Here is a 144,179-nt window from a genome sequence, read left to right as displayed (position 1 = left end):
AGAACACAAACAGAAGAATACAAGAAAATACAACACAAACACAGAGAATAGAATACAAACAAGGAAAGCATACATTTATGCCACAATCATAACAAAGGAAATGCGCTACCAGGTATGATGCATGTCTAGCCCTAGCGCAGGTAATGAGCTCATTTGTCGGTTACATACCCGCTCCCGACGTTACCCAGCAACCTCTGTCTGGATAAGGCTTTCCTGTTGGCAATATCCACTGCAAGCAACCTTTGTCTTGCAGGGTATCCACTGCAAGCAACCTTTGTCTTGCAGGGCGGCACTTATTATCCGATATATGCCCAACAGACTCACTGTAAGCAACCTCTGTCTTACAGGAGCAACATACTCACTGTAAGCAACCTTTGTCTTACAGGAGCAACAACATACTCACTGTAAGCAACCTCTGTCTTACAGGAGAACACTCATCTCGATACCTCTGTAAGCAACCTCTGTCTTACAGCAAAGCATTATAGCAAGGTATCCCAGGAAAGCGTTATCAGTGGTCGTACCACCATCTATCTGACTGCCTCTCTGCAGCAGATTCTTACATAATCATTCTCATTATCATCATCCATTAACATTCTCATTATTCATTATCACTTTCACATTCTTATGCAGTACCTCTTTCTTTCTCTGTTCAATCATGCTATACAAACTCTACATCTTTCACTTTTACAACATCTTAACTCAAACCATTTCTCTTTATCATATTACTCTTTTCTCTTTGTATCTCTTTACTCTGTTCTAGTTACTCTGTTCTCTGTATCTCTTTACTTTTCTCTGATTACTCTTTCTTCTGTATCCATATCACTCTTTTTCTCTTTATCTCTTTACTTTACTCTGATTTCTCTGCTTAACGTATGTATTTAAAGCTTATGTAAATTTTGGTATGAATAGTTATTCTGCCCCAAGTATAGGTGCATTAAGTCTATACTGAAACAGTTTAACTTTTCATATTATACCTAACCCTAGTCGCAACTCAAGGACTAAGTATGTTGTTCTAGTTCGTTCACTAATTCTATCTGTTTTTCTGTCATTAAAACTTTACAGACTTTTTCTTCGAGTCTTATCTTTTCTTCAATTTTTTATCTTTCTTTTATCTTTGCCTCACTAATATGTTCTTACCACTCCCTAAGTGTTTTATGAAGGTAATTATGAGATTCTGCTCTTAAAGTTGTCTTTCTAAAGCTTTTACAAAAAATTGCCTTTTTTGCATTATTTTATTATTTTTATTAAAATATTATTTTTAATTAAATATTATTATTTAATATTTTATTATTATTTATTATTTTATCATTAAATTTTCGAAATTTACCTTGCCTTTACCTATTCACTTTCAAAATTAACTTTTTACCCCGGTAACTTTTAATATTTCTACTTTTACCACCCTAACTTTCAGAAATTACCAAATAACCCCTCAAACACCAAAATATTTACTTCCTTGCCCTTTATAAGATCTAAAAGGTGTTCTTCAATGTTCTTCACCACACTCAAAGTGTTCTTCATGTTCTTCATATATTCTTCAAATTCTTTCTCTGTTTTTACCCGTTTTTCAGTCTTTTCAGCAACCGATTTTTACCAAAATTCATAATAAATTCCCAGCCACTAAAACCCCATCTTTTCTACATGATTTTAACACAAATTGAACCCCAATTTAGGGCCTAGGGTTTCGTTTTCTAGCAGCCCTCAAGAACAACATTCATAGCTTGAATATCACCAAATTTCATCAAAATTTTAACAAACTTTCACCAATAATAACTCATATAAGCAATCAATTTCAAGCATAACCAAACCATATCCTAATCACACAACTCAAACACAATCAATCAAGATTAAATTCGTCAAACCCTACCTGGTTTTGCTGCTCCTAATTCGGTTAAACTTTCAGGTGGTCCTTAAGCACTTTTTCCTCCTAAATCACATCAAGAACAACTTTAAATCCAAAAACTCTCAACTAACCAAATCTCACTCAGCATGTTAGGAAGTGATTTATAACCTTACACTTTCTGGAAAGTCACGTTTCTTGGCCCTCAAGTCAAGTTAAGCATGATTCCTAAGGAAAAACATCAAGAAAACACATGTTTTGCATGGTTTTCCTTGAAAACCGAATTGAAGAGGGAGGGAGACAGCCATCTCACCTTATTTCCAGCCTTGATAAGTCACATGGTTATGTAGAGGAAGAAGAGAGGATCATTTTGGTGAAATCGGAGTTTTGATTTGAGTTTTAGTTCAGAAGAAATCAAGCTTTGAAGATTAAGTGTTCATGAAAGTTTCTCTCTTTTCTCTCTTGTTATTTTCGGCCAAAATGATGAAATGAGACAGCCTTGGAGGTCTTGGGGGTGTAAGGTGAGTTATGATTGGTTGGCTTGGAGGTGGATTAAAATAATATTAAAATATCTCTGGTGTACAACTACTAAAACTAGGTGTATCAGAACACTCGTAAAAACATCTCTAAAAATTATTTTCTGAGCTACTAGCATAAATGATACTAGTAACATATTTATTATGAGAATATAACATGTATAATGAGGCCTTAGCATTGCTAAATTCATCAGAGAGTGCTAGTGCTAAGCTGCACCAGTAAACCGTAAACCCAGTTAAACCGATTTTATGTTTTTAACAAAAATAGACCAGGTAACCTTATAATATCATTCAAGCATTTTATAATACTAATATAATGATAATATTATACTATTATCTCTCTCCTCTCATGAATCGAGTCCGGTTCATCAAACAGAGACTATTTACGAAAATCAGAATCAAAACTGCCAATCGATACGATTCAAAAACGAGGTTCTTCGCGATCGAGCTTGCCTCAGAGGAGGTTCTAGCTTAAGGATGACATAATGACAACGAGGATTGAGATACTTGTTGATATAGAAGAGGTACTCCCTTCACTGATCTTCCGGAGAAATCCGTGCCTTTAGAAAATGTCTCGCGTACTCAAAAATCAGGGTTGTTACAGGGGGTACCTGCAAGGGACTCCGATGCTTAAGTTAGCAAGGGTATTAAGCAGGTATTGAGTAGAATCAGAGTCTGAGTTATACCTGGGTGCTCCAGTGTATTTATAATGGCGTAGAGTGACCTTCTTAGATAAGATAAGTTAGTTATCTTATCTTATCCTATCTTATCTTTGAGTCAGGTCTTCTTATCTTCAAGGGAACCTCCTTTATCTCTACGAGCTTGGGCTGCCCTTGGATTCGGGACGTGTTCCTCTGTTTGGGCCCTTTATTGGGCTTTCCTGAGACTTGGCTGAGCTCTTTAAGAAGAAGTCGGGTCATCCTGATCTGAAGAGGTCGGTTGCTTTGTCTGTAGAACATCCCGGGTCAGACAGTTTTGACCCAGGATATGAATAGTGCCCCTGCTCGAGCTTGGTCTTTATTCGGAGGTCGAGTCTTAGTTTTAGGACTTCGAACCTTCAGGTGAAGCCGAACTTGAGCATTTTGTCGATTTTATCCTTGTAGAGTTTTTTGAATGCAGAACGTTTCGTTTCCTCTGAGAGCGCGCGCTTTTAGCATCCTTGCCTCGGGAATGCACGAGGTTTTTAATACCTTCATTAATTGGTTTTCAATGCCCCGTTTCTTTTCTTTTATTTTGAACTTTCACACGCAGAAACTATTTTTCCTCTTCTCTGTAACTTCCCCTTTTCTTTCTCACTTTTCTGTTTTCGCTTGTGTTCTGCCCTTTCGCGTCTTCTCTTTGCGACGTTGCTTGGTGATTGTAGGTGCCCTCTTTATTTTCGACGACCGCTTTGTCTTCAATCTTTCCTCCATACGCTTCCCCTTTTCTCAGGTTGGTTCATCTTTTCTTTTGCTTGCATTTGTTTTGTTTTCCTAGAATAGTAGGGTTTTTACTTGAGTAATTTTTGGAAAGTTCGAACTTTTTTGCATTTCTATGCTTTTTGTCACTGTGATTTCTGGTTTCTTCTTTTCTTGGTGTTTCTTGAATGGTTGAAGCTTCTAGGGTTTTACATGTTGTTGCCTATTTCTGTATAAGTGGCTTGTTTGATTTTGAAGAAAAATTGTGCCTTTGATAGTTTTTTTGCTTGGCATGTTCTTGCTGTTGGGTAGACTGAAATCGTATTTTCGAGAGGCACCTGATTTTGATGACTTTATTTGGTTTGTGGCCTTTCCGAGTGTCATTCTTGTTGAAATAGAGACTTTATTTTCTTGTTGGGACGTGTAGATATGTAGGCTTGTAGGCTTCCTTGAGTCCTTATTCTGCCTCCAAAGGATGCCCCTGGAACTTTTTTGGACTGGGTCCTGGGGTTTTCTTTTGTTGCTTTGCCTAGTTTCTTGATACCTATACACTTTAGTTTTCGAGTTGTCTCCATTTATGCCCGAGTTGTTTGATTAGTGTTCCGGGATTTTTTGAGTAATCCAATCCTCTTTTCTTCTTGTAGGACTAGTTAACCATGTCTTCTCGCAAAAATATTGTCGAGGCGTCTTCTAAGGTTCCCGAGGGGATGTCCGACTTGTTGGACTCCCTTGTGTTGCTATGTGTGTCTCTAGCTAATTCAGAGTTCTGTGCGGAGCTTAGAAAACACCATCGGATATGTAGTAGTGAGAATCAAGAACACTACTATGAGTTGGTGGCACCCGATTCTGATGACAAGGTCTGCTTTCCTGTTCCGACCGAGCGGGAGCGTCCTTTCTTTTATGCATATGATTTCTTTTTTAGCCATATGGATATTACCCTTCCTTTTACTTCTTTTGAGACCGACCTGTTATGGCCTTGTAATGTAGCCCCATCTCAGCTTCATCCGAATTCTTGGAATTTTATTAAGATTTTTTAGCTGGTTTGTCATGAATTCGGTGTTAAGCCCTCTTTAACTCTTTTTCTGTATCTGTTTGTGTTGACCAAGCCCGGAACTACCAAAAAGAAAGCTTCTTGGATTTCTTTTAGGTCGGCCCAGGGACATAAGATTTATTCCATGTATGATGAGTCTTTCTGAGATTTTAAGAATTACTTTTTCAAGATCCGAGCTGTTGAAGGAGCTCGTCCTTTCTTTCTGGATGAGAATGGCGAGCCTCGTTTTCCTTTAGAATGGCAGAGGAATGTAGTTGTATCCAGGTATACCTGGGAGATGTTAGACGAGGTTGAGCAGGCTTTTGTTGCTGCTTTGGAGGATATTTAGGGGGAACCTCCCCATCTTGAGACTAAGAAATTTCTAGGGGATCCATCCTTGATCCGCACCGTGCTGGGTATTATAAACTGTGTCCCCATTTATTTTGTTTTCTGCTTTCTTTTCTGGCTTGTAAGTTGCTGTATTTTTTGAATTTTTCAGAGAATCCCGGCCAAGGTGGCCGGGGAAGGGTCCTCCTAGGTTTTGTCGAAGCCATATGTTTTGAGCTCTCCTGGGCCGAGGAGGATGATCCCTACTCCCCGGGTTCGTTTGGTTGATCCGTCACAAACTTCTGTTGGTACCTTATCTCCTTCTGCCGCTCCTCCTCCAAAAAGACCTCAGACTGTCGAGCCTTTTAATTTTGGTGCTTTCGACTTTGATGCTGTTGGGTTTGTAGATCAACGGATTGCTCCCTATGGTGTCATGCCTACTGACGATGTATCCATTCTTTGTCATTTAGACTTCATTACTCAGAGTGGTATTACACTGGCACACATGGGAGCGGCTTTATACCGGACTACTCAAGATCTTCCTATCCATGCTACCAAAGCTTTTATGGAGGAGGCAAAATCAGAGTTTGACCGAATTAGGGGTTTGAAGTAGGAGCTCGAGGTGAATGTGGCCGAGCTGGAAAAGGAGCTGAAGGGGGAAAAGGCTTGGGCTGTTGGTCTGGCGGCTGCTGTGCAACTGACTGAGGATACGGCGTTAAAACATAAGGATAGCTATGTTACTACTTATAGAGGTATGATGGAGCTCAGGGGTAGCTTGGAATCTGTCCGGGCCAATTATATCGAACTTCAGAGTCATCTTGTAGGCAGTATTACTGCTGCTTATGAGAATCTGAAGGAGGAATTTCGAGTTCTTGCGCCAGATCTCGACCTTTCCCTTATTATTCTGGACAACATTGTTAAGGATGGTAAGATTGTCCCTGATGATCCTGATGATGATGATGATGATCGTCCTTCACTACCCGCTACCAAGACTTCTATTGCGCCGACTTCTCTAACTTCCACTGCTGAGATCAATCACCCAGGGGAGGAACCGGATTGCCAAATCTTGAACCGGAATGATGGGACGGTGGATGCGGTGCCTCTTCAGACTCGTCCTCCTTCACCCCGAGTTGATGCTGCTGAGAAGCCTTCGGATGTTAACTGAATTTCCTTCTTGCTCATTGTAGATTGCCCGGCCTGTGGGCTTTATTTTTAAAACTCTTTATTTTGTGAATGATGTTTTGACGCTTTTCTAGTTGCTTGTTTAGCAATTTTATTTTGATAAACAAAGTAGTTTCCAGGCTTTGTGGGCTGAACCTGGTGGCCTCTGAAGCTGGCTATTATTATAACTTTTGTTTTCATATTATATTTGTCTGCGCTTATCTTGGTACCTTCGTAGTCTTTGAGAGTGTCGGGACTTTATCTGACATGATCGGCTTGATTCCTTTGCCTGACACTGCTTTCAACAATTTGAACTTTGCTCAGGTCTTCGTTAGGAATTATAATACTGAGATTGCTGATTTCTTCAACTCGGGTTGAGTTTGTTTGTTTGTAACCCTCTTTTTTGGACTTTTATTTAGGTCTCTTTCAGGGGTAGCTTTATCATGTCAGATCCTGTCGAGTTACTTGGTAATCCTCTTTTTTGGACCTTATTCAAGTCTCTTTCAGGGATTACATTTGTAACTTTATATTTTTGGGCCGACTTCACCATGTCGGGCCCTGTCGAGTTACTTAGTAATCCTCTTTCTTGGACTTTGTTCAGGTCTCTTTCAAGGATTACCTTTGTAACTTTATATTTTTGGGCTGACTTTGCCATGTCGGGCCCTGTCGAGTTACTTGGTGATCCTCTTTCTTGGACCTTGTTCAGGTCTCTTTCAGGGATTACCTTTGTAACTTTATATTTTTGGGCCGACTTCGCCATGTCGATCCCTGTTGAGTTACTTGGTGAATCTCTTTCTTGGACTTTGTTCAGGTTTCTTTCAGGGATTACCTTTGTAACTTTATATTTTTGGGCCGACTTCGCCATGTCGGGCCCTACCGAGTTACTTGGTAATCCTCTTTCTTCGACCTTGTTCAGGTCTTTTTTCTGGGATTACCTTTGTAAATTTTTCGTAGGAGTCCAACTTCATCATGTTGGGCTCTTCTAAGTTATAGTAATCCTCTTTTATAGGGTTGGCCAGACCTCTTTCCAGGGCTTTACTTATAACTTGGGTTGTTGTGGCTGGTCCGACTTCTTTGTGTCGGCCAGTCTTCAAGTTATTTTATAGCGATCTGTTTTATTAGGACCTCGTCAGGTCCTTTCTATGGATCACTTTCTATAGCTTCTTGCATTATTCTATTTTCATCTTTGCCGATTTTGTAGAATTTGGGTTTGAACCCTCGTTTGGCAGACCTTTTAATGAATTTGGTTTTCATCTTTGGTCTTTATCGTGATCACGCAGTGAATTTGATTTTCACGTTCTGTCAATCCGTAGCTTTATAATCGGGCGATGAATATTTTGGAATAATGCGGTTTGAGCGTTTGTAGAAAATATGAACAGATTTTATTAAAAGAAAATGCAAATATACATGTGGGGTTAATTTCCTAAGTCGGGTGATTTGTAGGTCTTGGCTTGGCACCTCGTTAAAAAACCTTTTCAGGAAAAAGAGTGCGCCTTGTCCAAGGTCCTTTATTATCCCTAGCTATAGTACCTTCTTAGGTTGCAAGCGTGCCATGACCTGGGAAGCTCTCGCCCGTCAAGTTCGGAAAGCCTGTAGTAGCCCTTTCCCAGCACTTCTATGACTCGGTAAGGTCCTTTCCAGTTCGCTGCCAGCTTTCCTTCTCCAGGTCCAGTTGTTCCAATGTCGTTTCGAATTAAGATGAGGTTGTCCTCAGCAAAAGCCCACTGTATTACCTTTTGGTTGTATCTGGAGGCCATCCGTCGTTTCTTCGCCTCTTCCTTTATCCAAGCTCTTTCTCGGATTTCCGGAAGTAGGTCGAGCTCTTCCCTTTGGAGTTGGGAGTTGACTTTTTTGCTATAGTGGATCACTCTGGGTGATCTTTCTTCGACCTCCACTAGGATCATTGCCTCTATTTCGTAAGCTAATCGGAAAGGTGACTCCTTTGTAGTGGAATGTGGAGTCGTCCGATACGCCCATAGGACTTGCGGGAGCTCTTCAGCCCAAGCTCCCTTTGCATCTTGTAATCTTCGTTTTAACCCGGCTAATATAACTTTGTTGGCAGCTTTGGCTTGCCCATTGGCCTGGGGGTGTTCGACAGAGGTGAATTATTGTTTTATATTCAAGTCGGCCGCTAGCTTTCTAAAGCCTGCATCTGTGAATTGGGTACCATTGTCTGTAGTGATGGAGTATAGAACTCCAAACATTGTGACGATGTTTCTATATAGAAATTTTTGACTTCTTTGAGCAGTGGCGTTAGCTAGGGGTTCTGCCTCAATCCATTTTGTGAAGTAGTCTATTCCTACTATGAGGAATTTGACTTGTCCCGATCCTTGAGGAAAGGGTCCGAAAAGATCGAGTCCCCATTTTGCAAATGGCCAAGGTGAGATCACGCTGATGAGCTCCTCTGGTGGGGCGATGTGAAAGTTGGCATGTTTCTAACATGATGGAAATGTCTTTACGAACTCTGTGGCTTCCTTTTGTAGAGTTGGCCAATAAAATCCTGCCCGGAGTACTTTCTTGGTAAGTGCTTGCGCTTCGAGATGATTGCCACAAATGCCACTGTGTATTTCTTCTAGAACTTCCTTTGTGTTGGAAGTCGGTACACATTTTAATAATGGTATCGAAATCCCTCTTTTATATAGAGTGTTGTTTATGATAGTGTAGTATTGTGCTTCCCGTTTTAATCTTTTCGCCTCTTTTTCCTCTGTGCGGAGTGCTTCTATTTTGAGGTAGTTAATTATGGGAGTCATCCACCCCTGATCACGACCTGTTATGGCTAGGACTTTTTCTTCTTCTGAGATTGATGGATTCTATAGAATTTCTTGGATGAGGCTTCTATTGTTGCCCCTGGTTTGGTGCTGGCTAGTTTTGAGAGTGCATCGGCTCGGGCATTCTGTTCTCGGGGTATGTGACGAATCTCATATTCTCCAAATTGTCCGAGTTGTTCTCTAGCTTTGTCCAAGTACTTTTTCATAATGGGGTCTTTGGCTTGGTAGCTTCCTCTTATTTGTGAAGTAACTACCTGCGAGTCGCTGAAGTTGATAAGCTTTTGAGCTCCAATCTCCCTGGCTAGTTTCAAACCAGCTAGTAGTGCTTCATATTCTGCTTGATTGTTTGAGGCGGGGAACCCAAATTTGAGGGAGAGTTCGATTTGGGTTCCCTGGTTGCTTTCAATTATCACGCTTGCGCCACTTCCAGTTTTATTTGAGGAACCGACCACAAAGATATTACATTCTGTGGGGATTTCCGGTGTGTCTGTAAATTCTGCAATGAAGTCGGCCAGGTGTTGTGACTTGATGACTGTCCGAGCTTCTTATTGAAGATCAAATTCGGACAACTCGACTGCCCATTGCAAGATTCTACCCGCCAGGTCTGTTTTCTATAAGATCCCTTTTATGGGCTGGTTGGTCCGAACTCTAATGGTGTGGGCCTGGAAGTATGGGCGAAGTTGTCGTGATGTTAGTATGAGAGCGTAAGCAAACTTTTCGATTTTCTGGTAGTTCAGCTCGGATCCTTGTAATGCTTTGCTGATAAAGTATATGGGCTGTTGCCCGCTGTCATCTTCTCGGACAAGTGCTGAGGCTACTGCCCGATTTCCTACCGCGAGGTACAATATGAGTGAGTCTCCTTCCCGTGGCCGAGTCAGTATAGGTGGCTGTCCCAGGAATCTTTTGAAGTCTTGAAAGGCTTGCTCGCATTCCGCTGTCCATTCAAACTCCTTTCCCTTCCTTATAGTGGCGTAGAAGGGGAGAGATCTTATTGCTGATCCGGCCAGGAATCTGGAAATGGCTGCCAACCTTCCATTGAGTTGTTGTACCTCTTTGACACAAGTCAGACTTTACATGTCGAGTATGGCGCGACATTTATACGGGTTTGCCTCGATTCCTCTCTGTGTGATCATAAAACCCAAGAATTTACCAGCTTCTACTGCGAAGGTGCATTTTGCGGGATTGAGTCGCATGCCGTGTCATCTTATAGTGTCGAATACTTGGGTTAGGTCAGATAATAACATCTCTTCGTTTTGTGTCTTTACTAGCATGTCGTCAACGTAGACTTCCATGATTTTTCCGATGTGATCCGAAAAGATGATAGCGCAAAATTGTGATTTACTCCTTTCATAACTTGAACAATTCTTAGCAATGGCTCCAGAAACTTGGTGCACACTACTATGGTTCACTCACATTCTTCACAACTTTGCACAACTAACCAGCAAGTGCACTGGGTCGTCCAAGTAATAAACCTTACGTGAGTAAGGGTCGATCCCACAGAGATTGTTGGTATGAAGCAAGCTATGGTCATCTTATAAATCTCAGTTAGGCAGATAATAAATGGTTATGGTTTTCGAAATTAATAATAAATAAAGCATAAAATAAAGATAGAGATACTTATGTAAATCATTGGTGAGAATTTCAGATAAGTGTATGGAGATGCTTTGTTCCTGTTGAATCTCTGCTTTCTTACTGCCTTCCTTCAATCCTTCATACTCCTTTCCATGGTAAGCTGTATGTAGGCCATCACCGTTGTCAATGGCTACTTTCGATCCTCTCAGTGAAAAAGGTCCAAATGCTCTTGTCACAGCACGGCTAATCATCTGTCGGTTCTCGATCATGTCGGAATAGAATCCATTGATTCTTTTGCATTTGTCATCACGCCCAACAATCACGAGTTTGAAGTTCATCACAGTCATTCAATCCCTGAATCCTACTCGAAATACCACAGACAAGGTTTAGACCTTCCAAATTCTCAGGAATGGCCGCCAATAATTCTAGCTTATACCACAAAGATTCTGATCAAGGAATCCAAGAGATATGCACTCGTTCTAAGGTAGAACGGAAGTGGTTGTCAATCACGCGTTCATAAGGATGGATGATGATGAGTGTCACGGATCATCACATCCATCAGGTTGAAGTGCAACGGATATCTTGGAACAAGAATAAGCTGAACTGAATAGAAAATAGTAGTAATTGCATTAAAACTCGAGGTACAGCAGAGCTCCACACCCTTAATCTATGGTGTGTAGAAACTCCACCGTTGAAAATACATAAGTGATGAAGAAAGTTATATTTATACTAAACTAGTTACTAGGGTTTACAGAAATAAGTAATTGATGCAGAAATCCACTTCCGGGGCCCACTTGGTGTGTGCTTAGGTTGAGCTTGAGCTTTACACGTGCAGAGGCTTCTCTTGGAGTTAAACGCCAAGTTGTAACGTGCTTTTGGCGTTTAACTCTGGTTTGTGATGTGTTTTTGGCGTTTTACTCCATAATGCAGCATGGAACTGGCGTTGAATGCCAGGTTACGTCGTCTAATCTCGAAAAAAAGTATAGACTATTATATATTGCTGGAAAGGTCTAGATGTCTACTTTCCAATGCCATTGAGAGCGCGCCATTTGATGTTCTATAGCTCCTAAAAATCCATCTCGAGTGCAGGGAGGTCAGAATCCAACACCATCAGCAGTCCTTTGTCAGCCTTTTATCAAAGTTTTGCTCAGGTCCCTCAATTTCAGCCAGAAAATACCTGAAATCACAGAAAAACACACAAACTCATAGTAAAGTCCAGAAATATGAATTTAGCATAAAAACTAATGAAAACATCCCTAAAAGTAGCTAGATCCTACTAAAAACTACCTAAAAACAATGCCAAAAAGCGTATAAATTATCCGCTCATCAAAATACCTTAGTGAATAAGGCAAGTTTTGGATGAAAATACACTTACACCTTGATTCAAGCAACTATTGTGAATTTTACATGATTTCATGACGATTTTGCAAGGATTGAATGACAAATTGATGATGCATAATCTCATGACTTTAGCTAGAGCTTTGATGCACTTTATTTGCTTGATTCCAGGACAAAGGAAGCAAGGAAGAACCATGTTAGTAGCTACGTTAATCTAGTTAACGTGACCACTAACGTGGAATGGAAATGAGCTTGCAACGTGTAACAACCCTGATTTTCGAGTACCTGAGATCTTTTCTGAAAGTACGAATTTCTCCGAAAGATCAGTAAAGGGAGCACCTCTGTTATATCATCAAGCATCTCAATCCTCCTTATCATTATGTCATCCTTAAGCTAGAACCTTCTCTGAGGCAAGCTCGATAATGCAATCGCGAAGAACCTAGTTTTTGAACCGTATCGGTTGGCAGTTTTGATTCTGATTTTCGTAAATAGTCTCTGTTTGACGAACAGGACTCGATTCATGAGAGGAGAGAGATAATAGTATAATATTATCATTATATTAGTATTAGAAAATGCTTGAATGATATTATAAGGTTACCTGGTCTATTTTTGTTAAAAACAGAAAATTGGTTTAACCGGGTTTACGGTTTACTGGTGCAACATAGCACCAGCACTCTCTGATGAATTTAGCAATGCTAAGGCCTCATTATACATGTTCTATTCTCATAATAAATATGTTACTAGTGTCATTTATGCTAGTAGCTCAGAAAATAATTTTTAGAGATGTTTTTACGAGTGTTCCGATACACCTAGTTTTAGTAGTTGTACACCAGAGATATTTTAATATTATTTTAATCCACCTTCAAGCCAACCAATCAAAACTCTCCTTACACCCCCAAGACACTCCAAGGCTGGTCATTTACTCCCTTTGGCCGAAAATGTGAAGAGAGAAAAGATAGAAACTTTCATGACCCTTTAATCTTCAAAGTTTGATTTCTGTTGAACTAAAACTCAAATCAAAACTCCGATTTCACCAAAATGATCCTCTCTTCTTCCTCTACATAACCATGTGACTTATCAAGGCTGGAAATAAGGTGAGATGGCTGTCTCCCTCCCTCTTCAATTCGGTTTTCAAGGAAAACCATGTAAACATGTGTTTTCTTGATGTTTTTTCCTTAGGAATCATGCTTAACTTGACTTGAGGGCCAAGAAACGTGAATTTCCAGCAAGTCTAAGGTGAGATATCTCTTCCTAACATACTGAGTGAGATTTGGTCAGTTAAGAGTTTTTGGATTTAAAGTTGTTCTTGATGTGATTTAGGAGGAAAAAGTGCTTAAGGACCACCTGAAAGTTTAACCAAATTAGGAACATCAAATCAAGGTAGGGATTGACGAATTTAATCTTGATTGATTGTGTTTGAGTTGTGTGATTATGATATGGTTTGTTTGTGCTTGAAATTGATTGTTTGTATGAGTAATTCTTGTTGAATTTTTGGTGAAAATTTGATGAAATTCGATGAAATTCAAGCTATGCAGGTGTGTTCTTGTGGCTGCTGGAAAATGAAACCCTAGAGCTTAAATTGAGGTTCAATTTGTGTTGAAATCATGTGGAAAATATGGGGTTTTAGTGGCTGGGAATTTATTATGAATTTCGGTAAAAATCGGTTGCTGAAAAGACTGAAAAACGGGTAAAAACAGAGAAAGAATCTGAAGAATTTATGAAGAACATGAAGAACACTTTGAGTGTGATGAAGAACAATGAAGAACAGGCCTTAGATCTTAAAAAGGGCAAGGAAGTAAAATTTTTGGTGTTTTAGGGGTTGTTTGGTAATTTCTGAAAGTTAGGGTGGTAAAAGTAGAAATATTAAAAGTTACGGGTGGTAAAAAGTGAATTTTAAAGGTTAAAGGTTAAAGTAAAGTTAATTTTCGAAAATATATTAATAAAATAATAAATAATAATAAAATATTAAATAATAATATTTAATTAAAAATAATATTTTAATAAAAATAATAAAATAATGCAGAAAAGGCAGTTTTCTGTAAAAGATTTAGAAAGACAACTTTAAGCACAGAATCTCATAATTACCATCATAAAACACTTAGGGAGTGGTAAAAACATATTAGTGAGGCAAGGATAAATAAAAGATAAAAAGTTGAAGAAAAGATAGAAATCGAAGAAAAAGTCTGTAAAGTTTTAATGACAGAAAAACAGACAGAGACTAGTGAACGAACTAGGGCAACACAGTTAGTCTTGGAATTGCGAATAGGGTTAGGTATTATATGAAAAGTTAAACTGTTTCAGTATAGACTTAATGAACCTATACTTGGGACAGACTAACTATTCATACTGAAATTTACATAAGCTTTAAATACATACGTTAAACAGAGAAATCAGAGCAGAGTAAAGAAACACAGAAAATAGAGTAATCAGAGCAGAATAAAGGGATACAGAGAAAAGAGTAATCAGAGCAAAGTAAAAAGACAAAGAGAAAAGAGTAAGGTGACAAAGAGAAATGGTTTGAATTAAGATGTTGTAAAAGTGAAAGATGTAAAGTTTGTACAGAATGATTCAACAGAGAAAGAAAGAGGTACTGCATAAGAATGTGAAAATGATGATGAATAGTGATAATGATGATGAATGATGATAATGAGAATGATTATGTGATGATTTGTTGCTTGAGGCAACCCAAGAGATATTTATTTGTTGCTTGAGGCAACCCAAGAGATGTGTTTATTCATTTGTTGCGTTAAGGCAACTCCAGATATACTTGTATGATCATCTGCTACAGTGAGGCAGTCAGATAGATAATGGTGTGATCACTAAGAACGCTTTCCTACGGTACAGATCCATATTTTATTTCTGTAAGGCAGAGGGGTTATTTCCTGCTACAGAAGTACCGTGACCACCTATTCCATTTCTGTAGTGGCAGAGGGGTTATTTCCTGTATACAGAAGGTGTGTTGGCGTACATCCCTGCAGTGGCAGATGTGTTATTTCCTGCGTGCAGTGGACCCTGTGGTGGCAGAGGGGTTATTTCCTGTACACAGGGGTATAGCCAATAGGAAAGCCTTATCCAGACAGAGGTTGCTGGATAACATCGGGAGCGGGTTAGTAACCGACAGATGAGCTCATTACCTGCACTAGGGCCAGACATGCATCATACTTGGTTGTGCATTTCCTTTGTTATGTTTGTGGTATGAATGTATGCTTTCCTTGTTTGTATTCTATTCTATGCGCTTGTGAAATTTTCTTGTATTCTTCTGTTTGTGTTCTGCTATCTGTTTTCTCTATCTTTTCTACTTATCTGTGTTTTCTAATTACTGCTTCCTTGTATTCTGCTAATAGTCTGCTAAACAACATAGAATTAATGAATGTAACTAATAACCCCAACCCTACTAAGAACTCCCCAGTTCTTACCCCTTCTCTTTCCCTTCCCCCTTCAGATGGAAGTAAGAGTACCTTACCGTAGTTCGTTGATGATGGTTCTGCAAAGAGGATTCTGCTCTAGATAGTCTTCTGAGTCTAGGGTGAATATCGTTCTCTGTTTATATGTATATACTGTGAAACCAGCCAACGTCTACACCCCATTCGTATGCGCACTTTAACATAAATCCTGTGTACGAGATTCCTATTGTGTGGCTACTTCATGAGGTACCAGAGAGACGTCCTGTGGAAAAGTCTGATCGTGCAGAGGAGTAGCAGATGATGTTCTATCTTTTGATGACATTCCACCTGACTTGAGTTGTGAAGACTTAGAACGTACTTTCCCTCGCTTTAGTAGTTTAGAGGGACTAGGTGAGTATAGAGTCTAGGCTAGCCTAGGTGCCAGCTTAGGGACCTCTTGAACAGGTCAGGACCTGGGATATTGTATGTATATATATGTATATAGTTATTATCTAGCTATATCTAGGGGTGTTCTAACTAAAAGTCTATACTTAAATAAAAGTTGGATCACTGAATGTTGTTGACTGCTTGTGATGTATTTATGTGTAGTTGTTTATAACCGTTTTATCTGTTATCAGTTGTGAATTGATTATGTATGATTCCGTCTATTAACCCAAATGTTTTCAAAAAAAAAAATACCTCGCAAATTAACCACGCTTTTAACAACGAATCAGGCTCATATGATAAATAATAGATAATAATTAGGAAGACAAATTGGTAGCGCTCAGTTTCTGGTATGATCTAGACATATTGAAAATTGGGTCGTTACAATTTGGTATCAGAGCAGTTCGTTCCCAGTAGAGCCTGGGGAGTGGACTGACTATGCTTCATTGCATACTCTGCTTGTGTGTCTCATGCTGTTAGGGTATCTTTAAGATACATTGGTCATGAATGTCTATGAGTGCTCATTTTGGGAATGTTCGTACCTAACTTGAGATATTAAGACTGATCACCTTAATATTGATTGTTTGGTACGGATAAGACCTCAATGACTGTGAATAGGCATGGTTTAATCGAGCTCCGAACGATGAATCGACGTAAGCCACAACTATCTTCATAGCTGTTATGATCTTCATGGCTATGGCTACGTGAGATTTGGATGCTGTAAGGAATGGACTGATCTCTTCGTCAGGATGGATCGAAGGAAATAGACCGCTTAAAGATGGATTTCTTGCACGCGGCTGAAATTTTGAGGGCAAAATTTTCTTTTAGGAGGGTAGAATGTAACAACCCTGATTTTCGAGTACCTGAGATCTTTTCTGAAAGTACGGATTTCTCCGGAAGATCAGTAAAGGGAACACCTCTGTTATATCATCAAGCATCTCAATCCTCATTATCATTATGTCATCCTTAAGCTAGAACCTTCTCTGAGGCAAGCTCGATAATGCAATCGCGAAGAACCTAGTTTTTGAACCGTATCGGTTGGCAGTTTTGATTCTGATTTTCGTAAATAGTCTCTGTTTGACGAACCGGACTCGATTCATGAGAGGAGAGAGATAATAGTATAATATTATCATTATATTAGTATTAGAAAATGCTTGAATGATATTATAAGGTTACCTGGTCTATTTTTGTTAAAAACAAAAAATTGGTTTAACCGGGTTTACGGTTTACTGGTGCAGCTTAGCACCAGCACTCTCTGATGAATTTAGCAATGCTAAGGCCTCAATATACATGTTCTATTCTCATAATAAATATGTTACTAGTGTCATTTATGCTAGTAGCTCAGAAAATAATTTTTAGAGATGTTTTTACGAGTGTTCCGATACACCTAGTTTTAGTAGTTGTACACCAGAGATATTTTAATATTATTTTAATCCACCTTCAAGCCAACCAATCACAACTCTCCTTACACCCCCAAGACACTCCAAGGCTGGTCATTTACTCCCTTTGGCCGAAAATGTGAAGAGAGAAAAGAGAGAAACTTTCATGACCCTTTAATCTTCAAAGTTTGATTTCTGCTGAACTAAAACTCAAATCAAAACTCCGATTAAACCAAAATGATCCTCTCTTCTTCCTCTACATAACCATGTGACTTATCAAGGCTGGAAATAAGGTGAGATGGCTGTCTCCCTCCCTCTTCAATTCGGTTTTCAAGGAAAACCATGTAAACATGTGTTTTCTTGATGTTTTTTCCTTAGGAATCATGCTTAACTTGACTTGAGGGCCAAGAAACGTGAATTTCCAGCAAGTCTAAGGTGATATATCTCTTCTTAACATACTGAGTGAGATTTGGTCAGTTGAGAGTTTTTGGATTTAAAGTTGTTCTTGATGTGATTTAGGAGGAAAAAGTGCTTAAGGATCACCTGAAATTTTAACCGAATTAGGAACAGCAAATCAAGGTAGGGATTGACGAATTTAATCTTGATTGATTGTGTTTGATTTGTGTGATTATGATATGGTTTGTCTGTGCTTTAAATTGATTGTTTGTATGAGTAATTCTTGTTGAAATTTTGGTGAAAATTTGATGAAATTTGATGAAATTCAAGCTATGAAGGTGTGTTCTTGTGGCTGCTGGAAAATGAAACCCTAGAGCTTAAATTGAGGTTCAATTTGTGTTGAAATCATGTGGAAAAGATGGGGATTTAGTGGCTGGGAATTTATTATGAATTTTGGTAAAAATCGGTTGCTGAAAAGACTGAAAAACGGGTAAAAACAGAGAAAGAATCTGAAGAATTTATGAAGAACATGAAGAACACTTTGAGTGTGATGAAGAACAATGAAGAACAGGCCTTAGATCTTAAAAAGGGCAAGGGAGTAAAATTTTTGGTGTTTTAGGGGTTGTCTGGTAATTTCTGAAAGTTAGGGTGGTAAAAGTAGAAATATTAAAAGTTACGGGTGGTAAAAAGTGAATTTTAAAGGTTAAAGGTTAAAGTAAAGTTAATTTTCGAAAATATATTAATAAAATAATAAATAATAATAAAATATTAAATAATAATATTTAATTAAAAATAATATTTTAATAAAAATAATAAAATAATGCAGAAAAGGCAGTTTTCTGTAAAAGCTTTAGAAAGACAACTTTAAGCACAGAATCTCATAATTACCATCATAAAACACTTAGGGAGTGGTAAAAACATATTAGTGAGGCAAGGATAAATAAAAGATAAAAAGTTGAAGAAAAGATAGAAATCGAAGAAAAAGTCTGTAAAGTTTTAATGACAGAAAAACAGACAGAGACTAGTGAACGAACTAGGGCAACATAGTTAGTCTTGGAATTGCGAATAGGGTTAGGTATTATATGAAAAGTTAAACTGTTTCAGTATAGACTTAATGAACCTATACTTGGGACAGACTAACTATTTATACCGAAATTTACATAAGCTTTAAATACATACGTTAAACAGAGAAATCAGAGCAGAGTAAAGAAACACAGAGAATAGAGTAACCAGAGCAGAATAAAGGGATACAGAGAAAAGAGTAATCAGAGCAAAGTAAAAAGACAAAGAGAAAAGAGTAAGGTGACAAAGAGAAATGGTTTGAATTAAGATGTTGTAAAAGTGAAAGATGTAAAGTTTGTACAGAATGATTCAACAGAGAAAGAAAGAGGTACTGCATAAGAATGTGAAAATGATGATGAATAGTGATAATGATGATGAATGATGATAATGAGAATGATTATGTGATGATTTGTTGCTTGAGGCAACCCAAGAGATATTTATTTGTTGCTTGAGGTAACCCAAGAGATGTGTTTATTCATTTGTTGCTTTAAGGCAACTCCATATATACTTGTATGATCATCTGCTGCAGTGAGGCAGTCAGATAGATAATGGTGTGATCACTGAGAACGCTTTCCTACGGTACAGATCCATATTTTATTTCTGTAAGGCAGAGGGGTTATTTCCTGCTACAGAAGTACCGTGACCACCTATTCCATTTTTGTAGTGGCAGAGGGGTTATTTCTTGTATACAGAAGGTGTGTCGGCGTACATCCCTGCAGTGGCAGATGTGTTATTTCCTGCGTGCAGTGGACCCTGTGGTGGCAGAGGGGTTATTTCCTGTACACAGGGGTATAGCCAATAGGAAAGCCTTATCCAGACAGAGGTTGCTGGATAACATCGGGAGCGGGTTAGTAACCGACAGATGAGCTCATTACCTGCACTAGGGCCAGACATGCATCATACTTGGTTGTGCATTTCCTTTGTTATGTTTGTGGTATGAATGTATGCTTTCCTTGTTTGTATTCCATTCTCTGCGCTTGTGAAATTTTCTTGTATTCTTCTGTTTGTGTTCTGCTATCTGTTTTCTCTATCTTTTCTACTTATCTGTGTTTTCTAATTACTGCTTCCTTGTATTCTGCTAATAGTCTGCTAAACAACATAGAATTAATGAATGTAACTAATAACCCCAACCCTACTAAGAACTCCCCAGTTCTTACCCCTTCTCTTTCCCTTCCCCCTTCAGATGGAAGTAAGAGTACCTTACCGTAGTTCGTTGATGATGGTTCTGCAAAGAGGATTCTGCTCTAGATAGTCTTCTGAGTCTAGGGTGAATATCGTTCTCTGTTTATATGTATATACTGTGAAACCAGCCAACGTCTACACCCCGTTCCTATGCGCACTTTAACCTAAATCCTGTGTACGAGATTCCTATTGTGTGGCTACTTCATGAGGTACCAGAGAGACGTCCTGTGGAAAAGTCTGATCGTGCAAAGGAGTAGCAGATGATGTTCTATCTTTTGATGACATTCCACCTGACTTGAGTTGTGAAGACTTAGAACGTACTTTCCCTCGCTTTAGTAGTTTAGAGGGACTAGGTGAGTATAGAGTCTAGGCTAGCCTAGGTGCCAGCTTAGGGACCTATTGAACAGGTCAGGACCTGGGATATTGTATGTATGTATATGTATATAGTTATTATCTAGCTATATCTAGGGGTGTTCTAACTAAAAGTCTATACTTAAATAAAAGTTGGATCACTGAATGTTGTTGACTGCTTGTGATGTATTTATGTGTAGTTGTTTATAACCGTTTTATCTGTTATCAGTTGTGAATTGATTATGTATGATTCTGTCTATTAACCCAAATGTTTTCAAAAAAAAAAATACCTCGCAAATTAACCACGCTTTTAACAACGAATCAGGCTCATATGATAAGTAATAGATAATAATTAGGAAGACAAATTGGTAGCGCTCAGTTTCTGGTATGATCTAGACATATTGAAAATTGGGTCGTTACAATTTGGTATCAGAGCAGTTCGTTCCCAGTAGAGCCTGGGGAGTGGACTGACTATGCTTCATTGCATACTCTGCTTGTGTGTCTTATGCTGTTAGGGTATCTTTAAGATACATTGGTCATGAATGTCTATGAGTGCTCATTTTGGGAATGTTCGTACCTAACTTGAGATATTAAGACTGATCACCTTAATATTGATTGTTTGGTATGGATAAGACCTCAATGACTGTGAATAGGCATGGTTTAATCGAGCTCTGAACGATGAATCGACGTAAGCCACAGCTATCTTCATAGCTGTTATGATCTTCATGGCTATGGCTACGTGAGATTTGGATGCTGTAAGGAATGGACTGATCTCTTCGTCAGGATGGATCGAAGGAAATAGACCGCTTAAAGATGGATTTCTTGCACGCGGCTGAAATTTTGAGGGCAAAATTTTCTTTTAGGAGGGTAGAATGTAACAACACTGATTTTCGAGTACCTGAGATCTTTTCTGAAGGTACGGATTTCTCCGGAAGATCAGTAAAGGGAACACCTCTGTTATATCATCAAGCATCTCAATCCTCATTATCATTATGTCATCCTTAAGCTAGAACCTTCTCTGAGGCAAGCTCGATAATGCAATCGCGAAGAACCTAGTTTTTGAACCGTATCGGTTGGCAGTTTTGATTCTGATTTTCGTAAATAGTCTCTGTTTGACGAACCGGACTCGATTCATGAGAGGAGAGAGATAATAGTATAATATTATCATTATATTAGTATTAGAAAATGCTTGAATGATATTATAAGGTTACCTGGTCTATTTTTGTTAAAAACAAAAAATTGGTTTAACCGGGTTTACGGTTTACTGGTGCAGCTTAGCACCAGCACTCTCTGATGAATTTAGCAATGCTAAGGCCTCAATATACATGTTCTATTCTCATAATAAATATGTTACTAGTGTCATTTATGCTAGTAGCTCAAAAAATAATTTTTAGAGATGTTTTTACGAGTGTTCCGATACACCTAGTTTTAGTAGTTGTACACCAGAGATATTTTAATATTATTTTAATCCACCTTCAAGCCAACCAATCACAACTCTCCTTACACCCCCAAGACACTCCAAGGCTGGTCATTTACTCCCTTTGGCCGAAAATGTGAAGAGAGAAAAGAGAGAAACTTTCATGACCCTTTAATCTTCAAAGTTTGATTTTTGCTGAACTAAAACTCAAATCAAAACTCCGATTTCACCAAAATGATCCTCTCTTCTTCCTCTACATAACCATGTGACTTATCAAGGCTGGAAATAAGGTGAGATGGCTGTCTCCCTCCCTCTTCAATTCGGTTTTCAAGTAAAACCATGTAAACATGTGTTTTCTTGATGTTTTTCCTTAGGAATCATGCTTAACTTGACTTGAGGGCCAAGAAACGTGAATTTCCAGCAAGTCTAAGGTGAGATATCTCTTCCTAACATACTGAGTGAGATTTGGTCAGTTGAGAGTTTTTGGATTTAAAGTTGTTCTTGATGTGATTTAGGAGGAAAAAGTGCTTAAGGATCACCTGAAATTTTAACCGAATTAGGAACAGCAAATCAAGGTAGGGATTGACGAATTTAATCTTGATTGATTGTGTTTGAGTTGTGTGATTATGATATGGTTTGTCTGTGCTTGAAATTGATTGTTTGTATGAGTAATTCTTGTTGAAATTTTGGTGAAAATTTGATGAAATTTGATGAAATTCAAGCTATGAAGGTGTGTTCTTGTGGCTGCTGGAAAATGAAACCCTAGAGCTTAAATTGAGGTTCAATTTGTGTTGAAATCATGTGGAAAAGATGGGGTTTTAGTGGCTGGGAATTTATTATGAATTTTGGTAAAAATCGGTTGCTGAAAAGACTGAAAAACGGGTAAAAACAGAGAAAGAATCTGAAGAATTTATGAAGAACATGAAGAACACTTTGAGTGTGATGAAGAACAATGAAGAACAGGCCTTAGATCTTAAAAAGGGCAAGGAAGTAAAATTTTTGGTGTTTTAGGGGTTGTCTGGTAATTTCTGAAAGTTAGTGTGGTAAAAGTAGAAATATTAAAAGTTACGGGTGGTAAAAAGTGAATTTTAAAGGTTAAAGGTTAAAGTAAAGTTAATTTTCGAAAATATATTAATAAAATAATAAATAATAATAAAATATTAAATAATAATATTTAATTAAAAATAATATTTTAATAAAAATAATAAAATAATGCAGAAAAGGCAGTTTTCTGTAAAAGCTTTAGAAAGACAACTTTAAGCACAGAATCTCATAATTACCATCATAAAATACTTAGGGAGTGGTAAAAACATATTAGTGAGGCAAGGATAAATAAAAGATAAAAAGTTGAAGAAAAGATAGAAATCGAAGAAAAAGTTTGTAAAGTTTTAATGACAGAAAAACAGACAGAGACTAGTGAACGAACTAGGGCAACATAGTTAGTCTTGGAATTGCGAATAGGGTTAGGTATTATATGAAAAGTTAAACTGTTTCAGTATAGACTTAATGAACCTATACTTGGGACAGACTAACTATTCATACCGAAATTTACATAAGCTTTAAATACATACGTTAAACAGAGAAATCAGAGCAGAGTAAAGAAACACAGAGAACAGAGTAACCAGAGCAGAATAAAGGGATACAGAGAAAAGAGTAATCAGAGCAAAGTAAAAAGACAAAGAGAAAAGAGTAAGGTGACAAAGAGAAATGGTTTGAATTAAGATGTTGTAAAAGTGAAAGATGTAAAGTTTGTACAGAATGATTGAATAGAGAAAGAAAGAGGTACTGCATAAGAATGTGAAAATGATGATGAATAGTGATAATGATGATGAATGATGATAATGAGAATGATTATGTGATGATTTGTTGCTTGAGGCAACCCAAGAGATATTTATTTGTTGCTTGAGGCAACCCAAGAGATGTGTTTATTCATTTGTTGCGTTAAGGCAACTCCATATGTACTTGTATGATCATCTGCTGCAGTGAGACAGTCAGATAGATAATGGTGTGATCACTGAGAACGCTTTCCTACGGTACAGATCCATATTTTATTTCTGTAAGGCAGAGGGGTTATTTCCTGCTACAGAAGTACCGTGACCACCTATTCCATTTCTGTAGTGGCAGAGGGGTTATTTCCTGTATACAGAAGGTGTGTCGGCGTACATCCCTGCAGTGGCAGATGTGTTATTTCCTGCATGCAGTGGACCCTGTGGTGGCAGAGGGGTTATTTCCTGTACACAGGGGTATAGCCAATAGGAAAGCCTTATCCAGACAGAGGTTGCTGGATAACATCGAGAGCGGGTTAGTAACCGACAGATGAGCTCATTACCTGCACTAGGGCCAGACATGCATCATACTTGGTTGCGCATTTCCTTTGTTATGTTTGTGGTATGAATGTATGCTTTCCTTGTTTGTATTCCATTCTCTGCGCTTGTGAAATTTTCTTGTATTCTTCTGTTTGTGTTCTGCTATCTGTTTTCTCTATCTTTTCTACTTATCTGTGTTTTCTAATTACTGCTTCCTTGTATTTTGCTAATAGTCTGCTAAACAACATAGAATTAATGAACGTCACTAATAACCCCGACCCTACTAAGAACTCCCCAGTTCTTACCCCTTCTCTTTCCCTTCCCCCTTCAGATGGAAGTAAGAGTACCTTACCGTAGTTCGTTGATGATGGTTCTGCAAAGAGGATTCTACTCTAGATAGTCTTCTGAGTCTAGGGTGAATATCGTTCTCTGTTTATATGTATATACTGTGAAACCAGCCAACGTCTACACCCCGTTCCTATGCGCACTTTAACCTAAATCCTGTGTACGAGATTCCTATTGTGTGGCTACTTCATGAGGTACCAGAGAGACGTCCTGTGGAAAAGTCTGATCGTGCAGAGGAATAGCAGATGATGTTCTATCTTTTGATGACATTCCACCTGACTTGAGTTGTGAAGACTTAGAACGTACTTTCCCTCGCTTTAGTAGTTTAGAGGGACTAGGTGAGTATAGAGTCTAGGCTAGCCTAGGTGCCAGCTTAGGGACCTCTTGAACAGGTCAGGACCTGGGATATTGTATGTATGTATATGTATATAGTTATTATCTAGCTATATCTAGGGGTGTTCTAACTAAAAGTCTATACTTAAATAAAAGTTGGATCACTGAATGTTGTTGACTGCTTGTGATGTATTTATGTGTAGTTGTTTATAACCGTTTTATCTGTTATCAGTTGTGAATTGATTATGTATGATTCCGTCTATTAACCCAAATATTTTCAAAAAAAAATACCTCGCAAATTAACCACGCTTTTAACAACGAATCAGGCTCATATGATAAATAATAGATAATAATTAGGAAGACAAATTGGTAGCGCTCAGTTTCTGGTATGATCTAGACATATTGAAAATTGGGTCGTTACAATTTGGTATCAGAGCAGTTCGTTCCCAGTAGAGCCTGGGGAGTGGACTGACTATGCTTCATTGCATACTCTGCTTGTGTGTCTCATGCTGTTAGGGTATCTTTAAGATACATTGGTCATGAATGTCTATGAGTGCTCATTTTGGGAATGTTCGTACCTAACTTGAGATATTAAGACTGATCACCTTAATATTGATTGTTTGGTATGGATAAGACCTCAATGACTGTGAATAGGCATGGTTTAATCGAGCTCCGAACGATGAATCGACGTAAGCCACAGCTATCTTCATAGCTGTTATGATCTTCATGGCTATGGCTATGTGAGATTTGGATGCTGTAAGGAATGGACTGATCTCTTCGTCAGGATGGATCGAAGGAAATATACCGCTTAAAGATGGATTTCTTGCACGCGGCTGAAATTTTGAGGGCAAAATTTTCTTTTAGGAGGCTAGAATGTAACAACCCTGATTTTCGAGTACCTGAGATCTTTTCTGAAAGTACGGATTTCTCCGGAAGATCAGTAAAGGGAACACCTCTGTTATATCATCAAGCATCTCAATCCTCATTATCATTATGTCATCCTTAAGCTAGAACCTTCTCTGAGGCAAGCTCGATAATGCAATCGCGAAGAACCTAGTTTTTGAACCGTATCGGTTGGCAGTTTTGATTCTGATTTTTGTAAATAGTCTCTGTTTGACGAACCGGACTCGATTCATGAGAGGAGAGAGATAATAGTATAATATTATCATTATATTAGTATTAGAAAATGCTTGAATGATATTATAAGGTTACGTGGTCTATTTTTGTTAAAAACAAAAAATCGGTTTAACCGGGTTTACGGTTTACTGGTGCAGCTTAGCACCAGCACTCTCTGATGAATTTAGAAATGCTAAGGCCTCATTATACATGTTCTATTCTCATAATAAATATGTTACTAGTGTCATTTATGCTAGTAGCTCAGAAAATAATTTTTAGAGATGTTTTACGAGTATTCCGATACACCTAGTTTTAGTAGTTGTACACCAGAGATATTTTAATATTATTTTAATCCACCTTCAAGCCAACCAATCACAACTCTCCTTACACCCCCAAGACACTCCAAGGCTGGTCATTTACTCCCTTTGGCCGAAAATGTGAAGAGAGAAAAGAGAGAAACTTTCATGACCCTTTAATCTTCAAAGTTTGATTTCTGCTGAACTAAAACTCAAATCAAAACTCCGATTTCACCAAAATGATCCTCTCTTCTTCCTCTACATAACCATGTGACTTATCAAGGCTGGAAATAAGGTGAGATGGCTGTCTCCCTCCCTCTTCAATTCGGTTTTCAAGGAAAACCATGTAAACATGTGTTTTCTTGATGTTTTTTCCTTAGGAATCATGCTTAACTTGACTTGAGGGCCAAGAAACGTGAATTTCCAGCAAGTCTAAGGTGAGATATCTCTTCCTAACATACTGAGTGAGATTTGGTCAGTTGAGAGTTTTTGGATTTAAAGTTGTTCTTGATGTGATTTAGGAGGAAAAAGTGCTTAAGGATCACCTGAAATTTTAACCGAATTAGGAACAGCAAATCAAGGTAGGGATTGACGAATTTAATCTTGATTGATTGTGTTTGAGTTGTGTGATTATGATATGGTTTGTCTGTGCTTGAAATTGATTGTTTGTATGAGTAATTCTTGTTGAAATTTTGGTGAAAATTTGATGAAATTTGATGAAATTCAAGCTATGAAGGTGTGTTCTTGTGGCTGCTGGAAAATGAAACCCTAGAGCTTAAATTGAGGTTCAATTTGTGTTGAAATCATGTGGAAAAGATGGGGTTTTAGTGGCTGGGAATTTATTATGAATTTTGGTAAAAATCGGTTGCTGAAAAGACTGAAAAACGGGTAAAAACAGAGAAAGAATCTGAAGAATTTATGAAGAACATGAAGAACACTTTGAGTGTGATGAAGAACAATGAAGAACAGGCCTTAGATCTTAAAAAGGGCAAGGAAGTAAAATTTTTGGTGTTTTAGGGGTTGTCTGGTAATTTCTGAAAGTTAGGGTGGTAAAAGTAGAAATATTAAAAGTTACGGGTGGTAAAAAGTGAATTTTAAAGGTTAAAGGTTAAAGTAAAGTTAATTTTCGAAAATATATTAATAAAATAATAAATAATAATAAAATATTAAATAATAATATTTAATTAAAAATAATATTTTAATAAAAATAATAAAATAATGCAGAAAAGGCAGTTTTCTGTAAAAGCTTTAGAAAGATAACTTTAAGCACAGAATCTCATAATTACCATCATAAAATACTTAGGGAGTGGTCAAAACATATTAGTGAGGCAAGGATAAATAAAAGATAAAAAGTTGAAGAAAAGATAGAAATCGAAGAAAAAGTTTGTAAAGTTTTAATGACAGAAAAACAGACAGAGACTAGTGAACGAACTAGGGCAACATAGTTAGTCTTGGAATTGCGAATAGGGTTAGGTATTATATGAAAAGTTAAATTGTTTCAGTATAGACTTAATGAACCTATACTTGGGACAGACTAACTATTCATACCGAAATTTACATAAGCTTTAAATACATACGTTAAACAGAGAAATCAGAGCAGAGTAAAGAAACACAGAGAACAGAGTAACCAGAGCAGAATAAAGGGATACAGAGAAAAGAGTAATCAGAGCAAAGTAAAAAGACAAAGAGAAAAGAGTAAGGTGACAAAGAGAAATGGTTTGAATTAAGATGTTGTAAAAGTGAAAGATGTAAAGTTTGTACAGAATGATTGAACAGAGAAAGAAAGAGGTACTGCATAAGAATGTGAAAATGATGATGAATAGTGATAATGATGATGAATGATGATAATGAGAATGATTATGTGATGATTTGTTGCTTGAGGCAACCCGAGAGATATTTATTTGTTGCTTGAGGCAACACAAGAGATGTGTTTATTCATTTGTTGCGTTAAGGCAACTCCATATGTACTTGTATGATCATCTGCTGCAGTGAGACAGTTAGATAGATAATGGTGTGATCACTGAGAACGCTTTCCTACGGTACAGATCCATATTTTATTTCTGTAACGCAGAGGGGTTATTTCCTGCTACAGAAGTACCGTAACCACCTATTCCATTTCTGTAGTGGCAGAGGGGTTATTTCCTGTATACAGAAGGTGTGTCGGCGTACATCCCTGCAGTGGCAGATGTGTTATTTCCTGCATGCAGTGGACCCTGTGGTGGCAGAGGGGTTATTTCCTGTACACAGGGGTATAGCCAATAGGAAAGCCTTATCCAGACAGAGGTTGCTGGATAACATCGAGAGCGGGTTAGTAACCGACAGATGAGCTCATTACCTGCACTAGGGCCAGACATGCATCATACTTGGTTGCGTATTTCCTTTGTTATGTTTGTGGTATGAATGCATGCTTTCCTTGTTTGTATTCCATTCTCTGCGCTTGTGAAATTTTCTTGTATTCTTCTGTTTGTGTTCTGCTATCTGTTTTCTCTATCTTTTCTACTTATCTGTGTTTTCTAATTACTGCTTCCTTGTATTCTGCTAATAGTCTGCTAAACAACATAGAATTAATGAACGTCACTAATAACCCCGACCCTACTAAGAACTCCCCAGTTCTTACCCCTTCTCTTTCCCTTCCCCCTTCAGATGGAAGTAAGAGTACCTTACCGTAGTTCGTTGATGATGGTTCTGCAAAGAGGATTATACTCTAGATAGTCTTCTGAGTCTAGGGTGAATATCGTTCTCTGTTTATATGTATATACTGTGAAACCAGCCAACGTCTACACCCCGTTCCTATGCGCACTTTAACCTAAATCCTGTGTACGAGATTCCTATTGTGTGGCTATTTCATGAGGTACCAGAGAGACGTCCTGTGGAAAAGTCTGATCGTGCAGAGGAGTAGCAGATGATGTTCTATCTTTTGATGACATTCCACCTGACTTGAGTTGTGAAGACTTAGAACGTACTTTCCCTCGCTTTAGTAGTTTAGAGGGACTAGGTGAGTATAGAGTCTAGGCTAGCCTAGGTGCCAGCTTAGGGACCTCTTGAACAGGTCAGGACCTGGGATATTGTATGTATGTATATGTATATAGTTATTATCTAGCTATATCTAGGGGTGTTCTAACTAAAAGTCTATACTTAAATAAAAGTTGGATCACTGAATGTTGTTGACTGCATGTGATGTATTTATGTGTAGTTGTTTATAACCGTTTTATCTGTTATCAGTTGTGAATTGATTATGTATGATTCCGTCTATTAACCCAAATGTTTTCAAAAAACAAAAAATACCTCGCAAATTAACCACGCTTTTAACAACGAATCAGGCTCATATGATAAATAATAGATAATAATTAGGAAGACAAATTGGTAGCGCTCAGTTTCTGGTATGATCTAGACATATTGAAAATTGGGTCGTTACAATTTGGTATCAGAGCAGTTTGTTCCCAGTAGAGCCTGGGGAGTGGACTGACTATGCTTCATTGCATACTCTGCTTGTGTGTCTCATGCTGTTAGGGTATCTTTAAGATACATTGGTCATGAATGTCTATGAGTGCTCATTTTGGGAATGTTCGTACCTAACTTGAGATATTAAGACTGATCACCTTAATATTGATTGTTTGGTATGGATAAGACCTCAATGACTGTGAATAGGCATGGTTTAATCGAGCTCCGAACGATGAATCGACGTAAGCCACAGCTATCTTCATAGCTGTTATGATCTTCATGGCTATGGCTACGTGAGATTTGGATGCTGTAAGGAATGGACTGATCTCTTCGTCAGGATGGATCGAAGGAAATATACCGCTTAAAGATGGATTTCTTGCACGCGGCTGAAATTTTGAGGGCAAAATTTTCTTTTAGGAGGCTAGAATGTAACAACCCTGATTTTCGAGTACCTGAGATCTTTTCTGAAAGTACGGATTTCTCCGGAAGATCAGTAAAGGGAACACCTCTGTTATATCATCAAGCATCTCAATCCTCATTATCATTATGTCATCCTTAAGCTAGAACCTTCTCCGAGGCAAGCTCGATAATGCAATCGCGAAGAACCTAGTTTTTGAACCGTATCGGTTGGCAGTTTTGATTCTGATTTTTGTAAATAGTCTCTGTTTGACGAACCGGACTCGATTCATGAGAGGAGAGAGATAATAGTATAATATTATCATTATATTAGTATTAGAAAATGCTTGAATGATATTATAAGGTTACGTGGTCTATTTTTGTTAAAAACAAAAAATCGGTTTAACCGGGTTTACGGTTTACTGGTGCAGCTTAGCACCAGCACTCTCTGATGGATTTAGAAATTCTAAGGCCTCATTATACATGTTCTATTCTCATAATAAATATGTTACTAGTGTCATTTATTCTAGTAGCTCAGAAAATAATTTTTAGAGATGTTTTTACGAGTATTCCGATACACCTAGTTTTAGTAGTTGTACACCAGAGATATTTTAATATTATTTTAATCCACCTTTAAGCCAACCAATCACAACTCTCCTTACACCCCCAAGACACTCCAAGGCTGGTCATTTACTCCCTTTGGCCGAAAATGTGAAGAGAGAAAAGAGAGAAACTTTCATGACCCTTTAATCTTCAAAGTTTGATTTCTGCTGAACTAAAACTCAAATCAAAACTCCGATTTCACCAAAATGATCCTCTCTTCTTCCTCTACATAACCATGTGACTTATCAAGGCTGGAAATAAGGTGAGATGGCTGTCTCCCTCCCTCTTCAATTCGGTTTTCAAGGAAAACCATGTAAACATGTGTTTTCTTGATGTTTTTTCCTTAGGAATCATGCTTAACTTGACTTGAGGGCCAAGAAACGTGAATTTCCAGCAAGTCTAAGGTGAGATATCTCTTCCTAACATACTGAGTGAGATTTGGTCAGTTGAGAGTTTTTGGATTTAAAGTTGTTCTTGATGTGATTTAGGAGGAAAAAGTGCTTAAGGATCACCTGAAATTTTAACCGAATTAGGAACAGCAAATCAAGGTAGGGATTGACGAATTTAATCTTGATTGATTGTGTTTGAGTTGTGTGATTATGATATGGTTTGTCTGTGCTTGAAATTGATTGTTTGTATGAGTAATTCTTGTTGAAATTTTGGTGAAAATTTGATGAAATTTGATGAAATTCAAGCTATGAAGGTGTGTTCTTGTGGCTGCTGGAAAATGAAACCCTAGAGCTTAAATTGAGGTTCAATTTGTGTTGAAATCATGTGGAAAAGATGGGGTTTTAGTGGCTGGGAATTTATTATGAATTTTGGTAAAAATCGGTTGCTGAAAAGACTGAAAAACGGGTAAAAACAGAGAAAGAATCTGAAGAATTTATGAAGAACATGAAGAACACTTTGAGTGTGATGAAGAACAATGAAGAACAGGCCTTAGATCTTAAAAAGGGCAAGGAAGTAAAATTTTTGGTGTTTTAGGGGTTGTCTGGTAATTTCTGAAAGTTAGGGTGGTAAAAGTAGAAATATTAAAAGTTACGGGTGGTAAAAAGTGAATTTTAAAGGTTAAAGGTTAAAGTAAAGTTAATTTTCGAAAATATATTAATAAAATAATAAATAATAATAAAATATTAAATAATAATATTTAATTAAAAATAATATTTTAATAAAAATAATAAAATAATGCAGAAAAGGCAGTTTTCTGTAAAAGCTTTAGAAAGACAACTTTAAGCACAGAATCTCATAATTACCATCATAAAATACTTAGGGAGTGGTAAAAACATATTAGTGAGGCAAGGATAAATAAAAGATAAAAAGTTGAAGAAAAGATAGAAATCGAAGAAAAAGTTTGTAAAGTTTTAATGACAGAAAAACAGACAGAGACTAGTGAACGAACTAGGGCAACATAGTTAGTCTTGGAATTGCGAATAGGGTTAGGTATTATATGAAAAGTTAAATTGTTTCAGTATAGACTTAATGAACCTATACTTGGGACAGACTAACTATTCATACCGAAATTTACATAAGCTTTAAATACATACGTTAAACAGAGAAATCAGAGCAGAGTAAAGAAACACAGAGAACAGAGTAACCAGAGCAGAATAAAGGGATACAGAGAAAAGAGTAATCAGAGCAAAGTAAAAAGACAAAGAGAAAAGAGTAAGGTGACAAAGAGAAATGGTTTGAATTAAGATGTTGTAAAAGTGAAAGATGTAAAGTTTGTACAGAATGATTGAACAGAGAAAGAAAGAGGTACTGCATAAGAATGTGAAAATGATGATGAATAGTGATAATGATGATGAATGATGATAATGAGAATGATTATGTGATGATTTGTTGCTTGAGGCAACCCAAGAGATATTTATTTGTTGCTTGAGGCAACCCAAGAGATGTGTTTATTCATTTGTTGCGTTAAGGCAACTCCATATGTACTTGTATGATCATCTGCTGCAGTGAGACAGTCAGATAGATAATGGTGTGATCACTGAGAACGCTTTCCTACGGTACAGATCCATATTTTATTTCTGTAACGCAGAGGGGTTATTTCCTGCTACAGAAGTACCGTAACAACCTATTCCATTTCTGTAGTGGCAGAGGGGTTATTTCCTGTATACAGAAGGTGTGTCGGCGTACATCCCTGCAGTGGCAGATGTGTTATTTCCTGCATGCAGTGGACCCTGTGGTGGCAGAGGGGTTATTTCCTGTACACAGGGGTATAGCCAATAGGAAAGCCTTATCCAGACAGAGGTTGCTGGATAACATCGAGAGCGGGTTAGTAACCGACAGATGAGCTCATTACCTGCACTAGGGCCAGACATGCATCATACTTGGTTGCGTATTTCCTTTGTTATGTTTGTGGTATGAATGCATGCTTTCCTTGTTTGTATTCCATTCTCTGCGCTTGTGAAATTTTCTTGTATTCTTCTGTTTGTGTTCTGCTATCTGTTTTCTCTATCTTTTCTACTTATCTGTGTTTTCTAATTACTGCTTCCTTGTATTCTGCTAATAGTCTGCTAAACAACATAGAATTAATGAACGTCACTAATAACCCCGACCCTACTAAGAACTCCCCAGTTCTTACCCCTTCTCTTTCCCTTCCCCCTTCAGATGGAAGTAAGAGTACCTTACCGTAGTTCGTTGATGATGGTTCTGCAAAGAGGATTATACTCTAGATAGTCTTCTGAGTCTAGGGTGAATATCGTTCTCTGTTTATATGTATATACTGTGAAACCAGCCAACGTCTACACCCCGTTCCTATGCGCACTTTAACCTAAATCCTGTGTACGAGATTCCTATTGTGTGGCTACTTCATGAGGTACCAGAGAGACGTCCTGTGGAAAAGTCTGATCGTGCAGAGGAGTAGCAGATGATGTTCTATCTTTTGATGACATTCCACCTGACTTGAGTTGTGAAGACTTAGAACGTACTTTCCCTCGCTTTAGTAGTTTAGAGGGACTAGGTGAGTATAGAGTCTAGGCTAGCCTAGGTGCCAGCTTAGGGACCTCTTGAACAGGTCAGGACCTGGGATATTATATGTATGTATATGTATATAGTTATTATCTAGCTATATCTAGGGGTGTTCTAACTAAAAGTCTATACTTAAATAAAAGTTGGATCACTGAATGTTGTTGACTGCTTGTGATGTATTTATGTGTAGTTGTTTATAACCGTTTTATCTGTTATCAGTTGTGAATTGATTATGTATGATTCCGTCTATTAACCCAAATGTTTTCAAAAAAAAAAAAATACCTCGCGAATTAACCACGCTTTTAACAACGAATCAGGCTCATATGATAAATAATAGATAATAATTAGGAAGACAAATTGGTAGCGCTCAGTTTCTGGTATGATCTAGACATATTGAAAATTGGGTCGTTACAATTTGGTATCAGAGCAGTTCGTTCCCAGTAGAGCCTGGGGAGTGGACTGACTATGCTTCATTGCATACTCTGCTTGTGTGTCTCATGCTGTTAGGGTATCTTTAAGATACATTGGTCATGAATGTCTATGAGTGCTCATTTTGGGAATGTTCGTACCTAACTTGAGATATTAAGACTGATCACCTTAATATTGATTGTTTGGTATGGATAAGACCTCAATGACTGTGAATAGGCATGGTTTAATCGAGCTCCGAACGATGAATCGACGTAAGCCACAGCTATCTTCATAGCTGTTATGATCTTCATGGCTATGGCTACGTGAGATTTGGATGCTGTAAGGAATGGACTGATCTCTTCGTCAGGATGGATCGAAGGAAATAGACCGCTTAAAGATGGATTTCTTGCACGCGGCTGAAATTTTGAGGGCAAAATTTTCTTTTAGGAGGCTAGAATGTAACAACCCTGATTTTCGAGTACCTGAGATCTTTTCTGAAAGTACGGATTTCTCCGGAAGATCAGTAAAGGGAACACCTCTGTTATATCATCAAGCATCTCAATCCTCATTATCATTATGTCATCCTTAAGCTAGAACCTTCTCTGAGGCAAGCTCGATAATGCAATCGCGAAGAACCTAGTTTTTGAACCGTATCGGTTGGCAGTTTTGATTCTGATTTTTGTAAATAGTCTCTGTTTGACGAACCGGACTCGATTCATGAGAGGAGAGAGATAATAGTATAATATTATCATTATATTAGTATTAGAAAATGCTTGAATGATATTATAAGGTTACCTGGTCTATTTTTGTTAAAAACAAAAAATCGGTTTAACCGGGTTTACGGTTTACTGGTGCAGCTTAGCACCAGCACTCTCTGATGAATTTAGAAATGCTAAGGCCTCATTATACATGTTCTATTCTCATAATAAATATGTTACTAGTGTCATTTATGCTAGTAGCTCAGAAAATAATTTTTAGAGATGTTTTTACGAGTATTCCGATACACCTAGTTTTAGTAGTTGTACACCAGAGATATTTTAATATTATTTTAATCCACCTTCAAGCCAACCAATCACAACTCTCCTTACACCCCCAAGACACTCCAAGGCTGGTCATTTACTCCCTTTGGCCGAAAATGTGAAGAGAGAAAAGAGAGAAACTTTCATGACCCTTTAATCTTCAAAGTTTGATTTCTGCTGAACTAAAACTCAAATCAAAACTCCGATTTCACCAAAATGATCCTCTCTTCTTCCTCTACATAACCATGTGACTTATCAAGGCTGGAAATAAGGTGAGATGGCTGTCTCCCTCCCTCTTCAATTCGGTTTTCAAGGAAAACCATGTAAACATGTGTTTTCTTGATGTTTTTTCCTTAGGTATCATGCTTAACTTGACTTGAGGGCCAAGAAACGTCAATTTCCAGCAAGTCTAAGGTGAGATATCTCTTCCTAACATACTGAGTGAGATTTGGTCAGTTGAGAGTTTTTGGATTTAAAGTTGTTCTTGATGTGATTTAAGAGGAAAAAATGCTTAAGGATCACCTGAAATTTTAACCGAATTAGGAACAGCAAATCAAGGTAGGGATTGACGAATTTAATCTTGATTGATTGTGTTTGAGTTGTGTGATTATGATATGGTTTGTCTGTGCTTGAAATTGATTGTTTGTATGAGTAATTCTTGTTGAAATTTTGGTGAAAATTTGATGAAATTTGATGAAATTCAAGCTATGAAGGTGTGTTCTTGTGGCTGCTGGAAAATGAAACCCTAGAGCTTAAATTGAGGTTCAATTTGTGTTGAAATCATGTGGAAAAGATGGGGTTTTAGTGGCTGGGAATTTATTATGAATTTTGGTAAAAATCGGTTGCTGAAAAGACTGAAAAACGGGTAAAAACAGAGAAAGAATCTGAAGAATTTATGAAGAACATGAAGAACACTTTGAGTGTGATGAAGAACAATGAAGAACAGGCCTTAGATCTTAAAAAGGGCAAGGAAGTAAAATTTTTGGTGTTTTAGGGGTTGTCTGGTAATTTCTGAAAGTTAGGGTGGTAAAAGTAGAAATATTAAAAGTTACGGGTGGTAAAAAGTGAATTTTAAAGGTTAAAGGTTAAAGTAAAGTTAATTTTCGAAAATATATTAATAAAATAATAAATAATAATAAAATATTAAATAATAATATTTAATTAAAAATAATATTTTAATAAAAATAATAAAATAATGCAGAAAAGGCAGTTTTCTGTAAAAGCTTTAAAAAGACAACTTTAAGCACAGAATCTCATAATTACCATCATAAAACACTTAGGGAGTGGTAAAAACATATTAGTGAGGCAAGAATAAATAAAAGATAAAAAGTTGAAGAAAAGATAGAAATCGAAGAAAAAGTCTGTAAAGTTTTAATGACAGAAAAACAGACAGAGACTAGTGAACGAACTAGGGCAACATAGTTAGTCTTGGAATTGCGAATAGGGTTAGGTATTATATGAAAAGTTAAACTGTTTCAGTATAGACTTAATGAACCTATACTTGGGACAGACTAACTATTCATACCGAAATTTACATAAGCTTTAAATACATACGTTAAACAGAGTAACCAGAGCAGAATAAAGGGATACAGAGAAAAGAGTAATCAGAGCAAAGTAAAAAGACAAAGAGAAAAGAGTAAGGTGACAAAGAGAAATGGTTTGAATTAAGATGTTGTAAAAGTGAAAGATGTAAAGTTTGTACAGAATGATTGAACAGAGAAAGAAAGAGGTACTGCATAAGAATGTGAAAATGATGATGAATAGTGATAATGATGATGAATGATGATAATGAGAATGATTATGTGATGATTTGTTGCTTGAGGCAACCCAAGAGATATTTATTTGTTGCTTGAGGCAACCCAAGAGATGTGTTTATTCATTTGTTGCGTTAAGGCAACTCCATATGTACTTGTATGATCATCTGCTGCAGTGAGGCAGTCAGATAGATAATGGTGTGATCACTGAGAACGCTTTCCTACGGTACAGATCCATATTTTATTTCTGTAAGGCAGAGGGGTTATTTCCTGCTACAGAAGTACCGTGACCACCTATTCCATTTCTGTAGTGGCAGAGGGGTTATTTCCTGTATACAGAAGGTGTGTCGGCGTACATCCCTGCAGTGGCAGATGTGTTATTTCCTGCGTGCAGTGGACCCTGTGGTGGTAGAGGGGTTATTTCCTGTAGACAGGGGTATAGCCAATAGGAAAGCCTTATCCAGACAGAGGTTGCTGGATAACATCGGGAGCGGGTTAGTAACCGACAGATGAGCTCATTACCTGCACTAGGGCCAGACATGCATCATACTTGGTTGCGCATTTCCTTTGTTATGTTTGTGGTATGAATGTATGCTTTCCTTGTTTGTATTCCATTCTCTGCGCTTGTGAAATTTTCTTGTATTCTTCTGTTTGTGTTCTGCTATCTGTTTTCTCTATCTTTTCTACTTATCTATGTTTTCTAATTACTGCTTCCTTGTATTCTGCTAATAGTCTGCTAAACAACATAGAATTAATGAACGTCACTAATAACCCCGACCCTACTAAGAACTCCCCAGTTCTTACCCCTTCTCTTTCCCTTCCCCCTTCAGATGGAAGTAAGAGTACCTTACCGTAGTTCGTTGATGATGGTTCTGCAAAGAGGATTCTACTCTAGATAGTCTTCTGAGTCTAGGGTGAATATCGTTCTCTGTTTATATGTATATACTGTGAAACCAGCCAACGTCTACACCCCGTTCCTATGCGCACTTTAACCTAAATCCTGTGTACGAGATTCCTATTGTGTGGCTACTTCATGAGGTACCAGAGAGACGTCCTGTGGAAAAGTCTGATCGTGCAGAAGAGTAGCAGATGATGTTCTATCTTTTGATGACATTCCACCTGACTTGAGTTGTGAAGACTTAGAACGTACTTTCCCTCGCTTTAGTAGTTTAGAGGGACTAGGTGAGTATAGAGTCTAGGCTAGCCTAGGTGCCAGCTTAGGGACCTCTTGAACAGGTCAGGACCTGGGATATTGTATGTATGTATATGTATATAGTTATTATCTAGCTATATCTAGGGGTGTTCTAACTAAAAGTCTATACTTAAATAAAAGTTGGATCACTGAATGTTGTTGACTGCTTGTGATGTATTTATGTGTAGTTGTTTATAACCGTTTTATCTGTTATCAGTTGTGAATTGATTATGTATGATTCCGTCTATTAACCCAAATGTTTTCAAAAAAAAAATACCTCGCAAATTAACCACGCTTTTAACAACGAATCAGGCTCATATGATAAATAATAGATAATAATTAGGAAGACAAATTGGTAGCGCTCAGTTTCTGGTATGATCTAGACATATTGAAAATTGGGTCGTTACAATTTGGTATCAGAGCAGTTCGTTCCCAGTAGAGCCTGGGGAGTGGACTGACTATGCTTCATTGCATACTCTGCTGTGTGTCTCATGCTGTTAGGGTATCTTTAAGATACATTGGTCATGAATGTCTATGAGTGCTCATTTTGGGAATGTTCGTACCTAACTTGAGATATTAAGACTGATCACCTTAATATTGATTGTTTGGTATGGATAAGACCTCAATGACTGTGAATAGGCATGGTTTAATCGAGCTCCGAACGATGAATCGACGTAAGCCACAGCTATCTTCATAGCTGTTATGATCTTCATGGCTATGGCTACGTGAGATTTGGATGCTGTAAGGAATGGACTGATCTCTTCGTCAGGATGGATCGAAGGAAATAGACCGCTTAAAGATGGATTTCTTGCACGCGGCTGAAATTTTGAGGGCAAAATTTTCTTTTAGGAGGCTAGAATGTAACAACCCTGATTTCGAGTACCTGAGATCTTTTCTAAAAGTACGGATTTCTCCGGAAGATCAGTAAAGGGAACACCTCTGTTATATCATCAAGCATCTCAATCCTCATTATCATTATGTCATCCTTAAGCTAGAACCTTCTCTGAGGCAAGCTCGATAATGCAATCGCGAAGAACCTAGTTTTTGAACCGTATCGGTTGGCAGTTTTGATTCTGATTTTTGTAAATAGTCTCTGTTTGACGAACCGGACTCGATTCATGAGAGGAGAGAGATAATAGTATAATATTATCATTATAGTATTAGAAAATGCTTGAATGATATTATAAGGTTACCTGGTCTATTTTTGTTAAAAACAAAAAATCGGTTTAACCGGGTTTACGGTTTACTGGTGCAGCTTAGCACCAGCACTCTGATGAATTTAGAAATGCTAAGGCCTCATTATACATGTTCTATTCTCATAATAAATATGTTACTAGTGTCATTTATGCTAGTAGCTCAGAAAATAATTTTTAGAGATGTTTTTACGAGTGTTCCGATACACCTAGTTTTAGTAGTTGTACACCAGAGACATTTTAATATTATTTTAATCCACCTTCAAGCCAACCAATCACAACTCTCCTTACACCCCCAAGACACTCCAAGGCTGGTCATTTACTCCCTTTGGCCGAAAATGTGAAGAGAGAAAAGAGAGAAACTTTCATGACCCTTTAATCTTCAAAGTTTGATTTCTGCTGAACTAAAACTCAAATCAAAACTCCGATTTCACCAAAATGATCCTCTCTTCTTCCTCTACATAACCATGTGACTTATCAAGGCTGGAAATAAGGTGAGATGGCTGTCTCCCTCCCTCTTCAATTCGGTTTTCAAGGAAAACCATGTAAACATGTGTTTTCTTGATGTTTTTTCCTTAGGAATCATGCTTAACTTGACTTGAGGGCCAAGAAACGTGAATTTCCAGCAAGTCTAAGGTGAGATATCTCTTCCTAACATACTGAGTGAGATTTGGTCAGTTGAGAGTTTTTGGATTTAAAGTTGTTCTTGATGTGATTTAGGAGGAAAAAGTGCTTAAGGATCACTTGAAATTTTAACCGAATTAGGAACAGCAAATCAAGGTAGGGATTGACAAATTTAATCTTGATTGATTGTGTTGAGTGTGATTATGATGGTTTGTCTGTGCTTGAAGTTGATTGTTTGTATGAGTAATTGTTGAAATTTTGGTGAAATTTGATGAAATTTGATGAAATTCAAGCTATGAAGGTGTGTTTTGGGCTGCTGGAAAATGAAACCCTAGAGCTTAAATTGAGGTTCAATTTGTGTTGAAATCATGTGGAAAAGATGGGGTTTTAGTGGCTGGGAATTTATTATGAATTTTGGTAAAAATCAGTTGCTGAAAAGACTGAAAAACGGGTAAAAACAGAGAAAGAATCTGAAGAATTTATGAAGAACATGAAGAACACTTTGAGTGTGATGAAGAACAATGAAGAACAGGCCTTAGATCTTAAAAAGGGCAAGGAATTAAAATTTTTGGTGTTTTAGGGGTTGTCTGGTAATTTCTGAAAGTTAGGGTGGTAAAAGTAGAAATATTAAAAGTTACGGGTGGTAAAAAGTGAATTTTAAAGGTTAAAGGTTAAAGTAAAATTAATTTTCGAAAATATATTAATAAAATAATAAATAATATAAAATATTAAATAATAATATTTAATTAAAAATAATATTTAATAAAAATAATAAAATAATGCAGAAAAGGCAGTTTCTGTAAAAGCTTTAGAAAGACAACTTTAAGCACAGAATCTCATAATTACCATCATAAAAACACTTAGGGAGTGGTAAAACATATTAGTGAGGCAAGGATAAATAAAAGATAAAAAGTTGAAGAAAAGATAGAAATCGAAAGAAAAAGTCTGTAAAGTTTTAATGACAAAAAACAGACAGAGACTAGTGAACGAACTAGGGCAACATAGTTAGTCTTGGAATTGCGAATAGGGTTAGGTATTATATGAAAAGTTAAACTGTTTCAGTATAGACTTAATGACCTATACTTGGGACAGACTAACTATTCATACCGAAATTTACATAAGCTTTAAATACATACGTTAAACAGAGAAATCAGAGCAGAGTAAAGAAACACAGAGAACAGAGTAACCAGAGCAGAATAAAGGGATACAGAGAAAAGAGTAATCAGAGCAAAGTAAAAAGACAAAGAGAAAAGAGTAAGGTGACAAAGAGAAATGGTTTGAATTAAGATGTTGTAAAAGTGAAAGATGTAAAGTTTGTACAGAATGATTGAACAGAGAAAGAAAGGCGTACTGCATAAGAATGTGAAAATGATGATGAATAGTGATAATGATGATGAATGATGATAATGAGAATGATTATGTGATGATTTGTTGCTTGAGGCAACCCAAGAGATATTTATTTGTTGCTTGAGGCAACCCAAGAGATGTGTTTATTCATTTGTTGCTTTAAGGCAACTCCATATATACTTGTATGATCATCTGCTGCAGTGAGGCAGTCAGATAGATAATGGTGTGATCACTGAGAACGCTTTCCTACGGTACAGATCCATATTTTATTTCTGTAAGGCAGAGGGGTTATTTCCTGCTACAGAAGTACCGTGACCACCTATTCCATTTCTGTAGTGGCAGAGGGGTTATTTCCTGTATACAGAAGGTGTCTCGGCGTACATCCCTGCAGTGGTAGATGTGTTATTTCCTGCGTGCAGTGGACCCTGTGGTGGCAGAGGGGTTATTCCTGTACACAGGGGTATAGCCAATAGGAAAGCCTTATCCGACAGAGGTTGCTGGATAACATCGAGAGCGGGTTAGTAACCGACAGATGCTCATTACCTGCACTAGGGCCAGACATGCATCATGATCTAGGTGAATATCGTTCTCTGTTTATATGTATATACTGTGAAACCAGCCAACGTCTACACCCCGTTCCTATGCGCACTTTAACCTAATCTGTGTACGAGATTCCTATTGTGTGGCTACTTCATGAGGTACCAGAGAGACGTCCTGTGGAAAAGTCTGATCGTACAGAGAGTAGCAGATGATGTTCTATCTTTGATGACATTCCACCTGACTTGAGTTGAAGACTTAGAACGTACTTTCCTCGCTTTAGTAGTTTAGAGGGACTAGGTGAGTATAGAGTCTAGGCTAGCCTAGGTGCCAGCTTAGGGACCTCTTGAACAGGTCAGGACCTGGGATGTCGTATGTATGTATATAGTTATTATCTAGCTATATCTAGGGTGTTCTAACTAAAAGTCTATACTTAAATAAAAGTTGGATCACTGAATGTTGTTGACTGCTTGTAGAGTCTAGGCTAGCCTAGGTGCCAGCTTAGGGACCTCTTGAACAGGTCAGGACCTGGGATGTCGTATGTATGTATATGTCTATAGTTATTATCTAGCTATATCTAGGGGTGTTCTAACTAAAAGTCTATACTTAAATAAAAGTTGGATCACTGAATGTTGTTGACTGCTTGTGATGTATTTATGTGTAGTTGTTTATAACCGTTTTATCTGTTATCAGTCGTGAATTGATTATGTATGATTCCGTCTATTAACCCAAATGTTTTCAAACAAAAAAAAGTATACCTCGCAAATTAACCACGCTTTTAACAACGAATCAGGCTCATATGATAAATAATAGATAATAATTAGGAAGACAAATTAGTAGCGCTCAGTTTCTGGTATGATCTAGACATATTGAAAATTGGGTCGTTATACAACGTTAATGAGAAAAGTGATCACCAATAATACCTGCGAAGCCATCATAAGCCCACGTTAATTGCCACGTTAACTAGGTTAACGTGGTAGTTAACGTGGATATAAAGAGAGCTCCAGCGTTAGTGGTAAACGTGAACACTACTAATGCTCCAAGAATTGGCAATGAGCCACATTAAGAGTCATGTTAACTTAGTTAACGTGAACTCCATTTATACGGGTTTGCCTTGATTCCTCTCTGTGTGATCATAAAACCCAAGAATTTACCAGCTTCTACTGCGAAGGTGCATTTTTCGGGATTGAGTCGCATGCCGTGTTATCTTATAGTGTCGAATACTTGGGTTAGGTCAGATAATAACATCTCTTCGTTTTGTGTCTTTACTAGCATGTCGTCAACGTAGACTTCCATGATTTTTCCGATGTGATCCGAAAAGATGATAGCGCAAAATTGTGATTTACTCCTTTCATAACTTGAACAATTCTTAGCAATGGCTCCAGAAACTTGGTGCACACTACTATGGTTCACTCATATTCTTCACAACTTCGCACAACTAACCAGCAAGTGCACTGGGTCGTCCAAGTAATAAACCTTACGTGAGTAAGGGTCGATCCCACGGAGATTGTTGGTATGAAGCAAGCTATGGTCATCTTGTAAATCTCAGTTAGGCGAATGATAAATGGTTATGGAGTTTTCGAAAAATAATAATAATTAAATAGAAAATAAAGATAGAAATACTTATGTAGATCATTGATGAGAATTTCAGATAGGCGTATGGAGGTGCTTTGTCCCTGTTGGATCTCTACTTTCCTACTGCTTTCATCCAATCCTTCTTACTCCTTTCCATGGCAAGCTGTATGTAGGGCATCACCGTTGTCAATGGCTACATCCCATCCTCTCAGTGAAAATGGTCCAAATGCTCTGTCACAACACGGCTAATCATCTGTCGGTCTCGATCATGGCGGAATAGAATCCATTGATTCTTTTGCGTTTGTCATCACGCCCAACAATCATGAGTTTGAAGCTCGTCACAGTCATTCAATCCCTAAATCCTATTCGAAATACCACAGACAAGGTTTAGACTTTCCAGATTCTCATGAATGCCATCATCAATTCTAGCTTATACCACGAAGATTCTGATTAAGGAATCTAAGAGATATGCGTTCGGTCTGAGGTAGAACAAAAGTGGTTATCAGTCATGCGTTCATAGGTGAGAATGATGATGAGTGTCACGGATCATCACATTCATCATGGTGAAGTGCAACAAATATCTTAGAACAGGAATAAACTAAATTGAATAGAAAATAGTAGTAATTGCATTAAAACTCGAGGTACAGCAGTGCTCCACACCCTTAATCTATGGTGTGTAGAAACTCCACCGTTGAAAATACATAAGTGATGGTCCAGGCATGACCAAATGGCCAGCCCCCAAAATGTGATATGAATTCGAAAATAGGGAGAAGGACCAAAGATGTGGTGAAAAACGAATGGTAAAGACCCCTAGTACAATAGTAAAATGTCCTATTTATACTAGACTAGCTACTAGAGTTTACAGAAGTAAGTAATTGATGTAGAAATCCACTTTCGGGGCCCACTTGGTGTGTGCTTGGGCTGAGCTTGAGCTTTACACGTGTAGAGGCTTCTTTTGGAGTTGAACGCCAAGTTATAACTTGTTTTTAGCGTTCAACTCTGGTTCGTGACGTGTTTCTGGCGTTTGACTCCAGAATGCAACATGAAACTCGCGTTGAGCGCCAGTGTACGTCATCTAATCTCGAATAAAGTATAGACTATTATATATTTCTGGAAAGCTCTGGATGTCTACTTTCCAACGCCATTGAGAGCGCGCCATTTGGTTTTCTGTAGCTCCAGAAAATCCATTTCGAGGGCAGAGAGGTCAGAATCCAACAGCATCAGCAGTCCTTTGTCAACCTTCTTATCAGAGTTTTGCTCAGGTCCCTCAATTTCAGCCAGAAAATACCTGAAATCATAGAAAAATACACAAAATCATAGTAAAGTCCAGAAATATGAATTTAGCATAAAAACTAGTTAAAACATCACTAAAAGTAGCTAGATCTTACTAAAAACTACATAAAAACAATGCCAAAAAGCGTATAAATTATCCGCTCATCACAACACCAAACTTAAATTGTTGCTTGTCCCCAAGCAACTGAAAATCAAATAGGATAAAAAAGAAGAGAATATACTCTAAATCCTAAAATATCAATGAATATTAGTTCTAATTAGATGAGTGGGACTTGTAGCTTTTTGCTTCTGAACAGTTTTGGCATCTCACTTTATCCTTTGAAGTTTAGAATGGTTGGCATCTCTAGGAACTTAGAATTTCAGATAGTGTTATTGATTCTCCTAGTTAGGTTTGTTGATTCTTGAACACAGCTACTTTTATGAGTCTTGGCCGTGGCCCTAAGCACTTTGTTTTCCAATATTACCACCAGATACATAAATGCCACAGACACATAACTGGGTGAACCTTTTCAGATTGTGACTCAGCTTTGCTAGAATCCCCAGTTAGAGGTGTCCAGAGTTCTTAAGCACACTCTTTTTGCTTTGGATCACGACTTTAATCACTCAGTCTCAAGCTTTTCACTTGGACCTGCATGCCACAAGCACACCGTTAGGGACAGCTTGATTTAGCCGCTTAGGCCTGGATTTTATTTCCTTGGGCCCTCCTATCCATTGATGCACAAAGCCTTGGATCCTTTTTACCGTTGCATTTTGGTTTTAAGGGCTATTGGCTTTTTCTGCTTGCTTTTTCTTTTTCTTTCTATTTTTTTTGCCAAAATATTTGTTTTCGCAAGCTTTTGCTATTCACTGCTTTTTCTTGCTTCAAGAATCAATTTCAGGATTTTTCAGATTATCAATAGCATTTCTCTTTGTTCATCATTCTTTCAAGAGCCAACAATTTTAACATTCATAAACAACAAGATAAAAAATATGCACTGTTCAAGCATTCATTCAGAAAACAAAAAGTATTGTCACCATATCAATATAATTAATACTAAATTCAAGGATAAATTCGAAACTCATGTACTTCTTGTTCTTTTTGTATTAAAAACATGTTTCATTTAAGAAAGGTGAAGGATTCATGGAATTATTCATAGCTTTAGGACATAGTTACTACATACTAATGATCATGTAGGAAAGACACACACATAAATAAACATTAAGCATAAAAACCGAAAAACAGAGAAATAAGAACAAGGAATGAATCCACTGAACTGAGTGATGGTGGCGCTTTCTTCTTGAAGAACCAATGATGTCTTTGAGCTCTTTTATGTCTCTTCCTTGCCTTTGTTGCTCCTCCCTCATTGCTCTTTGATCTTCTCTAATTTCATGGAGAATGATGGAGTATTCTTGATGTTCCACCCTTAATTGATCCATATTGTAACTCAAGTCTTCTAGAGAAGTGTTGAGTTGTTCCCAATAGTTATTGGGAGGAAAGTGCATCCCTTGAGGCATCTCTGGGATTTCTTGGTGATGAGCTTCCGCATGCGTCTCTTGGGATTCATCCTCTTCTTAGGAAAGTGGGCTCTCTTATTTGCTCCATCTTCTTCTTAGTGATGGACTTATCCTCCTCAATGGGAATGTCTCCTTCTATGATAACTCCAGCTGTGTAACATAGATGGCAAATAAGATTAGGAAAAGCTAGCCTTGCCATGGTGGAGGACTTCTCGGCTATTTTGTAGAATTCAACGGAGATGACTTCATGAACTTCTACTTCCTCTCCATTCATGATGCTATGGATCATGATGGCCCAATCCACAGTAACTTCGGATCGGTTGCTAGTGGGGATGATGGAACGTTGGATGAACTCCAACCATCCTCTAGCCACACGCTTGAGGTTCAGTCTTCTTAATTCAACCGACTTGCCTTTGGAGTCTCTTTTCCATTGAGCTCCTTCCACACATATGTCCATAAGGACTTGGTCCAACCTTTGATTAAAATTGACCCTTCCAGTGTAGGGGTGTGCATCTCCTTGCATCATGGGTAAGTTGAATGCCAACCTCACATTTTTCGGAGTAAAATCTAAGTATTTACCCCGAACCATTGTAAGATAGTTCTTTGGGTTCAGGTTCATACTTTGATCATGGTTCCTAGTGATCCATGCATTGGCATAGAACTCTTGAACCATTAGGATTCCGACTTGTTGAATGGGGTTGGTTAGAACTTCCCAACCTCTTCTTTAGATCTCATGTCGGATCTCTGGATACTCATTTTTCTTGAGTTTGAAAGGGACCTCGGGGATCACCTTCTTCTTATCCACAACATCATAGAAGTGGTCTTGATGGGCTTTAGAGATGAATTTTTCCATCTCCCATAACTTGGAGGTGGAAGCTTTTGTCTTCCCTTTCCATTTGCTAGAGGTTTCTCCAGCCTTAGGTGCCATTAATGGTTATGGAAAAAAACAAAGAGATATGCTTTTACCACACCAAACTTAAAATATTGCTCGCCCACGAGCAAGAGAAGAAAGAATAGATGAGGAAGAATAAGATATGGAGGAGAGGGAGAGAAGGTTGTGTTTCAGCTAAAGAAGAAAAAGAGAGGTTTGTGTTGTGTGAAAATGAAGAAGAATGGAGGGGTATTTATAGTGGAAGTAGAGGGGTTAAGATTCGGCCATATTGGGTGGGTTGGGTGGGAAAGTGATTTTGAATTTTGAAGGTAGGTGGGGTTTATGGGGAAGAGTGGAAGGATGTGAGTGGTGAAGAGGTGATAGGGAAGAGAGATTGAGGTGATTGGTGAAGGGTTTTGGGGAAGAGTGTTATTGGATTGTGTGAAGAGGAGAGAAGGTGAGTTGAGATAGGTGGGGATCCTGTGGGGTCCACAGATCTTGAGATGATCCTGTGGGGTCCACGGATCCTGAAAAGTCAGGGATTTACATCCCTGCACCAATGAGGCGTGTTAAACGCCCTTTTCATGCAATCCTGGCATTCAACGCCAGATTGATGCTTGTTTCTGGCATTGAACGCCAGCTTCATGCTTGTTTTGGGCGTTCAACGCCCATTTGCTGCATGTTTCTAGCGTTGAACGCCAGTTCCATGCTTGTTTCTGGCGTTCAATGCCAGCTTTCCTCAGGGTGTATTCCTGGCATTTAAACGCCAAGATGTTGCTTGTTTTTGGTGTTCAACGCCAGATCCATGCTCTGTTCTGGTGTTGAACGCCAGCCAGATGCTCCTTACTGGCGTTTAAACGCCAGTAAGTCCTTCCTCTAGGGTGTGATTTTTCTTCTGCTGTTTTTGATTCTGTTTTTAATTTTAGTATTTTTTTCGTGACTCCACATGATCATGAACCTAATAAAACATAAAAGAACAATAAAAAGAAAAATAAAATTAGATAAATAAAAATTGGGTTGCTGGTGCACGAAATTGTAATCATCAACAATGGCACCAAAAACTTGGTAGCGCTCTCAAACGTGAATCACACTTAGTCACAACTCCGCACAACTAACCAGTAAGTGCACTGGGTCATCCAAGTAATACCTTACGTGAGTAAGGGGTCGATCCCACGGAGATTGTTGCTATGAAGCAAGCTGTAGTCATCTTGTAAATCTCAGTTAGGCGGATAGTAAATGTTATGGAGTTTTCAAATAATAAATAAAGCAGAAAATAAAGATAGAGTTACTCATGTAATTCAATGGTGGGAATTTCAGATAAGTGTCTGGAGATGCTTGTCCCTGTTGGGTCTTTGCTTTCCTACTGCCTTCCTTCAATCCTTCTTATTCCTTTCCATGGCAAGCTGTATGTAGGGCATCACCGTTGTCAATGGCTACATCCCATCCTCTCAGTGAAAAAGGTCCAAATGCTCTGTCACGGCACGGCTAATCATCTGTCGGTTCTCGATCATGTTGCAATAGAATCCCTTGATTCTTTTGCGTTTGTCATCACGCCCAACAATCGTGAGTTTGAAGCTCGACACAGTAATTCAATCCCTGAATCCTACTCGGAATACCACAGACAAGGTTTAGACTTTCCGGATTCTCATGAATGCCGCCATCTATCTAACTTATACGACGAAGATTCTGATTAAGGAATCCAAGAGATATGTGCCCGGTCTAAGGTAGAACGGAAGTGTTTGTTAGTCATGCGTTCATAGGTGAGAATGATGATGAGTGTCACGGATCATCACATTCGTCATGGTGAAGTGCAACAAATATCTTAGAGAAGGAATAAACTGAATTGAATAGAAAATAGTAGTAATTGCATTGAAACTTGAGGTACAGCAGAGTTCCACACCCTTAATCTATGGTGTGTAGAAACTCCATCGTTAAAAATACATAAGTAATGAAGGTCCAGGCATGGCCGAATGGCCAGCCCCCTAACGTGATCAAAAGACCGAATGGTCAAAAGACTTGACAATCAAAGACACTGAATACAATAGTAAAAAGTCCTATTTATACTAGACTTGCTACTATGGTTTACAGAAGTAAGTAATTGATGCAAAAATCCACTTTCGGGGCCCATTTGGTGTGTGCTTGGGCTGAGCTTGAACATTACACGAGCTGAGGCTTCTTTTGGAGTTGAATGACAAGTTGTAACGTGTTTTTGGCGTGCAACTCTAGTTCGTGACGTGTTTCTGGCGTTTGACTCCAGAATGCAGCATGGAACTGGCGTTCAGCACCAGTTTACATCATCTAATCATGAATAAAGTATAGACTATTATATATTGCTGGAAAGCTCTTGATGTCTACTTTCCAGATCTGTTGAGAGCGCATCTTTTGGAGTTCTATGGCTCCAGAAAATCCATTTTGAATGCAGGGAGGTCAGAATCTAACAGCATCAACAATGGCATCCAACTTTGTATGCGCATTTATAACTCAGCACTTTTTTCACAACTTTGCACAACTAACCAGCAAGTGCAATGGATCGTCCAAGTAATAAACCTTATGTGAGTAAGGGTTGATCCCACGAAGATTGTTGGTATGAAGCAAGCTATGGTCATCTTATAAATCTCAGTTAGGCGGATGATAAATGGTTATGGAGTTTTCGAATAATAATAATAATTAAATAGAAAATAAAGATAGAAATACTTATGTAGATCTTTGATGAGAATTTCAGATAGGCATATGGAGGTGCTTTGTCCCTGTTGGATCTCTGCTTTTCTACTGCTTTCATTCAATCCTTCTTACTCCTTTCCATGGCAAGCTGTATGTAGGGCATCACCGTTGTCAATGGCTACATCCCATCCTCTCAGTGAAAATGCTCCAAATGCTCTATCACAGCACGGCTAATTATCTGTCGGTTCTCGATCATGCCGGAATAGAATCCATTGATTCTTTTGCGTTTGTTATTACGCCAACAATCGCGAGTTTGAAGCTCGTCACAGTCATCCAATCCCTGAATCCTACTCGAAATACCACAGACAAGGTTTAGACTTTCTGGATTCTCATGAATGCCGCCATCAATTCTAGCTTATACCACGAAGATTCTGATTAAGGAATCTAAGAGATATGCGTTCGATCTGAGGTAGAACAAAAGTGGTTGTCAGTCACGCGTTCATAGGTGAGAATGATAATGAGTGTCACGGATCATCACATTTGTCATGGTGAAGTGCAACGAATATCTTAGAACAGGAATAAACTGAATTGGATAGAAAATAGTAGTAATATCATTAAAGTTCGAGGTACAGCAGTGCTCCACACCCTTAATCTATGGTGTGTAGAAACTCCACCGTTGAAAATACATAAGTGATGGTCCAGGCATGGCTGAATGGCTAGCCCCCAAAATGTGATATGAATTCGAAAATAGGGAGAAGGACCAAAGATGTGGTCAAAAACCGAATGGTGAAGACCCCTCGTACAATAGTAAAATGTCCTATTTATACTAGACTAGCTACTAGGGTTTACAGAAGTAAGTAATTGATGTAGAAGTCCACTTCCGGACCCACTTAGTGTGTGCTTGGACTGAGCTTGAGATTTACACGTGCAGAGGCTTCTTTTGGAGTTGAATGCCAAGTTGTAATGTGTTTTTGGCGTTTAACTCTGGTTCGTGACATGTTTCTGGCGTTTGACTCCAGAGTGCAACATGGAACCGGCATTGAGCGCCAGTTTACGTCATCTAATCACGAATAAAATATAGACTATTATATATTGCGGGAAAGCTCTAGATGTCTACTTTCCAACGCCATTGAGAGCGTGCTATTTAGAGTTCGGTAGCTCCAGAAAATCCATTTGGAGTACAGGGAGGTCAGAATCCAACAGCATCAGTAGTCCTTTGTCAGCCTTCTTAACAGAGTTTTGCTCAGGTCCCTCAATTTCAGCCAGAAAATACCTGAAATCATAGAAAAACACAAAAACTCATAGTAAAGTCCAGAAATGTGAATTTAGCATAAAAACTAGTGAAAACATTCCTAAAAGTAGCTAGATCCTACTAAAAACTACCTAAAAACAATGTCAAAAAGCGTATAAATTATCCGCTCATCAGTCTCCTCTGAGCCTTGGAAAAAGGATGAGGAGATCATGCTAGAAATGCTTTCTCATGTTGGACCAAATTGGGGTCTGGGCGGATATAGTGACATGTAATCCTCCCAACACTTTGATTTGGAAATACATGTGGTATAATCAGTGACCATACTTCATCTCTTCCCATGAGCAATTAAATCAAAGAATTGGGCAATTGTTCAAGCTTAGAGAGATTGGATTGCCAAGGAATTGGGATCCGATCACCTAAGATTTCCAAGGAGATCAATAGATGCATTGATTGAGGGAGAGATGAAAATGAACTTGATCCGGAGAATACAACATCTCCTGAGCCCAATGAATTCCCCATTTCTGATCTTACCCATTCTCTTTACTTTGTGCCATTTATTTCCATGCTTACATCCCCAAATTCTCATTTAAGATTCTGCACTTTATTTTCTGCTATTTACTTTCCCGCCATTTAATTTTCTACAATTCCCAAACTATACTCTGTTTAGCTGAACTAGCATACTCTTCCAACTAAAGTTGCTTGACCAATCAATCCCTGTGGGATTCAACCTCACTCTATTGTGAGTTTTTACTTGACGACAATTCGGTATACTTGCCGGAGGGAAATTTGTTGAGTGACAAGTTTTCATGCATCAAGTTTATGGCGCCGTTGCCGGGGATTGATTTTGTATCAACAATGATTAAGTTGAAAGTTCACTAGATTGAGCATTTTTCTTTGGTTTGTTTATTTTATCCAGTCATTTACCTTCAGTTTATTTAGTTTCTTCCTCACCCCTACCCCCTTATTATCTTTTTTTTCTTTGAATTTACTTACAATTCTGCTCAGTAACCCACTAACTGTTTGATAACTTGCACCACTCACACTAACAATCACTCTAACAAGAATAATCACTTCATTTTATCTCTTGCTGTGTGCTCTGTTAGTTGTATGACAGGGAGAAGAGGCGGAGCTTCAACTTCCTTTGATTCAGAACCTGAGAGGACCCTCCATAGAGCAAGGAGGAAAGCAAGAGGGAAAAGAGTTGTTGGTGCTGAGAAAGAGGAAGAGTATTTTGAAACAAATATGGAGGAGAACTTGGAGAACAACCATGAAGGAGAAGCTCACAACCATGTCAGAGAAGGCCCTGCAAATCATGCTGGGCAAGAAAGGAGAGTTCTAGGCTCTTACATCAATCCAAATCCAGGAAACTGTGGAAGTAGCATCCAAAAGCCCACTATACATGCCAACAAATTTGAATTAAAAACCCAGCTCATCACCCTTGTTCAGAACAACTGCTCATTTGGAGGAAGTGCCCAAGAAGACCCCAATCAACATCTAACCACCTTCCTGAGAATATGTGACACTGTGAAGTCTAATGGAGTCCACCCGTATGTCTATAGGATGCTTTTGTTCCCTTTTTCACTCAGGGACAAAGCATCCAAGTGGTTGGAGTCCTTCCCAAAGGAGAGCTTAACAAATTGGGAAGAAGTGGTGAACAAGTTTTTGGCAAGATTCTACCCTTCTCAAAGAATTAATAGGCTGAGAGCTGAGGTGCAAACTTTCAGGCAACAAGATGGTGAGACTCTCTATGAGGCATGGGAGAGATTCAAGGACTTAACAAGAAGATGCCCACCAGACATGTTCAATGAATGGGTTCAGCTTCACATTTTCTATGAAGGTCTCTCTTATGAGTCAAAGAAGGCTGTAGACCATTCCTCAGTGGGCTCTCTAAACAAGAAAAAAACCATTGAAGAAGCCATAGATGTCATTGAGACGGTAGCTAAGAATGACTACTTCTATGCTTCTAAAAGAAGCAACACTCGAGGAGTAATAGAGCTGAACCACATGGATGCATTGCTGGCTCAAAATAAGATGATCACCAAGCAGCCAGCAGATTTTACTAAGAAGGTGGAGGAAAACCAAGTTGCAGTAGTCATCACTTCATCACCAGCTCAAGAAGGAGTGAATGTAGGGGAAGAAGGTGACTGTGTACAAGCCAACTACATTGGGAACTCACCCAGACAAATTCATGATCCATACTCCAAAACTTTCAATTCTGGATGGAGAAATCACCCCAATTTTGGGTGGGGGAATCAACAAGACCAAGGCCAAAACCAGAGACACCACAACCACAATTCCAACAACAATGCAACTCACCAACATATCTCACAGAGATCCTATCAACACTCACCTAACCACCCTTCTCAACCACCTAATCTCAATCCACCATCACTAACCGAGGATAGACTTTCAAAGATTGAGACTCTACTTGAAGACATATGTAGAGAAGTCCAAGACAATAGGGTGTTTAAGGATGAAGTGCGAGCCAATATCAAAAACCAAGGGGAAACCATCAAGAGACTGGAGTCCCAAGTAGGGTATCTATCTCAACAAATTCCTAAACCCATTGATGGATTTCCCAGCGACACAGAGAATAATCCAAGAGGAGAAATAAGGAAGGTCAGGTGGGAAGAATGTAAGATGATCACCACAAGTGATAAGAGGAGTGTGGAGGAGACATACAAACAGAACACCTCCAAGATAGTCCGAAGAAAAATCATGCACCCCAACCCACACTCAGGGAAGTGCTAAAGAAAGGGGAGATCCTGAACCCATATGCACCCTTCCCCCAAAGGCTTAAGGGTGGTGTAGCAGAGAGAATGTATTCAAGGTTCCTCGACATGTTTGCATCTCTTGATGTAAATATACCATTCATTAAGGCCCTCCAGCAAACGCCCTCCTACATCAAGTATATAAAGGAGCTACTGGCCAAAAAGAGTTCATTGAAGGGTGGACAGACAATAAAGATGAATAGGGAGTGCAGTGCTCTTATCCAAACAGGGCCACCTACAAAGAAGATGGACCCAGGGAGTTTCCACATTCCTTGTGCTATAGGAGAGACAATGTTTGATAAAGGGCTCTGTGACCTGGGAGCAAGCATCAACTTAATGCCTTTGTCCCTCATGAAAAAGCTCCAAATCAATGAGCTAACACCCACAGACGTAATCATTAAACTGGCTGATAAAACCCAAAAACAGGCAATAGGAGTGGTTGAGAACATGGTAGTGAAGGTTGGGAACTACTTCCTTCCCACAAACTTTGTTATCCTGGAAATGGAAGAGAATCCCAGTCACCCCATCATTCTGGGAAGGCCATTCTTAGCCATAGCTAGAGCACTTATAGATGTGGAGCGAGGAGAGCTAGTATTGAGAATACATGATGAGCAGCTCACCTTCAATGTTTTTAACCCCTCACAAGAAGCAGATCATGGTAACAAAAAGTCAGAGGAAGAGCACAAGAAAGAGCTGATGGAAGAGACAAGCATGGGAGCACAAGTACCACACCTGAAAACCCGCATTGGTAACTGGTGCACGAAATTGCAATCACACTTTTGCAATTCCGCACAACTACCCAGCAAGTGCACTGGGTCGTCCAAGTAATACGTTACGTGAGTAAGGATCGATCCCACGGAGATTGTCGGCTTGAAGCAAGCTATGGTTATCTTGTAACTCTTAGTCAGGATATCAATAATTCTCAGGTTTAATTGTGAAAAGTAGAAGAACATGAAATAAATACTTGTTTTGCAGTAACGGAGAACAGGTTGAGGTTTTGGAGATGCTCTATCTTCTGAATCTCTGCTTTCCTACTATCTTCTTCTTCATGCACGCAAGGCTCCTTCCATGGCAAGCTGTATGTAGGGTTTCACCGTTGTCAATGGCTACCTCCCATCCTCTCAGTGAAAATGTTCAACGCACTCTGTCACAGCACGGCTATTCATCTGTCGGTTTTCGATCATGTCGGAATAGAATCTAGTGATTCTTTTGCGTCTGTCACCAACGCCCCACAATTGCGAGTTTGAAGCTCGTCACAGTCATTCAATCCCTGATTCCTACTCAGAATACCACATACAAGGTTTAGACCTTCCGGATCCTCAAGAATGGCCGCCAATATATTCTAGCTTATACCACGAAGATTCTGGCTAAAGAATCCAAGAGATATCCACTCAATCTAAAGTAGAATGGAGGTGGTTGTCAGGCACACGTTCATAGATGAGAATGATGATGAGTGTCACGGATCATCACATTCATCAAGTTGAGGAGCAAGTGATATCTTAGAATGGAAACAAGCGTGTTTGAATGAAAAAATAGTAGTAATTGCATTAATCCATCAAGACACAGCAGAGCTCCTCACCCCAACCATGGGGTTTAGAGACTCATGCCATAGAAGGTACAATATAAAATGTGTAAAGTGTCATGTGGTCCAGATACAATGTCAAAAGATCCTATTTATAGTGAACTAGTAACCTAGGATATACAGAAATGAGTAAATGACGTAAAAATCCACTTCTGGGGTCCACTTGGTGTGTGCTTGGGCTGAGCATTGAAGCTTTCATGTGTAGAGACTTTTCCTGGAGTTAAACGCCAGCTTTTGTGCCAGTTTGGGCGTTTAACTCCAACTTTTGTGCCAGTTCCGGTGTTAAACGCCTGGAATTCTGAAGCTGATTTGCAACGCCGGTTTGGGCCATCAAATTTCGGGCAAAGTATGGACTATTATACATTGCTGGAAAGCCCAGGATGTCTACTTTCCAACGCAATTTCAGCCAGAAATTACCTGAAATCACAAAAAAACACACAAACTCATAGTAAAGCCCAGAAAATTGAATTAAATAAAAACTCATAAAAACATACTAAAACTAACTAAAATGTACTAAAAACATACTAAAAACAGTGCCAAAAAGCGTATAAATTATCTGCTCATCAGTAACAACTAGTGTGATTAGAAGGAGCAACAACCAAGTGTAATCCAAGAGGAACTAAACCCATCAGAGTTATATGTGACAAGCAATAGAACCCTTCTGAAAGAGGAAACCACAAGGAACAAGGTGACATCAAGGGACAGAAAAAAAGGGTCCCAAGGGGATGGAAAAATAAGAAAATCCCTACAGAAGATTTCTCTCCAGGGGATGAAGTGGTCTCTACATACTTTCCATCTATACCACCTCATCTCCCCACTATTCCATCTCAGCTGCCACCAGTGTACACCATCAACAAAATTTTGTCCTTAGAGCATGTGGAACTTCTTAACAAAGCCAATGGAAATAGATTCACTGTAAGAGGAGAAGATTTGAAGCACTACTAACCACCCTAACAGAGGCTGAACGTCAAGCTAATGATGCTAAAGAAGCGCTTCATGGGAGGCAACCCATATTCAATACCCTTTCTTTTTAATCTCTAATAGTAGTAATAAAGCAAAGTTCATGGATTCTAAATCAACTTCGACAAACAATATAAGAATTCCTACATGCAATATATAGTACATCATAAGTTTGGTGTTCAAGGCATACCAAGAAGGGCTTGAACACACTTCATGATATGAGATTCTTTTTGAGTCTTATTACACCATATGATCACCAACAAGTTTGGTGTCACCAAGGTTGCATGCATGGGAAATTGAGTGGTCGATTGATTTGTATTCATGAAAAGCATTTAGTTATTTCAAAAACAAAAGAAAAAGATTTTAATAGTAGCTATTTCACACTTTAATTCTTCCCACCAAAAATTCAATTAATCTTTTTGAATTCCTTTTGTCTTGTATAGGAAATCAAAAAGGGTATTGATGGTACTTGATACGACAATCAAGGAAGGGAGATTCGGCCACTATACCAAGGAAGCCTCACACTTGTCTTCAAGGGGAGTATCTTTGGAAGTGTTGCCATGCAACATTGGGAGTTGGATAGCCTTGGAGACCGAATCAAGACCCTCATAAAAAAGGTGATCCTTGTGCTCATCTAATGCCAAGCCCCAACCGTCCATCATTAAGCAACACCATTAATCCACACCCTTCAATCAATTACTATTCCCCTATATAAACTCCTTCACACAACATCCCTCTATTTCAATTCTTCACCTTCGAAACATACACTATACACTCCATTCTCCACCAAGGGTTTTCATACACCCCCATAGTCACACCCTGTGAGCAACAAACATATCAACCATCACCCATGGCATCATCTAGCTCTAAAAAGCGAAAGGGGAAAGAACCTATAGAGCAGCCTCCATTTGATGGAAAGAAATTTAGAACCTTTTACCATGCATTACAATTTGGGTGGATGGCTAATAAAGAAGTCATATATGAGTTAGGCTTTCAAGTCACAAAAACTGAGTGCCCCAAAATCACAGAGAAGATGGAATAATGCCGATGGAAGCTCCTCACTGATCCGATTACAAGGGTGAACGCAATTCTGGTAAGAGAGTTTTATGCAAATGTGGTTAGACATGATAAGGCAGATGAATCCTATACAAGTTTCGTGAGAGGGGTAATGGTGAATTTTAGTCCCATGAGCATCATGAGAGTGCTAAAGCTGCGAACCATACCCTTTGCAGAAGAGAGCTATCACTCAAGAATGGATAATAGCCCCAACCACGACCAGATTATAAAGGACATCTGTGTGCAGGGAGCGGATTGGGACAGAGACCCCCATGGGAAATCCAGATTTATAAAAAGATGAGACATCCTTCCTGAGGATAAGGGGTGGTTCAAAATTGTAAGGAGATCCATCCTCCCAGCTGGAAACAACTCAGAGGTAAACCTTAAGAGAGCAACAATGGTGCAATGCATAATGAAGGGGGGAGAAATTAAGGTTCATGAACTCATATCCCAAGATATTCAGAAGATGGCTGAGAAGAGTGATTCTGGAGGAAGGTTAGGCTACCCCAACACTATTCTCCGTCTTTGCAACAAGGCTGGGGTGGTGTTCGAAGATGGAAATCCCGAATGGATCAAAGTTGGTCTTCCAACTACTTTTCGTCGGATGCATGCTGCTGCACCTCCCCTACCTCAACAAAGACTAAGAAATAGGCCAGCCCATCGAGCTGAAGAAGGATAGCACCCACAGGAACAAGCCCCAGCCATCTTAGACATGCACCAATTATAAGAGGCTATTGATACCTTGTCAAGGCAATGCATGGAAAATCAAGGGGTACAGAAGGAGCTTCAAATGCAAATAATGGACCGTCAAGAAGAGTCACTCTCTAGATGGATGAATCAATAAGGGGAATGGCAAAACAAATGATGGAACAACAATTAAAACAAGGGAGGTAATGGAGTGAGTCCTTTCACAACCTGAACCAAAAGCAAGATCAACAACAAGAAGCCATCCAAAAGCTAATTAGCATCCAAGCACATCAAGGTGCACACATTCATGAGATACATCAGAAACAAAGAGAACAGGCAGATCTTTTTGATGAATACATAGCATTTTTAGAAGGGGTTTATATGAGTGAGACAGGATACCATGTAAACACCCAAGCCAGGCTCGGGTACTTAGTCGGACAACTACCTGTATTATGATGTGTGGAAAACGATCCAACACAAAACTCACCGGCAAGTGTACCGGGTCGCATCAAGTAATAATAACTCACATGAGTGAGGTCGATCCCACAGGGATTGAAGGATTGAGCAATTTTAGTTTAGTGGGTGATTTAGTCAAGCGAATCAAGTTTTGGTTGAGTGATTTGTGTTTAACAGAAATTAAATGACAGTAAATGTAAAGGGGGACGGGAGAAATGCAGTAAATTGAAGAACAGAATTGTAAATGGGCAGAATCTTAAAGAGCAAGAAAGGAAATAACTGAAACTTAAAGTGCAAGAAACTTAAATTGCAGTAATTTAAATGACAAGAAAGATAAATTGCTAGAAAGTAAAGGGGAATTGAGGAATGGGATTGTAAGATCTAAACAAAGAAGAAGTAAATTGCAGTAAATGGTTGAGCAGAAAGTAAATCAGCAACAAGTAGCATTCAAACAGAATTTAAATGAAATGTAGCAGAGGTTCACAGAAGAACCAAAAGTAAAATTGTGATCTCAGGATTCCAAGGGCTTAGGTAGCAGATCCTAAAACCCAATTTCCTTCCCAGATCTGAATTAACTAAGCAATTGACAGAAAATTAAAGAAGAAACAATTGAAGAACAGAATTTGAATTCAATTATGCAGAAAACAAAATGCAAAGAGCTTGAATGGGAATTGGGACAGAATTTCCCCAATTTCACACACCCAATACTCAGAAAACAGAAGAGTAGAATTGCCCAAGGGAATTGAGGAAGGAGATCAATCAATTCTCCCTTGATCCTCTTGGTGCTCGGACAAATCTCTCAAGAAAGCTCAAAGACAAAAGTTCAAAAATGAAAGCAAAAAAATTCAAAGCTCAAAGTAAAGGTAGCTAAAAGTCCTAATTACATCAAACTAAGTCCTATTTATACACTTTCTATTCTTGGGTAATGGGATTTGGATGGGCTTTTGGATTGGTGAAGAAATGAATTCAAATGAATTTTTAATTTGAATTTTGGCCCAAAAACCACTCCCAGGAGGCTGCCCTGCCCTTGTGGAGGGCAGGGCAGAAAATTGATGCATGGTGGTGTGATTTGGTGCGGCCTTGGTGCGTGTGGTGCGAGTCTGTGCGCGTTTGGCACGAGTTTGGTGCGCCAGAGGCTGCCCTGCCCGCACCAAGGGCGGGGCAGAAAATGTTGATGCGCCAGAATTGAGGAGCGCGCGTGCGCGCGATACACGTTGGTGCGTGGGACGCTGCCCTGCCCGCGCCAAGGGCAGGGCAGGAAGTTTGATGCGCCAGATTGAGGAGCGTTGCGCGCGGTTGGTGCGCAAGGAACAAACTTGGTGCGCCAGCTTTTGAATTTTGGTGCGCCAACTTCAAATGCTGCCCTGCCCGCGCCAAGGGCAGGGCAGAGTTGCCATATTGCACGCTTGTGTTCGAACCTGGGCGGACACACGCTTCTCAATTTTTTTGCTTGGTTTCTTGGCACGGCAACCAACCTTAGAGCTTGGCTTCCTCATGGTTCCTTGTTCGAACCTTGTAGCATGCATGGGTAACCTTTTTTCTTGATTTTCTTTCCTCATGGAGCCCGATTCTGCCCTCCACAAGGGCAGGGCAGAGTTTTCCTTCTCTTGGCTTCAAGGCACCATTTTGTGCTCTGCCCTTAGAGTGGGCAGGGCAGGGTTGCCTTCCTTGGCTTGGTTACTTAGTGTTGCCCTCCTAGAGGGCAGTCTGCCCTTGTGGAGGGCAATGTTGCTTCTCCCTTAGCATGCGGCACGCTCTTTCTTGATTCGGCCACGCTTTCCTTTTCTTGGCTACACTTCTTAGGCCACGCTTTTCATTTTCTTTTCTTTTCTTCACCTACAATAAACCAAAACAACCACTCAAAGTATCACTAAATTCAAGAGGCTTATAAATCAATTAAAATTCAATTAAAATGAGCTCAAACCTCAATGATTAACATTAAATTCATGGTGGTTGCTTGATTTAAAGAAGTTATGCATTTTCACTCCAAATCACTAACTTAGGATGCAAGAAAGTGCATAAATGCTAACAAAACAAGTGAAATTAGCTTGAAAAATGGGTATATGATGACTTGTCATCACAACACCAAACTTAAACCTTGCTTGTCCCCAAGCAAGCATCAAAACTAAGAGTAAATGAAATGAATAAGAAAAGAGTATATATCCTTATTATGCAGATAGCAGAACTTCAATTTATGGGGCATTTATGCAGACAATGACCACTCATTTATTGTTGCTGCTGCATAATACACATTTTGCATCAAAGGTTTGCTAAACTTGCTGTCATAAGACTCACCTTTTGATTACTCCCTTGGTAACTCTTCTTGGCTTATAATGCTTAACAAGCTTCTTATTCTTTTATAGGTTGGGTGTCAAATGTTGCAGCATAGCCTTTGGCTTTATTTTCTTTTCTTTTGCTCAACATCTCTCCACCACAGACACTTAGCTTGCTAATTCTTCCTAGGATCATTGATGCCCAGCATCTCTTTGGATCACTAAGTGCTTTGTATCTAAGTTGCTCTTTATTGTGGATTTTCAATTGGCCATCCCAAATCAGTTGATCTAAGTGACCGGGTTTCAAAATACCCCTTAGAATTTACTCATCCAAGCAGATCTCAGTACAAGAACACCACAGGCATTTGTCCTAAGGTTCAAACCATTGGTGTCCAACCTTTATTCTTTGTTTTTCTTGCCATTTTGGCTTTTTCTTTCCTTCTTCTTTCTGTTTTTGTTACCAAGGGTGTTTCATTATTGATAAAAGTCTTTGTAACAGCAAGCTAACTTACAATTGAATGAGAATGATATTATGCAACACTTATTTCATGAGTTATGCATTTAATCAAGCACATATGCCACCACCAACTTCCATTCATACTTATGCAACATTGGATATTTTACTTTTCAATTCAAACCAAACTCTTTTATTTAAGCATATGGGAAACAAAGCAATATTTAAAGCTAAGTGATGGATACAAGCATTATGCAGACTTGGCATTTTTCTAGCAAACAATTTCACTTGCAACTGGATAAACACTTAAGCAATGCATACAATGGTTTTCATGTTCGAAACAATACACAGCAGAAAGGATTAAGTTCAGATACAACCTTTGGAGTTGCAGCCCTTTGATTTTTCTTTCTGCTGTGTTTTCTTTGAGTTAAGATGCTTAGTGTCTTCAATTGTTGACTCATGTCCTGCATAATCCTCAAAGTTGCTTGCTTCTCAAGCCCTTGATTATATGGTTAGTGAGCATAATACTGAGTGTGGTTCCATGATTTGTTTTGGTGTGTGAACACCAAACTTAATTGTTTTACCACTATCTCAGATGTACAAAGTCAACCATATTTGAAACCATGTATTTTTGCTAAAGGTTAATGGAATGAAAGCTAGAAAACAATTCAACAGTTGAATAATATGTTTAATTGCTTGGAGCTAGAATCATGCAAGAGGTGAGAATGTGTTTTTTTTTAAATGATATTGTTGGTGGGACACCAAACTTAGAAGTTCTCATTCTCCCTCAAATTGTTTTGGTGTGCAACACCAAACTTAGCTCCTTGCAATGCACCACAATTACTCAACATCTTTATTGAAAAGCTATGAAAAGAAACTACCTCAGGTTGGGTTGCCTCCCAACAAGCGCTCTTTTATTGTCATTAGCTTGACATCTTCATTTTTGCTTCAAGAGGGATTCAGGTTCTGGACCTCCTTTTCTTTGTTCCATTGCCAACCTAGGTACAGCTTTGCTCTATGACCATTTGCTGTAAATTGATTCTTTGTTGCCTCATCTAGTAACTCAATACTCCCATAAGGAAAAACCTTAGTCACCAAGTATGGACCAGTCCATTTAGACTTAAGTTTGCCAGGGAATATCTTGAGCCGTGAATTATACAAGAGTACTTGTTGTCCTGGTTTGAACTCTTTCTTCAAAATCTTCTTGTCATGCCATCTCTTAGCTTTCTCCTTGTATATCTTAGTATTTTCATAGGCTTCTAGCCTAAACTCATCTAGCTCATTCAGCTGCAACAATCTTTTCTCTCCTGATGCTTCAGAATCCAAATTTAGAAGCTTAGTGGCCCAAAAGGCTTTGTGCTCAAGCTCTACAGGGAGATGACAAGCTTTGCCATATAACAGTTGAAATGGGGACTTCCTAATGGGAGTTTTAAAAGCTGTTCGGTATGCCCAAAGTGCATCTTCCAACTTCCTAGCCCAATCCTTTCTTGTGCTACCAACTGTTTTTTCTAGGATCTTCTTTAGTTCCCTGTTTGCTAATTCTGCTTGACCATTAGTTTGGGGATGATATGGTGTGGCTACCTTATGAATAACTCCATATTTGTGGAGAAGTTTCTCCATTTGTCTATTACAAAAATGGCCACCACCATCACTGATGAGACCCTTGGGTACTCCATATCTAGTAAAGATGTGCTTTTTCAAGAATTGAAGAACCACTTGTGCATCACAGGTAGTTGTGGCTATGGCTTCCACCCATTTTGAAACATACTCTACTGCTACCAAGATATATTTGAATGAATAAGAAGGGGGAAAGGGTCCCATGAAATCAATGCCCCATAGATCAAACAATTCTACTTCCAAAATGAAGTTCTGTGGCATTTCATTCCTTTTTGTTATTCCTCCTGCTCTTTGGCATTCGTTACATTGATGGACAAATTCCCTGGCATCTTTGAAGATGGTTGGCCAATAGAAACCACTTTGTAGAATCTTTGCTGCTGTTCTTTCTGGACCAAAGTGTCCCCCATAAGCTGAGCCATGGCAATGCCATAATATGTCTTTTGTTTCACTTTCAGGAATACATCTCCTGATTATTCCATCAGAGCATCTTCTGAACAGATAGGGTTCATCCCACAAGAACTTCTTTGCTTCATTGATCAGTTTCCTCACTTGTTGTTTAGTGAATTCTTGCGGTATCTTTCTCCCCACCTTGTAGTTTGCTATATCAGCAAACCATGGTGTTTGTTGGATTTGCATGAGATGTTCATCTGGAAAGCTTTCATTCACAGGTAATGAAGCTTTTTGAATTGTCTCTGGTGGCAGCCTTGACAAATGATCAGCAACTAGATTTTCAGTGCCTTTTCTGTCCCTCACCTCAATGTCAAATTCCTATAAGAGTAGAATCCATCTGATAAGCCTTGGTTTAGCATCCTGTTTTGACATCAAATACTTGAGAGCAGCATGATCAGTATAAACCACAATTTTAGATCCTATCAAGTACGATCTAAACTTATCAAATGCATAAACCACAGCTAACAATTCCTTCTCTGTTGTGGTGTAATTTTTTTGAGCTTCATTTAATACTTTACTTGCATAATATATGACATGATGCAAGTTTCCCTTTTTCTGTCCAAGTACAGCACCAATTGCAATTTCACTTGCATCACACATGAGTTCAAATGGTAAGCTCCAATCCGGGGGTGTGATGATTGGTGCTGTTGTGAGTTTCTGTTTTAAAGTTTCAAAAGCATGCTGGCAATTTTTATCAAAAACAAAAGGTTGATCATTCATCAAAAGGTTACTCAAAGGTTTGGCTATTTTGGAAAAATCTTTGATGAATCTTCTATAAAATCCTGCATGCCCCAAGAAACTTCTAACAGATTTCACATTAGTTGGTGGAGGGAGTTTTTCTATTATTTCAACTTTTGCCTTGTCAACCTCTATTCCTCTTCTTGAAACTTTATGACCAAGAACAATCCCCTCAGGTACCATGAAATGGCACTTCTCCCAGTTCAAAACCAAATTAGTTTCTTGGCACCGTTTCAAAACAAGAGTTAGATGGTTTAGACAAGTATTGAAACAATTACCAAAAACAGAGAAGTCATCCATGAAAACCTCTAAAAATTTTTCAACCATATCTGAGAAAATGGAAAGCATACACCTTTGAAAAGTGGCTGGGGCATTGCATAATCCGAATGGCATTCTTCTATAGGCAAAAACTCCAACTGGGCATGTGAATGAAGTCTTTTCTTGATCCTTTGGATCTACCACTATCTGATTATACCCAGAGTAGCCATCCAAGAAGCAATAATAAGCATGGCCAGCCAGCCTCTCAAGCATTTGATCAATGAAAGGAAGTGGGAAGTGATCTTTGCGTGTGGCATCATTCAATCTTCTATAGTCAATACACATCCTCCATCCTGTCACTGTTCTGGTGGGAATGAGTTCATTCTTCTCATTAGTAATGACTATCATCCCTCCTTTCTTTGGTACCACTTGGACTGGGCTTATCCATGAGCTATCGGAAATGGGATATATGATTCCAGCATTCCATAACTTCATCACTTCCTTTTGGACAACTTCCTTCATTGCAGGATTTAGTCTTCTTTGAGGTTGAATTACTGCCTTAGAATTGTCTTCCAGAAGAATCTTATGCATGCATACCGTGGGGCTGATGCCTTTCAAGTCGTCAATGGTCCACCCTAAGGCATCCTTGTGGGCTCTGAGAACATCAAGAAGCTCTCCTTCTTCTTTCTTTGTCAAGGATGAATTGATGATCACCGGGAGGCTTTCTGAAGTCCCAAGAAATGCATATTTGAGATGAGAAGGTAGTGGCTTCAGTTCTTGCTTTTGCACCTCTTCTTTCTTGCTTGGTTCCACTTCTTTATTTATGAAAGCCTCAGCCACATATTCCTCTATTGTTTCTTGATTGTCCTTTTCTTGCTCATGCTGATCACTGTCTAGCATTTCTTCCACCAAGCTCTCTATCATATCCACCCTCAAATGATCTTCCTGCTCTGGAGGGTGTTGCATTGACTTAAAAACATTGATGATCATCTGCTCATTGTGTACTCTGAAAATCATTTCTCCTTTTTCCACATCTATGATGGCTCTTGCAGTTGCTAGAAATGGTCTGCCCAAGATGATTGAATTGTTGCCTTCCTCATCAGTATCTAGGATTACAAAATCTGCAGGGAAGATAAACTTTCCAACCTTTACTAGCAAATTTTCCACAATTCCATTTGGTATCTTGATTGATCTGTCTGCCATAACTAGTGACATCTTGGTGGGTTTGAGTTCTTCTATTGCCAACTTCTTCATCATGGACAAAGGCATTAAGTTGATACTAGCTCCTAGATCACAAAGAGCTTTATCCAAGGATAGTTTGCCTATAGTGCATGACACTACAAAACTCCCTGGATCCTTGAGTTTTGGTGGGATTCCCTTTTGGAGCACGGCACTACATTCCTCATTAAGCATCACTGTTTCCTTCTCATTCCAATCCCTTTTCTTGTTGATGAGCTCTTTTAAGAACTTGGCATACAGGGGCATTTGCTCCAAAGCCTCTGCCAAAGGTATGTTAATTTCCAATTTCTTGAAAGCCTCAAGAAATTTGTGGAAGTGCTGGTCCTTTGTTTCTTTGTGAAATCTTTGTGGATAAGGTAGTGGTGGTGTTGAGCTCTTCACCACTTGTTGCTGTTTTGGAATTGGTTCTTCCATGATTTTCTTTCCTTTCTTTAAATTCTGTGGCTTGTTGTCTTCCTCTGTGAGTTGTTCTGGAACACTCTTGGTTATTGTGTCTTTGTTGATGGCTTCATCATTCTTTGTTGGCTCAGTGTCATTCTCTACAAGCTTCTTTGTTGCTCCTTGGCTACCGTCTGTTAACACTCTTCTACTTCTTAGTTGCACCACCTTGCATTCTTCCTTTGGGTTGGGAATGGTGTCACTAGGTAGTGAACTTGATGGCTTCTCAACAGAGATCTTCTTAGAGATTTGCCCAATCTGCCTCTCTAGGTTCTTCATGGTGGCTTCTTGATTTTTGTTCGTCAATTCTTGGCTCTTCATTAGTTTCTCCATGAGTAGCTCTAGATTGGTGATTCTCTGTGAATCTTGTGAGATGGTTTGGTTTTGGGGTGTTGGTGGATGAAGGTAAGTGTTTTGGTTAGTTGGGTGGCTATTGGGTGGGTATTGGTTAGAATTTGGGTAGTTATTTTGTGGTTTTCTGTATGTGTTTTGGTTAGTGTTTGGCTGGGGGTTATGGTTTGTGTTTTTCCAATTGTTTTGGCTTGTGTTTCTTTGCCATGGTTGTTGGTTTTGATTATGGTTGTCTCCCCATCTAAGGTTGGGATGGTTCTTCCAAGATGGATTGTAAGTATCACCATAGACTTCATTTGTTCCAGGATTTTGGTTGTGCATGTATTGGACTTGCTCTTGTTGTTGCTCCTCTTGAGTTTCTTCATTTTGCACCCAAGTGGTTGGAGGTTGGCTTGTGGTGCTCACTGCTGCCACTTGCAAGCCATCAATTCTCTTAGCCATTTGCTCAAATTGTTGTTGAATCTGTTGCTGCATCATCTTATTTTGAGCTAAGATTGAATCAACTCCTTCCAACTCCATGACTCCTCTTCTCTGTGATGGTTGGCGTTGTCTTTGATGAGCAAAGAAATATTGGTTGTTGGCCACCATATCAATGAGGTTTCGAGCTTCCTCTGTGGTTTTCATGAGTTGTAGAGAGCCTCCGGCAGAGTGATCAAGAGCTTCTTGAGCTTTAAGGGTGAGGCCTTCATAGAAGTTTTGTAGCTTGTCCCACTCAGTGAACATCTCTGGTGGACACTTCCTCAATAGAGCCTTGTATCTCTCCCATGCTTCATATAGGCTCTCGGCCTCCAATTGAGTGAATGTTTGAACCTCTGTCTTCAACCTTAGGACTCTTTGAGGAGGGTAGAATTTGGCAAGAAACTTGCTCACCAAGTCATCCCAAGTGTTGATGCTTTCTTTTGGAAAAGTCTCTAGCCATTGAGTGGCTTTATCTCTAAGAGAGAATGGGAAGAGTAACAACTTGTAGCTGTCAGGAGGTACCCCATTTGTTTTCACTGTGTCACAGATTCTCAAGAAAGTAGACAAATGTTGGTTTGGATCCTCCAAAGGCCCTCCTCCAAAGGAACAATTGTTTTGCACCAGAGTGATGAGTTGTGGCTTGAGTTCAAAGTTGTTTGCATTGACATTGGGAGGAAGAATGCTACTCCCACAATGCCTAGCATTTGCAAATGTGTATGAAGCCAAGACTCTTCTCTGTTGGTCATTGTTGGCTCCTCCTCCTGGTTGATTGGTATCTCCTTCCATATCTTGGAATTCCTCCTCAGATTCTTCTTCTTCTCCAACAATATTCTTCCCTCTTTCAGCTCTTCTTATTCTCCGAAGAGTCCTTTGATCAATTTCAGAGTGGATAGTAGAGGATCTTCCTATACCTGACATACAAACACACAACAATAAACACACAAACCCCGAAATACTATGGAACTTCAATCTGTAGCTAGAATGAAGTTCTGGTTGGTTAGTTTAAGCAAAAACTCAAACAGTTAGTGTGTTAGTAAGAGTTAGAATAACAGAAAAAAATGCTTAATCTAGACCTCCACTTCACTTAATCATTGTCAATCTATTTCAATCCCCGGCAACGGCGCCAAAAACTTGATGTGTGGAAAACGATCCAACACAAAACTCACCGGCAAGTGTACCGGGTCGCATCAAGTAATAATAACTCACATGAGTGAGGTCGATCCCACAGGGATTGAAGGATTGAGCAATTTTAGTTTAGTGGGTGAGTTAGTCAAGCGAATCAAGTTTTGGTTGAGTGATTTGTGTTTAACAGAAATTAAATGACAGTAAATGTAAAGGGGGACGGGAGAAATGCAGTAAATTGAAGAACAGAATTGTAAATGGGCAGAATCTTAAAGAGCAAGAAAGGAAATAACTGAAACTTAAAGTGCAAGAAACTTAAATTGCAGTAATTTAAATGACAAGAAAGATAAATTGCTAGAAAGTAAAGGGGAATTGAGGAATGGGATTGTAAGATCTAAACAAAGAAGAAGTAAATTGCAGTAAATGGTTGAGCAGAAAGTAAATCAGCAACAAGTAGCATTCAAACAGAATTTAAATGAAATGTAGCAGAGGTTCACAGAAGAACCAAAAGTAAAATTGTGATCTCAGGATTCCAAGGGCTTAGGTAGCAGATCCTAAAACCCAATTTCCTTCCCAGATCTGAATTAACTAAGCAATTGACAGAAAATTAAAGAAGAAACAATTGAAGAACAGAATTTGAATTCAATTATGCAGAAAACAAAATGCAAAGAGCTTGAATGGGAATTGGGACAGAATTTCCCCAATTTCACACACCCAATACTCAGAAAACAGAAGAGTAGAATTGCCCAAGGGAATTGAGGAAGGAGATCAATCAATTCTCCCTTGATCCTCTTGGTGCTCGGACAAATCTCTCAAGAAAGCTCAAAGACAAAAGTTCAAAAATGAAAGCAAAAAAATTCAAAGCTCAAAGTAAAGGTAGCTAAAAGTCCTAATTACATCAAACTAAGTCCTATTTATACACTTTCTATTCTTGGGTAATGGGATTTGGATGGGCTTTTGGATTGGTGAAGAAATGAATTCAAATGAATTTTTAATTTGAATTTTGGCCCAAAAACCACTCCCAGGAGGCTGCCCTGCCCTTGTGGAGGGCAGGGCAGAAAATTGATGCATGGTGGTGTGATTTGGTGCGGCCTTGGTGCGTGTGGTGCGAGTCTGTGCGCGTTTGGCACGAGTTTGGTGCGCCAGAGGCTGCCCTGCCCGCGCCAAGGGCGGGGCAGAAAATGTTGATGCGCCAGAATTGAGGAGCGCGCGTGCGCGCGATACACGTTGGTGCGTGGGACGCTGCCCTGCCCGCGCCAAGGGCAGGGCAGGAAGTTTGATGCGCCAGATTGAGGAGCGTTGCGCGCGGTTGGTGCGCAAGGAACAAACTTGGTGCGCCAGCTTTTGAATTTTGGTGCGCCAACTTCAAATGCTGCCCTGCCCGCGCCAAGGGCAGGGCAGAGTTGCCATATTGCACGCTTGTGTTCGAACCTGGGCGGACACACGCTTCTCAATTTTTTTGCTTGGTTTCTTGTCACGGCAACCAACCTTAGAGCTTGGCTTCCTCATGGTTCCTTGTTTGAACCTTGTAGCATGCATGGGTAACCTTTTTTCTTGATTTTCTTTCCTCATGGAGCCCGATTCTGCCCTCCACAAGGGCAGGGCAGAGTTTTCCTTCTCTTGGCTTCAAGGCACCATTTTGTGCTCTGCCCTTAGAGTGGGCAGGGCAGGGTTGCCTTCCTTGGCTTGGTTACTTAGTGTTGCCCTCCTAGAGGGCAGTCTGCCCTTGTGGAGGGCAATGTTGCTTCTCCCTTAGCATGCGGCACGCTCTTTCTTGATTCGGCCACGCTTTCCTTTTCTTGGCTACACTTCTTAGGCCACGCTTTTCATTTTCTTTTCTTTTCTTCACCTACAATAAACCAAAACAACCACTCAAAGTATCACTAAATTCAAGAGGCTTATAAATCAATTAAAATTCAATTAAAATGAGCTCAAACCTCAATGATTAACATTAAATTCATGGTGGTTGCTTGATTTAAAGAAGTTATGCATTTTCACTCCAAATCACTAACTTAGGATGCAAGAAAGTGCATAAATGCTAACAAAACAAGTGAAATTAGCTTGAAAAATGGGTATATGATGACTTGTCATCATATTACACCCTGGGATCACAAGATATGAGGATGTAAAGGACGAATTAGCACAGGTGGAACGAGAAAGGGCCGAAAAGAGTCATGAATCAGTAAGGAAGGCACTGGAAGATTGGAAAATAGCCAGAATAATTCGGACAAAAGGAAGCACAAGTGGACAAAGTGGACATATAGAAGACAAGGAAGCAGAAGAACATAGGCATCCCCATGAGTAAAAGGTGGTGGAGTTCCTTCTTAGTCTATCTCTTTCAAGCATTAAATAAGGAAAATCATGTATGAAATAGAACATGCTTCCATAGTAGCTTAGGATTTTCAATTCTGCCTTTAGAATTTTCATTGCTTGGGTTTATGTTCATTAGTCTAATATCCCTTATGCATTGCCACCTTTCTTACTTGTATGCTTGTCCTTTAAGTTAATAAAAAAGAAGATGTGATAAAAAGAACAAGAGTGGAGTTATCTTGTGAAGTGAATTCTGAATGTTTATGGTAGGGTGATTAATTAGCTAAGTTGGTTCACTAACAAGGTAGGAAGGCAACTATCTATCCTGAATCCTATACTTGAAACACATCCTATGAGATTAACTAAATAATAAGATCCCAATAAGAAAAGAGAAAGAGCAATAAAAGTTGAAAAGGAAGGAAAAACAATAAGAAACAATGCTAGGCACCAAGGGTTTGAAGATTGAGGCATGTGTCTGTGGTGTTCATGTGCAAGGGATATGCTTGGATGAATAAGCTCTTAGGGGTGCCTTATCACTTGGTAACTTGGATTAATTAATCCGAGATTATCAGCTGAAAGTCCACTATCAAGGGTGACCTTTGCTACAGAACACTTAGTAACCCAAAGAGGTGCTGGACACCAAGGTCTCAAGAAAGAAAACAAACCATGTGCCCGTGGTGTGTATGTATAGGGAAAAGAGACTTGAGGGAGTAAGTCCTTAGGGGTGTCTTAACACCTAGCATCTTGAACCAACTGGTTCGGGAGTGTTGGCTGAAAGCTTATCATAAAGAGTCGCCCTCTTACAGAGCATTTAGCCTAAAAAGGAATGCAATAAACCTTGGAAAAGAAGGAAGGATCAACAACTAGGAAGTCTCAAAGGATGCAATCAAGAGAGTGATCAAGGGCATGATAAAGGCCTGAAACCCAGTAAAGGAATGAACCTAAGTTGCTATACATGAAACCCCATAAACCAGGAATTTTACTTTTATATTATTCATCTTGTTTCTTTCATTCATCCTTCCTATGTTTTAGTACTTGCTCAGGGACAAGCAAGCTTTAAGTTTGGTATTGTGATGCCAGGGCATCTAGGCCAGTTTCACTGACCTTTTCTTTACTCTTTTAGGGTAGTTTCATGCATTTTCTTAGTGAATAAGGCATGTTTTGGATGAAAATATACTTACACCTTGATTCAAGCAACTATTGTGAATTTTACATGATTTCATGAGGATTTTGCAAGAATTGAATGATAAATTGATGATGCAAAATATCATGACTTTAGCTAGAGCTTTAATGCACTTTATTTGCTTGATTTCAGGACAAAGGAAGCAAGGAAGAACCACGTTAGTAGCCACGTTAATCTATTTAACGTGACCACTAACGTGGAATGGGAATGAGCTTGCAACGTTAATGAGAAAAGTGATCACCAATAACACCTGCGAAGCCATCATAAGCCCACGTTAATTGCCACGTTAACTAGGTTAATATGGTAGTTAACATGGAGATAAAGAAAGCTCCAGCGTTAGTGGTAAATGTGAACACCACTAATGCTCCAAGAATTGACAATGAGCCACATTAAGAGTCACGTTAACTTAGTTAACGTGAACTCTAACGTGGAAGGGAGGAACAATGCCAACGTTAGTGACACTCACCTTTGTCACTAACGTTGGATCAAGCTAGCATTGCCCACGTTAGTGGTCACGTTAAGACCACTAACATGAAAGTTGACATGGAGCTAAGATTGATGTGCCAACGTTAGTGACACTCACCTTTGTCACTAACGTTGGAGATGGCATTCACTACCACGTTAACCTAGTTAACGTGAACTCTAACGTGGAGAGTATGGGCGTTTGGAGCGTTAGTGACAAAGTTAAGTGTCACTAACACTCTCGAAGATAGGCATGCCCACGTTAAGAGTCACGTTAGTTAAACTAACGTGAACTCTAACGCAGGGAAAGAAGGGCATAAGGCAACGTTATTGGGAAAGGTAAGTCCCAATAACGCTTGCGATGGTTCATAAGGCAACGTTAATAGTCACGTTAGTGCCACTAACGTTGAAGTTAACGTGGACTATATGGGATTGGAACGTTAGTGAAAAAGGTTATTGCCACTAACGTTCTCGAACCCATAATTTCACTTAACGTTAACATCATTAACGCCCATGCTAACTCACACCTTTCTACAAGCTGATCCCACTAACGATTGTAACTGCTTCAACTCAAGATCTAAAGCCCACACCCAAGACTTGCAGAACTCACTAGAAGATCAAGAAGTGTAGTATATATAGGAGTAGTTTTGAACTATAGAGAAGCTTGGTACTTTAGAGAACTACCCCCTGTATATTTACTTTTCAGCATTTTGAAGCATGTATTCTTTTCTGCCATTTTCCATTTCTAGAGCTATGAACGACTAAACTCCTTTCATTGGGTTAGGGAGCTCTGTTGTAATTTGATGGATCAATTATAGTTTTCATTCTTCTTCTTCTTTCTTCTCTTTTGATTTACTAGAAAGCATTTGATCTTAATTCAATTAGTTAGTTGTCTTGGAAAAGAAACTCCCAATAATTGGGTCTCCTCTGAGCCTTGGAAAAGGGATGAGGAGATCATGCTAGAAATGCTTTCTCATGTTGGACCAAATTGGGGTCTGAGCGGATATAGTGACATGTAATCCTCCCAATACTTTGATTTGGAAATACATGTGCTATAATCAGTGACCATACTTCATCTCTTCCCATGAGCAATTAAATCATGAAATTGGGCAACTGTTCAAGCTTAGAGAGATTGGATTGCCAAGGAATTGGGATCCAATCACCTAAGATTGCCAAGGAGATCAATTGATGCATTAATTGAGAGAGAGATGAAAATGAACTTCATCCAGAGAATACAACATCTCCAAATCCCAATGAATTCCCCATTTCTGATCTTACACATTCTCTTTACTTTCTGCCACTTATTTCCATGCTCACATCCCCAAATTCCCATTTAAGATTCTGTACATTATTTTCTGCTATTTACTTTCCCACCATTTAATTTTCTATAATTCTCAAACTTTATTCTATTTAGCTCAACTAGCATACTCTTCCAACTAAAGTTGCTTGACCAATCAATCCTTGTGGGATTCGACCTCACTCTATTGTGAGTTTTTACTTGACGACAATTCGGTATACTTGCTGAAGGAAAATTAGTTGAGAGATAAGTTTTCATGCATCAACTTATCCACTCGTTCCTGCACCTCATTCAGAGATGTGGGGTATTTCTTTGATATGGATTGACTAAAGGGCCCTTCGCGCAAGCCATTAATGAGGCCCATAATGGCGGCCTCCGTTGGTAGGTTCTGTATGTCTAGGCATGTCTTGTTGAATCTTTCCATGTAGTTGCGAAGCGTTTCCCGTTCTCCTTGTCTGAGCCCCAATATCCTTGTGGCAGATCCTATATTCCCAGAGTTGTCCGAGTTGTTCTTTGGTTTTATCCAAATATTTTTTCATGGTAGGATCTTTGGCTTGGTAGCTTCCTGTTATTTGTGAGGTAATGACTTGTGAGTCACTGTAGATGTTGAGTTTCTGAGCTCCAACCTCCCTAGCCAGCTTCAAACCAGCTAACAATGCTTCGTATTCCGCTTGGTTGTTTGAGGCCGGGAATTCGAATTTAAGGGAAAGCTCAAGTTGGGTTCCTTGGTTGCTTTCGATTATCACACCTGCACTGCTTCCGATTTTATTCGAGGAGCCGTCCACGTATATGCTCCATTTTATGGGGATTTCTGGGGTGTCTGTGAATTCTGTGATGAAGTCGGCTAGGTGTTGTGATTTAATTGCTGTCCGTGCCTCGTATTGGAGATCGAACTCGGATAACTCGATGGCCCACTGTAGGATTCTTCCTGCTAGATCTGTTTTCTGCAATATCTTTTTTATGGGTTGATTGGTCCGAACTTTAATGGTATGCGCTTGGAAGTATGGGCAAAGTCGTCGGGATGTGAGTATCAGAGCGTAGGCAAACTTCTCTATTTTCTGGTAGTTCAGCTCTGGCCCCTGTAGTGCTTTACTGATGAAGTAGACGGGTTGTTGTCCTCCTTCGTCTTCTCTAATTAGTGCTGAAGCTATTGCCCGACTTCCTACTGCGAGGTATAGTATGAGTGGTTCTTGATAAACCACTATTTTATGGTTTATCTTGTGCTCAATTGAGTGGATTTTATCAACTCTTTACCCACTTATTCATACTATTTGCATGTTTTACATTTGCCTTCCTAATTATGTGCTTTGATTGAAAACATGTTTCTTTGGACTTATATTTGCTTATTATTAATCCTCTCTTATTTCCATTCGATGCCGTGATTAGTGTGTTGAGTAGTTTCAGATTTTCTAAGGCAGAATGACTTAAAGGATGAAAAAGGAAACATACTAAAAGGAAAGGAGAAAGCAAAACGGAGCTTTAAGGAAACTAGTATCCACGCGATCGCATGGACGACGCGATCGCGTGCCAAGCACGAATCAGCAGCAACGCGGCCGCATGACTGACGCGACCGTGTGCCTTAAGCAGAACGCACATGACGCGGTCGCATGACTGACGCGACCGCGTGGCAAGGAAAAGCTCCGAATGACGCGACCGCGTGACCCACGCGGACGCGTGACAGAGGCCACGCACCAGAAATTGCAGAAAACGCTCATAACGAGTTCTGAGGCCCTTTTTGGCCCAAATCCAAGTCCAGAAGGCACAGATTAGAGGCTATAAAGTGGAGGAATACATCCATTCATAAGAATGCCACTCATAATTCACTTTTCATGATTTTGATCTAGTTTTGAAAGGGGTTCTCTCCTCTCTCTTTAGGATTTAGGATTTAGGACTTCTCTTAGTTTTAGGAGTGACTCACAATCCCAGGTTCTTTATTTTTATTTATCCCAATTTAATTTATGAATTCTTCCATGTTATAGATTACTCTTTTAAATTAATGTTATTTGAGATATTTCAGATTGATGATTGCTGTCTTTTATTTATATAAATAATTTGGATTTTCCTATTGCCCAATTGGCTTATGAATATTGTTAATTTAGCTTTTTACATTCTTGGCTTTGGTTAAATAATTGGTGACTCTAGAGTTATCAAACTCATTGTTGATTGAAAATTGGATTTCTTCGTTTCATTAATTCAAGTTCCAATAACTCTAGTCTTTCCCAAGGAAAGACTAGGACCTGAGGAATCAAAATTAATTCATCCACTTAACTTACCTTCATAGTTAGAGGTTAACAAAGTGGGAGAAAAATCTAATTCTCATTACAATTGATAAGGATAACCAGGATAGGACCTCCAGTTCCCATACCTTGCAAAGAGTTTATTTTATAGTTATTTATTTATTTTTCTTATTATTTTTTGTGCAACATACTGCCCCCTTACCTCCCTGCAATTCCTTGAGAAGACGACCCGAGGTTTAAATACTCGGTTATCAATTTATTTAGGGGTTTGTTACTTGTGACAACCAAAACGTTTGTACGAAGGGATTTCTGTTGGTTTAGAGACTATATCTACAACGCAACTATTTTTATGAAATTCTTTACTGGCAAAAATCCTAACGTCAATTCTCCCTCTTGTGGTCGAGATAGGATAGGTGGTTGTCCCAAGAACTCTTTGAAGTCTCGGAAGGCTTGTTCACACTCCGCTGTCCACTCAAAGTTCTTTCCCTTCTTTAAGGCAGCATAGAAAGGGAGGGATCTTATTGCTGACCCTGCTAGGAATCTGGACAAGGCTGCCAATCTCCCATTGAGTTGTTGTACCTCTTTGACGCAGGTTGGGCTCTTCATGTTGAGTATGGCCAAGCATTTATCTGGGTTTGCCTCGATTCCTCTTTGTATGAGCGTAAAGCCCAAGAATTTACATGCTTCCACTGCAAAGGTGCATTTAGCCGGGTTAAGTCGCATGCCATGCTTCCTTATGGTGTCGAATACTTGAACCAAGTCGGTCAGTAATGTCCCTTCTCTTTGTGTCTTATCAACATGTCATCCACATAGACCTCCATGATTTTTTCGATGTGGTCTGAGAAGACTTTATTCATTAGCCTTTGATAGGTGGCTCCTGCGTTCTTAAGGCCGAAAAGCATTACGATGTAGCAATAATTTGCCTTTGGCGTGAGAAACGAGGTTTTCTCTTGATCTGGTGGATACATTGGGATCTGGTTGTACCCTGAATATGCGTCCATGAACGAGAGATACTTATATCCCGATGAGGCATCTACTAGAGCGTCGATGCTTAGGAGTGGATAAGGGTCTTTTGGGCAGGCTTTGTTGAGGTCGGTGTAGTCAGTGCACATTTGCCACTTTCCATTTGACTTTCTCACCCAGACGACGTTTGCTAGCCATAGTGGGTATTTCACTTCTCTTATGAACCCTGCCTCTAGTAGTGCCTGTACTTGTTCTTCTACAGTCTGAGACCGTTCTGGCCCGAGTTTTTTTCGTCTTTGTTGTACCGGCCGAGACCCCGGATAGACTGCCAACTTGTGGCTCATTAGTTCGGGATCTATGCCTGGCATGTCGGCAGCTTTCCATGCGAAGAGATCAACATTATCTCGTAGGAACCGTATTAGTGATTCTTTTGCATTTCCTTTCAGGATTGTGCCAATATTAGTTGTTTTATCCGAGGTATCTCCGATCTGGATTCTTTCTATTTCTCCTTCGGGTCGTGGGCGGAGTTCTTCTCGTCTCTGTACTCCGCCGAGTTCGATTGTGTGGAACTCTCCCTCTTCGCCTCGGAGGTTTAGACTTTCATTATAACAGCGATGTGCCATCCTTTGATATGCTTTTATTGTAGCTATCCCTTCTGCTGTTGGGAATTTCATACATAGATGTGGAGTTGAAACTATTGCGCCGAGTTGATTTAACGTTGTCTGACCTATTAAGGCATTGTAGGCTGAGCTTACGTCGACCACGATATAGTCTATCTTGAGTGTTCTGGATTGGTTCCCCTTTCCGAAGGTCGTATGTAATGATACGTACCCAAGTGGCTGTACTGGGGTATCCTCAAGTCCGAACAGGCTGTTCGGATATGCTCTTAGCTCTTTCTCTTCTAAGCCGAGCTTGTCGAAAGCAGTTTTGAATAAGATGTCGGCAGAGCTTCCTTGGTCAATTACTGTACGGTGGAGGTTGGCGTTCGCCAATATGATTGTGATGACCATGGGGTCGTCGTGTCCCGGGATGATTCCGGAAGCATCTTCTTTGGTAAACGTGATTGCTGGGATGTCTGGTGCCTCCTTCTCTCCTTCGACATGGTATACTTCTTTGAGGTGTCGCTTGCGAGATGATTTGGAGATTCCTCCTCCAGTAAATCCTCCGTGTATCACGTGGACGTGTCTCTCCGGTGTGCGGGGTGATCGTTCAGACCGTCCGACATCTTCATCCCTTCTTCTTTTTCTTGGCTCTTCGTCCCGATTGGCCAAGAACCGATCTAGTTTTCCTTCCCTTACTAATTTCTCTATGACATTTTTCAAGTCAAAGCATTCGTTGGTGGAATGTCCTCGGATTCGATGATACTCACAGTATTCATTCCGATTTCCTCCTCCCCTTTTGCCTTTGAGTGGCCGAGCTGGGGGTATTTTTTCCGTATGGCAGACTCCTTTATAAACATCTGCTAAGGATACCTTAAGAGGAGTGTAGTTATGGTATTTTTTGATTTTCTCTCCGGAGCGATCTTCCTTTTTCTTGGATTCTTTATTTTTATCTCGAAAGGCAGAACCGAACCTCGAGGCTTCCCCAAGTCGAGAATTTTCCTCCATGTTGATCAATAGATGCATTGATTGAGGGATATATGAAAATGAACTTGATCCGAAGAATACAACATCTCCTGAGCCCAATGAATTCCCCATTTCTGATCTTACCCATTCTCTTTACTTTGTGCCATTTATTTCCATGCATACATCCCCAAATTTCCATTTAAGATTCTGCACTTTATTTTATGCTATTTACTTTTCCGCCATTTAATTATCTGCAATTCTCAAACTATACTCTGTTTAGCTGAACTAGCATACTCTTCGGACTAAAGTTGCTTGACCAATCAATCCCTGTGGGATTCAACCTCACTCTATTGTGAGTTTTTACTTGACGACAATTCGGTATACTTGCCGAAGGGAAATTTGTTGAGAGACAAGTTTTCATGCATCAAGTTTATGGCGCCGTTGCCAGAGAGTGATTTTGTATCAACAATGATTAAGTTGAAAGTTCACTAGATTGAGCATTTTTCTTTGGTTTGTTTATTTTATCCAGTCATTTACCTTCAGTTTATTTAGTTTCTTCCTCACCCCCTACCCTCTTATTATCTTTTTTTTCTTTGAATTTACTTACAATTCTACTCAGTAACCCATTAACTGTTTGATAATTTGCACCACTCACACTAACAATCACTCTAACAAGAATAATCACTTCATTTTATCTCTTGCTGTGTGCTCTGTTAGTTGTATGACAGGGAGAAGAGGCGGAGCTTCAACTTTCTTTGATTCAGAACCTGAGAGGACCCTCCATAGAGCAAGGAGGGAAGCAAGAGGGAAAAGAGTTGTTGGTGCTGAGAAAGAGGAAGAGTATTTTGAAACAAACATGGAGGAGAACTTGGAAAATAACCATGAAGGAGAAGCTCACAACCATGTCAGAGAAGGCCCTGCAAATCATGCTGGGCAAGAAAGGAGAGTTCTAGGCTCTTACATCAATCCAAATCCAGGAAACTGTGGAAGTAGCATCCAAAAGCCCACTATACATGCCAACAACTTTGAATTAAAACCCCAACTCATCACCCATGTTCAGAACAACTGCTCATTTGGAGGAAGTGCCCAAGAAGACCCCAATCAACATCTAACCACCTTCCTGAGAATATGTGACACTGTGAAGTCTAATGGAGTCCACCCAAATGTCTATAGGCTGCTTTTGTTCCCTTTTTCACTCAGGGACAAAACATCCAAGTGGTTGGAGTCCTTCCCAAAGGAGAGCTTATCAAATTGGGAAGAAGTGGTGAACAAGTTTTTGGCAAGATTCTACCCTCCTCAAAGAATTAATAGGCTGAGAGTTGAGGTGCAAACTTTCAGGCAACAAGATGGTGAGACTCTCTGTGAGGCATGGGAGAGATTCAACGACTTAACAAGAAGATGCCCACTAGACATGTTCAATAAATGGGTTCCGCTTCACATTTTCTATGATGGTCTCTCTTTTGAGTCAAAGAAGGTTGTAGACCATTCCTCAGTGGGCTCTCTAAACAAGAAGAAAACCATTGAAGAAGCCATAGATATCATTGAGACGGTAGCTGAGAATGACTACTTCTATGCTTCTGAAAGAATCAACACTCGAGGAGTAATGGAGCTGAACCTCATGGATGCATTGCTGGCTCAAAACAAGAAAGTGCATAAAGACTAGTAAAACAAGTGAAATTAGCTTAAAAAATGGGTATATGATGACCTGTCATCACTGCATAATATCATGACTTTAGCTAGAGCTTTGATGCACTTTATTTGCTTGATTTCAGGACAAAGGAAGCAAGGAAGAACCACGTTAGTAGCCACGTTAATCTAGTTAACGTGACCACTAACGTGGAATGGGAATGAGCTTGCAACGTTAATGAGAAAAGTGATCACCAATAACACCTGTGAAGCCATCATAAGCCCATGTTAATTGCCACATTAACTAGGTTAATATGGTAGTTAACATGGAGATAAAGAGAACTCCAGCGTTAGTGGTAAATGTGAACACCACTAACGCTCCAAGAATTGGCAATGAGCCACGTTAAGAGTCACGTTAACTTAGTTAACGTGAACTCTAACGTGGAAGGGAGGAACAATGCCAACGTTAATGACACTCACCTTTGTCACTAACGTTGGATCAAGCTAGCATTGACCACGTTAGTGGTCACGTTAAGACCATTGATTAGCGGATATTTTATACGCTTTTTGGGGGTAATTACATGTAGATTTTAGCATGTTTTAATTAGTTTTAGTAGAATATTATTAGTTTTTAGGCAAAAATCATATTTCTGGACTTTACTATGAGTTTGTGTATTTTTCTATGATTTCAGGTATTTTCTGGCTGAAATTGAGGGAGCTGAGCAAAAATCTGAGTTAGGCTAAAAAAGGACTGCTGATGCTGTTGGATCCTGACCTCCCTGCACTCGGAATGGATTTTTTGGAGCTACAGGCGTCCAATTGACGCGCTATCAATTGGGTTGGAAAGTAGACATCCAGCGCTTTCCAGCAATATATAATAGTTCATACTTTGCGCGAAGATAGACGAGGTAAACTGGCGTTCAACGCCAGCTTCATGCTGCTGTCTGGCATCCAGCGCCAGAAACAGGTTACAAGTTGGAGTTCAGCGCCCAAAACACGTTACAACCTGGCGTTCAACTCCAGAAACAGCCCAAGCACGTGAGAAGCTTTAGTCTCAGCCCCTGCACACACCAAGTGGGCCCCAGAAGTGGATTTCTACACCAATTATCTTAGTTTACTCATATTCTGTAAACCTAGGTTACTAGTTTACTATTTAAACAACTTTTAGAGACTTATTTTGTATCTCATGACATTTTCAGATTTGAATTTTATACACTTTGACGGCATGAGTCTCTAAACTCCATTGTTGGGGGTGAGGAGCTCTGCAGCGTCTCGATGAATTAATGCAATTGTTTCTGTTTCTCCTTTCAAACATGCGTGTTCCTATCTAAGATATTCATTTGCGCTTAATTATGGAGAAGGTGATGATCCGTGACACTCATCACCTTCCTCAATCCATGAACGTGTGCTTGACAAACACCTCCGTTCTACATCAGATTGAATGAGTATCTCTTAGCTTCCTTAATCAGAATCTTCGTGGTATAAGCTAGAATTGATGGCGGCCACTCTTGAGGATCCGGAAAGTCTAAACCTTGTCTGTGGTATTCCGAGTAGGATTCAAGGATTGAATGGCTGTGACGATCTTCAAACTCGCGATTGCTGGGCGTGATGACAAACGCAAAAGGATCAACGGATCCTATTCCAACATGATCGAGAACCAACAGCTGATTAGCCGTGCTGTGACAGAGCATCTGGACCGTTTTCACTGAGAGGATGGGAGGAAGCCACTGACAATGGTGATTCCCTACATACAGCTTGCCATGGAAGGAGCCTTGCATTTATGAAAGTGAGTAAGCATTATGTTGCAGGGATTCAGAGGACAAAGCATCTCCAAAAACCCCAACATATTCTCCATTACTGCACAACAAGTAACTATTTCACACTCTTTTATTTTTCTAATAATTCCAACTGATAATTTTAATTGATATCCTGACTAAGAATAATAAAATAAACATAGCTTGCTTCAAACCAATAATCTCCATGGGATCGACCCTTACTCACGTAAGGTATTACTTGGACGACCCAGTGCACTTGCTGGTTAGTTGTGCGGATTGCAAAAGTGTGATTGCAATTTCGTGCATCAAGTTTTTGGCGCCGTTGCCGGGGATTGTTCGAGTTTGATCAACTAAAGGTTTATTTTATTTCTTAGATTAGGAAGATTTTGGTAATTGGGTCAGAGTCTTTTATTTTCTTTTCAAAAATATTATTTTTCTTTTTCAATTTTAATTTTTTTTCGTGAGTTTAGTGTCTTGTTCTAAGTTTTGTGTCAATTGCATATTTTATATTTTTCTTTAAAACTTTCATATTAGTGTTCTTTGTTCTTCCTTGATCTTCAAGTTGTTCTTGTTTATTTTTCTTGTTTGATCTTCAGTTTTTCTTGTTCGGTGTGTTTTCGTGTTTTTCCTGTACTTTTTCAAAACATTAGTTTTCAAAAATTTTTCTTTTTATCCATAAATATAATACATCTTTAAAAACAACATTGAATTTATAGCTCAGTTGGCTAGAGCGTTGGTCTATGTTCTTGGCAATTGGGCATCTTCTTTTTAAAATATTTTTTCAAAAATAATTTTTCTTGATTTAATCTTGTGCCAAATTTTAAGTTTGGTGTTTTCTTGTTGATCTTTCTTTAATTTTTGAAAATTTATCTTGGTTTTCTAAAAATTTTAAGTTTGGTATTCTTTCTTTTGTTCTTGGTGTTCTTGTGAATCTTCAAGGTGTTCTTGAGTCTTTCTTGTGTTTTGATCTTAAAATTTTTAAGTTTGGTGTTTCTTGGTGTTTTCCCTCCAAAATTTTCGAAAATAAGGAACATTAGATCTAAAAATTTTAAGTCTTGTGTCTTTTGTGTGTTTTTCTCTTTTATCATAAAATTCAAAATTCAAAAAAATATCTTTTCTAACTAATTTTAAACTACATTTTCGAAATTTTTATATAAAAATTCAGATTTCAATTTCAAAATTTTTCAATTGTTATCTTTTTAAGTTTTTTTTTTAAAAAGGGTATTTTTAATATATATTTTATTATCTTTTTCAAAAATATCCTAACCACTTTCTCTTTTTCCTCAAATTTTTTGAAAATCTTCATAAACTTTTTCAAATTTTTATAAATTTTAATTTTTAATTTTCTTTCTTTATTTATTTTATTTTTATTTCGGTTTTTGTTTTATTTTATTATTTTGAAAATTATTCTTACAATAAAATAGACAATATCAACATCCATACCATCTCCCTTGCTCCATCATAGGAACTAAGTGGAAATGAACAGTCCAGGAGGACTCTAGGGTCATATGCTAACCCCACTACTGCTTTATATGGAAGTAGTATCTGTATACCCTCCATTGGAGCTAGTAGCTTTAAGTTGAATCCTCAGCTCATTATCATGGTGCAGCAAAGCTGCCAGTATTCCGGTCTTCCACATGAAGAACCTACAGAGTTTCTGGTACAATTTTTACAAATTGCTGACACAATACATGATAAAGAAGTAGATCAGGATGTCTACAGATTATTACTATTTCCATTTGCTGTAAAAGATCAAGCTAAGAGGTGGTTAAATAACCAACCTAAGAACATCATAAAGACATGGAAACAGCTGTCAGAAAAATTCCTGAATCACTATTTTTCTCCAAAACGGATGACACAGCTAAGGCTGAGCATCCAAGGCTTCAAACAAGGAGATAATGAATCTCTTTATGATGCTTGGGAGAGATACAGAGAGATGCTGAGAAAATGCCCCTCTGAAATGTTTTCAGAGTGGGTACAATTAGACATCTTCTACTATGGGCTTACAGAAAAAGCTCAGATTTCTCTAGATCACTCAGCTGGTGGATCTATACATATGAGAAAAATAATTGAAGAAGCTCAAGAGCTTATTGATACAGTTGCCAGAAATCAGCATCTGTACCTAAGCAGTGAATCTTCCATGAAAGAAGAAGCTAAAACAGTAACTGCTGAACTCAGTCCTGTAGATCAGGCTAATGAATTCAATCAGCAGCTGGATTTTCTAACTCAGCAGCTAGCCAAATTCAAGGAAATACTACAAGAAACAAGAATGGCTAACAAGAATATGGAAGTACAGTTAAAACAAACAGAAAAGCAACTGTCAAAACAAATAACAGAAGAATGCCAAGCAGTTCAATTAAGAAGTGGGAAAACATTAAATACCTCACTTCAAAGCAGTAGGAAGCCAAGAAATAAACAAATGGCTACTCAAAATCCCTCTGAGGACAATCAGAGCCCAGAGAGGAATAATGCTGGCGCTGAACGCCCAAACCATGCTCATTCCTGGCGTTCAACGCCAGAAACAAGCAAGGATTTGGCATTGAACGCCCAAAGGGAGCACAGTTCTGGTGTTCAAACGCTAGAAACAGATAAGGAGCTGGCGTCTAACGCCACTCCAACTTCCACCCCTGGTATTCAAATGCCAGTGGGGGATCAGACACATACAAGTGCTGATAACAACCCTTCTAAAAAGGCTTCCCAATCCACATCTCTAGGCAATAAACCTGCAGCAACTAAGGTTGAGGAATATAAAGCCAAGATGCCTTATCCTCAAAAACTCCGCCAAGCGGAACAGGATAAGCAATTTGCCCGCTTTGCAGACTACCTCAGGACTCTTGAAATAAAGATTCCGTTTGCAGTGGCACTTGAGCAAATACCCTCTTATGCTAAGTTCATGAAAGAGATCTTAAGTCATAAGAAGGATTGGAGGAAAACTGAAAAAGTTTACCTCAATGAAGAATGGAGTGCAATCATTCTGAAAAGCTTACCTGAGAAGCTTAAAGATCCCGGGAGCTTTATGATACCATGCACATTAGAGGGTACTTGTACCAAGCAAGCTCTATGTGATCTTGGGGCAAGTATCAACTTAATACCTGCATCTATTATCACAAAGCTTGGTTTGACTGAAGAAGTCAAACCAACCCGGATATGTCTTCAACTTGCTGATGGCTCCATTAAATACCCATCAGGCGTGATTGAAGACATGATTGTCAAGGTTGGGCCATTTGCCTTTCCTACTGACTTTGTGGTGCTGGAAATGGAGGAGCACAAGAGTGCAACTCTCATTCTAGGAAGACCTTTCCTAGCAACTGGCTGAACCCTCATTGACGTCCAAAAAGGGGAAGTAACCCTGAGAGTCAATGAGGAAGAGTTCAAGTTGAATGTTGCCAAAGCCATGCAACATCCAGACACCCCAGATGACTGCATGAGTGTTGATATCATTAACTCTCTGGTAAGAGAGGTCAATATGGCTGAGAGTCTCGAATCAGAGCTAGAGAACATCTTTAAAGATGTTCAGCCTGATTTGGAGGAATCAGAGAGAATAATAGAACCTTTGAAAATCCCTCAGGAAGAGGAGAAACCTCCCAAACCCGAGCTCAAACCATTACCACCATCCCTGAAATATGCATTTCTGGGAGAAGGTGATACTTTTCCTGTAATCATAAGCTCTACCTTAGAGCCACAGGAAGAGGAAGCACTAATTCAAGTGCTAAGGACACACAAGATAGCTCTTGGGTGGTCCATCAGTGAACTTAAGGGCATTAGCCTAGCCAGATGCATGCACAAGATCCTATTGGAGGGTGACGCCAAGCCAGTGGTCCAACCACAAAGGTGGCTGAATCCAGCCATGAAGGAAGTGGTGCAGAAGGAGGTCACTAAATTACTAGAGGCTGGGATTATTTATCCTATTTCTGACAGCCCCTGGGTAAGCCCTGTCCAAGTCGTCCCTAAGAAGGGAGGCATGACAGTGGTTCATAATGAAAAAAATGAACTGGTTCCTACAAGAACAGTTACAGGGTGGCGTATGTGTATTGATTATAGAAGGCTCAATACAGCCACCAGAAAGGATCATTTTCCTTTACCATTCATAGACCAGATGCTAGAAAGACTAGCAGGTCATGAATACTACTGCTTCCTGGATGGATATTCAGGTTATAATCAAATTGCAATAGATCCCCAGGATCAAGAGAAAACGGCATTCACATGCCCATCTGGAGTATTTGCATACAGAAGGATGCCATTTGGCTTGTGCAATGCACCTGCAACCTTTCAAAGGTGCATGCTCTCAATTTTCTCTGATATGGTGGAAAAATTTCTGGAAGTCTTCATGGATGACTTTTCAGTATTTGGAGACTCATTCAGCTCCTGTCTTGACCATCTATCACTTGTTCTAAAGAGATGCCAAGAGACCAACCTAGTTTTAAACTGGGAGAAATGTCACTTTATGGTGACTGAAGGAATTGTCCTTGGGCACAAAATCTCGAACAAAGGAATAGAGGTGGATCAAGCTAAGGTAGAGGTAATTGAAAAATTACCACCACCAGCCAATCTTAAGGCAATCAGAAGCTTTCTGGGGCATGCAGGATTCTATAGGAGGTTTATAAAGGATTTTTCAAAAATCACCAAACCTCTAAGTAATCTGCTAGCTGCTGACATGCCATTTATCTTTGATAAGGAGTGTCTGCGGGCGTTTGAGACTCTGAAAGCTAAGCTGGTCACAGCACCAGTCATCTTTGCACCAGACTGGACATTACCATTTGAATTAATGTGTGATGCCAGTGACCATGCCATTGGTGCAGTGTTGGGACAGAGACATGACAAGCTTCTGTACGTTATTTACTATGCCAGTCGTGTTTTAAATGACGCACAGAAGAATTACACAACCACAGAAAAAGAGCTGCTTGCAGTGGTTTACGCTATTGACAAGTTTAGATCCTATTTAGTAGGATCAAAAGTGATTGTGTACACTGACCATGCTGCTCTTAAATATCTACTCACAAAGCAGGATTCAAAACCCAGACTCATAAGATGGGTGTTGCTTCTGCAAGAGTTTGATATAGAAATAAGAGACAGAAAAGGGACAGAGAATCAGGTAGCAGATCACCTGTCCCGAATAGAACCAGTAGAAGGGGCGTCCCTCCCTCTTACTGAGATCTCTGAAACCTTTTCGGATGAGCAACTCTTTGCCATCCAGGAAGTGCCATGGTTTGCAGACATTGCAAACTACAAGGCAGTAAGGTTCATACCCAAAGAGTACAGTAGGCAGCAATCAAAGAAGTTGATCACGGATGCAAAGTACTATCTTTGGGATGAACCAAATCTCTTCAACTTGATCACAAGCGTATCACCATATGGATACGTAGAGCTTCAGGATAATGATTCTAATAAAAAGTTCATTATTAATGGACAGAGAGTCAAACATTATCTTGAAGGCAATTTTGAGCAAGAATGCTCAAAACTGAGGCTTGATTAAAGCTCAGTAATAGTCCAGCTAATGACAATAAAGAAGTGCTTGCTGGGAGGTAACCCAGCCATTTACAAAGTTTATTTGTTAATTAATTGATTTTTACAGGTATATGTCAAAGTATCTTCAAGGTAAAATAGCAATTGCTTGAATTCACAAAGTTACAAGGGAATTTGGAAGCTCACTGACGTGAAAAAGCCTATAAGAAACATTTTGGGCGTTGAACGCCCAAAAGAAGCACCCACTTGGCGTTCAACGCCAGTAAGGGTAGCCATCTGGGCGTTAAACGCCAGAAAGGAGCATCTTCTGGGCGTTGAACGCCAGAAAGAAGCACCTTCTGGGCGTTTAACGCCAGATTGACAGCGTCCTGGGCGTTCAGAAAAACGCCCAGTGACAATGGACTTCCTGGCGTTCAACGCCAGAAAGAAGCAACAGCTGGGCGTTGAACGCCCAGGAGAAGCAGCAATTGGGCATTAAACGCCCAAAACATGCAGCGTTTGGGCGTTTAATGCCAGAATGGTGGGGAGGAGGTAAAATTCGTTTTTCTTCACAAATTTTCTAATTTTTATGTTTCAATTCATGATTTTTTGCATAAACATATTTCAAAATATCATCCTTCAATTCCAAAAATTTTAATCCTAATTTCTAAAATCCCTTTTTCAAAAATATCAAATATATCTTAATCCATAAACACAAATCTTTTTCCAATCCAACTCTTTTTCAAATCTTTTTCAAACTCATCATATCTTTTGAATTTCGAAATTGCCTCTCCCTCTATTCCTCTCCTATCCTTTCTTTTGCTTGAGGATAAGCAAACCTCTAAGTTTGGTGTGATTTGCCATGATCACTGAGCTAAAACTCATCAAGATCATGGCACCTAAGGGAACAGAAAGAGCAAGGATGTGACTTGAAGGAACTGAAGCATCAGAAATTATCTCTTGAAGGATCAAGCATCCCACAGACTAGAGGAACACCCACTTCCCAAAATAAAGGTTGTTGAGTCCTAATCTTTGCCTTAACTCTGTGATAACTGTTCTTATTATGAATTTACCTTAGAAGTTATATATTAGTAGTAGCAATTAGTATCTCTATTTTGATTTTATCTCCAATTAAGCTATAATTTATTTTTCTCATCATCATCAAACATGAATAAAGTAGTAGATTTTTAGAATAAAGAGGTAATATTTTTTTGAGTTCTTAATAAGGAAAATTCTAATTATTTATATGTGGTGGCAATACTTTTTGTCTTCTGAATGAATGCCTGAACAGTGCATATTTTTGATATTGAATTTTATGAATGTTAAAATTTTTGGCTCCTGAAAGAATGATGAACAAGAGAAATGTTATTGATGATCTAAAAAATCATGAAATTGATTCTTGAAGCAAGAAAAAGTAGTTAAAAAAAATTTACAAGGAATCATTGGATCAAGAAAAAGAACAAAAGCCAATAGCCCTTAAAACCAAAAGGCAAGGGTGAAAAGGATCCAAGGCTTTGAGCATCAGTGGATAGGAGGGCCCAAGGAAGTAATTCCAGGCCTAAGCGGCTAAATCAAGCTGTCCCTAACCATGTGCTTGTGGCATGCAGGTCCAAGTGAAAAGCTTGAGACTGAGTGGTTAAAGTCGTGATCCAAAACAAAAAGAGTGTGCTTAAGAGCTCTGGACACCTCTAACTGGGGACTTTAGCAAAGCTGAGTCACAATCTGAAAAGGTTCACCCAGTCATGTGTCTGTGGCATTTATGTATTCGGTGGTAATACTGGAAAACAAAGTGCTTAGGGCCACGGCCAAGACTCATAAAGTAACTGTGTTCAAGAATCAACTTACTACACTAGGAGAATCAATAATACTATCTGAATTCTAAGTTCCTATGGATGCCAATCATTCTGAATTTCAAAGGATAAAGGGAGATGCCAAAACTATTCAGAAACAAAAAGCTAAAGCCCCCTCATCTAATAAGAATCTGAGCTCCATTTAAAACTCTGAGATATTATTACCTCTTAATTTATTTTCATCCTATTTTATTTATCTAGTTGCTTGAGGACAAGCAACAGTTTAAGTTTGGTGTTGTGATGAGCGGATATTTTATACGCTTTTTGGGGGTAATTTCATGTAGATTTTAGCATGTTTTAATTAGTTTTAGTAGAATATTATTAGTTTTTAGGCAAAAATCATATTTCTTGACTTTACTATGAGTTTGTGTGTTTTTCTGTGATTTCAGGTATTTTCTGGCTGAAATTGAGGAAGCTGAGCAAAAATCTGAGTTAGGCTGAAAAAGGAATGCTAATGCTGTTGGATCCTGACCTGCCTGCACTCGGAATGGATTTTTTGGAGATACAGGAGTCCAATTGATGCGCTCTCAATTGGGTTGAAAATTAGACATCCAGGGCTTTCCAGCAATATTATAATAGTCCATACTTTGCGCGAAGATAGATGACGTAAACGGGCGTTCAACGCTAGCTTCATGCTGCTGTCTGGCGTCCAGCGCCAGAAACAGGTTACAAGTTGGAGTTCAGCGCCCAAAACACGTTACAACCTGGCGTTCAACTCCAGAAACAGCCCAAGCACGTGAGAAGCTTTAGTCTCAGCCCTTGCACACACCAAGTGGGCCCCAGAAGTGGATTTCTGCACCAATTATCTTAGTTTACTCATATTCTGTAAACCTAGGTTACTAGTTTACTATTTAAATAACTTTTAGAGACTTATTTTATATCTCATGACATTTTCAGATCTGAATTTTATACACTTTGACGGCATGAGTCTCTAAACTCCATTGTTGGGGGTGAGGAACTCTGCAGCGTCTCGATGAATTAATGCAATTGTTTCTGTTTCTCCTTTCAAACATGCGTGTTCCTATCTAAGATATTCATTTGCGCTTAATTATGGAGAAGGTGATGATCCGTGACACTCATCACCTTCCTCAATCCATGAACGTGTGCCTGACAAACACCTCCGTTCTACATCAGATTGAATGAGTATCTCTTAGCTTCCTTAATCAGAATCTTCGTGGTATAAGCTAGAACTGATGGTTGTGACGATCTTCAAACTCGCGATTGCTGAGCGTGATGACAAACGCAAAAGGATCAATGGATCCTATTCCAGCATGATCGAGAACCAACAGCTGATTAGCCGTGCTGTGACAGAGCATCTGGACCATTTTCACTGAGAGGATGGTAGGTAGCCACTGACAATGGTGATTCCCTACATGCAGCTTGCCATGGAAGGAGCCTTGCATTTATGAAAGTGAGTAAGCATTATGTTGCAGGGATTCAGAGGACAAAGCATCTCCAAAAACCCCAACATATTCTCCATTACTGCACAACAAGTAACTATTTCACACTCTTTTATTTTTCTAATAATTCCAACTGATAATTTTAATTGATATCCTGACTAAGAATAATAAAATAAACATAGCTTGCTTCAAACCAATAATCTCCGTGGGATCGACCCTTACTCACGTAAGGTATTACTTGGACGACCCAGTGCACTTGCTGGTTAGTTGTGCGGATTGCAAAAGTGTGATTGCAATTTCGTGCATCAACCACTAACGTGAAATTTAATGTGGAGCTAATATTGATGAGCCAATGTTAGTGACACTCACCTTTGTCACTAACGTTAGAGATGGCATTCACTACTGATGGTGTTTTTGTGGAAAAATGAATTTCCAAACACATAGATCTAACCGGCAAGTTTACCGGGTCACATCAAGTAGTAATAACTCACAAGAGTGAGGTCGATCCCATAGGGATTGATGGATCAAGCAACTTTAGTGGGTGATTAGTTTAGTCAAGCTAACATTGAGTGAATTGTGTGAAGTTGATCAACAGAAAGTTAAATTGCAGTGAATTAAAGGTGCAGAAGAATTAAATTGCTAAAACTTAAAGAACAAGAAAGTAAAAGAGCCGAAACTTAAATTGAAAGAAAAGTAAATTACATAAACTTAAAGTGCAAGAAATGTAGATTACTTAAAGAATAAAAGGGGATTGGGTGATGGGATTTCAGAAATAAAACAAGAGAGCATAAGTAGCAATCAAACAGATAAGTGGAAGATGAAATAAGTGCAGCAAATTTAAATAGCAGAGAACAATTGCTTGAAGAAGAAAAGCAGAAAATAAATTCAAATCAATTGCAGAATCTAAAGGAGAGGTTGAAGATCTCATGGATTCAGTGAGACTAGAAAATAAGTCTAGATCTCAAATCCTTCCTTGATCCAACAGAAAATAATTGCAGAAGAAAATAGAGAAGCAAGTAGTAAAGAGAGTTTTGATTCAGATCCTTAATTTCTTGAATTATGCAGAAAAATAACAAGAGAAGTTGCAGATGGAGAATGAAAACAGAATTCCTTCCAATCTCCACCCAAGATTCAAAACAAAAATGAAAACTAAAAGAGAGAGCAAAATGAAAACTAAAGAGTGCAAAACTCCCTATTGGAGCTAGCCTTAGAACATAAATATATACGTTGGTAAGTGATTTTGCAATAAAGAAGGAAATTGTTTTTGTTTTTTTTGTTTTTTTGTTTTTTTTTTTCATAAATGATCAATTGTGTCCCTTAATCAGTGAGCCAAAAGTTGGTGAACACCAAACTTATCTCTTACTGAGGGGATAACTGAGCAATGCAGATAATTCCTCACAATTGATATATATATATATATATATATATATATATATATATATATATATATATATATATTTTTAAATTCCAAAATGTAATGGTGCATGATCCATCTCTGTATGATTTTGATTCCATGAATAGGATATGATCTTCTGAACATTGTTACATATGCAGACACCAAACTTAGTGTTTGGTCATATGCTTCATCAAAATAACTAAGCACATGGTGTAGAACACTTTTTGAAAACAAATTTGGGTGGGCCTTGAGGCACACCAAACTTAGAAGTTTGACATATGCTTCAGAACAATGCATGCATTTATCAAGTATGTCCATGAAAGTTTAAAATCATGCCAGGGTGATCATAGCTTATTGAATAATAAAAAAAAAAGAACAGGAATCTTAAATCATGGGTTGCCTCCCATGGAGCGCTCTTTTATTGTCACTAGCTTGACATTGAACTCCCTTTAGGGTGGTTGATGCCTGTGATGTCTCAACTTGTCTTCCCTCACTGTGAGCTTCCTTTTTGTTCTCTGGTGCTCAAGTTCAACATGCTCAAGTGAGTGTACTTTGCATACAGTGTAGTAATCATTGATTTGTTAGCTTGTTCCCAACTGTTGATAAATCAACTGCACTTCATCACCCTTGGAGAACCCTTCAGTGGGGATTTTCTTGTTTTTCCATCCCTTCTGAGCTTTCTTCTTGCCGCTCTTCCTTTTTCTTGTCACTCCTTCTTCTTTTATAACAACCTTTGCTTTGGGATTCTCCTTCTCAGTCAGCACTTTGATCCCTTCTTGCTTTTCTTCTTCTCTTTGCTCAGTCTCACTCTTCTTTTGGCATGTTGTGTTGTTTGTTTCTTGCCTTGGAAGATGATCTTCAACTGTCTTGCTAACTCCTTCCTTCCAATGTAAGCTTCCTTTGTCAACTTCCATGTAGTTATTCTTCTCATTACTGGACTGTGTCTCTGAGAACACATTCAGGATGATGTTCTCTTCATGCATTCGAAGGGTTAGCTTTCCTTGTTCCACATCTATAATGGCTCTAGCAGTGGCCAAGAAAGGTCTCCCAAGTATGACAGAATCACCTTCATCCTCATCTGAATCTAAAACCACAAAGTCTGCAGGGTATATGAATTTGTCCACCTTGACTAGAAGGTTTTCAATCACACCCCTGGGATATACTACTGACTTATCTACCAGTTCTAGAGACATTTGTATGGGCTTAATTTCCTCTATACATAGCTTTTTCACCAAAGACGAGGGTATTAAGTTGATACTTGCTCCTAGATCGTAGAGAGCTTTGTTGATGGTCAATCTCCCAATGGTGCAAGGTAGAAAGAAACTTCCAGGGTCTGCAAGTTTCGGGGGAAGCCCTTTTTGAATCAAGGCCCTGCATTCCTCAGTAAGCAATATAGTCTCTTTCTCATCCTAACTTCTTTTCTTGTTGATCAGCTCCATTAAAAACTTGGTATGCAGAGGCATTTGCTCCAACGCCTCGGCCAAGGGAATGTTGATCTCTAGCTTCTTGAAAGTCTCAAGGAATTTATGGAAATGTTGATCCTTTGCTTCTTTGTGAAATCTTTGTGGATAAGGTAGTGGAGGTGTAAGGCTCTTCTCCACTTGCTGCTGTCTTGGATTTGGTTCTTCCTTGATCTGCTTTCCCTTTTTCAAATTTTGTGGTTGGTTGTTCTCTTCAGTGAGCTTTTCTGGGACATTCTTGTTTGTTATGTCCTTGTTGATATCTCCCTCTTTCTCTGTTGGTTCTTTGTCACTCTCCATAAACTTCTTGGTTGCCCCTTTGTTACTGTCCACCAATGTCTTTCCACTCCTTAGTTGCACAGCTTTGCACTCTTCTTTTGGATTAGGAATGGTGTCACTTGGTAGTAAGCTTGAAGGTCTTTCAATAGAAATTTGCTTGGAGATTTGTCCAATCTGCCTTTCTAGGCTCTTCATGGAAGCTTCTTGGTTTTTTGTTGTCATTTCTTGGCTCTTCATCATCTTTTCTATGAGCATCTCCAGTTTAGTAATCCTCTGAGAGTCTTGTGAGATTGGTTAGTTTTGAGGTGTTGATGGATAATGGTAAGTGTTTTGGTTAGTGGGTTGATTATTGGATGGATAATGGTTGGAGTTGGGGTAATTATTTTGAGGTTTTCTGTAAGGATTTTGGTTAGTTGGCTGCTGGTTGTGATTTTGGTTGTTTCTTGGAATGTTTTGAGCTGAGTTCCTTTGCTATGGTTGTTGGTTTTGGTTGTGGTTATCTCCCCAACTAAGGTTTGGGTGGTTTTTCCAAGATGGATTGTAGGTGTCACCATACACCTCATTTAATCCAGAATTGTGGTTGTGCATATAGTGCACTTGCTCTTGTTGCTGTTCTTCTTGGTTCTCTTCATTCTGCCCCCAAGGAGTTGATGGTTGGCTTGTGGCACTCACTGATGCAACCTGTAGGCTATCAATTCTCTTGGCCATTTGCTCAAATTGTTGCTGAATCTGCTGCTGTCTCACTTTGTGTTGAGCCAAAATTGTATCCACTCCTTCCAATTCTAGCACTCCCTTCCTCTGTGATGGTTGGCGTTGCCTTTGGTGAGCAAAGAAATATTGGTTGTTGGCCACCATATCAATGAGCTTTTGAGCTTCCTCTGCAGTTTTCATCAATTGCAATGATCCTCTAGCTGAATGATCAAGTGCCTCTTGAGCCTTTAGAGTGAGTCCTTCATAGAAGTTCTACAGCTTATCCCACTCAGTGAACATCTCTGGTGGACATTTCCTCAGCAGAGCCTTATATCTTTCCCATGCCTCATATAGATTTTCAGCATCCATTTGAGTGAATGTCTGCACCTCAGTCTTCAATCTTATGATCCTTTGAGGGTGATAAAATTTGGCAAGAAACTTGCTCACCAAATCATCCCAAGTGTTGATGCTCTCCTTTGGAAATGTTTCTAGCCATTGAGTGTCTTTGTCTCTGAGAGAGAATGGGAATAACAATAACTTGTATATGTCAGGGTGCACTCCATTGCTTTTAACTGTGTCACAAATCTTTAAGAAAGTGGATAGATGTTGGTTCGGGTCCTCCAATGGCCTCCTCCAAAAGAGCAGTTGCTTTGGACCAATGTGATGAGTTGTGGCTTCAGTTCAAAGTTGTTTGCATTGACATTAGGGGTAAGAATGCTACTCCCACAATGTCTAACATTAGCAAATGTATAGGAGGCCAGTACTCTCCTCTGTTGTGGGTTATTGTTGGCCCCTCCTTCTAGATGATCTCCTTCCATCTCTTGGAATTCTTCTTCTTCTTCTTCTGACTCTTCTTCTCCAACAACAGCCTTCCCTCTAGCTTCTCTTCTCAACCTTCGAAGAGTTCTTTGGTCAATTTCAGAGAAAATAGGAGAAGCTCTCCCTGTACCTGACATACAAACACACCACAAGAAACACACAGAACCAGAAAACTAATGAAACTTCAATCTATTGCTAGAATGAAGTTTTGGTTAGCTTAGGCAACTAGTCAAACAGTTAATATGTTAGTTGAGAACAAAAGAAAAAAATGCTTAATCTAGATCTCCACTTCACTTAATCATCGTCAATCTATTTCAATCCCCGGCAACGGCGCCAAAAACTTGATGTGTGGAAAACGATCCAACACAAAACTCACCGACAAGTATACCGGGTCGCATTAAGTAATAAAACTCACGGGAGTGAGGTCGATCCCACAGGGATTGAAGGATTGAGCAATTTTAGTTTAGTGGTTGATTTAGTCAAGCGAATCAAGTATTGGTTGAGTGATTTTGTATCCAACAGTAAGTAAATAGCAGGAAATGTAAAGGGAGAGGGATGAATTGCAAAAATTAAAGAGAACTGAAAGTAAAGGTGCTGAATCTTAATGAACAAGAAATTAAATGACTGAAACTTAAAGTGCAAGAAATGTAAATTGTGGTAACTTAGAGTGCAAGAAATATAAATTGCTTGAATGAAAAAGGGATTGAGGGGCTGGGAATTCAGAATTTAAGCAAGAGAAGTAAATTGCAGCAATTAACAAAGCAAGAGATGAATTGAAAGTAACTAGAGTTCAAACAGAAAGTGAAAATGTGATTGCAACAGTGGTTCAGCAGAAGAACCAAAAAGAAAATTAGATAGCAGGACTCCAGAGACTAGATAGCAGAGTCTAGATCTCAATTGCCTTCCTAGATCCAAGTTCACAAAACAATTAAAGAGAAATTAAAGATTGCAGCAGTAAAGGAAATGGAATTTAACTCAATTATGCAGTAGGAAAATCAAAGAGATCTTAAATGGAGATTGAGACAGAAGTTCCTCAATTCTTCACACTCAAGACTCAAACAAAACCTAGTAAAGAAAACAAAAAGATCAGAGGAAGAAGAAGTGAATTCTCTCCTCCAATTCTCAAGCTAATTGCAGTTCGAAAATCAAAATTGATGATCAGAAGTTCTAAGGTAGAAAAATGGAAAGTGAGCTCTCAAGTTGACTAAGGATGAAAATTAAAAATGAAAGTCAGCTATCTTCTAATCCTAACTAACACCTATTTATACACTTTCTATTTTGGATCTAAGAATTTTGAGTGGGCTTGAAAGATGGGTGAAGAATTGAATTAAATTGTATTTTTAAGTGGATTTCAGCCCATGTTGCTCCCAGGTCTGCTCTTGTGGAGAGCAGAGCAGTAAAGCTTTGTGTGGGGATCCATGTTGCGCCAAGGCTTGGAGAGGCATCAGGAAATTGCCCTGCTCTTGTGGAGAGTGGAGCAATGGCTTGTGTGGGTCTTGCGCGCTCCAAGTCTGTGCTGGCCAAGCCATAATGCGTGTGTGCGTGCCATGCACCAAGGAGTGTTGCCCTGCTCTCCTTGTGGGCAGTGCAATGAGGCTTCCAAGGGGTCCTTGGTTCGAAACTTGGTGGAGGGAATTGTTGCCTTTTTTTTCTTGGTTTCCTTGGCACCAAAGTAGCACCTAGTTCCTTGCTTCCTCAAGGTGTTGTGTTCAATCCTTGGTGGTTGAAAACAAGCCAATTTTGGCTTGTTTTTCTTTCATTTGTGCGCCACTTCCTTCCCTCTTGAGCTTGGGTTCGAAACCCATGGGTGGCACTTGGAGAACAATTTCCTTTGATTTATTTTGGTAAGAGCCCGATAATGCTCTTGGAGGAGGGCAGAGCAATGTTTTTGCTCTTCCTTGTCTCTTGGCTCAGAATTGTGCTCCGCTCTCAAGGGGGGCAGGGCAATGAAGCCTTGCATGCTTGGTTCCTTGTTGTACTTCCTTGGAGAGCAATGTGCTCTTGGAGAGAGCACTGTGGCTTCCTTCTTCCATGCGCCACACTCTCTTCTTCTTTTGCCACATTCTTCTTTTCCTTGGGCCACGCTTTCTTAGGCTACGCTTTCTTATTTTCTTCCTTTCTTCACCTACAAATAATCAAAACAACCAATCAAAGTATCACCAAATTCACAAGGTTTATAAATCATTCAAATATCAATTAAATTTAGCTTAAACCTCATGATTTAGTATCAATTAAATGGTGGTTGTTTGATTCAAATAAAACATGCAATTCCACTCTAAATTGCTTACTTATAGTGCAAGAAAGTGCATAAAAACAAGTGAAACAAGTGAAATTAGCTTGAAAAATTGGTATATGATGACTTGTCATCAACTACCATGTTAGTAGCCACATTAACTTAGTTAACGTGAGCTCTAACGTGGAGAGTAGGGGCACTTGGAGCGTTAGTGACAAAGGTAAGTGTCACTAACGCTCTCGAAGGTGAGGCATAACCATGTTAAGAGCCACGTTAGTTACACTAACGTGAACTCTAACGAAGGGACATAGGGCACAAGGCAACGTTATTAGGAAAGGTGAGTCCCAATAACGCTTGCGAAGGTTTATAAAGAAACGTTATTGGGAAAGGTGAGTCCCAATAACGCTTGCGAAGGTTTGCAAGGCTACGTTAGTGGTCACGTTGGTGCCACTAACGTTGGAGTTCATGTGGGCTATATGGGGTTGGAACGTTAGTGAAAAATGTGATTGCCACTAACATTCTCAAACCCACAATGTCACTTAACGTTAACTTCACTAACGCCTATGCCTAATTCATACTTCTCTGCAAGTTGAGCCCACTAAAGATTGTAACTGCTTCAACTCAAGATCTAAGGCCTACATCCAAGACTTGAAAAACTCACTAGAAGATCAAGAGAAGTAGTATATATAGGAATAGTTTTAAACTATAGAGAAACTTGGCACTTTGGAGAACTACCCTCTGTATATTTACTTTTCAACACTTTTAGCTAGGAATGTATTCTTTTCTGCCATTTTCCATTTCTAGAGCTATGAACAACTAAACCCCTTACATTGGGTTAGGGAGCTCTGTTGTAATTTGATGGATCAATTATAGTTTTCATTCTCTTCTTCTTTCTTCTCTTTTGATTTACTAGAAAGCTTTCGATCTTAATTCAATTGGTTAGTTGTTTTGGAAAAGAAACTCTCCATAATTGGATCTCCTCTGAGCTTTAGAAAAGGGATGAGGAGATCATGCTAGAAATGCTTTCTCATGTTGGACCAAATTGGGGTCTGGGCAGATAAAGTGACATGTAATCCTCCCAACACTTTGATTTGGAAATACATGTGGTATAATCAATGACCATACTTCATCTCTTCCCATGAGCAATTAAATCAAGGAATTGGGCAATTGTTCAAGCTTAGAGAGATTGGGTTGCCAAGGAATTGGAACCCAATCACTTAAGATTGCCAAGGTGATCAATAGATGCTTTGATTGAGGAAGAGATGAAAATGAATTTGATCCGGAGAATACAACATCTCCTGAGCCCAATGAATTCCCCATTTCTGACCTTACCCATTCTCTTTACTTTCTGCCATTTATTTTCATACTCATTTCCCCAAATCCCCATCTAAGATTCTGCACTTTATTTTCTGCTATTTACTTTCCCGCCATTTAATTTTCTGCAATTCTCAAACTACATTCTGTTTAGCTCAACTAGCATACTCTTCCAACTAAAGTTGCTTGACCAATCAATCCCTGTGGGATTCAACCTCACTCTATTGTGAGTTTTTACTTGACGATAATTTGGTATACTTGCCGAAGAGAAATTTGTTGGGAGACAAGTTTTCATGCATCATTGCAAAGAAACACAGGCAAAACAAAATTTTGCCCCAACACCAAACTTAGCACTTGATTGTCCCAATCAAGTAGAAAGATAGAGAGAAAGAAGAACGAGAAAAGAAAAAGAAGGGTCTGTGTGAGTTTGTTTTGTGTATAGAATGGATTCTGAAGTGGGAGGGAATTGGAAGGGTAGGAGATTTATAAGAGTGAAGGGTGTGGTTCGAATGGTGGGAAAAGAAGGGAATTCAACGTTTTCCACTTGGGGAGTGGCGCTGTTCTGAGGGTTACCTGAAACTGTAGGTCGATCTCGGACGAGATCTTCTGTATTGGTCGGAGCTGTTGTGTCCGACTTGTTGGACTTGATGGTGGTGCTGATCCTTCGTCCTCGTAGGGTGGGGGGTACCTGCAAGGGACTCCGATGCTTAAGTGATGCATTCGCATATTTGCCATTTTAGTTAGTTAGTTTAGTTAGTTTTAGCTTAATTTCACTCATTTTCTCTAAATAAACAAGTCCTTTTATGAGTTTTCTTTCCATGCATGAGAATACCAAGGAATATGTTGATTCTAGCCAAGTTCATGCAAATGATTTAAGGAATGCATATATGAATGAGTATGAATGAATCTCATGAAATTTATTGCATGAATTGGCAAGACTTTGAAGCTATTTCCTTTGTTGATGATAGGTGATGAAACAAGGAAGCATGGAAGCAAGAAGGATGCAAGCTGGGCAAGAAGGAGTTGGCGTTGCCAACTTGGAAGAGAGCTGCGTTATTGAAGGCAACGCCACACACAAGACACAAGCAAGGAACTTGGCCCTGGAGGAAGCAAAGTTGGCGTTGCCAACTTGAAGCTGGCGTTGCCAACGCCCACACAAGGAACTTGGCCCTGGAGGAAGAGCTGGCGTTGCCAACTCTAGAACCACGTTGCCAACGTCCACCCAAGCAATCTTGGGGAGCTAATTTAGAGCCTCGAGCACGTTGCCAGCCTAGAGATGAGGGGCGTTTTTGAGGACAACGCAGGCTAACAACGCCAAACAATCAAACTTGGCCCTGGAAGAAAAGGAGCTGGCGTTGCCAACTCAAGATGGGCGTTGCCAACGCCACACAACCAAGCAACAAATGGAGCCCTGGAAGAAAAGGAGCTGGCGTTGCCAACTCAAGAATGGCGTTGCCAACGCCACACAAGAATGCTTGGCTAGGCACCAAGTCTTGGTGCCAACCAAGTTCCCAACGCCCACCAGCCGTGCCAACCAAGTTCCAAACGCCCACCAGCCGTGCCAACCAAGTTCCAAACGCCCACAAGCGAACCAAACACGTTGCCAACGCCCAATGGCCTTGCCATGCACGTTGCCAACGCCAGGAAGCAAGCATGGAGCCTTGAGAAGGGCTCGAGCACGTTGCCAACGTGCTAAGAGAAGGAGTTATTCGTAACAACGGCAGGAAGCTTTGGATGGTGAAGAGCACGTTGCCAACTTGGAATATAGGGGCGTTATCCACAACAACTCTAACAAGGCAGCCTGACCTTACCTCCTTCAATGGAGTATATCTTGAGCTACAAAACTCCAAATGAGGTGATTCCAACGGCATTTGAAAGTAGACATCCATAGCTTTCCAACCATATATCATAGTATGGGGTTGTCATTCATTTTGAAGCTTCAAAATCTGGCGTTACCAACGCTGGAAACAAGGGCGTTTTCACCAAAAACGTGTGCGATTTTGGCAGCCTGACCATGTCCTCTTCAATGGAAGATATCTTGAGCTACAGAGATCCAAATTGAGTGCTTCCAGTTGCATTGGAAAGCTGACATTCAGAGCTTTCCAACCATATATAATAGTCTATAGTGGAGCACAAAATTGAAGCCAAACCAGAGTCATCTTTAGGCCCTAAAAACAAGAACATGAAGTGAAATTCGAGAAGGCTAGAGATTAGCCTTGGAGTGTGGCTCGAGCACGTTGCCAACATGCTGGATAGGGGGCGTGTTTTGCAACAACGCCAGCCCCAAGTCCTTGCCTTGGGAGAGTGATGCACGGGCACGTTGCTAACTTGGGGTTGAGGGTGCGTTATTCACAACAACTTGGCAACAACTTGGCAGCTTGACCTTACCTTCTTTGAGGAACCATAACTTGAGCTAGGAAAGTCCAATTGAGGTGATTCCAGTGGCATTAGAAAATAGACATCAAGAGCTTTCCAATGATGTATAATAGTCCATATTGAAGCTGAAGGTTGACACTCAAATTCTGGGCTACATTTAGCATGAAAGTAAGGCCAAGAAGAGGAAAAGCAAGTTGTTGGCAACAACTTGGGCTAGCAACGCCCAAGTCTCATACTTCATGCCCAGGAAATTGTCCTGCACGTTGCCAACGTGCATTTGGCCTGGAGTTAGTGCCAATAACGCCAAGCCAATGGGCCAGAATCATGATGAATGAACCCTTCCTTTCCAAGCCTAGCAACACCTCCAATTGAGCCAAGAATTCAACAATGAGAAAGCCCACATTGCTAACCCAAATTGAAGATCTCTGAAGAGTTTTAGAGTAGTATAAATAGAAGAGATTGATGTACTTGTAGGGGACCTTTTACACTTTTACTTTTACTCTTTGACACTTAGACATTTTTACACTTTTTAGCACTTGTATTGGAGAACTCTTTGGTACTTCCGGGAGGAGAACCAGAGAGCTATTTTGGGTTCATCTTGGAACTTCTCTTCTTGATTTTCTTAAGCTTTAAGCATTTTCCTTATTCTTCATCATCTTTCTTTATACTTAGCTTAATTTTCATTCATGGCAATTGTTGTTGATATTGGAGCTATGACTCACTAAACCCCACATTCATTAGGGGGATGAGCTCTGCTTGTTGAAATGAGTTGGTGAATTCATCTTTTCCTCCTCAATTTTAGTGGTTGATCTAAAGAGGGAACTCTTGCTCTTCATAGATTCAACCACCATCGAGAGAGGGGTTAATCTACATGAATTATGTGGTGAATTTGAGGAATGAGCCACATAATTCAGTTTAGAGTTCATCCTTTCATGATTCCTTCAATCAATATACCTTGGTTAGTATGTGAGATGTAACTCTCCTTGGTTGAGATTATAGGAATTGTGTGGCTGGATTAGAAAGGAGCTTCATCTCTTCTCATGAACAAATAGATCACGAGAGTGGCATTTGGTTATGTTGAGAGAGATTGAATCACCAAGAGATTGGGATTCAATCACCCACTTGCCATGGATCTATACCCATGATTGAGAAGGATTTGACTAACATCAATTCATGAAAACTTGCATCTCTGATCCCTAATGATCTTTTCTACCATCAATTCTTATTTCTATTGCCTCTAGTTGTTTAATTTCCCACAACCCAATTCCCTTTTACATTCGGTCATTTTATTCTTCTTGTCATCTACATTTTGTTCCTTTAATTCATGCTATTTACTCTTATGTTCTTTAAATTTCTGCAACCTTTAATTCCTTGCAATTTATCTTTGATGTCATTTAAGTTTCTTACAATTTAAGTTTCCGTTATTTACTTTCATTTAATTTTTCTTTTCTAGTTCTTTACATTTTGTGTCATTTACATTCTTGCAATTATGTTCAAAAATCAAAATGCTCATGAAATCAAAACTATGTTTGCTTGACTAAATTTACCATTAACTAAAGTTGCTTAATCTACCAATCTCCGTGGGATCGACCTCACTCTTTGTGAGTCTTATTACTTGATACGACCCGGTATACTTGCCGGTTATACGTGAAATCTCATTTTTACGTATCAAGTTTTTGGCGCCGTTGCCGGGGATTGGAAAGATTGACAATGATTAAGTGAAAGGTGGTTTAGATTAAGCATTTTTTTTAGTATTTTTGTTAAGCCCACTAACTGTTTGATACTTTGTTTCACTAACTCCAATTCCACTCTAGTTTTAGAATATTTCACTTGTGATTTTGGTTTTGTTTGTGTATGTCAGGAGCTAATAGACATAATATTGAGGACGAGAGAACCCGCCGAAGGATAAGGAGAGCAGAAAGAGGAAAGTTCATAGTTGGTGAAGAAGGGTCAGAGGAATCAGAGGGAGAAGATCAAGTCATGGAGGATGAGATGCACAATCCTGGAGGGGTCAACAATAATGGTGGACCACCTAGAAGGGTGCTATCTTCTTATACCATCCCTGATCCAAGACATTGTGGGAGTAGTATTGCCACTCCTCCAGTTCAGGCCAATAACTTTGAGTTGAAACCTCAGCTCATCACTTTGGTACAGAACAACTGCTCTTATGGAGGGGGACCTCTTGAAGACCCAAATCAACATCTATCTATTTTTCTGAGGATATGCAATACAGTGAAGACAAATGGAGTGCATCCAGATGTCTACAAGTTGTTACTATTTCCATTCTCTTTGAGGGATAAAGCCACTCAATGGCTAGAATCATTCCCCAAGGAAAGCCTCAATGATTGGAATGACCTGATGGGCAGATTTCTAGCAAAGTTCTACCCACCTCAAAGAATCATTAAGTTGAAGACAGAGGCTCAAACTTTCAGGCAAATGGAAGGGGAGTCATTGTATGAAGCCTGGGAAAGGTATAAGGCACTCATGAGAAGATGCCCACCTGACATGTTTAGTGACTGGGTCAAACTCCAAAACTTCTATGAAGGCCTAAATCCAGAAGCAAGGAAGGGACTAGATTACTCATCAGGAGGATCACTCAACATGATGAAAACTGCTGAGGAGGCCCAAGACCTCATTGAGATTGTGGCAAACAATCAATATTATTACTCATCAGAGAGGCAACATAATCCGCCCCCAAAGAAAGGTGTAATGGAGCTTGAAGGTGTTGATGCTATCTTGGCACAAAACAAGTTAATGCACCAACAAATCCAACAACAAATGGAGATGATAACAAAGAGAATGGATGGTATGCAACTTGCATCAGTGAACACAACAAATCAACCATCACTTGAATGGGGCCAAGGTGAAGGGACCACGGGTGAACAACCACAAGAACAAGTTCAATACATGCAGAACACTTCAAATTCTCAGGATGAATTTCATGGTGATACATACAATTCATCCTGGAGAAATCATCCCAATCTAAAGTGGGGTGAAAACCATTGGCAAAAGAACAACAACCACAACCACAACCGTAACACAAATAACCAAAATCACCATGCCACCAACACTAACCAATATAGAAAAACACAAAACACATATCAACACCCTCACAATAACTCACAAACTCACCAAAATAACTTCCCTGCACCAACATCCAACACACAGAATTACCACATTAATCCACCCAACAACTTCCAACAACAATCACCCCCCATCATACCCCCAATTGACCATCATGAGACTAGAATTGCAAATATTGAAGCAACCTTGCAAGCACTTGCTCAAACCACTCAAGCCTTAGCTAAGGGACACAAGGAACATGAGGTCATCATGAAGAATATTGAGAGACAAGTGGGACAATTGGCCAAACAAGCCGAGAAACCAACCAATGTTCTCCCAAGTGACACAATACCCAACCCAAGAGACACAGAAAAAGCCATAAAATGGGAGGAGTGTAAAGCAATCACCCTGAGAAGTGGGAAGAAAGTGGAGACAGAAGCCATTACTCAGGAAGAGCACATCAAAGAAGGCTTAAAAGAAGAGGTGAAGGAACAAAAGCAGGAGCAAGAAACCTATACACAAAGTGATAAATTAGCTAAGAAGGAGGCAGTGAAAGCATACCAACCAATGCTCCCATACCCTCAGAGGTTTAAAGAAGAGAACAAAGAGAAGCAATATTCCAAATTCTTGGAAATATTCAAGACACTACACATCAACATCCCCTTCATTGAAGCACTTGAACAGATGCCTCTATATGCTAAGTTCATGAAGGAATTGTTAACAAAGAAAAGATCCTTGAAAGAGGGACAAACGGTTGTGATGACCAGGGAGTGTAGTGCCATCATCCAGAAAAAGTTGCCAAAGAAGATGAAAGACCCAGGGAGCTTTCACATCCCCTGCACAATAGGCAACATGATAATTGAGAGAGCATTTTGTGATCTTGGTGCAAGCATAAATCTGATGCCTCTATCTTTGATGAGGAAGCTTCAGATTCATGAATTGAAGCCTACAAAGATAGCCCTTCAAATGGCGGATAAATCTATTCAGCAAGCACTCGGGGTTGTAGAGAATGTATTAGTAAAGGTGGACAAATTTTTCCTCCCAGTTGACTTTGTCATCCTAGACATAGAGGAAGACGACAACACTCCCATTATTCTAGGGAGGCCCTTTTTAGCCACTGCCAGGGCATTGATAGATGTCGAAAAAGGAGAATTAATGCTAAGGGTGCATGATGAGCATATAGTGTTCCATGTCTTCAAGAATTTGCAAGACTCCACCCAAGAGGAAGAGTGTATGAAGATTGATTCCATAGATCCAAACTTGAAAGAGGCACCTGATGAGGCACTTCCAAGCTCATGCTGGAAAGAAAATGAAGAGGTGGAGGTGCTGCAACAAGCTCAAAGAATAGAGGAGAAGCTGCAATCAAAGTCAGCATTTAAGATTCATAGCAAGGACAGTCCAAAAATTGAGATCCCAAAACCTGAACTATCTCCTGGAAAAGAAGAGAGTCCCAAGAAGAAAATGCCAAGAGGATGGAGAAACAAGAAAATCCCCACTGAAGACTTCTCACCAGGGGATAAAGTGATGCTAACTTACCAACCAATAGAGACATCTCCACACTTTTCTGGATACTACACAGTGAACAAAATCCTCTCACTTGAACATGTGGAAATCATCAAGAATGATACTGGAAGGAAGCTCACGGTGAGAGGGGAAGGATTAAGGCACTATGATCATCATCCGCCCTAAAGAGGGACAACCGTCAAGCTAATGACGATAAAAAAGCGCTTGTTGGGAGGCAACCCAACCAAAGGTAGTCTTCTTTTTCTTAGTTAATTCAATAAAAGAGTTAAGTATATTTATCTGCATTGCAAGGAGCTAAGTTTGGTGTTACACACCAACATAATTCAAAGGTGAATGTGAGGTGCTAAGTTTGGTGTTCCACCAAAAAGTTTCATTAAAGACACATTTTAACCCTTTGCATGATTAGTCACTAGCTCCAAACAATCAGAAAAATTACTTAACAATTGCTACTTTTAATTTAGATTTTATTTCCTTAATTGTTATCTTTAATTTTGCTTACTTGAAACACATGTGCTACTAATGTTTCATTGTGTAAGACATTCATGATCTATCTTAGCCCCATAGCCATGGTTCTAATTGTTGCTTGAGGACAAGCAATCATTCTAAGTTTGGTGTGGGAAGGGAAAGAAAAGGAGGAGAAGGACAACAATAGAGAAGATAAATTACAAAGTTGTAAAGTTCTTTTTCCTCTCATTTGTTTCCAGCACTTTAAATTGCATGATTGTCTTATTACCTTCTTTATATGCATGTGTGGTATGAATAAGCATAGCTTGAATTTTGATTTGCAATATGTTGCTGTGGCATTATGACTACCAACTTGAGTTTTGTGAATTCAAAAGCAAAAAAAGGCATCATGATCATAAACAAACAAGGAATTAAAGAAGAACTTGGCATGTGCATACAAGTATTGGAAGGCTAGTATGTTTGATTGTTGCTCAATTGCATTAGATTTGATTTAATTGAAGTTTTCATCTAGGACATTTTGTGAAATCTTTTGAAATCATGAAAACCTTGAAAAAAAGAAGGCAAAGAAAAGAAAAAGGGAAAGAATGAGAAAGTTGAAGGCTCTGAGTACCAATGACAATTCCATTGTTAAGTACTTGTGGTGTTTATGTATCAAGTAAAATGCTTGAAAACAAAACACTTAGAAGTCAAGGCTAGGCTCAAGTGCAAAAGCACTCCCTCAAAGCTCAAGGTTCTGAGCATCAATGATTAGAGAGTCAAGAAAAGAAAAGAAAAAAAAATGAGCCTAATGAAGTCCTCTAATTAAATGCTTGTGGTGCTTATGTATCAAGTGGTAATACTTGAAAACAAAGCATTTAGAATCGTAGTTTTGTTATCAACTCATGGGGCAAAGCACCCAAAAGAGAAGCTAATAAGAAAAAAATCAAAAGCTTGTTTCAAGGAAGAATTATAAGAAAAAGATTTCATAAAGTGAGCTATATAGAAGCATCAATCATTACATTTCTTTGTGATTGTAGCATGCATAAAAAACTAGCTTGCCATGAACATTAACTTGCTATTCTTCTAACCTTGGATTGTCAATCTCTATTGCATGATTCTTTTCTTGCTTGAGGACAAGCAAGGTTTAAGTTTGGTGTTGTGATGCATTCGCATATTTGCCATTTTAGTTAGTTAGTTTAGTTAGTTTTAGCTTAATTTCACTCATTTTCTCTAAATAAACAAGTCCTTTTATGAGTTTTCTTTCCATGCATGAGAATACCAAGGAATATGTTGATTCTAGCCAAGTTCATGCAAATGATTTAAGGAATGCATATATGAATGAGTATGAATGAATCTCATGAAATTTATTGCATGAATTGGCAAGATTTTGAAGCTATTTCCTTTGTTGATGATAGGTGATGAAACAAGGAAGCATGGAAGCAAGAAGGATGCAAGCTGGGCAAGAAGGAGTTGGCGTTGCCAACTTGGAAGAGAGCTGCGTTATTGAAGGCAACGCCACACACAAGACACAAGCAAGGAACTTGGCCCTGGAGGAAGCAAAGTTGGCGTTGCCAACTTGAAGCTGGCGTTGCCAACGCCCACACAAGGAACTTGGCCCTGGAGGAAGAGCTGGCGTTGCCAACTCTAGAACCACGTTGCCAACGTCCACCCAAGCAATCTTGGGGAGCTAATTTGGAGCCTCGAGCACGTTGCCAGCCTAGAGATGAGGGGCGTTTTTGAGGACAACGCAGGCTAACAACGCCAAACAATCAAACTTGGCCCTGGAAGAAAAGGAGCTGGCGTTGCCAACTCAAGATGGGCGTTGCCAACGCCACACAACCAAGCAACAAATGGAGCCCTGGAAGAAAAGGAGCTGGCGTTGCCAACTCAAGAATGGCGTTGCCAACGCCACACAAGAATGCTTGGCTAGGCACCAAGTCTTGGTGCCAACCAAGTTCCCAACGCCCACCAGCCGTGCCAACCAAGTTCCAAACGCCCACAAGCGCACCAAACACGTTGCCAACGCCCAATGGCCTTGCCATGCACGTTGCCAACGCCAGGAAGCAAGCATGGAGCCTTGAGAAGGGCTCGAGCACGTTGCCAACGTGCTAAAGAGAAGGAGTTATTCGTAACAACGGCAGGAAGCTTTGGATGGTGAAGAGCACGTTGCCAACTTGGAATATAGGGGCGTTATCCACAACAACTCTAACAAGGCAGCCTGACCTTACCTCCTTCAATGGAGTATATCTTGAGCTACAAAACTCCAAATGAGGTAATTCCAACGGCATTTGAAAGTAGACATCCATAGCTTTCCAACCATATATCATAGTATGGGGTTGTCATTCATTTTGAAGCTTCAAAATCTGGCGTTACCAACGCTGGAAACAAGGGCGTTTTCACCAAAAACGTGTGCGATTTTGGCAGCCTGACCATGTCCTCTTCAATGGAAGATATCTTGAGCTACAGAGATCCAAATTGAGTGCTTCCAGTTGCATTGGAAAGCTGACATTCAGAGCTTTCCAACCATATATAATAGTCTATAGTGGAGCACAAAATTGAAGCCAAACCAGAGTCATCTTTAGGCCCTAAAAACAAGAACATGAAGTGAAATTCGAGAAGGCTAGAGATTAGCCTTGGAGTGTGGCTCGAGCACGTTGCCAACATGCTGGATAGGGGGCGTGTTTGCAACAACGCCAGCCCCAAGTCCTTGCCTTGGGAGAGTGATGCACGGGCACGTTGCTAACTTGGGGTTGAGGGTGCGTTATTCACAACAACTTGGCAACAACTTGGCAGCTTGACCTTACCTTCTTTGAGGAACCATAACTTGAGCTAGGAAAGTCCAATTGAGGTGATTCCAGTGGCATTAGAAAATAGACATCAAGAGCTTTCCAATGATGTATAATAGTCCATATTGAAGCTGAAGGTTGACACTCAAATTCTGGGCTACATTTAGCATGAAAGTAAGGCCAAGAAGAGGAAAAGCAAGTTGTTGGCAACAACTTGGGCTAGCAACGCCCAAGTCTCATACTTCATGCCCAGGAAATTGTCCTGCACGTTGCCAACGTGCATTTGGCCTGGAGTTAGTGCCAATAACGCCAAGCCAATGGGCCAGAATCATGATGAATGAACCCTTCCTTTCCAAGCCTAGCAACACCTCCAATTGAGCCAAGAATTCAACAATGAGAAAGCCCACATTGCTAACCCAAATTGAAGATCTCTGAAGAGTTTTAGAGTAGTATAAATAGAAGAGATTGATGTACTTGTAGGGGACCTTTTACACTTTTACTTTTACTCTTTGACACTTAGACATTTTTACACTTTTTAGCACTTGTATTGGAGAACTCTTTGGTACTTCCGGGAGGAGAACCAGAGAGCTATTTTGGGTTCATCTTGGAACTTCTCTTCTTGATTTTCTTAAGCTTTAAGCATTTTCCTTATTCTTCATCATCTTTCTTTATACTTAGCTTAATTTTCATTCATGGCAATTGTTGTTGATATTGGAGCTATGACTCACTAAACCCCACATTCATTAGGGGGATGAGCTCTGCTTGTTGAAATGAGTTGGTGAATTCATCTTTTCCTCCTCAATTTTAGTGGTTGATCTAAAGAGGGAACTCTTGCTCTTCATAGATTCAACCACCATCGAGAGAGGGGTTAATCTACATGAATTATGTGGTGAATTTGAGGAATGAGCCACATAATTCAGTTTAGAGTTCATCCTTTCATGATTCCTTCAATCAATATACCTTGGTTAGTATGTGAGATGTAACTCTCCTTGGTTGAGATTATAGGAATTGTGTGGCTGGATTAGAAAGGAGCTTCGTCTCTTCTCATAAACAAATAGATCACGAGAGTGGCATTTGGTTATGTTGAGAGAGATTGAATCACCAAGAGATTGGGATTCAATCACCCACTTGCCATGGATCTATACCCATGATTGAGAAGGATTTGACTAACATCAATTCATGAAAACTTGCATCTCTGATCCCTAATGATCTTCTCTACCATCAATTCTTATTTCTATTGCCTCTAGTTGTTTAATTTCCCACAACCCAATTCCCTTTTACATTCGGTCATTTTATTCTTCTTGTCATCTACATTTTGTTCCTTTAATTCATGCTATTTACTCTTATGTTCTTTAAATTTCTGCAACCTTTAATTCCTTGCAATTTATCTTTGATGTCATTTAAGTTTCTTACAATTTAAGTTTCCGTTATTTACTTTCATTTAATTTTTCTTTTCTAGTTCTTTACATTTTGTGTCATTTACATTCTTGCAATTATGTTCAAAAATCAAAATGCTCATGAAATCAAAACTATGTTTGCTTGACTAAATTTACCATTAACTAAAGTTGCTTAATCTACCAATCTCCGTGGGATCGACCTCACTCTTTGTGAGTCTTATTACTTGATACGACCCGGTATACTTGCCGGTTATACGTGAAATCTCATTTTTACGTATCAAGTTTTTGGCGCCGTTGCCGGGGATTGGAAAGATTGACAATGATTAAGTGAAAGGTGGTTTAGATTAAGCATTTTTTTTAGTATTTTTGTTAAGCCCACTAACTGTTTGATACTTTGTTTCACTAACTCCAATTCCACTCTAGTTTTAGAATATTTCACTTGTGATTTTGGTTTTGTTTGTGTATGTCAGGAGCTAATAGACATAATATTGAGGACGAGAGAACCCGTCGAAGGATAAGGAGAGCAGAAAGAGGAAAGTTCATAGTTGGTGAAGAAGGGTCAGAGGAATCAGAGGGAGAAGATCAAGTCATGGAGGATGAGATGCACAATCCTGGAGGGGTCAACAATAATGGTGGACCACCTAGAAGGGTGCTATCTTCTTATACCATCCCTGATCCAAGACATTGTGGGAGTAGTATTGCCACTCCTCCAGTTCAGGCCAATAACTTTGAGTTGAAACCTCAGCTCATCACTTTGGTACAGAACAACTGCTCTTATGGAGGGGGACCTCTTGAAGACCCAAATCAACATCTATCTGTTTTTCTGAGGATATGCAATACAGTGAAGACAAATGGAGTGCATCCAGATGTCTACAAGTTGTTACTATTTCCATTCTCTTTGAGGGATAAAGCCACTCAATGGCTAGAATCATTCCCCAAGGAAAGCCTCAATGATTGGAATGACCTGATGGGCAGATTTCTAGCAAAGTTCTACCCACCTCAAAGAATCATTAAGTTGAAGACAGAGGCTCAAACTTTCAGGCAAATGGAAGGGGAGTCATTGTATGAAGCCTGGGAAAGGTATAAGGCACTCATGAGAAGATGCCCACCTGACATGTTTAGTGACTGGGTCAAACTCCAAAACTTCTATGAAGGCCTAAATCCAGAAGCAAGGAAGGGACTAGATTACTCATCAGGAGGATCACTCAACATGATGAAAACTGCTGAGGAGGCCCAATACCTCATTGAGATTGTGGCAAACAATCAATATTATTACTCATCAGAGAGGCAACATAATCCGCCCCCAAAGAAAGGTGTAATGGAGCTTGAAGGTGTTGATGCTATCTTGGCACAAAACAAGTTAATGCACCAACAAATCCAACAACAAATGGAGATGATAACAAAGAGAATGGATGGTATGCAACTTGCATCAGTGAACACAACAAATCAACCATCACTTGAATGGGGCCAAGGTGAAGGGACCACGGGTGAACAACCACAAGAACAAGTTCAATACATGCAGAACACTTCAAATTCTCAGGATGAATTTCATGGTGATACATACAATTCATCCTGGAGAAATCATCCCAATCTAAAGTGGGGTGAAAACCATTGGCAAAAGAACAACAACCACAACCACAACCGTAACACAAATAACCAAAATCACCATGCCACCAACACTAACCAATATAGAAAACACAAAACATATCAACACCCTCACAATAACTCACAAACTCACCAAAATAACTTCCCTGCACCAACATCCAACACACAGAATTACCACATTAATCCACCCAACAACTTCCAACAACAATCACCCCCCATCATACCCCCAATTGACCATCATGAGACTAGAATTGCAAATATTGAAGCAACCTTGCAAGCACTTGCTCAAACCACTCAAGCCTTAGCTAAGGGACACAAGGAACATGAGGTCATCATGAAGAATATTGAGAGACAAGTGGGACAATTGGCCAAACAAGCCGAGAAACCAACCAATGTTCTCCCAAGTGACACAATACCCAACCCAAGAGACACAGAAAAAGCCATAAAATGGGAGGAGTGTAAAGCAATCACCCTGAGAAGTGGGAAGAAAGTGGAGACAGAAGCCATTACTCAGGAAGAGCACATCAAAGAAGGCTTAAAAGAAGAGGTGAAGGAACAAAAGCAGGAGCAAGAAACCTATACACAAAGTGATAAATTAGCTAAGAAGGAGGCAGTGAAAGCATACCAACCAATGCTCCCATACCCTCAGAGGTTTAAAGAAGAGAACAAAGAGAAGCAATATTCCAAATTCTTGGAAATATTCAAGACACTACACATCAACATCCCCTTCATTGAAGCACTTGAACAGATGCCTCTATATGCTAAGTTCATGAAGGAATTGTTAACAAAGAAAAGATCCTTGAAAGAGGGACAAACGGTTGTGATGACCAGGGAGTGTAGTGCCATCATCCAGAAAAAGTTGCCAAAGAAGATGAAAGACCCAGGGAGCTTTCACATCCCCTGCACAATAGGCAACATGATAATTGAGAGAGCATTTTGTGATCTTGGTGCAAGCATAAATCTGATGCCTCTATCTTTGATGAGGAAGCTTCAGATTCATGAATTGAAGCCTACAAAGATAGCCCTTCAAATGGCGGATAAATCTATTCAGCAAGCACTCGGGGTTGTAGAGAATGTATTAGTAAAGGTGGACAAATTTTTCCTCCCAGTTGACTTTGTCATCCTAGACATAGAGGAAGACGACAACACTCCCATTATTCTAGGGAGGCCCTTTTTAGCCACTGCCAGGGCATTGATAGATGTCGAAAAAGGAGAATTAATGCTAAGGGTGCATGATGAGCATATAGTGTTCCATGTCTTCAAGAATTTGCAAGACTCCACCCAAGAGGAAGAGTGTATGAAGATTGATTCCATAGATCCAAACTTGAAAGAGGCACCTGATGAGGCACTTCCAAGCTCATGCTGGAAAGAAAATGAAGAGGTGGAGGTGCTGCAACAAGCTCAAAGAATAGAGGAGAAGCTGCAATCAAAGTCAGCATTTAAGATTCATAGCAAGGACAGTCCAAAAATTGAGATCCCAAAACCTGAACTATCTCCTGGAAAAGAAGAGTCCCAAGAAGAAAATGCCAAGAGGATGGAGAAACAAGAAAATCCCCACTGAAGACTTCTCACCAGGGGATAAAGTGATGCTAACTTACCAACCAATAGAGACATCTCCACACTTTTCTGGATACTACACAGTGAACAAAATCCTCTCACTTGAACATGTGGAAATCATCAAGAATGATACTGGAAGGAAGCTCACGGTGAGAGGGGAAGGATTAAGGCACTATGATCATCATCCGCCCTAAAGAGGGACAACCGTCAAGCTAATGACGATAAAAAAGCGCTTGTTGGGAGGCAACCCAACCAAAGGTAGTCTTCTTTTTCTTAGTTAATTCAATAAAAGAGTTAAGTATATTTATCTGCATTGCAAGGAGCTAAGTTTGGTGTTACACACCAACATAATTCAAAGGTGAATGTGAGGTGCTAAGTTTGGTGTTCCACCAAAAAGTTTCATTAAAGACACATTTTAACCCTTTGCATGATTAGTCACTAGCTCCAAACAATCAGAAAATTACTTAACAATTGCTACTTTTAATTTAGATTTTATTTCCTTAATTGTTATCTTTAATTTTGCTTACTTGAAACACATGTGCTACTAATGTTTCATTGTGTAAGACATTCATGATCTATCTTAGCCCCATAGCCATGGTTCTAATTGTTGCTTGAGGACAAGCAATCATTCTAAGTTTGGTGTGGGAAGGGAAAGAAAAGGAGGAGAAGGACAACAATAGAGAAGATAAATTACAAAGTTGTAAAGTTCTTTTTCCTCTCATTTGTTTCCAGCACTTTAAATTGCATGATTGTCTTATTACCTTCTTTATATGCATGTGTGGTATGAATAAGCATAGCTTGAATTTTGATTTGCAATGTGTGGCATTATGACTCAAAAGCAAAAAAAGGCATCATGATCATAAACAAACAAGGAATTAAAGAAGAACATGGCATGTGCATACAAGTATTGGAAGGCTAGTATGTTTGATTGTTGCTCAATTGCATTAGATTTGATTTAATTGAAGTTTTCATCTAGGACATTTTGTGAAATCTTTTGAAATCATGAAAACCTTGAAAAAAGAAGGCAAAGAAAAGAAAAAGGGAAAGAATGAGAAAGTTGAAGGCTCTGAGTACCAATGACAATTCCATTGTTAAGTACTTGTGGTGTTTATGTATCAAGTAAAATGCTTGAAAACAAAACACTTAGAAGTCAAGGCTAGGCTCAAGTGCAAAAGCACTCCCTCAAAGCTCAAGGTTCTGAGCATCAATGATTAGAGAGTCAAGAAAAGAAAGAAAAAAAATGAGCCTAATGAAGTCCTCTAATTAAATGCTTGTGGTGCTTATGTATCAAGTGGTAATACTTGAAAACAAAGCATTTAGAATCGTAGTTTTGTTATCAACTCATGGGGCAAAGCACCCAAAAGAGAAGCTAATAAGAAAAAAAATCAAAAGCTTGTTTCAAGGAAGAATTATAAGAAAAAGATTTCATAAAGTGAGCTATATAGAAGCATCAATCAATTACATTTCTTTTGTGATTGTAGCATGCATAAAAAACTAGCTTGCCATGAACATTAACTTGCTATTCTTCTAACCTTGGATTGTCAATCTCTATTGCATGATTCTTTTCTTGCTTGAGGACAAGCAAGGTTTAAGTTTGGTGTTGTGATGCATTCGCATATTTGCCATTTTAGTTAGTTAGTTTAGTTAGTTTTAGCTTAATTTCACTCATTTTCTCTAAATAAACAAGTCCTTTTATGAGTTTTCTTTCCATGCATGAGAATACCAAGGAATATGTTGATTCTAGCCAAGTTCATGCAAATGATTTAAGGAATGCATATATGAATGAGTATGAATGAATCTCATGAAATTTATTGCATGAATTGGCAAGATTTGAAGCTATTTCCTTTGTTGATGATAGGTGATGAAACAAGGAAGCATGGAAGCAAGAAGGATGCAAGCTGGGCAAGAAGGAGTTGGCGTTGCCAACTTGGAAGAGAGCTGCGTTATTGAAGGCAACGCCACACACAAGACACAAGCAAGGAACTTGGCCCTGGAGGAAGCAAAGTTGGCGTTGCCAACTTGAAGCTGGCGTTGCCAACGCCCACACAAGGAACTTGGCCCTGGAGGAAGAGCTGGCGTTGCCAACTCTAGAACCACGTTGCCAACGTCCACCCAAGCAATCTTGGGGAGCTAATTTGGAGCCTCGAGCACGTTGCCAGCCTAGAGATGAGGGGCGTTTTTGAGGACAACGCAGGCTAACAACGCCAAACAATCAAACTTGGCCCTGGAAGAAAAGGAGCTGGCGTTGCCAACTCAAGATGGGCGTTGCCAACGCCACACAACCAAGCAACAAATGGAGCCCTGGAAGAAAAGGAGCTGGCGTTGCCAACTCAAGAATGGCGTTGCCAACGCCACACAAGAATGCTTGGCTAGGCACCAAGTCTTGGTGCCAACCAAGTTCCCAACGCCCACCAGCCGTGCCAACCAAGTTCCAAACGCCCACAAGCGCACCAAACACGTTGCCAACGCCCAATGGCCTTGCCATGCACGTTGCCAACGCCAGGAAGCAAGCATGGAGCCTTGAGAAGGGCTCGAGCACGTTGCCAACGTGCTAAAGAGAAGGAGTTATTCGTAACAACGGCAGGAAGCTTTGGATGGTGAAGAGCACGTTGCCAACTTGGAATATAGGGGCGTTATCCACAACAACTCTAACAAGGCAGCCTGACCTTACCTCCTTCAATGGAGTATATCTTGAGCTACAAAACTCCAAATGAGGTAATTCCAACGGCATTTGAAAGTAGACATCCATAGCTTTCCAACCATATATCATAGTATGGGGTTGTCATTCATTTTGAAGCTTCAAATCTGGCGTTACCAACGCTGGAAACAAGGGCGTTTTCACCAAAAACGTGTGCGATTTTGGCAGCCTGACCATGTCCTCTTCAATGGAAGATATCTTGAGCTACAGAGATCCAAATTGAGTGCTTCCAGTTGCATTGGAAAGCTGACATTCAGAGCTTTCCAACCATATATAATAGTCTATAGTGGAGCACAAAATTGAAGCCAAACCAGAGTCATCTTTAGGCCCTAAAAACAAGAACATGAAGTGAAATTCGAGAAGGCTAGAGATTAGCCTTGGAGTGTGGCTCGAGCACGTTGCCAACATGCTGGATAGGGGGCGTGTTTTGCAACAACGCCAGCCCCAAGTCCTTGCCTTGGGAGAGTGATGCACGGGCACGTTGCTAACTTGGGGTTGAGGGTGCGTTATTCACAACAACTTGGCAACAACTTGGCAGCTTGACCTTACCTTCTTTGAGGAACCATAACTTGAGCTAGGAAAGTCCAATTGAGGTGATTCCAGTGGCATTAGAAAATAGACATCAAGAGCTTTCCAATGATGTATAATAGTCCATATTGAAGCTGAAGGTTGACACTCAAATTCTGGGCTACATTTAGCATGAAAGTAAGGCCAAGAAGAGGAAAAGCAAGTTGTTGGCAACAACTTGGGCTAGCAACGCCCAAGTCTCATACTTCATGCCCAGGAAATTGTCCTGCACGTTGCCAACGTGCATTTGGCCTGGAGTTAGTGCCAATAACGCCAAGCCAATGGGCCAGAATCATGATGAATGAACCCTTCCTTTCCAAGCCTAGCAACACCTCCAATTGAGCCAAGAATTCAACAATGAGAAAGCCCACATTGCTAACCCAAATTGAAGATCTCTGAAGAGTTTTAGAGTAGTATAAATAGAAGAGATTGATGTACTTGTAGGGGACCTTTTACACTTTTACTTTTACTCTTTGACACTTAGACATTTTTACACTTTTTAGCACTTGTATTGGAGAACTCTTTGGTACTTCCGGGAGGAGAACCAGAGAGCTATTTTGGGTTCATCTTGGAACTTCTCTTCTTGATTTTCTTAAGCTTTAAGCATTTTCCTTATTCTTCATCATCTTTCTTTATACTTAGCTTAATTTTCATTCATGGCAATTGTTGTTGATATTGGAGCTATGACTCACTAAACCCCACATTCATTAGGGGGATGAGCTCTGCTTGTTGAAATGAGTTGGTGAATTCATCTTTTCCTCCTCAATTTTAGTGGTTGATCTAAAGAGGGAACTCTTGCTCTTCATAGATTCAACCACCATCGAGAGAGGGGTTAATCTACATGAATTATGTGGTGAATTTGAGGAATGAGCCACATAATTCAGTTTAGAGTTCATCCTTTCATGATTCCTTCAATCAATATACCTTGGTTAGTATGTGAGATGTAACTCTCCTTGGTTGAGATTATAGGAATTGTGTGGCTGGATTAGAAAGGAGCTTCGTCTCTTCTCATGAACAAATAGATCACGAGAGTGGCATTTGGTTATGTTGAGAGAGATTGAATCACCAAGAGATTGGGATTCAATCACCCACTTGCCATGGATCTATACCCATGATTGAGAAGGATTTGACTAACATCAATTCATGAAAACTTGCATCTCTGATCCCTAATGATCTTCTCTACCATCAATTCTTATTTCTATTGCCTCTAGTTGTTTAATTTCCCACAACCCAATTCCCTTTTACATTCGGTCATTTATTCTTCTTGTCATCTACATTTTGTTCCTTTAATTCATGCTATTTACTCTTATGTTCTTTAAATTTCTGCAACCTTTAATTCCTTGCAATTTATCTTTGATGTCATTTAAGTTTCTTACAATTTAAGTTTCCGTTATTTACTTTCATTTAATTTTTCTTTTCTAGTTCTTTACATTTTGTGTCATTTACATTCTTGCAATTATGTTCAAAAATCAAAATGCTCATGAAATCAAAACTATGTTTGCTTGACTAAATTTACCATTAACTAAAGTTGCTTAATCTACCAATCTCCGTGGGATCGACCTCACTCTTTGTGAGTCTTATTACTTGATACGACCCGGTATACTTGCCGGTTATACGTGAAATCTCATTTTTACGTATCAAGTTTTTGGCGCCGTTGCCGGGGATTGGAAAGATTGACAATGATTAAGTGAAAGGTGGTTTAGATTAAGCATTTTTTTTAGTATTTTTGTTAAGCCCACTAACTGTTTGATACTTTGTTTCACTAACTCCAATTCCACTCTAGTTTTAGAATATTTCACTTGTGATTTTGGTTTTGTTTGTGTATGTCAGGAGCTAATAGACATAATATTGAGGACGAGAGAACCCGTCGAAGGATAAGGAGAGCAGAAAGAGGAAAGTTCATAGTTGGTGAAGAAGGGTCAGAGGAATCAGAGGGAGAAGATCAAGTCATGGAGGATGAGATGCACAATCCTGGAGGGGTCAACAATAATGGTGGACCACCTAGAAGGGTGCTATCTTCTTATACCATCCCTGATCCAAGACATTGTGGGAGTAGTATTGCCACTCCTCCAGTTCAGGCCAATAACTTTGAGTTGAAACCTCAGCTCATCACTTTGGTACAGAACAACTGCTCTTATGGAGGGGGACCTCTTGAAGACCCAAATCAACATCTATCTGTTTTTCTGAGGATATGCAATACAGTGAAGACAAATGGAGTGCATCCAGATGTCTACAAGTTGTTACTATTTCCATTCTCTTTGAGGGATAAAGCCACTCAATGGCTAGAATCATTCCCCAAGGAAAGCCTCAATGATTGGAATGACCTGATGGGCAGATTTCTAGCAAAGTTCTACCCACCTCAAAGAATCATTAAGTTGAAGACAGAGGCTCAAACTTTCAGGCAAATGGAAGGGGAGTCATTGTATGAAGCCTGGGAAAGGTATAAGGCACTCATGAGAAGATGCCCACCTGACATGTTTAGTGACTGGGTCAAACTCCAAAACTTCTATGAAGGCCTAAATCCAGAAGCAAGGAAGGGACTAGATTACTCATCAGGAGGATCACTCAACATGATGAAACTGCTGAGGAGGCCCAAGACCTCATTGAGATTGTGGCAAACAATCAATATTATTACTCATCAGAGAGGCAACATAATCCGCCCCCAAAGAAAGGTGTAATGGAGCTTGAAGGTGTTGATGCTATCTTGGCACAAAACAAGTTAATGCACCAACAAATCCAACAACAAATGGAGATGATAACAAAGAGAATGGATGGTATGCAACTTGCATCAGTGAACACAACAAATCAACCATCACTTGAATGGGGCCAAGGTGAAGGGACCACGGGTGAACAACCACAAGAACAAGTTCAATACATGCAGAACACTTCAAATTCTCAGGATGAATTTCATGGTGATACATACAATTCATCCTGGAGAAATCATCCCAATCTAAAGTGGGGTGAAAACCATTGGCAAAAGAACAACAACCACAACCACAACCGTAACACAAATAACCAAAATCACCATGCCACCAACACTAACCAATATAGAAAACACAAAACACATATCAACACCCTCACAATAACTCACAAACTCACCAAAATAACTTCCCTGCACCAACATCCAACACACAGAATTACCACATTAATCCACCCAACAACTTCCAACAACAATCACCCCCCATCATACCCCCAATTGACCATCATGAGACTAGAATTGCAAATATTGAAGCAACCTTGCAAGCACTTGCTCAAACCACTCAAGCCTTAGCTAAGGGACACAAGGAACATGAGGTCATCATGAAGAATATTGAGAGACAAGTGGGACAATTGGCCAAACAAGCCGAGAAACCAACCAATGTTCTCCCAAGTGACACAATACCCAACCCAAGAGACACAGAAAAAGCCATAAAATGGGAGGAGTGTAAAGCAATCACCCTGAGAAGTGGGAAGAAAGTGGAGACAGAAGCCATTACTCAGGAAGAGCACATCAAAGAAGGCTTAAAAGAAGAGGTGAAGGAACAAAAGCAGGAGCAAGAAACCTATACACAAAGTGATAAATTAGCTAAGAAGGAGGCAGTGAAAGCATACCAACCAATGCTCCCATACCCTCAGAGGTTTAAAGAAGAGAACAAAGAGAAGCAATATTCCAAATTCTTGGAAATATTCAAGACACTACACATCAACATCCCCTTCATTGAAGCACTTGAACAGATGCCTCTATATGCTAAGTTCATGAAGGAATTGTTAACAAAGAAAAGATCCTTGAAAGAGGGACAAACGGTTGTGATGACCAGGGAGTGTAGTGCCATCATCCAGAAAAAGTTGCCAAAGAAGATGAAAGACCCAGGGAGCTTTCACATCCCCTGCACAATAGGCAACATGATAATTGAGAGAGCATTTTGTGATCTTGGTGCAAGCATAAATCTGATGCCTCTATCTTTGATGAGAAGCTTCAGATTCATGAATTGAAGCCTACAAAGATAGCCCTTCAAATGGCGGATAAATCTATTCAGCAAGCACTCGGGGTTGTAGAGAATGTATTAGTAAAGGTGGACAAATTTTTCCTCCCAGTTGACTTTGTCATCCTAGACATAGAGGAAGACGACAACACTCCCATTATTCTAGGGAGGCCCTTTTTAGCCACTGCCAGGGCATTGATAGATGTCGAAAAAGGAGAATTAATGCTAAGGGTGCATGATGAGCATATAGTGTTCCATGTCTTCAAGAATTTGCAAGACTCCACCCAAGAGGAAGAGTGTATGAAGATTGATTCCATAGATCCAAACTTGAAAGAGGCACCTGATGAGGCACTTCCAAGCTCATGCTGGAAAGAAAATGAAGAGGTGGAGGTGCTGCAACAAGCTCAAAGAATAGAGGAGAAGCTGCAATCAAAGTCAGCATTTAAGATTCATAGCAAGGACAGTCCAAAAATTGAGATCCCAAAACCTGAACTATCTCCTGGAAAAGAAGAGAGTCCCAAGAAGAAAATGCCAAGAGGATGGAGAAACAAGAAAATCCCCACTGAAGACTTCTCACCAGGGGATAAAGTGATGCTAACTTACCAACCAATAGAGACATCTCCACACTTTTCTGGATACTACACAGTGAACAAAATCCTCTCACTTGAACATGTGGAAATCATCAAGAATGATACTGGAAGGAAGCTCACGGTGAGAGGGGAAGGATTAAGGCACTATGATCATCATCCGCCCTAAAGGGACAACCGTCAAGCTAATGACGATAAAAAAGCGCTTGTTGGGAGGCAACCCAACCAAAGGTAGTCTTCTTTTTCTTAGTTAATTCAATAAAAGAGTTAAGTATATTTATCTGCATTGCAAGGAGCTAAGTTTGGTGTTACACACCAACATAATTCAAAGGTGAATGTGAGGTGCTAAGTTTGGTGTTCCACCAAAAAGTTTCATTAAAGACACATTTTAACCCTTTGCATGATTAGTCACTAGCTCCAAACAATCAGAAAAATTACTTAACAATTGCTACTTTTAATTTAGATTTTATTTCCTTAATTGTTATCTTTAATTTTGCTTACTTGAAACACATGTGCTACTAATGTTTCATTGTGTAAGACATTCATGATCTATCTTAGCCCCATAGCCATGGTTCTAATTGTTGCTTGAGGACAAGCAACCATTCTAAGTTTGGTGTGGGAAGGGAAAGAAAAGGAGGAGAAGGACAACAATAGAGAAGATAAATTACAAAGTTGTAAAGTTCTTTTTCCTCTCATTTGTTTCCAGCACTTTAAATTGCATGATTGTCTTATTACCTTCTTTATATGCATGTGTGGTATGAATAAGCATAGCTTGAATTTTGATTTGCAATATGTTGCTGTGGCATTATGACTACCAACTTGAGTTTTGTGAATTCAAAAGCAAAAAAAGGCATCATGATCATAAACAAACAAGGAATTAAAGAAGAACTTGGCATGTGCATACAAGTATTGGAAGGCTAGTATGTTTGATTGTTGCTCAATTGCATTAGATTTGATTTAATTGAAGTTTTCATCTAGGACATTTTGTGAAATCTTTTGAAATCATGAAAACCTTGAAAAAAAGAAGGCAAAGAAAAGAAAAAGGGAAAGAATGAGAAAGTTGAAGGCTCTGAGTACCAATGACAATTCCATTGTTAAGTACTTGTGGTGTTTATGTACCAAGTAAAATGCTTGAAAACAAAACACTTAGAAGTCAAGGCTAGGCTCAAGTGCAAAAGCACTCCCTCAAAGCTCAAGGTTCTGAGCATCAATGATTAGAGAGTCAAGAAAAGAAAAGAAAAAAAAATGAGCCTAATGAAGTCCTCTAATTAAATGCTTGTGGTGCTTATGTATCAAGTGGTAATACTTGAAAACAAAGCATTTAGAATCGTAGTTTTGTTATCAACTCATGGGGCAAAGCACCCAAAAGAGAAGCTAATAAGAAAAAAATCAAAAGCTTGTTTCAAGGAAGAATTATAAGAAAAAGATTTCATAAAGTGAGCTATATAGAAGCATCAATCAATTACATTTCTTTTGTGATTGTAGCATGCATAAAAAACTAGCTTGCCATGAACATTAACTTGCTATTCTTCTAACCTTGGATTGTCAATCTCTATTGCATGATTCTTTTCTTGCTTGAGGACAAGCAAGGTTTAAGTTTGGTGTTGTGATGCATTCGCATATTTGCCATTTTAGTTAGTTAGTTTAGTTAGTTTTAGCTTAATTTCACTCATTTTCTCTAAATAAACAAGTCCTTTTATGAGTTTTCTTTCCATGCATGAGAATACCAAGGAATATGTTGATTCTAGCCAAGTTCATGCAAATGATTTAAGGAATGCATATATGAATGAGTATGAATGAATCTCATGAAATTTATTGCATGAATTGGCAAGATTTTGAAGCTATTTCCTTTGTTGATGATAGGTGATGAAACAAGGAAGCATGGAAGCAAGAAGGATGCAAGCTGGGCAAGAAGGAGTTGGCGTTGCCAACTTGGAAGAGAGCTGCGTATTGAAGGCAACGCCACACACAAGACACAAGCAAGGAACTTGGCCCTGGAGGAAGCAAAGTTGGCGTTGCCAACTTGAAGCTGGCGTTGCCAACGCCCACACAAGGAACTTGGCCCTGGAGGAAGAGCTGGCGTTGCCAACTCTAGAACCACGTTGCCAACGTCCACCCAAGCAATCTTGGGGAGCTAATTTGGAGCCTCGAGCACGTTGCCAGCCTAGAGATGAGGGGCGTTTTTGAGGACAACGCAGGCTAACAACGCCAAACAATCAAACTTGGCCCTGGAAGAAAAGGAGCTGGCGTTGCCAACTCAAGATGGGCGTTGCCAACGCCACACAACCAAGCAACAATGGAGCCCTGGAAGAAAAGGAGCTGGCGTTGCCAACTCAAGAATGGCGTTGCCAACGCCACACAAGAATGCTTGGCTAGGCACCAAGTCTTGGTGCCAACCAAGTTCCCAACGCCCACCAGCCGTGCCAACCAAGTTCCAAACGCCCACAAGCGCACCAAACGTTGCCAACGCCCAATGGCCTTGCCATGCACGTTGCCAACGCCAGGAAGCAAGCATGGAGCCTTGAGAAGGGCTCGAGCACGTTGCCAACGTGCTAAAGAGAAGGAGTTATTCGTAACAACGGCAGGAAGCTTTGGATGGTGAAGAGCACGTTGCCAACTTGGAATATAGGGGCGTTATCCACAACAACTCTAACAAGGCAGCCTGACCTTACCTCCTTCAATGGAGTATATCTTGAGCTACAAAACTCCAAATGAGGTGATTCCAACGGCATTTGAAAGTAGACATCCATAGCTTTCCAACCATATATCATAGTATGGGGTTGTCATTCATTTTGAAGCTTCAAAATCTGGCGTTACCAACGCTGGAAACAAGGGCGTTTTCACCAAAAACGTGTGCGATTTGGCAGCCTGACCATGTCCTCTTCAATGGAAGATATCTTGAGCTACAGAGATCCAAATTGAGTGCTTCCAGTTGCATTGGAAAGCTGACATTCAGAGCTTTCCAACCATATAATAGTCTATAGTGGAGCACAAATTGAAGCCAAACCAGAGTCATCTTTAGGCCCTAAAAACAAGAACATGAAGTGAAATTCGAGAAGGCTAGAGATTAGCCTTGGAGTGTGGCTCGAGCACGTTGCCAACATGCTGGATAGGGGGCGTGTTTTGCAACAACGCCAGCCCCAAGTCCTTGCCTTGGGAGAGTGATGCACGGGCACGTTGCTAACTTGGGGTTGAGGGTGCGTTATTCACAACAACTTGGCAACAACTTGGCAGCTTGACCTTACCTTCTTTGAGGAACCATAACTTGAGCTAGGAAAGTCCAATTGAGGTGATTCCAGTGGCATTAGAAAATAGACATCAAGAGCTTTCCAATGATGTATAATAGTCCATATTGAAGCTGAAGGTTGACACTCAAATTCTGGGCTACATTTAGCATGAAAGTAAGGCCAAGAAGAGGAAAAGCAAGTTGTTGGCAACAACTTGGGCTAGCAACGCCCAAGTCTCATACTTCATGCCCAGGAAATTGTCCTGCACGTTGCCAACGTGCATTTGGCCTGGAGTTAGTGCCAATAACGCCAAGCCAATGGGCCAGAATCATGATGAATGAACCCTTCCTTTCCAAGCCTAGCAACACCTCCAATTGAGCCAAGAATTCAACAATGAGAAAGCCCACATTGCTAACCAAATTGAAGATCTCTGAAGAGTTTTAGAGTAGTATAAATAGAAGAGATTGATGTACTTGTAGGGGACCTTTTACACTTTTACTTTTACTCTTTGACACTTAGACATTTTTACACTTTTTAGCACTTGTATTGGAGAACTCTTGGTACTTCCGGGAGGAGAACCAGAGAGCTATTTTGGGTTCATCTTGGAACTTCTCTTCTTGATTTTCTTAAGCTTTAAGCATTTTCCTTATTCTTCATCATCTTTCTTTATACTTAGCTTAATTTTCATTCATGGCAATTGTTGTTGATATTGGAGCTATGACTCACTAAACCCCACATTCATTAGGGGGATGAGCTCTGCTTGTTGAAATGAGTTGGTGAATTCATCTTTTCCTCCTCAATTTTAGTGGTTGATCTAAAGAGGGAACTCTTGCTCTTCATAGATTCAACCACCATCGAGAGAGGGGTTAATCTACATGAATTATGTGGTGAATTTGAGGAATGAGCCACATAATTCAGTTTAGAGTTCATCCTTTCATGATTCCTTCAATCAATATACCGTGGTTAGTATGTGAGATGTAACTCTCCTTGGTTGAGATTATAGGAATTGTGTGGCTGGATTAGAAAGGAGCTTCTCTTCTCATGAACAAATAGATCACGAGAGTGGCATTTGGTTATGTTGAGAGAGATTGAATCACCAAGAGATTGGGATTCAATCACCCACTTGCCATGGATCTATACCCATGATTGAGAAGGATTTGACTAACATCAATTCATGAAAACTTGCATCTCTGATCCCTAATGATCTTCTCTACCATCAATTCTTATTTCTATTGCCTCTAGTTGTTTAATTTCCCACAACCCAATTCCCTTTTACATTCGGTCATTTTATTCTTCTTGTCATCTACATTTTGTTCCTTTAATTCATGCTATTTACTCTTATGTTCTTTAAATTTCTGCAACCTTTAATTCCTTGCAATTTATCTTTGATGTCATTTAAGTTTCTTGCAATTTAAGTTTCCGTTATTTACTTTCATTTAATTTTTCTTTTCTAGTTCTTTACATTTTGTGTCATTTACATTCTTGCAATTATGTTCAAAAATCAAAATGCTCATGAAATCAAAACTATGTTTGCTTGACTAAATTTACCATTAACTAAAGTTGCTTAATCTACCAATCTCCGTGGGATCGACCTCACTCTTTGTGAGTCTTATTACTTGATACGACCCGGTATACTTGCCGGTTATACGTGAAATCTCATTTTTACGTATCATTAAGTTAGCAAGGGTATTAAGCAGGTATTGAGTAGAATCAGAGTACGAGTTATACCTGGGTGCTCCAGTGTATTCATAATGGTTTGCAGATAAGATAAGTTTAGTTATCTTATCTTATCTTTATCTTATCTTCAAGTGTGGTCATCTTATCTTCAGAGGAACGCCCTTCCCTTGGTAGGCTTGGGTTGCTTTAGGATTTGGGTCGTGTTCCTCTATTTTGGGCCCTTTATTGGGCTTCCCTAGTAGCTTAGCCGAGCTATTTGAGAAGAGGTCGGGTCGTCCTGACCTGAAGAGGTCGGGTCGTCCTGACCTGAAGAGGTCGGTTACTTTGTCTGTAGAACATCCCGAGTCGGACTGCTTGACCCAGTGTATGAACAATGCCCCTGCTCGAGCTCGGTCTTTATTTGGAGATCAAGTCTTGGTTTTAGGACTTTGGGACTTCTCGGGTGAAGCCAAACTTGAGCATTTTGTCGCTTTTATTTTTGTAGAGCTCCTTTTTGAATGCAGAACGTTTCTGTTTCTTTAGAAGCGCGCGCTTTTAGTGCTCTAGCTTTGGAAACGTGCGAGGGTTTAACACCCTCATTAATTGGCTTTTAATGCCCCATTTCTCTTTCAAATTTTGTATCCAAGAGACGGTTTTCCTTTTTCCTGTAACTTCCCCTCTTTTTCGTTGCTTTTATCCTGCATTCTCATTTTTTCTCTGTAACGTGTTGGCATTTGCTGGTGCTTTTGCTTCGCGGTCGATCTTCGCTGCTCCACTCCACTTTTTAGCTTTTTTCTTCAAGGCTTTCCTCCTTCTTCTAGGTTGCTTTTGCTTTCTCTTTCACCATTTTATTTCTACTGCCTTGTTTTTGATTCTTTACTTACACTCTGATTTTGTACGCTGGAAAGCTTGAACCTTTTCCTTATTTCAAAGTGCTTGGTTTATTGCTGTGACGCCTGTTTCCTGGTCTTCTTTCATCCTTATGTATGCTTTGGGTGATTTTCCTAGTTTTAGCTTCTTTTTAGGGCTTCGTGTGTTTGTTGTTGATTTTCGTACTGCTGTTTTAAAAAAGGTTGCTCCTTTGATAACTTGTCTGCTCCATTGATGATTTTGTTTTTGTTGATGCTTTTTCTTTGATAGAGACGATGGTTTTTGATGACTTTCCTTTGACTTCTGCCATTTTTCTCCTCGGGACGTCATTTATTTTGGTAGAGAGTTTTATATCTGTAGCTTTTTTTGAGACTTTAATCTATCATTACCTCCAAAGGATGCCCCAAGACCTCGATGTGCGTCTTGGAGTTTTCCTTTTACTGTTTGTGTGCTTAAGGTCGCGTTGTCCAAGTTGCTTCCATATTGCCCGATTTGTTTTTGGGTTAGTAACCCGTTTCCTTTTGTTTGTAGGATTAGTTGGCCATGTCATCTCGCAAAAATATTGTCGAGGCGTCCTCTAAGGTTTCTGAGGGGATGTCTGACTGGTGGACTCCCTTGTGTTGGTATATGTATCTCTAGCTAGTGCGGAGTTCTATGCGGAGCTTAGAAAACACCATCGGATATGTAGTAGTGAGAATCAAGAACGCAACTATGAGTTGGTGGCGCCCGATTCTGATGACAGGGTCTGCTTTCCTGTTCCGACCCACGGGGAGCGTCCTTTCTTTTGTGCATATGATTTCTTCTTTAGCCAGATGGATATTACCCTTCCTTTTACTTCTTTGAGACTGACCTGTTGTGGTCTTGTAACGTGGCCCCATCTCAGCTTTATCCAAATTCTTGGGGTTTTATTAAGATTTTTCAGCTGGTTTACCATGAATTTTGTGTTAAGCCCTCTTTTTAACCCTTTTTTCTGTATCTGTTTGTATTGACCAAGCCTGGAACTACCAAAAAGAAAGCTTCTTTGATTTCTTTTAGGTCGGCCCAGGGACATAAGGTTTTTTCCATGTATGAGTAGTCTTTCGGAGATTATAAGAATTACTTTTTCAAGATCCGAGCTGTTGAAGGAGCTCGTCCTTTCTTATTGGATAAGAATGGCGAGCCTCGTTTTCTTTAAGAATGGCAGAGGAATGTAGTTGTATCTAGGTATACCTGGGAGATGTTAGGCGAAGTTGAGCAGACCTTTGTTGCTGCTTTAGAGGATGTTTGGGGGGAACCTCCCCATCTTGAGACCAAGAAATTTCTGGGGGATCCATCTTTGATCCGTGTCATGCTGGGTATTTTATAAACTGTGTCCCTGATGAGCGGATAATTTATACGCTTTTTGGCATTATTTTTAGTGTGTTTTGAGTATATTTTAGTTAGTTTTTATTACATTTTTACTAAGTTTTAGTTAAAATTCACTTTTCTGGACTTTACTATGAGTTTGTGTGTTTTCTATGATTTCAGGTATTTTCTGGCTGAAATTGAGGGTCCTGAGCAATAATCTGATTCAGAGACTGAAAAGGACTACAGATGCTGTTGGATTCTGACCTCCCTGCACTCAAAATGGATTTTCTGGAGCTACAGAAGCCCAATTGGCGCGCTCTCAACGGCGTTGGAAAGTAGACATCCTGGGCTTTCCAGCAATATAATAGTCCATACTTTGCCCGAGATTTGATGGCCCAAACCGGCGTTGCAAATCAGCTTCAGAATTCCGGGCGTTTAATGCCGGAACTGGCACAAAAATTGGAGTTAAACGCCCAAACTGGCATAAAAGCTAGCGTTTAACTCCAGAAAAAGTCTCTACACATGAAAGATTCAATGCTCAGCCCAAGCACACACCAAGTGGTCCCCGGAAGTGGATTTTTACGTCATTTACTCATTTCTGTATACCCTAGGTTACTAGTTCACTATTAATAGGACCTTTTGATATTGTATCTCTATCTTATGACACTTTACACGTTTCTCATTGTATCTTCTAAGGCATGAGTCTCTAAACCCCATGGTTGGGGGTGAGGAGCTCTGCTGTGTCTTGATGGATTAATGCAATTACTACTGTTCTTCATTCAATCATGCTTGCTTCCATTCTAAGATATCACTTGTTCCTAAACCTGATGAATGTGATGATCCGTGACACTCATCATCATTCTCAACTATGAACGTGTGCCTGACAACCACCTCCATTTTACCTTAGATTGAGTAGATATCTCTTGGATTCCTTAATCAGAATCTTCGTGGTATAAGCTAGAATTGATGGCGGCATTCAAGAGAGTCTGGAAGGTCTAAACCTTGTCTGTGGTATTCTGAGTAAGATTCAAGGATTGAATGACTGTGACGAGCTTCAAATTCTTGAGGGCTGGGCGTTAGTGACAGACGCAAAAGAATTACTGGATTCTATTCCAACCCGATTGAGAACCGACAGATGATTAGCTGTGCTGTAACAGAGCGCGTTGAACATTTTCACTAAGAGGATGGGAGGTTTCCATTGACAACAGTGAAACCCTACATATAGCTTGCCATGGAAGGAGTCTTGCGTGCTTGAAGAAGAAGACAGTAGGAAAGCAGGGATTCAGAAGATAGAGCATCTCCAAAATCTCAACCTGTTATCCATTACTGCAAAACAAGTACTTATTTCATGTTCTTTTACTTTTTACAATCAACCCTGATAATTATTGATATCCTGACTAAGAATTACAAGATAACCATAGCTTGCTTCAAGCCGACAATCTCCGTGGGATCGACCCTTACTCACGTAAGGTATTACTTGGACGACCCAGTGCACTTGCTGGTTAGTTGTGCGGAATTGCAAAAGTGTGATTGCAATTTCGTGCACCAAGTTTTTGGCGCCGTTGCCGGGGATTGTTCGAGTTTTGACAACTGACGGTCTATCTTGTTGCTTAGATTAGGACTGTTTTATTTTTGTTGGTTTAGAGTCTTTTATTTGAGTTTAGTTTCATATTTTAAGTTTGATGTCAATTGCATGCTTTTTGTTTTCTTTTAATTTTTCGAATTTGCATGTTTTTAGTTCTTTCTTTTTCTTTAAAAATTCTAAGTTTGGTGTCTTCTTTGTGTTTCTCCTTTAAAATTTTCGAAAATTTGTTTTTGATTTCTAAAAATTTTAAGTTTGGTGTCATTTTGTTGTTTTTCTCTTTCCTCATTTAAAAAAAATCAAATCTTTTTCAAAATAATTTTCAATCATATATTTTCAATTGCTAATTCCAAAATATTTTTAATTAACTAATTGATTTAGTTTCAATTTGCTTTGATCTTATTTTCTTTTAGTTTTCAAAATTTGATTTTATTTTCCATTTTTTTATTTTATTATTTTCGGTCAAATAAAAAAAAATACTTTACTTGTGAATCCATATCATATTCCCTTTCTCCATCATGGACCTAAGTGGAATTGAACAGTCCAGAAGGACTCTGGGGGTCATATGCTCACCCCATTACAGCTGCATATGGGAGTAGCATCTGTATACCTCCCATTAAAGCAAGCAGCTTTGAGCTAAATCCTCAACTCATTATCATGGTGCAGCAAAATTGCCAGTATTCCGGTCTTCCACAGGAAGAACCTACTGAGTTTCTGGCACAATTCTTACAAATTGCTGACACAGTACGTGATAAAGAGGTGGATCAGGATGTCTACATACTATTACTGTTTCCATTTGAATTTAAAAGATCAAGCTAAGAGGTGGTTGAATAACCAACCTCTAGCAATGAGTTCTCCATAAAAGAATAAGTTATGCCAGTAGCCACTGATCCTAATCCTCAAGAACAGATGGTTGAGCTTAATCAACAATTACACCTGATGACAAAACAATTAGCAGAATTTAAAGAGATGCTCCAAGAAACTAAAATTGCTAACACGAACATAGAATTACAGTTGAATCAGGCAAAACAGCAGCTATCTAAACAGATAACAGAAGAATGCCAAGCAGTTCAACTGAGGAGTGGGAAGACATTGAATAACACTGCTCAAAGTAGCAAAAAGCCAATAAAGGAACAATTGACAGAGGATAGCCAAACCACTATCCAAAATCGCTCTGAGGACAGTAAGAGCCCAGAGAGGAATACTCTTGGCGTTCAAACGCCAGAAAAGGGGGGAAAACTGGTGTTAAACGCCCATTTCCTGCCCAGTTCTGGCGTTCAAACGCCAGAAAAGGGGGAAAAGTTGGCGTTAAACGCCCATTTTTCACCCAATCCTGGCGTTCAAACGCCAATGGGGGATCAGACACCTGAGAATGCTGATAGTAACCCCTCTAAAAAGGCTTCTTCAACCACTTCTATAAGGAATAAACCTGCAGCAACTAAGGTTGAAGAATATAAAGCCAAGATGCCTTATCCTCAGAAACTCCGCCAAGCGGAACAGGATAAGCAATTTGCCCGCTTTGCAGACTATCTAAGGACTCTTGAAATAAAGATTCCGTTTGCAGAGGTACTTGAGCAAATACCTTCTTATGCTAAGTTCATGAAAGAGATCTTAAGTCATAAGAAGGATTGGAGAGAAACTGAAAAAGTGTTTCTCACTGAAGAATGCAGTGCAGTCATTCTGAAAAGCTTACCAGAAAAGTTTCAAGATCCAGGAAGCTTTATGATACCATGCACATTAGAAGGTGCTTGCACCAAGACAGCCTTGTGTGACCTTGGAGCAAGTATCAATCTGATACCTGCATCCACTATCAGAAAGCTGGGTTGACTGAAGAAGTCAAACCAACCCGGATATGCCTCCAACTTGCTGATGGCTCCATTAAATATCCATCAGGCATAATTGAGGACATGATTGTCAAGGTTGGGCCATTCACCTTTCCAACTGACTTTGTAGTGCTGGAAATGGAGGAGCACAAGAGTGCAACTCTCATTCTAGGAAGACCTTTCCTAGCAACTGGACGAACTCTCATTGATGTACAAAAAGGGGAAGTAACCCTGAGAGTCAATGAGGATGAGTTCAAGTTGAATGCTGTAAAAGCTATGCAGCATCCAGACACACCAAATGACTGCATGAGCGCTGACATTATTGACTACAGGAGGATGCCTTTTGTCTGTGCAATGCTCCTGCAACCTTTCAGAGATGCATGCTATCCATCTTCTATGATATGGTAGAGAAATTCTGGGAAGTCTTCATGGATGACTTCTCAGTATATGGAGACTCATTCAGCTCCTGTCTTAACCACCTAGCACTTGTCCTGAAAAGGTGCCAAGAGACTAACCTGGTTTTAAACTGGGAGAAATGTCACTTTATGGTGACTGAAGGAATTTTCCTTGGGCACAAAATTTCAAGCAAGGAAATAGAGGTGGATAAGGCAAAGGTAGAGGTAATTGAAAAATTACCACCACCTGCCAATGTTAAGGCAATCAGAAGCTTTCTAGGGCATGCAGGATTCTACACAAGGTTTATAAAGGATTTTTCGAAAATTGCAAAACCTCTGAGCAACCTGCTAGCTGCTGACACACCATTTGTGTTCGACACACAGTGTCTGTAGGTATTTGAGACCCTGAAAGCTAAGCTGGTCACAGCACCAGTCATCTCTGCACCAGACTGGACATTACCATTTGAACTAATGTGTGACGCCAGTGACCATGCCATTGATGCAGTGTTGGGACAGAGGCATAACAAGCTTCTGCACGTTATTTATTATGCCAGCCGTGTTCTAAATGATGCACAAAAGAATTACACAACCACAGAAAAAGAGTTACTCGCAATGGTCTATGCCATTGACAAGTTTAGATCATATCTAGTAGGATCAAAGGTGATTGTGTACACTGACCATGCTGCTCTTAAGTACTTACTCACAAAGCAGGATTCAAAGCCCAGGCTCATAAGATGGGTGTTGTTTCTGCAAGAGTTTGATATAGAAATAAGAGACAGAAAAGGGACAGAGAACCAAGTAGCAGATCATCTGTCCCGAATAGAACCAGTAGTTGGGGCATCCCTTCCTTCTTCTGAGATCTCTGAGACTTTCCCGGATGAGCAACTTTTTGCCATTCAGGAAGCTCCATGGTTTGCAGATATTGCAAATTACAAAGCTGTGAGGTTCATACCCCAGGAGTACAGCAGGGTGCAACGAAAGAAATTAATTTCAGATGCCAAGTACTACCTCTGGGATGAGCCATATCTCTTTAAGAGATCTGCAGACGGAATGATCCGCAGATGTGTACCCAGAGAGGAAGCACAAAGGATCCTGTGGCACTGCCATGGATCACAGTATGGGGGACATTTTGGAAGTGAGCGAACAGCCACTAAGGTCCTCCAATGTGGCTTCTACTGGCCTACTCTCTATAGAGATGCCCGAGAGTTTGTGCGTAACTGTGACAGCTGCCAAAGAGCTTATAACTTGCCTCACGGATATGCCATGCCTCAACGAGGGATCTTAGAGATTGAATTGTTTGATGTATGGGGGATTGACTTCATGGGTCCGTTCCTACCATCATACTCAAACACTTACATTCTGGTGGCAGTGGACTATGTATCTAAGTGGGTAGAAGCAATTGCTACACCCACTAATGATACTAAGATCGTGCTGAAATTCCTCCAGAAACACATCTTCAGCAGATTTGGTGTTCCTAGAGTCCTAATTAGTGATGGGGGTACTCATTTCTGCAATAAACAGCTCTACTCTGCTATGGTCCGATATGGAATTAGCCACAAAGTGGCAACCCCATATCATCCACAGACAAATGGGCAAGCTGAAGTCTCTAACAAAGAGCTAAAAAGAATCCTAGAACGGACTGTAATTACCCGTAGAAAGGATTGGGCAAAGAGCTTGGATGACGCTCTGTGGGCATACAGAACAGCATTCAAAACTCCAATAGGAACCTCTCCATACCAACTTGTGTATGGTAAGGCCTGTCATCTGCCCGTGGAACTGGAACATAAAGCCTACTGGGCAACCAGATTCCTAAACCTGGATGCTAAGTTAGCTGGTGAAAAAAGATTACTCCAACTAAATGAGCTAGATGAATTTAGACTCAGTGCCTTTGAAAATGCAAAAATTTATAAGGAAAAGGCAAAGAAGTGGCATGACAAGAAGTTGTCATCCAGAGTCTTTGAGCCAGGACAAAAAGTTCTGCTCTTCAACTCTAGGCTCAGACTGTTCCCAGGAAAACTTAAATCCCGCTGGAGGGGTCCATATGTGATTACAGGAGTATCACCATATGGATATGTTGAGCTTCAGGATACTGATTCTGACAAAAAGTTCATTGTTAATGGACAGAGGATCAAGCATTATCTTGAAAGCAATTTTGAGCAGGAAAGCTCAAAACTGAGGCTTGAATGATTCTCAGTGAAGGTCCAGCTAAAGACAATAAAGAAGCGCTTGCTGGGAGGCAACCCAGTCATTAGCAGGTTATCTGTTTTGTTTAATCAAAGTTTGATACATAATCTCAAAGGGCAATTATCAAAATTGAAGGAATTCAGAGTTCAGAAGGATTCAGTGCAAAAAGCAGAAAAGAGCTTGCTGGCGAAAAAATGCCAGTAAGGGGTACTTTGGGCGTTAAACGCCAGAATGGGCACCATTTTGGGCGTTTAACGCCAGTAAAGGTGCCATTTTGGGCGTTAAACTCCAGAATGGCACCATTCTGGGTGTTTAATGCCAGGTGTGCAGCATCCTGGGCGTTTAGCAAAACGCCCAGTGATGAAGGGAATTCTGGCGTTTAAACGCCCACAATGGCCAACATTTGGGCGTTAAACGCCAGAATGGATACCATTCTGGGCGTTTAACGCCAGAAAGGTGGGGGACAGAGATTTGCTTTCTAATTAATTTTTTTCAACTTTCCTATTTTGATCCATATTTTCTACATAAACCATTTCAAACTTTCATCATTCACCTTCAAATTTTCAAAATTAAATCATTCTTCAAATCTCTCTCAAATCCTTCCCAAATCTTCTTCAAAAACTCAAATATTTCTTAAATTCTTTCCATATCTTCTCAATATCCTTCAAATTTTCGAAATCTCTCCCCCTCCCTTATAAATACATGTTCGGCCATCCCTTTCTCCCCACCATTCGAATTTGCTCTCCTCCTCTCTCCCCTCTTTCCTTCTTTTGCTTGAGGGAAAGCAAACCTCTAGTTGGTGTGGCTTTTCCGTGATCACTAAGCTAAGAATCATCAAGATCATGGCTCGGGGATCCAAGAGCAAATTCGAAATAGAGGATGGGAGTTCTAACCAATCCTGAGATAAAGGTTGGAAGAAATATGGTTCAGGAATTCTACTCAAATCTGTGGCTGACAGATAAGCAGAGAATGACTGGAACCGCTTTCCATACTTACAGAACCATGGTCAGAGGGAAGGTTATCTACTTCCATCTGGACAAAATAAGAGAGATCTTCAAATTGCCTCAACTGCAAGATGATCCTGAATCCTTTAATAGGAGAATGGTGAGAGCAGATAAGGGGTTGGATCAAGTTCTAGAGGACATATGCCTCCCTGGAACTAAGTGGACAACCAATTCAAAAGGTGTCCCAAACCAACTCAAGAGGTAAGATCTCAAACCAGTTGCAAGAGGCTGGTTGGACTTCATAGGGCATTCCATATTGCCCACTAGCAACCGTTCTGAGGTTACTATCAAGAGAGCAGTGATGATTCATTGTATTATGCTGGGAAGAGAAGTGGAGGTTCATCATCTGATTGCTTGTGAGATCTACACAATTGCAAACAAGAATTCCACTGAAGCCAAATTGGCTTACCCAAGCTTAATCTCTTTGCTATGTAAAGATGCTGGGGTGAGGATGGAAGTAGATGAATTCATCCCAATTGAGCACCCAATCACCAAGAGGTCAATGGAAAGACAAATGCAAGATAACTCTATCAAAAGGAGGGCGCAGGAGTTCCTCCCTGAACTTCCTGAAATTGACTACTGGACTCGTCTAGAAGCATCTGTTGCCAAGCTGCAAGAAGCTATGGAACAAATTAAGGAAGAACAGCAGAATCAAAACTGCATGCTCTGCAAATTGCTGAAGGAACAAGAGAAGTAGGGGCGTGAGCTACAGGAATTGAAGCGCCAAAAGCTCTCCCTTGAAGGGTCAGATACCCCACAAGTTGAGGGAGCATCCACTTCTCAAAATCAAGGTTGTTGAGTCCTAACTCTGTGATAACCTCTATCATTAGGAGTCCATTTAAATTTTTGTTTTCTATTACTATTAGTCTTATCTTATATCTATTTTTGAGTCTTGTTCTTAATTCATGATTAATAAAATTTAAGGTTCATGTCTTAAAGCTATGAATGTCCTATTAGTCCATCACCTCTCTTAAATGAAAAAAATGCTCTAATCACAAAAGAACAAGAAGTACAGGATTTCGAATTCATCTTTGAAACTAGTTGAATTAGTTTGATGTGGTGACAATACTTTTTGTTTTCTGAATGAATGCTTGAACAGTGCATATGTCTTTTGAATTTGTTGTTTTAAGAATGTTAAAATTGTTGGCTCTTGAAAGAATGATGGAAAAGGAGAAATGTTATTGAGGATCTGAAAAAATCATCAAAATTGATTCTTGAAGCAAGAAAAAGTAGTGAAAAAAAATAATAATAATAAAGTTGTGATCCAAGGCAAAAAGAGTGTGCTTAAGAACCCTGGACACCTCTAATTGGGGATTTTAGCAAAGCTAAGTCACAATCTGAAAAGGTTCACCCAAGTATGTGTCTGTGGCATGAATGTATCCGGTGGTAATACTGGAAGACAAAGTGCTTTGGGCCACAGCCAAGACTCATAAAGTAGCTATGTTCAAGAATCATCATACTTAACTAGGAGAATCAATAACACTATCTGAGTTCTGAGTTCCTACAGATGCCAATCATTCTAAACTTCAAAGGATAAAGTGAGATGCCAAAACTGTTCAGAAGCAAAAAGCTACTAGTCCCGCTCATCTAATTGGAGCTAAGTCTCTTTGATATTTTGGAGTCTATAGTATATTCTATTCTTTTTATTCTATTTTGATTTTCAGTTGCTTGGGGACAAGCAACAATTTAAGTTTGGTGTTATGATGAGCAGATAATTTATACGCTTCTTGGTATTGTTTTTAGTGTGTTTTGAGTATATTTTAGTTAGTTTTTATTACATTTTTACTAGGTTTTAGTTAAAATTCACTTTTCTGGACTTTACTATGAGTTTGTGTGTTTTTCTGTGATTTCAGGTATTTTCTGGCTGAAATTGAGGGTCTTGAGCAAAAATCTGATTCAGAGACTGAAAAGGACTACAGATGCTGTTCGATTCTGATGGCCCAAACCGGCGTTGCAAATTAGCTTCAGAATTCCCGGCGCTTAACGCCGGAACTGGCACAAAAATTGGAGTTAAACGCCCAAACTGGCATAAAAGCTGGCGTTTAACTCCAGAAAAAGTCTCTACACATGAAAGATTCAATGCTCAGCCCAAGCACACACCAAGTGGTCCCCGGAAGTGGATTTTTACGTCATTTACTCATTTTTGTATACCCTAGGTTACTAGTTCACTATTAATAGGAACTTTTGATATTGTATCTCTATCTTATGACACTTTACACGTTTCTCATTGTATCTTCTACGGCATGAGTCTCTAAACCCCATGGTTGGGGGTGAGGAGCTCTGCTGTGTCTTGATGGATTAATGCAATTACTACTGTTCTTCATTCAATCATGCTTGCTTCCATTCTAAGATATCACTTGTTCCTAAACCTGATGAATGTGATGATCCGTGACACTCATCATCATTCTCAACTATGAACGTGTGCCTGACAACCACCTCCGTTTTACCTTAGATTGAGTAGATATGTCTTGGATTCCTTAATCAGAATCTTCGTGGTATAAGCTAGAATTGATGGCGGCATTCAAGAGAGTCTGGAAGGTCTAAACCTTGTCTGTGGTATTCTGAGTAGGATTCAAGGATTGAATGACTGTGACGAGCTTCAAACTCCTGAGGGCTAGGCGTTAGTGACAGACGCAAAAGAATCACTGGATTCTATTCCAACCCGATTGAGAACCGACAGATGATTAGCCGTGCTATGACAGACCGCGTTGAACATTTTCACTAAGAGAATGGGAGGTAGCCATTGACAATGGTGAAACCCTACATACAGCTTGCCATGGAAGGAATCTTGCGTGCTTGAGGAAGAAGACAGTAGGAAAGCAGAGATTCAGAAGATAGAGCATCTCCAAAACCTCAACCTGTTATCCATTACTGCAAAACAAGTACTTATTTCATGTTCTTTTACTTTTTACAATCAACCCTGATAATTATTGATATCCTGACTAAGAGTTACAAGAAAACCATAGCTTGCTTCAAGCCGACAATCTCCGTGGGATCGACCCTTACTCACGTAAGGTATTACTTGAACGACCCAGTGCACTTGCTGGTTAGTTGTGCGGAATTGCAAAAGTGTGATTGCAATTTCGTGCACCAGTCCTCATTTGTTTTGTTTTCTGCTTTCTTTTCTGGCTTTGTAAGTTGTTGCATTTTTCCTATTTTTCAGAGATGTCGAAGAATAATGACTCACTGAAGGCATTTAAGAAAGCGAGGAAGGCTACCGCGGCTCAGAACTTCCCGGCCATGGTGGTCGGGGAAGGGTCCTCCCAGGTTTTGTCGAAGCCGTCTGTCCCGAGCTCTCCTAGGCTGAGGAGGATGATCCCGATTCCCCGGGTTTGTTTGGTCGACCCGCCTCAGACTTCAATTGGTACCTCTACTCCTTCAGTCGCTCCTCCTCCAAAAAGACCTCGGACTGTCGAGCCGTTTAATCTTGGTGCTCCCGATTTTGCTGCAGTTGGGTTTGTAGACCAACAGATTGCTCCCTATGGCGTCATGCCTACTGACGATGTATCCATTCTTTGCCATTTAGACTTTATTACTCGGAGTGGTATTACACTGGCGCACATGAGAGCGGCTTTATACCGAACTGCTCAAGATCTTCCTATCCATGCTACTAAGGCTTTTATAGAGGAGGCAAAATCAGAATTTGACCGAATCAAGGGTTTGAAGGAGGAGCTTGAGGTGGAAGTGGCCGAGCTAAAAAAGGAGCTGAAGGGAGAAAAGGCCCGGGCTGTTGGTCAGGCGGCTGCCGCGCAGCTGGCCGAGGATACGGCTCAGAAACATAAGGATAGCTATGTTACTACTTATAGAGAGATGATGGAGCTTAGGGGTAGGTTGGAATCTGTTCAGGCCGATTACTCCCAACTTCAAAGTCATCTTGTAGGTAGTGTTACTGCGACTTATGAGAATTTGAAAGAGCAATTCTGAGTTCTTGCGCCAGATCTCGACCTTTCCCGTATTAGCCTGGACAATATTGTTAGGGATGGTAAGATTGTCCCTGACGATCCCGATGATGATGATGATCGTCCTTTATTGCCTACTACCAAGATTTCTGCTGTGCCGACTTCTCCGACTTCTACTGCTGGGATCAGTCGTCCAGAAGGGGAACCAGATTGTCAAATCTTGAACCGAGATGATGGGACGGTAGATGCGGTGCCTCTTCAGACTCGTCCTCCTTCGCCCCAAGTTGATGCTGCTGAGAAGTCTTATAATGTTGACTGAGTTTTCTTCCTATTTAATGTAGATAGCCCGGCTTGTGGGCTTTTGAACTCTTTTTTCTGTAAATGGTGTTTTGCTGATGATAAACCACTATTTTATGGTTTATAATGTGTTTAATTGTGTGGTTTTATCATGGTCTTTACCCACTTATTCATATAATTAGCATGCATTTATATTTCCTTCCTAAAATTATTACATGATTGAAAACATGCTTCTTTGGTCTTAATTTAGCTAATCTTAATCCTCTCTTATTACCATTCGATGCCTTGATCTGTGTGTTAAGTGTTTCAGGCTTTATAGGGCATGAATGAGTGAGAGATTGGGAAGGAAGCTTGCAAAAATGGAAGGAACACAAGAAATTGATGAGATGACCAGCGAGAAGTGACACGTACGCGTCCGTGACGCGACCGGATAGAAGAAAGGAATTCGCAGTGACGCGGCCGCATGGCTCACGTGATCGCGCGGATTGGAAAAGCACAAGTGACGCGGAAGCGTGGACGACGCAAACGCGTGGCAGGGAAAAACGCGAATGACGCGTCTGCATGGATGACGCGATCGCGTGACGTGCGCGATGTGCAGAATTACAAAAGTCGCTGGCAGAGATTCTGGGCCGCATTTCAACCCAGTTTTTGGCCCAGAAATACAGATTAAAGTCAGGGAACTTGCAGAGACTCATAATTTTAGTTTTACATATAGTTTTTAGAGAGAGAGGTTCTCTCCTCTCTCTTAGGATTAGGATTTTTAGAACTTAGGAATATTTTTATCTCATCTTTTTATCAGGTTCAATATCTTTTTATTTCGACTTTTCTTAATTGTTGATTATTGATGTTACTTATTTGGCTTATGATTCTTCATATTTGGATTGATTTTATTTTATTAATGCAATTGAGGTATTTCAGACTTATATGTTACTGATGCTTGGGCTCTATCCAAATTATTTTCATTCAAGTAGATTTTACTCCCTTTTGGCTTTGGTTAATTAATTGGTAACTCTTGAGTTATCAAACTCATTGTTCACTGAAAATTGAAATTCTTCAAGAATTAATTCGAGATCCAATAACTCTAACTTTTCCCAAGGAAAGACTGGGACTTGAGAATTCGAATTAATTCATTCACTTAACCTACTTTTATAGTTAGAGGTTAACAAAGTGGAGAAAAATCCAATTCTCATCACAATTGATAAGGATAACTAGGATAGGACTTCTAATTTCTCATACATTGCCAAGAGTTTATTTTACAGTCATTTATTTAGTTTACTTGTCATTTATCATATCTGCTCCTCATTCTCAAAACCCCCGATTTACAAAACTCATAACCAATAATAAGAACATACATCCCTGCAATTCCTTGAGAAGACGACCCGAGGTTTAAATACTTCGATTATCAATTTATTTAGGGGTTTGTTACTTGTGACAACCAAACGTTTGTACTAAGGGATTTCTGTTGGTTCAGAATCTATGCTTACAACGCGACTTTATAAAATTCTTTACTAGCAAAAATCCTAACGTCAAAATGGCGCCGTTGCCGGGGAATTGCAAACGTGTGCCTTATTATTGGTTATTGTAAATATTTTTCAAAAAAAAAAATAAAAAAATATTTTTCTTTTACCTATTTATTTGTTTCTCCTTTTTCCCCCTTATTTCTGATAACTACTATGAATTCTCACCCCTCTCGCTTTGAGTTTAGTTCTAATTTTGTTGCAAGGAATGGAAGCTATAACAGGAATATGCATCAGGGTCAAAGCAATCAAAGATGGACGGAGCCAAGAGGATATGATCAACCCTTTAGGCAACAACACCCTCCCAGATATCACAGACAAAGACCATCCTGCAATGCATACGAAGCTGATAGATATAGTGGACCGCTTAGTAGATACCAACAAGCCCCACCGTATGCTCAGAGACCATCCTCACAACATAACTTTGAACTACCACACTCACAAGCCTCTTTCCACCATTCACCTCCATATGACCCCAATTCTCATTCACCACACCAACCACCATATGAACCATACCTAGAACCACCACCTCAATATATATCATCTCCATATCCTTATCAAGAGGAACCATTTCTGTGTTATGAACCTTTTCTCCCAACAAATGAACCCTCCTATCCACCCCAAACCTCCATGGAAAGCAAACTTGCCCCTATCACTAGTCTCACCTCTACTCTTCAAGCACTTATATCCCGCATGGGCCAACCCTCTACACCCAATATTCAACCCTCAAGCTCCACTGCACTTCCATATCAACCACATAATGATCCACCCATCCCATCACCACCATCCATGGAAGAGCACAACATCAATCAATCCAAGAGCAACATGATTCCACTGATACTATTGACATAGAACAAGAGAGAAAGGATCATCTTCGCGAATCCATACTTCATAAGGAGCTAGAGGAAGCACTAATGGTGAAGGTAGTAGAGACCTTTGAAGTTGACAGCGTGGTTGAAGAACCAGTAAAGGAAGACAACCAGGAGGATTTTGTGCTTGATGGTGAAGAAATAGTTGAAAAGAAAATCATCGAGGACGAATACGATTGCATACTTAAATACCTGTATCAAGAAAGAAATCAATTACCTTTCCGACGTTCGGACATTCAAAGAACCCCCATGGTTTCATGTGGGAAATCTACTAAAGAATGTAGCAAGAAGAAGAAATTGGGCACTCCAGTGGATAGTGAGCAGCACGATTTGATATTGGAACAAGTAGAGGAAGCTGGAATTATTAAAGAAGAAGAGGAGGCAGTGGTTGAAGACTTAGGAGATGCTGAACCTCCATGGGAAAGTCAAGTTATAGAGCATCCTTCAAAGACATTTGAAACTGATGTTGAGGAAGGTGTACAACCTCCAAAGCATATCATAGTTGAAGACTTTGAAGGAGACGATCAAGAGATGGATTCAATCATTGACGAATTCTTATCTACATTTGAATCCTCTTCCATTGGACTTGATATGGAGTTTAAAGAAGATGAAACACAACATCCCATGCCCTTGGTGAACAATGAAGAAGAAATTAAATTGGAAGAAATTCACCAAAAGGAAGAGGTTGATATTGAAGATTACAAAGAGGTGGAAGATGTCGACAAAGAGCACAAGGGAGTGGAGCTTGCACGTTCATTAGAAACACCTCCCCCTAAGTTGCCATCATCCTTCACAACATTCAAGTGGATAAAATTCATATCCCTTAGCTTTCTAATTCCACTTGAATATGGGCTACAGGAGACGGATGGTCAACTTAGAGCTCTCTGTGGCATTAAGAGTAAGAAGAAGATGGTCAGTGATAAGATTTATCCTGCAAGGTTCAACATGGTTGTGTGCTCAACATTTCAATGCAAAGGTTGGTGTAGAGCTCAACTGAATGGGTCTAGGAAGTTGTCTGGCTGCTTCAGTGAGAATTCAGACTGTTTGCCATCCGGATGGAACAATATTGCTCAACAAGAAGACGGGTGCAAAAGCAAGATTTGGGACCCCGGAATTCAATCTAGAAATCAACACTCTTGGGGCCTTGTCACTTGCTTTAACTTGCTTGAAGGCTTTCTGCGTCTTGTTTGGGACCCCGGAGGCTACTGGAACTCCAAACGTTGGTGGAGATTTCTGGATGAGTTCAAGCACAAGCCGTCAAAACAGGAAGCTCCTCAATTGTCCAACTTAAGGACTTTAACTAAAAGTGCTAGGTGGGAGACAACCCACCATGGTATGATCGTTCTCTTTTTAGTTTTAATTTTAGTCTGTTTTTGAATTTTTATTGAACCTGCAATTTTTGCATGACATTCATTGCATTTTGCATTCTGCATACTGCATAAAAAAAAGAAAAACACGCACACGACGCAGCAGCGTCGCTGACGCGTTTGCGTCACTAGTGCGTTGGGAAGAAAAGAATTGAACAGAGAGTCACACGAGAGCATGGCTGGAGGCGCACCATTAGCATAATTTGACCCGACGCGACCGCGTCATGTGGAACTTTGGCCTCCCACGCGACCGCGTCACCCACGCGGCCGCGTGCCATGAAAATCAACGTCAAAAAGGTGCATGGCCGAAAGTTGTGCTGGAATTGGGCTGGACTCGTGCTAGAAGCCCAAGACCTCCCACGCGAACGCGTGCCCCACACAGCTGCGTCATCTTTCATAAATGGCCATCCACGCGATCGCGTCACCCACGCGACCGCGTCACCCAGATTTTTGGCAAAATGCAATTCATACAGAGAGTTGTGCGAATGCGAGGCTGCACTCGCGCCACTAGCACAAATCAAGTGACGTGATAGCATGACCCACGCGTTCGCGTCGCCTGACTTTATTGCGCACCACGCGGCCGCGTCACCCACGCGTCCGCGTCGCCAGCGTTGCACACCTTAACCTAATATGCCAAAATATTTTATCTTTTCTTCCCCAATCCTAATTTTTTCTCCCTCCTTTCTTACTTACTTCTTCTTCCCTTCTTTCCCTTCTCATTCTTCTTATCTTTCATTTTCTTTTACTTAATTGCATACTTTCATTCATTGCATTATTTTCATTGGTGTTGGAATTTTTTTTGGGTCATTGTTTTTTCTATATTTTTGTGGATTATTTGACAATTATATGTTACTTTTTAAAGGGTTGCTTGCATTTTCAATTTAATACTTTCAAATAGCTTATTTACCATGCATGCTATGTGTTTGTGAAAACGCCCGTATGGCATTGTGCACTATTTTTAAGATTTCTTTAATCTACTACTATAATTGCTTGCTTTTCACAAAACCCTTTTTATATTTTATTAATTAAATATAATTGTTATTACAAACATGTTGTTAGTTTGAAAGACTTGGTAATCTAACTTGGACATTGAATGCTTGATCTATGCTACTCATGCCTTTGCCAGCATGCCAATAAACATCTTGCATTTAACTGTCATCACATGCACTTACTATATTTCCATTGATGACTTTTCACATGAAGTCATGACCATGTGTTAACATCATTCTTCTTTACTGTGCATTGATTACCACCTTTCCCGCTCTCTTCCTTGCTGGATCCCCTAGCTTTACTTGTTACTTTCCTTTTTCCCCTTTCAGGATGGCCACCAAGAATGGTAAAGAGAGAAAGCTACTCCCAAACCACCGGCAAGGAAAGGAACACAAAGAGCACTAGCTGAGGAACTACAACCCCCATCCACCTGCGCATCTCAGCATGCACCGAGGACGGTGCAATCTTTAAGTGTGAGAAGGTCAATACCGATCTCCACGGGTTAGTTAGTCCCTTCTCAACACCAATTTTTGTTTTTCATTGTTGCATTTGCATGTTTGAATGCATTTTTTTTGTGTATATTTTACCACTTGGTTAAAGTAATATTTTCTTTTTCAAGAAATTTTTATAGTATTTCACTAATTTGAATAAAACTTTTTGAAAAACTTGTTTAAAGAAATATTATTTTGGAACATAGTTTAGAGCTTGAACACACAAAACCAGTGAGATTTGGAGCCTATTTGAGTGGTTACATTTTATCAACCAATATTTTATTTTTGGTGTGTGTTT

At 39.6% G+C, this 144,179-nt stretch overlaps 1 non-coding gene across 1 annotated transcript; it reads right to left on the bottom strand.

The window, feature by feature from the left end:
* Positions 1-52,301: 52,301 nt before the first annotated feature.
* Positions 52,302-52,405, bottom strand: LOC130977714 (small nucleolar RNA R71). Its single transcript, XR_009085394.1, has one exon. It is a non-coding gene; the product is annotated as a small nucleolar RNA R71 (small nucleolar RNA).
* Positions 52,406-144,179: the final 91,774 nt, after the last annotated feature.

Source organism: Arachis stenosperma, chromosome 4 (assembly GCF_014773155.1).
Source record: "Arachis stenosperma cultivar V10309 chromosome 4, arast.V10309.gnm1.PFL2, whole genome shotgun sequence".
Taxonomy (NCBI): Eukaryota; Viridiplantae; Streptophyta; class Magnoliopsida; order Fabales; family Fabaceae; genus Arachis; species Arachis stenosperma.
This window is presented reverse-complemented; position numbering and strand designations above follow the sequence as displayed.